The sequence below is a fragment of the Loxodonta africana genome, chromosome X (genome assembly GCF_030014295.1).
Source record: "Loxodonta africana isolate mLoxAfr1 chromosome X, mLoxAfr1.hap2, whole genome shotgun sequence".
Taxonomy (NCBI): Eukaryota; Metazoa; Chordata; class Mammalia; order Proboscidea; family Elephantidae; genus Loxodonta; species Loxodonta africana.
The window spans coordinates 120,726,176-120,870,354 of NC_087369.1; the positions used below are offsets into that span (position 1 = coordinate 120,726,176).

Genomic DNA, 144,179 nt, shown 5'->3' on the forward strand with positions numbered 1-144,179 from the left:
GGGCAGCACCATCACAACAGAGAACCAGGACGCTAAGCAAGTGTAACTGGATTTTCCTTGCAACTGTGTCATTGGGGGTGGGGGATAGCTACAAAGCTTGAACCTGTTTGGCATTTCCCCTTCTAGGGCGTTAGACTACAAATGTTATATTAACCACAGCTTCATCTAAAAAAAAGGTAGGAAAATGCTGCAGTGGCAGGGAGCTTGGGAGCATGTTCTCTCCTAGCCCCTCCACCTGGCTCACGGGCAACGACCTCTTCATACTGAGGCTTCCCGTTCCCATAGCAAAAGGTAGACAATGCTGTCCCTTCCTCAAAGAAGCACCCTAGGCCGTGATCTAGGAAACCTCAAAACCACACTGTATGCCTTTGAGAAACTAAATAGTGAGGGAGGAAGAGGAAAACAGACTCAGCCTCATGTACTAACATACTCGGACACCCAGTTTTAGAAGATGAACGTGGAGTAGGTAGGAGCTACAGCAATACCACGTCAAACCTTAAGAGCCAGTCCCGGAAGCAAATTTGAGGCTGGGCTGCTGTGCAGTGAAGCCACATACAGATTCCTACTCCAACCTCAGCCCCACTCGATGGTGTGTCAGTGTTTGAAAGAAAAATGTTCTTGCTCTTGTTGCTTTTATATACTCATGGAACCCAGTGTCATCGTTAATACTCAGCAGCCCTTTTCCTTCAGCTTTAGCGAAGGGGGTCATCAGCGGAAAATTGATGAGAGGGGAGAGGGAAGCAGGCTGAGTGGGGAGGCAGAGATACTGCTTGAGCACTCACTATGTGCCAGGCTCCGTTTTAAACATTTTATATTAATTGACTCTGAAATCATCACAAGAACCCTACAAGGTAGATACTATTATTAGCCCCATTTTACAGATGAGGAAATGGAAGCACAGAGAGGTTAGGCAACTTGCCCAAGATCAGACAGCTAGTCAGCGGCAGAGTCTGGATTCAAACACCAGCAGCCTGGCTGCAGAGTCAAATGTTCTTAAACATTATGCTATCCTGCCTCTATTTCTTTTTCTACTTTTCATTTAAAGACAGATGAAAACTCCAAAGAAGAAGAAAGGTTTCACCATGTACAATCCCACTCAGACGCAAGACTCGGGATGGGCCCAGGAGGAAAGAGGGAAATGAAAGGCTCTCAACCCAAGATAATTCAACCTCCAGAGCAGAGTGATGGGACATAAATCATGAGCCCAGAACATAGGGGGGAAGCAGTGAGTCAGAGGGAAGCTGTTTCCACTGGGGTTTTAGTGGAAATATCATTTTTAAATGCAAACCAAAAGTTTAGGCAGGTTCTGGCTAGAATGAAACATGGAGGAAATGATCAGGCTTGGAGCCAAAAGGTCCCTTCTCCCGTTTCCCTCCAGGGAAATACAGGAGCTATGAAAGGCAGGAGGCAAGTTATGGGCAGAAGGCAAAATACAATGAGTAAATGTGGGAAGTCTCCTGTCAGACAGGGTCTGTGGTTCCAAAGGCAAAGATTGCACACTGGATGAGATGAATGCCCTTCCTTGTCTTTATTAATAACACTTCAAGTGGTAAGCCAGGGCATGCTAGCCGGTCAAACGCCCAAACAATATCACAGAGAAGGCCCACTACCTCCTGAACAGAGTTCCCACCCGGGCTTGGCTGACTCTGGCCGTGTAAATCCTCCTCTAGGTTAAAAAAATCAAGGAGCTTTTATTTTGTTTTTCTTTTCTTTTTTGAGTAGTCAAGACAATGTCCATCTTGCTTTCTTTAGGTAAAGTTTTACTGTAATCTCCTTTGTAGTCCATTTTAGATTATGATTAAAACCGACTCATAACGTAGGGGGAAGTGGACAGCAGTAGAATCAGGCTCACGGCCCGACCCAAAGGGGTTAGACTGACCCCAACTCCATACATATCTGTCTTTCTCCCTCTGTACCTCTCTGCCCAACCCCAGCCCCCCACCCTCACACACACTCACACACTCACACACACACACACAAGCTATATAGTCAGTAAGCTGGCTAGGTAATATCCAAAACATTCTGTCCTACTTTGTAAACTAAACTTTAAGGTATTCTAGAAGAAATGCGTCATCCCTTCCTTTGAACCTTTGCCCATGACACACATACCATTCCCACAGGTGGCAGCATGATACAGTAGACAGACTTTGATTCGAATTCCAACTCTGGCGCCTGATAGTGGGTTTGGGTTTCCTTGTTTGTAAAAAGGATATATTTTCTATTTCATAAGGTGTTTGGAGAATTTAAAGAGCTAACATATAAACTGCCTAGCATACAAAAAAAAAATAGCCTTCTACAAAACAGGCATTTAAAATTCATAAATGCCCTTTTGTAACAGAGGCAAATAGTCAGTTGGGCTCTACCAAGAAACCCAGAGCCTGATGTCTGAGATGGGTTACTTAGCATCTGTGTTATTTGTCGCTCAAAGTGAATTAATGGTAGTAGGAGTGAAGGAAAAAGTCCCCACCTCCTAGAGAAATGGAGGGATCCAGAAGGAAGGGCTTATAACAGAGGATATCTTCCCTTGCCTCTCATGTGGACATTTCTTCAGCACAGGAGGTTCTTGATATTTCAGAGAGAGAAAAGTGGTACCACTTTTAAGGTGGGTTCTCAGGGGATCAGATCTCAGCAAAGGTACCAGTCAAAAGTGTGGGGGAAAGGTAAAACTTTCTTCAAATCAGCACAGGATAGTTAGGGAAGGGCATTTGTTCCTCCGGGTCTTATCCTGCAAGCCACGTGAAGAGCAACAACAATAAGTCAGGACATCAGAGACAAAAGCGTCTATAGAACTAACAAATGCAAACACTTGACAAGTGAGAAAGCTTTATTGAAGCACACATACAATTTAGGGGGTAGAAAACAAAAAGCAAGTTACAGCCCAGGATCCCAAGTTATGCCTTCCATTATAATATCAATCCACACCAAACACACCTTTTAAAAAATTCCTCCGTTCAGTTCACACATACAATAGACATCACCATAGTTCACTCTCAGTCCAGTCACTGGCCTTACAGACTCCATTCATACACAACTTTGAATAGATACAACTGTAAGAATTGAAAAAGGTCAGTTTAAACAGTGAATATCAGAAAATGAGCTGCAGACCACCAGGTCCTTCTTAGAAAAACCTCAACATACCACACTTATGCTATATCAAGGTCAAGTTTAGGAAACAATTGAAAAAAAAAAGGGAACGGAAACCACTTCAAGAAGGAAGTCAGAATAGCTGGGAGACTCTGTACATATTCTCTTGGAACACTGAATCACTTTATACGATAGTTGGCTATTTTGGCTGGCACAGTGGTATGTGGACCATATCCTGTGTGGTAACACACCCCAGATACAAACACTAAGACATGGTACGTAAGAGTGAAGATGTCTCATTTTTCATTAGAGAAATGAGCAGCTGTTTAGCGACTGTTGTATCAGTTAAAAGTGCAGAGAATTCAGCATGCGCTGTAAGACACTTCACCCTTGGTCACAGTGCTCTGGCTGGTCATGTTCGTGACTCAGTCAAAAGGCCATTATCTATTTAAAGTGCTTTTCTAAAGTGGCTCTCTTATAAGGACCCCCAAAGATATAGAAAAGGTATCTAAAACTGAGCTTTTCTTACCATTTGAAAGAAAATCAGACCCAAACAAGGTGGAAATTGCTTTAAAAAAAAAAAAAGAGAATTTAAAAGCTAAGTTTCAGATATTTATCAAGGTAGAAAATGAGTTGTAAAAAAAGTGGGCTAAAAGCATATATTGGAGAGGCAGAAGAGAACCTACCCATCTCTCTCCCATATTCTCTTGTCTTTAGCAACCCAACCCTGCTTCCCAGAGCCTTGGCCTCAGGTCAGGCACACCTGGAAACATAGACTGGTGCTAATGTCAAAGGCAGCCAGGGCTTCCTGGGGAAGCAGGAACAAGGATAGCAAGAGAAGATAAAAAGTTGTTTTAAGAGATTTTTAAAGAAGTTAATTACCCCTCATAAATATGTAAGACAGAATGGCCTCTAAAATATACTAGATTATGCACGAACACACGCACACACAATCTTGAAGAGGCCCTTATTCTTGAGCCTGCTTTAAAAAGGGGGACAAGTCTGCGTCACTCCAGCATAATGGGATTTGTAGAAATACACGTTTGTACACACACATACATAACACACACACACACATTAAATTATAAATCTTTGCTCTTGGTTTCTTCACTTTCTCTGCCTTGCCCTTGCCAGGGCTGGACCTGCAGAGAAGGACAGGGACTCATAAGCCCAGTTTCTGCTTGGCCATCGAGGAACGGAGCTGTAGAGTCCCTTCCGCCCAAGACCCTGGGTACTGTCGCATCTTCTGCCACAGGCTCACTTCTTCCCCAGTCGAGTCCATCCAGTCCACCACTTCCCCATTACTGATCCCTGAGGAGAAACACCAGAGGACGCTGAACAAGAGCCCCACTCTTCTGCCCACCAGGAAAGACAGGTTAAAAGCAAGGGTAGCAGCCTCACAAAATGCAGTGTGCTATGAAGAAGGACTGACAGACTTCAGGTTGATGAAATGGGACCCCAAAATGCACAAGTAGCTAGAGACCTCTTATTCTGAGGCTGTTACCAAGCTCTAGTGTCTGGCACCTCACGCCAGAGCTACTGACCTTCTGTTACTGCCAATTTGTCTTAAAATTTTTTTAAAATATGAGCACCTTTTTCTCTAGCTGTAGACCCCAAACCAGAAGTTAGGGCTGTATATGGCCCCATTCCTACTCACACATGTATGCATTCCTTCATTCAGCAAACATTTACTGAGTGCTTACTATGTAGGAGCTCTGGTGGCACAGTGGTTAAGAGCTCGGCTGCTAACCAAAAGGTCCACAGTTCGAATCCACCAGCTGCTCCTTGGAAACCCTACCGGGACAGTTCTACTCTGTCCTATAGGGTCTCTATGAGTCGGAACCAACTCGATGGCAACGGGTTTGGTTTGGGTTTACTATGTGCCAGGTACTGTACTAGGCTCTGGAGATATAGTGGTGAACAAAGCAGAAAAGGCCCCTGTCCTCATGCAGCTTACATTTGAATACAGAAGGCAGAAAATATACAAATAAACCAACAACAGTCACTATATTTCAGATAGTGAGGTAAGTGCTATGAAGTAAATAAACAGGGTGACTTGAAGTCCCTGGATCAGGGCCTACATTAGATGGAGTGATCCAAAGACCACCCTGAGATGGAGACATTTCTCTTGTCAAGTTGGCAAGTCCTAACCTGTGTCAAAAGTCAACACCTGAACGATGGGAAGGAGCCGGCCCTTCCAAGCAGAGGGAACAATGATTGCAAAGGTAGTGAAGCGGGAATGAGTTCGATATCTTTGCGGAGCAGAAAGTCATTGCACTTGGAGCATAGTAAGCCAGTGGGAGAGTGATACAGGACAAATCATAACGGAACAAAACTGTCCTTGGGACATGGCAATATGGAGTTTATTGGCGACTTTGGCATGAGCAGTTGCTCAGTGGAGTGGTGGGACAGAAGCCAAATGACAGTGGATTGAGGATTAAAGGAGAAGTCAGGGAAGTCAAGGTGACTTTTTTTTTTTAAAGATATTAGAGGGGGAATATGAGGTCAAGAAAAGGTTTATTTTTGTTTGTTAAGACTGGAAATACCAGAGCCTATTTGTATTCACCTCTGGTAGATAGGAAGAAAACAATTATAAAGGAGAGATGGGAGATAATTCCAGAATTGAGGTCATTGAGAAGGTGAGGGTAGATCCAGAGCACTTGGAGAGAGCTTGGCCTTTGTAGCAAGGACCCTTCTTTAATAATAATGGGATGGAAGATGGAAATTATGAATACGTTGGTAGTTTTTTGGGAGGGGAAGATGATGGAGTTCTGGCAATCAAGGTCAGAAATCTGTACACATAACAGCGCATGAGTTCAGCCTTCGCTATGCCTGGCACATAGTAGGCACTCAGTAAATATTTGCTGAATGATAACTGAAAAGAAAGAAGGCAACTCTAGTCATAGAGGGGCTTTGTGGAGGAAGGGATGTAGTGAGAGTGAAATATACAAGAGGCCTTTAAGACAAGTCAGGATGGGGGAGAGGCTCTCACCAGTGCCAACACCCAGCCTGACCCCTCCCAGGAAGTCATTGCTGGACAGGGGCTCCCGGTCCCACACAGTCAGTTCCAGGCACATGTGTTGCAGATCTTCCAGCCTCACACCATTGTAGACAAATGTATGGTTGTAGTGGGGATTCAGAGTCTTCTTCATCACAGGAGTTTTACGCTTACTGGCCTTGTTCCTCATGGGAAGGAGGTATCTGGTAGAGGGTGGGGAGTAATCAACAACCCACTCAAAGCTGGCAATATCTGTCTCAGTTCCCCTTTCCATTACCACAGGCCTAGCTCAGGGAGGTGAGTCAACACTCAGATCCTAGTACACACACCCCTCCTTTGCATCTGCTGAAGCAGAGTCCCTGCCACCTCTACCAGGTCATTCACCTGATTCAATTCCTTTAACCTGGAGAGAAAATTAAAATCATGTTATTAGTAAGCTGTTGCCTATGCTCCACCCAAAATGGGTTTTAAATATTTGGTTCCATTCCTAATGGCCAAGGTCCTCTGTAATAAAACCAAAACTAATAACTGTAGGCTTAGCCAAACATGATTTGCTAGAGAACTTAAATCAGTAGGGTGATCTGTCATTTGTGGAAAGCCAGCATTGTGTAAAAAACTGGTAGGGAATAAAGCCTTGAGTTCCCAAATCTAGACAGGGGACACAGATTTTTACCTAGGATTAACTAAGATCATAAGTTTTTCAGAAAAATCAGAACCTCTCTCTCTACCACCCTCCTCTGTTGAAATCAGTGTGACAGCCCAGTCCAAACTGTGCCCAGTCCAGTGCAAAGGTAGTGGAGGAGGCTTTGCCATTACCTAATTTCAGGAACAAAGGTGGCTCTTGGGGACAGTAGGACACACAGGGATAATACCCACAGAGAAAGGTTAAATTGGGTTCCTCTCTTAGCTCTTTTGTCCTGAAACTGGTTAGTTTGGTGCTGGTCCAGGGACTCACCCCTTGACAAAGCTGTCTGAAGTCCCTCCTGATTTGGCAGCCGTCAGGTTCTTGGCTTCTTTGATCCACACTTGGAGCTCTCCCCCTTCCCCACCTTTACCTGTAAGGGATGTCAGCCATAGCAAGTGAGCCCTGTACCTCCAGTTTCATTTTGAGCTTTATCTACATAGCACTTCCTTTGCTTCCTCTTGAAGACGGCAAGCTCCATGACAACTGAAACCATATCTCACCTGTATTCTCAACACCTAGTACAGTGCCTGGCAGTAATACGCACCTAATTAATAACAACAATAACAATAAATGCTTATTGAACACTGGCTGTGTGCCAGATACTATGCTAAGCATTTAATCCTCAAAACAATACTTTCCTCATTTAAAACAACCCTATGAGATGATACAATTATTGCCCTCACTTTATAAATGAGCAAATTGAGGTTTAGAGAAATAAAGTTGCCCAATATTTGCTGAATTATTTTAAAAAAAAAGAAAAGGAGGGAAAACCTCCACTTGTGTTCTGGATCCCATTCCCACTTCACAGGACTGGGCTTCATCAATTTCAACTCCCACCCCTCAATTGTAATATCTCTTCCTCCACCAATCCCGTCCCTTCAGTCTAAATATATGCTAATCTCACCACCTCTTCTTTAAAAAAAAAAATTCCATTTAAAAGAAAGTCCCCCTTCAACCTTATCTCCTCTTCAAGCTATTCTCCATGTCTCTCCTTTCCTTCACCACCAAGCATCCTGAAAAAAAAAAGTCCACACTCACCACCTCTACTTCTTTGCCTCATTCACTCAGTGGTGCAACCTGGTCCCTGGTGCAGCCTGGTTTCTGCTTCCACTAACCCACTGAAAATGCAATCTAATGCCAGTGAGCCATTTCTTCTCAGTCTTCATCTGGCCTGACCTCCCTGGAGTATTTCAATACACTTGGCAACCCCAGACCTCTTCCTGAAGTTCTCTCCTGGCCTTTCTCACTGAGAACCCTCTACCTCACTGGCTTTCCTTCCTCTCTTCATCCTTGTTGCTGTTGCTTGTGGCTCTATCCTTGCCTCTCTTTTCTAATCATTCTACATACCCTCCCTGGAGATCTCATTGACTCCCCACATCCCCTACATTAGACCTTGCTGAAGGTATATTTTTAAGAACCCCTTGGGTTTCCCATTGCCAACAGATCAAGTTAAACTCCTTACCATTAATATTCAAGACCCTTTTCAGCTGGACTCCAGTCTCAGCTCCAATTCTAGCCCCATTCTCAAATATACATACCATAACTCCAGCACCACTGAAGGGGTTCACTCCTCACATTCACAAACAACTCCACATTTACCATGCCTTTCTAAAACCTCAGTGTATGCTATCCCCTCTCCTAGAGATGCCCTTCCATCCTCCTTCTCTTCTGCCTGGTCAAATCTTAATCAAGGTCCAGTTTCAACATGACTTCCTCCTTAAAGCTCTCCCAGATGCTACTAGACAGAATTCATCACCTCATATCTGTGTTCCTTTAGCACATGTGTGTATTTCTTGCTAAACTAAGCTCCTCAAGGGAGAACAAGTATCACATCTTATTCATCTATATACATCCAGAGCCACTGGCACAGTGCCTAGCATGCTGACTGACTTTCTAGCCTTCAGCTTCCCATCCCTCATACTTTACCATCCCTTCCAACTATCCTTTCTCAGCCCCAAAGTTTCTGTTCTCTTCTGCCCTATTAATAGCTTTCTACAGCTGGACAAAAACTACGTCCATTTAATACCAATAAAAAAACAGGAATGCCAATCCTATGGCATTCTGGCTGAAAAATGCCAAAAAGGCTTAATTAGTAAAGGCATCTTCCCTAGGAGATCCAGTGCACATCTCAGTCTGGACTCTCCGATACTAGCCAGCACTAACTTCACACCGATTCTGTGAAGACTAAGAGCTAAATCCAGGGCCCCAAGGAAAACTCACTGTTTTTCCGGTCACCTCCAACAGGGAGTTTGGAGGCTGGGATGTATTTCAATGAAACCACCAACTCGCCTTTGTGTGATGGCAAGCCAGTCAGGGACTCAGCACTGATCTGAAACACAGGGAAACCCACTGGGTCAAGCTGGGCTTCTCAGGAATATGTTGGAACCTCTCCCTGAAGAGATTCTAAAGTCACCCTCAAGAACAGCCTCACAGCATAAGAGGATCCTTCAACACACCGAACACAATCCAGGGTCCCTAGACCATGGCAGCCACAGGTTTCTAAGGTAATTTCTTCAGAAGGAGATGCAGAAGAACCGAGAGAGTCTTCTGCAATACCCACTATTTATGCTACCTTGGGGACACAGTCACTAGATTCCAAATACCCTCTAAGGTCTTCCAGCAGCAAGGTTGCCACACAAACCCACAAAGGACTGACATCATGATGAAGAATCTTGCTTCCAGCATTGTTAGTAAAAGCCAATCAATATAGGAAGATAGTAAATGTCAATCAATACAGAAAGGATTAAATGAGTGATTGCAATACCCTCGCAGGGCATATGACATGAAATCATCCAAAAGAATGCAGTGAATCTATGCGTGCTGACATGGAAAGATATCCAAGATGTTCTGTTAAGTCATCAAAGCAAGATGCAGAAGAAGGATCCCAATTATATTAAAATATATTCATATTTGTACATGTGAATATATATGTATGTAAATGATGATCATTATCACTTACATAGCACTTCTTATGTGCTAGGCACTGTTATAAGTGCTTTAAACATATCATTTTATTTAATCCTCCAGCTAATCCCTATGAGATAGAAACTATTATCCTCATTTCACAGGTTATGGAACAGAGAGGTTAAGTAATTTGCCCAAGGTCACACAGGTAGTAACTGGCAAAGCCAGGATTCAAATTCAGGCAAACTGGTTCCAAAGTCTATATTTATAACCGTTATGCTATACTGCATAGAGCTTCCTACCTCAAAAAAAAAGAAAAAAAAAAAAAACCAGAAGGATACATACAAACTCAATACTTGCTCCCTCTAGGGAGGGGAGTGAAATAGGGAAAGGAAAGACGGCTTTCACTTTTTAACTCTATATAGATCTATAGTCTTTTTTAAAAAAAAATGAGAATGGCAGGTGTTACTTGTATGAATTTTAAAGATAAAAAAGTATTTTTAAAAGAGGGCTTGCAAAGATTTAGGGGCTAGGTGGAACTTGTTACAAAAATCTGAATATGCCACAATTGAAAACGTTACTTTTTTTTTTACTAATATCTGTCTCTAGTACTTTTTTTTTTAAGTGCCACACGGACAGAGATTGAGCCTACTTTTGTTCATCTTAGTATGCCTGACACTTAGCAAAGTATTTGGCACATAGTAGGCGCTCCATAAATATGTATTGAATGAATGTACAAACGAATGAATAAATGCCTGGGGTAAGCAGCAAGTGGCCTATCTTTGGCCTTGCGTAGCAGAAATACTTCACTCGATTGGTTCTCTCTGCATGACTCTGCTCTTTAACCTCTGGTATCTAAAGCTGGTACACACTAGAAGTACCCTTTCACCTGCCTGTGTTCACTGGTGCTCCTCACCACTGAGCTACGGGTCGCTATGAGTCAGAATCGACTCGATGGCAACAGGTTTTATCCCAATGCTGTTGTTGTTGTCGTTGGGTGCCTTCAAGTTGTTTCTGACTCATAGTGACCCTATAGGACAGAGTAGAACTGCCCCATAGGGTTTCCAAGTAGCGCTGGTGGATCTGAACTGCTGACCTAAAAGGGAACCAACCCCAGCCTCGTCCACTGCTACGTTGGCATAACCCTCATAGGTTTGGAGAAATGCACCACTTACCCAGAATGCATGTAGCTTAGTGTATGGGAGAGATACAAAAGAATAGAGAGGTGAATGCTAGGAAGAGAAAACTGAACAGGAGCATGTGAATTACAAATAAAAGAAGAAAGAAAGAAAGAAAAGAAAAATCAGAAACAATAACCATAGAATGTTTTCAGTTAAAATAGGTATGTGATACTGGAACGGGCCTTTTGTTTATTTATAAAATGTCTACACAATTTATTAAGTTTGAGCTTGTGAACTTCGGTGGTGTGCTCTTAAAAACTGGAGGTTAGCGTTAGCTAGAAACTGGCATATTTGTTTCAGTAGCATAATTATTTTCATTCTGGCTCAAAATATTTGCAAAGAGCAAATACTTCCATTTTAATGCAATTTTTTTCTTTTTTATGTAAGACATTTTTATTGGCAGTGGTTCATGATGGTTTACAGTGACATTTCTAATATCTTTCTATCTACTGTAGGCTCTTGAGAGAATGACTTGTCTGCCGAACAATTAAGAAATTCTAAGTTTCTAATGGCATATTATAGTTTGGTGATAATTGCTTTCCTGTTTTTATCAGAATGTAAAGGGAGAGATTTAATGTTATCACTATATGTATATATCCATATCTATGAGGACAGTAGCTAGAATACACTGAATGTACATTTCCTTTGGCTCAGCAATTCCACTACCAGGAATTTCTCCTATAGCTACATTCACAAAAGAAGGCAAATCGATATCACAGCACAGTTTTAACAGCAAAAATAAAAACATAAGCAATCTAAGAGTCCATCAGTGGGGGAATGGTACATATGTTATAATACAGGCACATAGAGAAATACTATGCAGCAATTAAAATAATAGATTTGTAAGTAATGGGATAGAAGGATGTCCATGATAAATAATACATTGAAAATGAAAAAAAAAAACCAGGATTATCTAGACAAGAGGGTTCACATGAGCCCATTTGTGTAAAAAAAAAAACAACAAATACACAGATGTATATCTGTGCTGCTTAGTACAAAATTTCTAGAAGGATGCCCAAGTAGTTGTTAACAGTGGTTATTTCTAGGAACTGGAACCTATTTTTCTTTTTTTATGCTTCCAGATTGTTTTATTTTGAACCATGTGCATGTAATCTTTTTATTCTTAATTTTTTAATAAGCAGTACAAAGGGACATACAGAGAAAACCAAATCTCTCTTCTACCTCAGTCCCCCTTCCTAGAGGCAGCCACCATAACTAGTGTCTTACATATCTAAAACATCTTTGGACTTCACCATGTACTACTTTTACCACTGAAAATGCTGCTAGTGGAAAAATATTTTTTTAAAAGAAGAACTTTGCTGTTGTACAGTTCTGATAATCAAAAAGTTGCTGCCATAGTCCTAACTCTATTTTAGCAATTTCATCGTAACCAGAATGATGGTAATCTATCATAAGTCCGTTACGTGCCAGGCACTGATGAGTACTTTGTATGCAATCCTGCAAAAGAGGTATGTTACTCTTAATGAAGAAACTGAGGTTCACAGAAGTTAGGTGACCTGTCTAAGTTATTTTTATAGGTTAGGTGCCTTAGATCCCAGGTAATATGCCACACTGCCACACTCTCACCTGAGATGCCATCTCCAAAGTAAAATTGCCCCTGGCCTGTGTGACCAAGAGTACAGAAAACAGCAATTGGAGCTCCATGAATTGCTTTACTTCCCACTTCTTTAGTGAGATTAGCTTAGAAAAGAAGTGTAGATTAGGATGTACCCAGAGGTTATCTTTGAGAAGAGGTACAAGTTGTTAGAATACACCCACATTCTGGAATGTTATGAGGCAAAGCTTAGCACACACAGCAAAGACTTTTCAAAGCAAAACCATGGCTTCATGCTTGACATACAGAAGTGATTACTCAAACTTGACATACAAGTGGACCTGAATCGTCAAGCTCAGAAAGGCCAACAGGGTGCGCTAGAACTCTGCAGAAAGCTACATTCAAAGCAGCTACCAACATCCACCAGCAGAGGTCACTGCAGACAATTCTACCTCGGATGCAAAGTGCAAGGTGCTGTTAATGCAGACTACCTTTCCATGTAAAGGGAGGCAATGATCCAGTTTCTTATCAAGCTTCCAGGAATCCATCTGGACCTCTGCCTCTCCAAGGAAAGTGTTTCTGCCAAAACGACCATGATGCCAAACTGAGAACTGCAAGGTCCTCTGGGCCAGGAGAGATTCTGGGATCTCATACTGTGAAGGAAAATTAGAAGTCCAAAATAATTAAAAAACCAAAAACCCGTTGCTGTCAAGTCAATTCTGACTCATAGCGACCCTATAAGACAGAGTAGAACTGCCCCATAGTGTTTCCAAGGACCACCTGGTAGATTCAAACTGCTGACCTTTTGGTTAGCAGCTGTACCTCTTAACCACTATGCCACCAGGGTTTCCAAGATAATTAGTTTGTGGTAATTCTTCAGAAAAAGATGATTATTCCAAATCCTAACCAACTAATATCAAATTAATTTGTCCCTAAGCACTTTGAGTTTCCTTACTCAAAGCCTCGACTTACCCCATTTCACAAAAACCTACCATATTCCATGGGAAAGGACCCAGAAAATTAATTTTTCCTTAAGTGGGTGAGGGTACACTGGAATGTCCAAAAATAACTGCCAAGGAGTCTCCCTATCCCAAATGACTTTTTTAAATGAGATCTGTAGCCAAGTGAGTCTCCAGCATAACAGCAATCCAAGAAAGCCAGGTCACCTATGTTCTCTTCTCCTCTGGGAAGTCAGGATGCGAACAGATGTCCATAGTGTATCCTCAGACACAGACATGGCCCACTGAAACTGATGTCAACCAGCCATGTTGCAGAGGAATAGCTAAAGCTTCAGAAACAAAGCAGAACAAGTTCTGCTACTCTCAGGGTCTAGATTCTTACCCTCAGTGTCTCATCATACAATGGGTTGATGGTATCCCGCTTGATGCTGGTCTTTCTTTTTCCTTGGCGGGACTTGTCAGGCAGAAGATAAGTCTTCACATATCTGGAACCGAGAGAAAATGAATTTACTGTCTTTTCTCAAATCCATTCTTCACTTCCCTGCTCTCAATACACACATAACACACAGAAATTAAAGTGTCACTTCATGTTCGCTCAGACATACGCTTCTTGCTTTTCCCCAATCCTAGTCCCATTCCTACATCTCCACTAACTACTCTCAATCATACCTCCCTGTCCCCCTAGGAAATAACAACCTCAGTTCAAGAGTGCCCAGACAGATGCCAAGGTCTGAACTCTCATCTCAGAGCATCAGTCAGGTTCCAAATACACTCACGGGTTAGAGTGCTTCTTGGCTTCATCAGCATAGGCCAGCTGGTAGCACTCCTTCACGTGGATGACCAGAGTCTGCGTTTGCTTCTCATATCTCAGGGAAAAGGCAATCTTGCCCGTCACAGAGATGTTCCCGAAATCTCCAGCTTCACTATAGATGCTCATCATGCTGCCAATAGTACTCTGAAAATAAAGTACCCACAAACATCTGGGGAAGCCATATTCCCCCTCACATCTCATGATAAAGTCATGGTCACTAAACAAAATTTTCAGAAGCCCCTATAACAAGGCAGTACTGCCAACAGCCATTTAACCAGAGTATAAGAGGCAGCTACTAGTGCTAAGTAGCACATTCACAACGTTCAGGTTCATAAATCAGTTCAAGGCTCACCCAGACTCTTAGTTTCTCTTCTTCCCCTCTTTTTACACATTTTAATTGTCAAATTACACCTAATCCAGAAGGTGGACAAGGAGTAGGGGTAAGGTAAAATTAAGTCCATTTTCAGTACGTTTTATATGTGCTAAAAAGTTAGCTAGAAGGGGTTGGTTATTAATTAAAACCAAGTATTTTAATTATCTGTGGATTTATTTCATTCGCCTTCTCCCTATCAAGACCTACAGAGAGAAGAGATTGGGCCCAAACTGGGGAAATTTAAAAAAAAAAAAAACAACACCAGAAGTTAAAAGGCATCTTCCCCTCTGCATTCCCTTCCTGTGTGAGTGTGAACAAACTTTAACCACCCTTGCTCCCAACTGTTTCTCCTCAAATATCAATCTTTTAACTAATGACAGAACCAGACCTTGATTCTTAAATGATCCTTTTACATCAGGATTCTGATTGGTGTTATTGGTCCTTAGTCATGCCCTGAGGCCAGCAAACCCTGCCAGAGCCCTTCTCATGATACGCACTGCCCTTTAATGTGAGAATCTGGAGTGGACTATAATGAAGAAATATGATGTTGCTCAAGTCATGGCCTGAGGACCTCTTAAGGGGAGAGGGTATGGATACTATTCACAAAACTATGATAAAGAATGCCGTTAGCCTGAATTACCTAAGAATTTTCAGGGCTGAAGCTCAGGGAGTTACCTAGGTGTGTACTCAGCAATTATGGTCTAAATTGAGTATAACCAACTAACCAAGTAACCCATTCCCGTCGAGTCAATTCTGACTCATAGGGACCCCACAGGACAGAGTAGAACTGCCCCATAGGGTTTCCAAGGAGCACCTGGTAGACTGAAACTGCCGACCTTTTGGTTACCCACCATAGCACTTACCCACTATGTCACTAGGGTTTCCAAATTAAGGACAGAAACAACAAATGCATCTCACTGACCTGGAACGAGTGACTAGATGGCTTCTCTAGATCCTCACTCTGCTCTAGGGAGGTACTTCCTTCCTTCCTGGCACCCCAGCATGTCTATAACCAAAGAACTAACAGAGTTTACCATGGAAGAGCCACTCCGCATGCTGCTTCTGGCTAGCTTCTGACGATGCAACTTCACCAGGTGGTCAATGTCTTCTTCCTCTTCTTCCTCCTCCTCTTCCTGGAACAATAAGTATAGATTCAGAGTTAAGAAAAATGAGAACAGATTTTCTTTAGTGGGAACCATAATTCTTGCAAAGTTCTGAGACGTCGTGTGTACGTGAACATACATACCCTTATCTTTAAATGCCTCCCCATTTCAGAATCCCACACTATATTCCAACCACCTTTCTCAAATCTCAAAAGAATAAGGTAAGAATATGCAGTGTTTTTTGTAGGAGCTATAACTTTTTCGCATTTGACTACCCCAACCCAGCCATTCCATGAAATTTAATCAGAATAAGTATTTATTTGAGCCTCCAACCATATGCCCTACAATATGTTAGAAGATGAAAGAGACAGAGAAGGCAGCCCTTTTCTTTAAGCAAATCAGGAGCCAGATTTACTTTAGAAATTTGAGATGAATCAAGAATCATGTTTTCTTAAAGAATTAAACAGTTTGATGGAGAGTATCAGGTACTAAAGCCAACTCTAGATAAATAAAATGTCATATAGTGACCAAGTAGAATACGAGGGCACTCACCATATCCACACTGAGGCCTGGGACAGATTTGCTTCTGTCCCCCAAGGAGCCACTTGCATGCCCCACATCTTCTGGGCGAAGATCTATCACAGATTTAGTGTACTCTGAGTGGAAGACCAAAAACCCAAATCAAAAAAGACCTACTCTTCTCCATACCAAGAGTCCATCAAGGGTGTTCAGAACTTCAATCTCAAAATGCCATGAAAGGAAACCAGCTACCTGGAGGCCTCAGAATTTTTCTGGTGTTCTTCTTGAATATCATTTCACCCTCATCCACAGATATGACATTTTGACCCCCAGGCTGGGTTTCCTAGGAAGGAATTGTTGTTAGTTGCCATCTAGTCAATTCCAACTCATGGTGACCCCATGTGTGCAGAGTAGAACTGCTCCATAGGGTTTTAAAGGCTGTGACCTTTTGGAAGCAGATTGCCAGGCCTGTCTTCTGAGGTACCTCTGGGTGTGTTCGAACTGCCAACTTCTTGGCTAGTAGTCTAGTGCTTTACCATTTACACCACCCAGGAACTCCTTAGAAAGGCATAAGGGCAAGAAAAGGGAGAAGGGTAGTTGGATAGGTGAGCGGAGTGAGAAAGGAAGAGCACCCTTAAGAAGAATAAGGCTGAGATTTTCATGTAACTATGAATCAAACTTAAAGGAAAGATTAAATGCTTTGGAGGTAATACAAAACCTATTTTCTCACATGTTTTCAACCAAAACCTTAGGAAATGCTCCCAAGTGACTTGAACTCAAATGTGTTTAGATGAATTCCCAATTTAAATTCTACCTGACAATAAGAGGAGGAAGGGGAGGAGGAGGAGAAAGACGTGCCAGTAACCTAAAGCTTACCTTTTCTACTTGAGATTTGGGAGTAGACATTTTCTTCCATTCTGGAAAGAGGCCAGATTTATCCAGAGAGTCTCTCCTGAAGGTAGATACAGGAGTTATAGCTACATCACCTCTCCACGCCCCTTCCATCAAGGGATCAAACCTTTACAGAAGGAGAGCCACTGGCTTTGGGTCGTTGTAGTAACCAAATCAGAAGGTAAACTGCACATCTGATTTACCCTACCGTGAGGGATGCAGAAGATCAGATAAGTGACTTTCCACAAACACACACACTCACAGCTCCATTACTAAGGGCCAGCAGCACTCAGTTGGCTGCTGGGCTAGGAAGAACCCTTTAAGATGTAGCAGCCTGTGGAAGTTAACAGGCTCCACGCAGCTGTACTCAGAGTCAAATCAGAGAAGCGCTACTGAAAGACTTCTGGTAAGGTCAGAGCAAATATTTCATCCAACTTCCTGAGGACAGAAATCAGGAACACTGAAGGCATAGGAGTCCTGCATCCTGATGCGAGAGAACAAAATAGGAACTCTGGGCTGAGTGGAGGCATGGGGAATGGGGAAATCTCACCTGGAGGTGCTATCAGAGTCAGCTGTATAGCTATCCAAGCTCTCACTCTCAGCCTCCAGCATGCCCTTTCCACTTTTCAGCTTTGGCACTTCAAATGGCACACTAGAATAAAAATCAAGAGCCGAATATTTAAAGGAAGTGGGCTCTCCTGCCTCTAGGCAGGACTCCTTCCAACCTATACACAATTGTACCCTGAGTGATCTTTCTAAAACGAATATCCGAGTGTGCTTTTAAAACTTTTCAGACTCCCCATTGCTGTTGGGATTGAATTCAAACTCCCTAGCATGGCAAGAAAGTACTTATGATTTGACCCCTGCTTTTTTTTTTTACCTCTCCAGCCTCATCTTTCACCTGTCACCTCTTCTCTGGAAAGATGAAGTTCTTTAGGTTCCCTGAATGTCCGAGATCGCCCTCTTCCCTTTTTTCTCTGCCTGGATGTTCTCACAACCTCTTGTTCACCTGTTTTAATTAAATCTACTCCTTCTTCAAGTTTCCCCTCGTATGTTAATTCCTCCAGATTTCTCTGACTACACCCCTATCCCAAGTCTGGATTACTAACCTTCCTGTGTGCTCCGGGAGCCCTGGTGGCATAGTGGTTAAGAGATACAGCTGCTAATCAAAAGATCGGCAGTTCACATCCACCAGGTCTTCTTCGGAAACCGTATGAGAGAGTTCTACTCTGTTCTATAGAGTTGCTATGAGTCGGAATCAATTTGACAACAATGGGTTTTTTTTTATGTGCTCCCAAAGCACCTCTATTTCTTTTTTGTAGTCTTCATAAAAAAAAAAAACATGTAATTATTTGTTTAATGTCTTTTTCCTCCATTAGACTAAAGTTCCGTGAAATCAAGGACTATGTATCTTGTTCATTGCTATGTTCCCAGTGCCTAGCAGAGAAACAAGCACAAAGAAGACACCTAAATATTTGTTAACCGAATTCTTGAACAAATGCCCTCAATGAAGCTTAAGGTATATACATAAAATAAGCAATATATTTTTTAAGATAATATTTTATTTTTTTGGTGGAAGTTTACACAGTAGATTAGGTGCCTATTCAACAATTTCTACACAAATTGTTCAGTGACATTGGTTACATTCTTCACAGTGCACGAACATGCTCAGTATTTCCGTTCTGGATGTTCTGTTACCAGTAATCTAGTTTCCGTGCCCGCTTACCTTCCTTTTTTTTTTTTAAATCAATTGTTGACCTCGACATATTGTGAAAATATAACTAATGCCACTGAACAACTTGTGTAGAATTTGTCAAATGGGAACCTAATTTGCTGTGTAAACTTACACTGACAGTACGATAAAATATTAATTAAAACTATATCTGCATGGCAACTAGCTCAATGTAGGTGTTCAATAAATATTTGTATAATGAATGAATGTTAAAAAAAATAATTGTTGACCTTTTGGTTTCATATAGATGATTTTTTAAAGGAACACAGTGCTCATGGGTGATTATTCTTTGTTTTATGAGCCAATCTGTTATATAGCTAAAAGGTGACCTTAGGATATGTTTTTGGTTCAAGGTTTAAAGAATATCTCAGGGCAGTAGTCTCAGGGAGTCCTCTAGTCTCAATTGGTCCAGTAATTCTGGATTTTTTAAGAATTTGAGGTTCTGCTCCACATTTTCCTCCCAGTCTATCAGGATCCATCTATTGTGGCCCTGATGATCAGAACGGTTGGTAGTGGTAGCCGGATACCATCTAGCTCTTCTGGTCTCAGGGTAGATGAGGCCGTGGTTTGTGTAGCAGTTACTCCTGTAGACTAGTTTCATCTCTGTGTCTTGGGTTTCCTTCTATCTCTTTTGCTCCAGATGAGCAGAGACCAATAGTTATATCTTAGTCACTCACAAGCTTTTAAGACCCCAATAAGCAGTATGTTTTGAGGACAGTATTCAGAAGACCAGAAATCTTTTTCAGTTTAATCGCCTTTTGGAAAGATGACCCTGGGCATCTAAAACAGCAGTACTCATGTTCAAATGGAAGGACACTGTTCCTAGGCCTCGTGCCTCGATGAATTTGTGAGAGCAGCAGGAACAGGAAAGAAAAATTCATTCTTCCTCAAGTACCTCAAGTAACTTCACTTGACTTCCAGTATATCACACTCTCATGGTTTTCTCTTCCAACCTCACTTGCTGCTCTTTTGCAACCTCCTTTGCTTGTCCTTCCTCATCCCCCAGACTAATCTTTGGTTTACATACAGGCTCATTCCTTGGGCTGCTTCTCTTCTCTATCTAGACTTATCTCTAAATGACCTCATCTAGTCTCATGGCTTTAAACATCTTCTGTAAACTAATGACCCCTAAATTTATTTCTCACGCCAACTCCACACTTGTATTTCCAATGACCTACTCGACATCTCCACTTGGATGTCTGATAGACATCTCAAACACAGCATGTCCCAAACCAATCCCGAATCTTGCTCCAAACCTTCTCTTCCTTCAATTTTCTCCATCTCATTAAATGGAAAAATCCATCCTTTTAATTCTCAGGTCAGAAAAATCTTAAGAGGCATCCTTTACTCCTCTCTTTCTCTCACAATCCAAATACAGTCTGTCAGCAAATCCTCTTGGCCTTATTGTCAATACATACTTGGAATTTGATCAGTTTCCACTCTCTCCACTACCATCACTCTGGTCCAAACCACCATCTTCTAGCTCCGGAACTGTTGCAATGGCCTCCTAACTGTTCTCTCTGATTTTGCCCTTGCCCTCATATAATCTACCACAACAGCCAAAATGAGCTTTTATAAGTCAAACATAGAATTACCATATGACCCAGCAATTCCACTGCTAGGTATATATTCAAGAGAACTGAAAGCATACATCTACACAAAAACTTGTACACAAATATCATAGCAGCATTATTCATAATATTTGAAAGATGGAAATACCTAAATGTCCTTCAGCAGATGATGACTAAAAATATATATAATATATTCATACATGAGAATATTATTCAGCCAAAAAGAAGAAGGAAGTACTGGTACTTGCTAAAACATGGGTGAACCTTGAAAACATTATGCTCAGTGAAAGAAGCTGGTCACACAAAAAAACACATTATAGGATTTCATTCATATGAAAGTTCCAGAATAGGCAAATCCATAGAAGCAGATTTGTGGTTGTCAGGGGCTAAGGGGAGGCAAAGAGAGTACTTAGTGGGTACAGGGTTTCCTTTTGGGGTGATGGAAATGTTCTGGAACTAGATATTGTTGATAGTTGCACAACATGTGGAATGTACTAAATGCCAATAAATTGTACCCTTCAAAATAATTAAAATGGCAAATTTATGTTATGTGAATTTTAACTCAATAAAAAAAGAAAAATATATAAATCAAATCACGTCACTCCTCTGCTCAGAGCCTTCCTTCTCACTCAGAGTAAAAGGCAGAGTCCTTACAAGTGTCAACAAAGTCTTACATGATCTGGTTGTCGCCCCACCTCTGTCCTCATCTCCTACCGCTCTCCTCCTTGCTCACTCAGTTCCAGCTTTCTCAAACACACCAAACACAATCTCACCATAGGTCTTTATGCCTGCTGTTCCCTCTGCCTAGAACGCTCTTGCCCAGATGGCCTTAAAATTTGCTCCCTAATTTGCTTCATGTGTTTGCTCAAGTATCACCTTAAAAATAAGACTGGCTATCCTAAATAAATGATTGCCCTGAGATAATCTTTAAAACTTAAACCAAAAATATCCCCTGAAATCTCCTTAAAACCAAATGATAGTCTAGCTTAGGTAGTAAACACAATATGCCTTGAGCATTGTACTCTTTTAAGATCTATCTATATGGAATCAAATTGACAACAGCAATTCAAAAGATTAGATAGGAAATTTAGGGAGCAGTGAGTTTACGTTAATGGGGGAGGAACAACTCAGAAAAGGAGGGTAAAAATGGTTGCATAACTCAAAGAATATAATCAATGTCACTGAAGTGTACATGTAGAAATTGTTGAATTGGTGGATGTTCTGTTGTGTATATTCTCAACAACAAAAAATAAAATAAATTATGAAAATAAAAACTCCAGCATATGTACACACATGCTTTCCTGGCACTCTACTTAATTTTCTCCACAGCACATGTCAACGTCTAATATACTATATATTTGCTTTATTAATTATTGTCTGTATCTCTCACCCCCCCCCAAATCTAAGCTCGATGAGCAAGGGGCTTTGTTGTATTCACTGGCATATTCCCAGTGCCTAAAACAGTGCCTGGCACATAGTACTCATTCATAGATACCTGTTAAACAAATGAGCAAATAAATGAACAAATAATGAAGTAACCAAAATCTGTCTTAAAGCATTATAGAATGAACTCTCCAAGTTACAGCATGGTGTTTGTGATACTTCTAGGAAAACAGACAGCAGGGGTTGAAATCCTAGGGCATACAAGAAGTGAAACAGCAGTCATTCCTTGGGAGTTGTATTAGCTTTATAGCACAAGTTACAATCAGCAAGGAACTTAATTTCGGTTTTACTTTAGAATCACTCTTTCCCCCATCTTCTCCAAAGAAAAAAACAACAAAAGTGGAACCATTCCTCTAGAGAGGTAGTTTAACAATGGTCCACGGATAGTGCTTTTCCTTTTTTTCCTAGAGATTAATACGTACTAATCCAGAGCTGATACAAACAACCGTAGGGCAAAAAAGCAATTATTTGACATCTGTGCAGGAAAAAATAGACTAAGAGATGGGCTCTATCTGCATGATCTCAGGTAAATCACTTATCCTGCTTTCTTTTCTGAAAAAATAAGGACGGTTGAATTAGATTATCTCCAAGGCTCCATAATTTTATGGAAAAGATCATTTATGGTCACTTAATCTGGTTCCATGTTTAGGATAAATAAGAGTCTTCTGGGTCCAATGAGACAAGAGGTCATAGACAGCCAGAAGCAGTAGGTTTCAGAAATTACATTCTGAACGATGATGTCAGACGTGTTAATCAGGTTCAGCAAATAAAAGCCATTCTTGTCCTTATACAAAAAGGGAAAAGGGGGCCTCATCACCTGGACCTGATGAGTCACCCACCCAAGGCTGTGTGGATAAAATCACAGTACATCCATACAACGAAACACCATACAGATAGCAAAAAGAATGAGGTAGATCCTTGGTGCTGACATGGAAAGATGTCCATGTAATATTTTTCTACAATTTTTTTTTGTTTTACAGCTTAATTGAGTTATAACTGACATAAATAAACTGCACAAGCTTAAGTGTGCAATTTGATGAGTTTTGACATAAGCATACGCATGTGAAACCATCACCACAATTAAAATAATGAACATATCTATTACTCCCAAAGTCTCCTTGTGCCCCTTTGCAATCCCTCCCTCCCTCCCTGCCCTTGTCCCCAGGCAAGTGCTGATCTGCTTTCTGTCACTATAAATTAGTTTGCATTTTCTCTAATTTTATATAAATGAAATCATATACTTGTATGTCTGGCTTCTTTCACTCAGCATGATTATTTGGAGATCCATCCATGATGTTGCATGTATCAGGTCATTCTTTTCTATTGCTGAGTAGCAATTGTATAAATCTACTACAGTTTACCCATTCACCTGTTGATGGACACTTGGCTTGTCTCTCACTTTTAGCTATTACAAATACAGCTGCTACGGACATTCACGTACAAGTCTTTGGGTGGACATATGCTTTTGCTTCTCTTGGGTGAATGGCTAGTAGTTGAATGGTTGGTACACATTTAACATTTTAAGACACCGCCAAACTGTTTTTCAAAATGGCTGCCTCACATTATATTCCCACTAGCAGTGTAAGAGAGTGCCAGTTGCTCCACATTCTCTCCGACAATTGGAATGGTCAGTCTTTAGTTTTAGCTACTCTAGTGGGTATAAAGGAGCTTTGGTGGTACAATGCTTAAACACTTGGCTGCTAACCAAAAGGTTGGCAGTTTGAACCCATCCAGCAGCTCTGCACGAGAAAGACCTGGTGATTTGCTTCCATAAAGATCACAGCCTAGGAAACCCTATGGGGAAGTTCTACTGTGTCACATGGGGTCGCTGTTGAGTCGAAATTGACTCAATGACATCTAACAACAACAGTGGGTCCCTGTTGTTCTTGGGTGCTGTCAAGAGTGGATTTCAACTCATAGTGACTCCATGTGACAGAGGAGAACTTCCCTTTAGGGTTTTCTAGGTTTTTTATATTTTTTTTTAATAACTTTTATTAAGCTTCAAGTGAACGTTTACAAATCCAATCAGTCTGACACATATACGTTTACATACATCTCACTCCCTACTCCCACTTTCTCTCCCCGTCTTGAGTCAGCCCTTTCAGTCTCTCCTTTCTTGACAATTTTGCCGGCTTTCCTCTCTCTCTATCCTCCCATCCCCCCTCCAGACAAGAGTTGCCAACACAATCTCAAGTGTCCACCTGATATAATTAGCTCACTCTTCATCAGCGTCCCTCTCCCACCCGCTGACCAGTCCCTTTCATTTCTGATGAGTTGTCTTCGGGGATGGTTCCTGTCCTGTGTCAACAGAAGGTCTGGAGAGCATAGCCACCGGGATTCCTCCAGTCTCAGTCAGACCATTAAGTTTGGTCTTTTTATGAGAATTTGGGGTCTGCATCCCACTGATCTCCTGTTCCCTCAGGGATCCTCTGCTGTGCTCCCTGTCAGGGCAGTCATCGATTGTGGCCGGGCACCAACTAGTTCTTCTGGTCTCAGGATGATGTAGGTCTCTGGTTCATGTGGCCCTTTCTGTCTCTTGGGCTCTTAGTTGCCGTGTGGGCTTGGTGTTCTTAATTTTCCTTTCCTCCAGGTGGGTTGAGACCAATTGATGCATCTTAGATGGCCGCTTGTTAGCATTTAAGACCCCAGACGCCACATTTCAAAGTGGGATGCAGAATGATTTCATAATAGAATTATTTTGCCAATTGACTTAGAAGTCCCCGCAAACCATGTTCCCCAGACCCCCGCGCTTGCTCCGCTGACCTTTGAAGCATTCATTTTATCCCGGAAACTTCTTTGCTTTTGGTCCAGTCCAATTGAGCTGACCTTCCATGTATTGAGTGTTGTCTTTCCCTTCACCTAAAGCAGTTCTTATCTACTGATTAATCAATAAAAAACCCTCTCCCTCCCTCCCTCCCTCCCCCCCTCGTAACCACAAAAGTATGTGTTCTTCTCAGGTTTACTATTTCTCAAGATCTTATAATAGTGGTCTTATACAATATTTGTCCTTTTGCCTCTGACTACTTTCGCTCAGCATAATGCCTTCCAGATTCCTCCATGTTATGAAATGTTTCAGAGATTCGTCACTGTTCTTTATCGATGCGTAGTATTCCATTGTGTGAATATACCACAATTTATTTACCCATTCATCCCTTGATGGACACCTTGGTTGCTTCCAACTTTTTGCTAATGTAAACAGAGCTGCAATAAACATGGGTGTGCATATATCTGTTTGTATGAAGGCTCTTGTATCTCTAGGGTATATTCCTAGGAGTGGGATTTCTGGGTTGTATGGTAGTTCTATTTCTAACTGTTTAAGATAACGCCAGATAGATTTCCAAAGTGCTTGTACCATTTTACATTCCCACCAGCAGTGTATGAGAGTTCCAATCTCTCCGCAGCCTCTCCAACATTTATTATTTTGTGTTTTTTGGATTAATGCCAGCCTTGCTGGTGTGAGATGGAATCTCATCGTAGTTTTAATTTGCATTTCTCTAATGGCTAATGATCAAGAGCATTTTCTCATGTATCTGTTGGCTGCCTGAATATCTTCTTTAGTGAAATGTGTGTTCATATCCTTTGCCCACTTCTTGATTGGGTTGTTTGTCTTTTTGTGGTTGAGTTTTGACAGAATCATGTAGATTTTAGAGATCAGGCGCTGGTCGGAGATGTCATAGCTGAAAATTCTTTCCCAATCTGTAGGTGGTCTTTTTACTCTTTTGGTGAAGTCTTTAGATGAGCATAGGTGTTTGATTTTTAGGAGCTCCCAGTTATCGGGTTTCTCTTCATCATTTTTGGTAATGTTTTGTATTCTGTTTATACCTTGTATTAGGGCTCCTAGGGTTGTCCCAATTTTTTCTTCCATGATCTTTATCGTTTTAGTCTTTATGTTTAGGTCTTTGATCCACTTGGAGTTAGTTTTTGTGCATGGTGTGAGGTATGGGTCCTGTTTCATTTTTTTGCAAATGGATATCCAGTTATGCCAGCACCATTTGTTAAAAAGGCTATCTTTTCCCCAGTTAATTGACACTGGTCCTTTGTCAAATATCAGCTGCTCATACGTGGATGGATCTATGTCTGGGTTCTCAATTCTGTTCCATTGGTCTATGTGTCTGTTGTTGTACCAATACCAGGCTGTTTTGACTACTGTGTCTGTATAATAGGTTCTGAAGTCAGGTAAGGTGAGGCCTCCCACTTTCTTCTTCTTTTTCAGTAGTGCTTTGCTTATCCGGGGCTTCTTTCCCTTCCATATGAAATTGGTGATTTGTTTCTCTATCCCCTTAAAATATGACATTGGAATTTGGATCAGAAGTGCGTTAAATGTATAGATGGCTTTTGGTAGAATAGACATTTTTACTATGTTAAGTCTTCCTATCCATGAGCAAGGTATGTTTTTCCACTTAAGTATGTCCTTTTGAATTTCTTGTAGTAGAGCTTTGTAGTTTTCTTTGTATAGGTTTTTTACATCCTTGGTAAGATTTATTCCTAAGTATCTTATCTTCTTGGGGGCTACTGTGAATGGTATTGATTTGGTTATTTCCTCTTCGGTGTTCTTTTTGTTGATGTAGAGGAATCCAAGTGATTTTTGTATGTTTATTTTATAACCTGAGACTCTGCCAAACTCTTCTATTAGTTTCAGTAGTTTTCTGGAGGATTCCTTAGGGTTTTCTGTGTATATAATCATGTCATCTGCAAATAGTGATAACTTTACTTCTTCCTTGCCAATCTGGATGCCTTTTATTTCTTTGTCTAGCCTAATTGCCCTGGCTAAGACTTCCAACACAGTGTTGAATAAGAGCGGTGATAAAGGGCATCCTTGTCTGGTTCCCGTTCTCAAGGGAAATGCTTTCAAGTTCTCTCCATTTAGAGTGATATTGGCTGTTGGCTTTGCATAGATGCCCTTTATTATGTTGAGGAATTTTCCTTCAATTCCTATTTTGGTAAGAGTTTTTATCATGAATGGGTGTTGGACTTTGTCAAATGCCTTTTCTGCATCAATTGATAAGATCATGTGGTTTTTGTCTTTTGTTTTATTTATGTGATGGATTACATTAATGGTTTTTCTGATATTAAACCAGCCTTGCATACCTGGTATAAATCCCACTTGATCAGGGTGAATTATTTTTTTGATGTGTTGTTGGATTCTATTGGCTAGAATTTTGTTGAGGATTTTTGCATCAATGTTCATGAGGGCTATAGGTCTATAATTTTCTTTTTTTGTAATGTCTTTACCTGGTTTTGGTATCAGGGAGATGGTGGCTTCATAGAATGAGTTGGGTAGTATTCCGTCATTTTCTATGCTTTGGAATACCTTTAGTAGTAGTGGTGTTAACTCTTCTCTGAAAGTTTGGTAGAACTCTACAGTGAAGCCGTCCGGGCCAGGGCTTTTTTTTGTTGGGAGTTTTTTGATTACCGTTTCAATCTCTTTTTTTGTTATGGGTCTATTTAGTTGTTCTACTTCTGAATGTGTTAGTTTAGGTAGGTAGTGTGTTTCTAGGAATTCATCCATTTCTTCTAGGTTTTCAAATTTGTTAGAGTACAATTTTTCATAATAATCTGAAATGATTCTTTTAATTTCATTTGGTTCTCTTGTGATGTGGTCCTTCTCATTTCTTATTCGGGTTATTTGTTTCCTTTCCTGTATTTCTTTAGTCAGTCTAGCCAATGGTTTATCAATTTTGTTAATTTTTTCAAAGAACCAGCTTTTGGCTTTGTTAATTCTTTCGATTGTTTTTCTGTTCTCTAATTCGTTTAGTTCAGCTCTAATTTTTATTGTTTTCTTCTGGTGGCTGATGGGTTCTTTTGTTGCTCAGTTTCTATTTGTTCAAGTTGTCGGGACAGTTCTCTGCTTTTGGCTCTTTCTTCTTTTTGTATGTGTGCATTTATCGATATAAATTGGCCTCTGAGCACTGCTTTTGCTGTGTCCCAGAGGTTTTGATAGGAAGTATTTTCATTCTCGTTGCTTTCTATGAATTTCCTTATTCCCTCCTTGATGTCTTCTATAAGGTTTTTTATATTTTTAATTTTATGGGAGCAGATCACCAGTTCTTTCTCCTGCAGAGCAGTTGGGTAGAGCTGAACAGCCAACCTTTTGGTTAGTAGCCAAGCTCTTAACCTCTGTGCCACCAGGGCTCCTCTACAAGGTCCTCATATAGAGCAAACGGTTTACACTTGACTACTAACCTAGTGGTTGGTTGTTCAAGCCCATCCGGCAGTACTACAGAAGAAAGTCCGGGTGATCTGTTTGTGTAAAGATTACGGCCAAAGAAACCCTATGGAGCACAGTTCTACTCTGTAACACACGGGGTCAACATGAGTCAGAACCAACTGAACAGCAATGGGTTTGGTTTTTTTTGGTTTTACTGGGTATACAGTGCAATCTTACTGTGATTTTAATTTTCATTTTTCTAATGACTAATGATGTTGAGCATCTTTTCATGTGCTTATTGGCCATCTCTATATCATCTTTTTTTAAAATAATACTTTTAGGTGAAAGTTTACAGAGTGAATCAGGTTCCCCTTTAACAATTTTTATACAAATTGTTCTGTGCCATTGGCTACAGTTGTTACAATGTGTCAGCATTCTCATTACTTCCATTCTGTCCATTCTGCTTCCGTTGATCTAGCTTCCCTTCCCCCTCCCTGCCTTCTCATCTTTGCTTTTGGGTAAATTTTGACTGTTTGGTCTCATATAGCTAACCGTTTAAGGGAGCACAATACTCATGGGTAATATTGTTTATTTTATAAGCCAATCTATTATTTGGCTAAAAGATGACCTGCAGAAGTAGCTTTAATTCCAAGTTCAAAGGTTATTTTAGGGTGATAGTTTTGGGAGTTCCTCTAGTATCTATCGGTCGAATAGGTCTGCCCTTTTTTAGGAATTTGAGTTTTGTTCTACATTTTTCTCTCATTCTCTCCGGGGCCTTCTATTGTGTCCCTGGTCAGAATGGTCATTAGGGTAACTGGGCACCATCTAGTTCTTCTGGTCTCAGGTTAGAAGGGGCTGTGGTTTTGTGTGGGGAACCACGAAACTAGGATGTAGAACATTATCTTTGTAAACTGTGATGCCAATTGACTAAGTTGTGCCTTGAGACTATGGTCAAAATATGGTCACAAGCCTTTTAACCCAGTAAATCAATCCTGTGAGTTATCTGGATATGTCTAGGAAACCTCCGTAACTGTGCCCTCTATGTGGTTTGTTATATATATGGATATATATGCAGCACACACAAGCATATATAAATATGCCTATAGATACACCTATGTGTGCACATGCATGTACTCACATATGCCTTCCTATACACATACATACATCTATATCTACGTACATAAGGACACACATATTTTTTGGTTCTTTTTACTGTTGTTGCAAAATTGTATATAACATTTATTGAAATTGTCCTACAGATCCATCCATCCATGTTACAAGATGCTTTGCAGACTCCTCATTATTCTTTATAGTTGCATAGTATTCCATTGTATGTATGTACCGCTATTTGTTTATCCACTTATTCATTGATGGGCACTTAGCTTGTTCCCATCTTTTTGCTATTGTGAATAACGCTGCCGTGAACATAGTGTGCATATATCTATTCATGTCACTGCTCTTGCATCTCTAGGATATATATCTAGGAGTGGGATTGCTGAATCATAAGGTATTTCTGTTCCTAGCTTTTTGAGGAAGTGCCATACTGTTTTCCATAGTGGTTGTACCATTTTACAATCCCACCTGCAGTGTATAAGAGTTCCAATCCCCCCACAACCTTGCCAGCATTTGTTGTTTTCTGTTTTTTGATCAGTGCCATTTTAGCAGGGGTGAGATGGTATCTCATTGTAGTTTTTCTTGTTGTTGTTGCTGAGAATATACACAGCAAAACATACACCATTCCAACATTTTCTACATGTACAATTTAGAGACACTGATTACATTCTTTGGGTTGTGCAACCATTCTTCCCCTACTTTTCTGAGTTGTTCCTCCCTCATTAACAAACTCATTGCCCCCTAAGGTTCCTATCTAATCTTTTGAGTTTCTATTGTCAATTTGACTCCACATACATAGTTCTTAAAAGAGCATGATGCTCAAGACAGACCTTTTTTCACTGGCTAAACTATTGTTCAGTTTTAAGGTGACTCCAGGGGATTTTTTTTTTCTTAAATTGTGCTTTAGATGAAGGCTTATAGAGCAAATTAGTTTCTTATTAAACAATACACATATTGTTTTGTGACACTGGTTGCCAATCCCGCGACACATCAACACTCTCCCCTTCTCGAAATTGGGTTCCCCATTTCCATTCGTCCAGCTTTCCTGTCCCCTCCTGACTTCTTGTCCTTACCCCTGGGCTGGTGTGCCCATTTAGTGTCATATATGTGGTTGAGCTATGTGTATTATTGTTTGTTTTACAGGCCTGTCTAATCCCTTGCTGAGGGGTTAACCTCAGGAGTGACTTCAGCACTGAGTTAAAAGGGTATCCAAGATAATTTTTTTAATTGCACTTTAGGTGAAGGTTTACAAAGCAAATTAGTTTCTCGTTAAACAATTAATACACAAATTGTTTTGTGACATTGGTTGCCAAGTCTGCAACATGTCAACACTCTTCCCTTCTCGACCTTGGGTTCCCCATTACCAGCTTTCCTGTCAACTCCTGCCTTCTTGTCCTTGCTCCTGGGCTGGTGTGCCCATTTAGTCTTGTTTTGTTTTATGGGCCTGTCTAATCTTTGGCTGAAGGGTGAACCACAGGAGTGGCTTCAGTACTGAATTAAAAGGGTGTTTGGGGTAATTTTTTTTATTGCACTTTAGGTGAAGGTTTACTGAGCAAATCAGTTTTTCATTAAACAATTAATATGCATATTATTTTCTGACATTGGCTGCCATCCCCATGACATGTCAACATTCTCCCCTTCTCGACCCTGGCATCCTCATTACCAGCTTTCCTGTCCCCTCCTGCCTTCTTGTCCTTGCTCCTGGGCTGGTGTGCCCATTTAGTCCCATTTTGTTTTACGAGCCTGTCTAATCTTTGGCTAAAGGGTGAGCCTCAGGAGTGACTTCATTTTCGTTAAAAGGGTGTCCAGGGGCCATACTCTCAGGGTTTCTCCAGTCTCCGTCCAACCAGTAAGTCTTGTCTTCGTGAGTTAGAATTTTGTTCTACATTTTTCTCCAACTCTGTCTAGGACCCTCTATTGTGATCCCTGTCAGAGCAGTCAGTGGTGGTAGCTAGGCACCATCTAGTTGTACTGGTCTTAGTCAAGTGGAGGCTGTGGTACTTGTGGTCCATTAGTCCTGTGGACTAATCTTTCCCTTATGTCTTTGGTTTTCTTCATTCTCCCTTGCTCCAGACTGAGTGGGACCAGTAGACATATCTTAGATGGTTGCTCACAAGCTTTTATGGTCCCAGATGCTACACACCAAAGTAGGATGTAGAACATTGTCCTTATAAACTGTGTTATGCCAGTTGAGCTAGATGTCCCCTGAGACCATGGTCCCCAGCTCAGGGGATATTTTTGGTTTAAGGTTTAAAGATGATCTCAGGGCAATAGTGCCAGGGGTTCACCCTCCATGGCTCCAGAAAGTCTAGAGTCCATGAGAATTTGAAATTCTGTTCTGTATTTTCCCACTTTTGATCAGGATTCTTCTATAGGATCTTTGATAAAAATGTTCAGTAATGGCAGCCAGGCATGATCCAGTTCTTCTGGTCTCATGGCAAAGGATGCAGTTGTTCATGGAGGCAGTCAGCCACACATTCAATATGCTCCTTCTATTCCTTACTCTCTTTCTTCCTCTGTTGCTCCAGGTGAAGAGAGACCAATTGCTCTGTCTTGGAAGGCTCTTGCGGGCCTTTAAGACCCCAGAAACTATACGGTGAACTAGGAGGTAAAACAGAAGCACTAAACACATTACCAGGCCAATTAATTAACTGGGATTTTCCATGAATCCATGACCTTAAACCTCCAAATCAAGAAACCTAATCCTTTGAGGTGTTTGGTTTGTACATAAACAGCCTCAGCAGTTGTTCTCTCTCTCTTTTTTGTCATCGTTGTAAAAATATCTATCACACAATTTTTGCGAATTCAACTTTATACAGGTGTCCAACTTACTGACAGCGATTATAACAATTAGATGTACAACCCTACCCTTAATCAATGTGATTTTCCCGTCACCATTAACCTCCCTTTTCTCGCTCCCTTCCACCTCTGGTAAACACTAACACACTTTGGTCTCTATACATTTGCTTTTTCTTGTCTTTTTATGTAAGTGAGGTTATGCAATATTTGTCCTTTTGTGACTGGCTTATTTTGTTCAGCATAACGTCTTCAAGTTCTATCCAAACTGTAGCATGTATCAAATTTTCTTTTCTCCTACTGGTTAAGTAGTATTTTATTATATGTATGTACCACATTTTGCTTATCCACTCATCTTCTGATGGGCATTTAGGTTATTTCCACCTTTTGGCTATTGTGAATAGTGCCGCAATGAACATTGGTGTACAAGTCTCTTTTCGAGTCTCTGCTTTAAAGTCTTTTGGGTATATACCTAGGAATGGAATTGCTGGGTCATATGGTAGCTCTATTTTTAGTTTTCTGAGTAACTACCACACTGTTTTCCAAAATGGCTGTACCATTTTACACTCTCACCAGCAATGGTGAGAATTTTATACATTGTAATTTTGATATAGTGTCGCTATGAGTCAGAATTGGCTTGACGACAATGGGTTTGGTTTTTTGTTTTAATGGCTAATGGTAGTGCAGTGGCTAAGCACTTGGCTGCTTACCACAGGGTCGGCAGTTCAAACCCACCGGCTGCTCCATGGGAGAAATGTGGCAGTCAGTTTCCATAACCGTTATAGCCTTGAAAAACCTATGGGGCAGTTCTACCCTGTTCTATAGGGTCACTATGAGTTGGACTCGACTCAACGGCAATAGGTTTGGTTTTTGTTTGGTTAATGGATAACAATCACGAGCATCTTTTCATGTATTTATTGGCCACCTGAACGTTCTCTTTGGTGAAGTGTCTTTTCATGTCCCTTGCCCATTTTTTTTTTTGATTGGATTGCCTGCCTTTTTGTTGTTGAGTTGTTGAAGTTTTCTATATATTTTAGCAATTAGACCCTTGTCAGGTATGTCTTTGCCAAAGATTTTTTCCCAGTCTGTAGGTTCTCTTTTTATTCTCTTGGTAAAGTCTTTTGATGAACATAAATATTTAAGTTTTAGGAGGTCCCAGTTATCTAATTTATCTTCCATCGTTCACGCGTTTTTAGTTTTGTTTGAATTATACTGTCTTTGGTGAAATGTTTGGTCAAATCTTTTGTCCATTTTCAATTAGATTGTCTGTATTATTGAGTTTTAAGTTAATTTTCTCACTTAACATGCATATATTAAGGTCCTATTTTTTTAAAATAAATTAAAAATTTAAGAACTCAATCCATATCTGTACATTTAGATAGTCCAGTAGTCCACATGCTGAAACTATTAGTGACTGCTAACAATAACTGTCTGGGGCAGAGGTGGTGAGGTTACTGGAAAGTTATTTTATATATTTCTATATCGTTTTTTCTTTTTTTTCGTTTTCGATGAAAGTATACACATCGAAAGATGCTCCCATTCAACAATTTCTACACATGTTGTTCAGTTACATTGGTTACATTCTTCATATTGTGTCAACATTCTCATTACTTCTGCTCGTTATTTCACGTGATCTCATTAATTTAGACTCCCATTAAACCCATTGCCATCAAGTCAATTCTGATTCATAGTGACCTTATAGGACAGAGTAGAACTGCCCCATAGGGTTTCCAGGGCAGCTTCTTTACAGAAGCTGACTGCCACATCTTTCTTCTGCAGAGTGGCTGGTGGGTTTGAACCACCAACCTTTTGGTTAGTAGCTGAGTGCTTAACCACTGCATCCCCAGGGCTCCTTAATTTAGACTCACTGCCCCCTGAACGTCTCATCTATATGGTAGAGTTACTGTTGTCCCTTTGATCTCACATAGATGATTTTAAAAAAAAAACAATACTTTAATTGGCATTTTTTACTTTTTGAGCTAAACTGTTTTCTTATTTTGTTTGCTTAAAAATGACTTCAGGGGATAGTTTCATTTCAAGGTTTGAAGAGTATCCCAGGGCAATAGTCTCCAGGGTTTCTCTAGCCTCAGTGGGTCTATATTGTTTTTCAACAGTCATATAAAACATGATAAAGACATTTCCCTTTGGCTGGGGTTGGGGGGGAGTTAGACACACATATACACACACTGCCAAAAATGCACCAGTAGCAACCAAATGAGGTAAAGAGTAAAGTCTCAAGACATAAAGTTCAAAAAGTCATGGCTATGAAAACAAAAGATTTAGTTCAACAAAATTTCTTCAGTGTAGAGATATGCAGACTAAATGAGTCCTGGGGTAAGTCAAGTAAAACAAAAGTCCTGAGAATTTGTAGTCCCAGGTACCACTATGGGACGCCAACAGAGGCAGACAAGACCGCCAGGACATGTCATCTCCCAGGGCACTTGTATGAGCTAGAAGATTCACCAGGAACTGGGACAAGTGAGCCATGAAACAGGATATTTAAGAGAATTTCAGGAGACCAAAACTGAGGAACCCAAGTTGTCTTCCACCCTACCCTTCAGTTTACAAAAAAAGAAGTAAATAGAAAGCAATACTCAGTCCTTAAACTAAAGACTTGCTGGGTGGGGAAAAGAAATAAATGGTTTCAAGTTTTGATGAGAAGCCTGTCAAGAAGAATTCACACACACTAGAGTAAGAGGGAGCCCTGGTGATGCAGAGGTTAAAGCACTCAGCTGCTAACCAAAAGGTTGGCGGTTTGAACCCACCATCTGCAGGAGAAAGATGTGGCAATCTGCTTCCATAAAGATTTACAGCCTTGGAAACCCTACGGGGCAGTTCTACTCTGTCCTATAGGGTTGCTACGAGTAGGAATCAACTCAGTGGCAGTGGTTTCTTTGGTTTTGATTTTATCAGAGTAAACAGAAGATACAGGCAGAGTTGCCCACGTTAAACATGAGTAAAATGAAAAGAAATGGTATGACAAATACATAAATATGCCATATGGTAAGGAGAGATAGGAACAATTTGCAAACTGGATGAAGAACCCAATCTGGAGAAGAATATAACCCTATAAAGATAAGTAGATTTCCTGTGAGTCCTGTACACTACGCAGGAAGCGAATAAGAATATAGATTAAACAAAGCACAGGAGCTGAAATACAAGATGAAAAAACATCAAAATAAGAGAAAAAAGATTGAGAGTAAAGAAAACAAATTAACACCTAAAACAATTCATTTGCATAAATAAATTATAAACAGGAAGGAAGAAAGGATAGAAAGAAGGAAGGAAGGAAAAGCACAGGTGAAAATCAAAGTAATAGCATGGACAAAAGTGTTTTCCTCTTTTCCTATTAGATTTGATAGTAAAAGAACAGAAATCTAGGATAAAGACAGTCTAATGTGGAAATTTACCAAACAATATCACACACAAGTAAAATTTTGCTGAAGATAATTAAAAAACGGTTGCAGCAGTACATAGGGAACTGCTAGAAATTCAAGTCAGATTCAGAAGAGGACATGGAATGAAGGATATCATTGCTGATGCCAGATGGATCTTGGCGGAAAGCAGAGAATACCAGAAAGAGGTTTACCTGTGTTTTATTGACTATGCAAATGCGTTCGACTGTGTAGATCATAACATGTACTCATGCAGAACCTGTACACAGACCAAGAGGCAGTTGTTCTAAGAGAACAATGGGATACTGTGTGGTTTGAAATCAGGAAAGGTGTGCAGCACAGTTGTAACCTTTCGTCATACTTATTTAATCTGTATGTTGAGCAAATAACCCAAGAAGCTGGATTATATGAAGAAAATGGCATCAGGATTTGAGGAAGTCTCATTAACAACCAACAATATACGCAGATGACACAACCCTTCCAGCTGAAAGTGAAGAGGACTTAAAGCACTTACTAATGAAGATCAAAGACCACAGCCTTCAGTATGGATTACACATCAACATAAAGAAAACAAATATCCTCACAACTGGACCAATAAGCAACATCATGATAAATGGAGAAAAGACTGAAGTTGTCAAGGGTTTAATTTTACTTGGATCCACAATCAACACCCACGGAAGCAGCAGTCAAGAAATCAAAAGACGCAGCGCATTGGGTAAATCTGCTGCAAAGTCCGTCTTTAAAGTGTTGAAGAGCAAAGATGTCACCTTGAAGACTAAGGTGCGCCTGACCCAAGCCATGGTATTTTCAATCACATCATATGCATCTGAAAGCTGGACAATGAATAAGGAAGACCAAAGAAGAATTGACGCCTCTGAATTGTGATGTTGGTGAAGAATATTGAATATCCTGTGGACTGCCAAAAGAACAAACAAATCTGTCTTGGAAGAAGTGCGACCAGGATGCTCCTTAGAAGCAAGGATGGCGAGACTACATCTCACATACTTTGGACAGGAATCATAGACAGGAACCATATCAGGAGGGAGTAGTCCCTGGAAAAGGACATCGTGCTTGGTAAAGTAGAGAGTCAGTGAAAAAGAAGAAGTCCCTTAATGAGATGGATTGACAGTGGCTGCAATAATGGGCTCAAACAGCAACTATCATGACGATGGTGCAGGACCGGGCAGTGTTTTGTTCTGCTGTACATGGGGTCACTATGAGTCAGAACTGACTCGACAGCACCTAACAACAACAACAATATCCCTGAAGGGGTCCCTGGGTGGCATAAATGGTTAAAAACTCAACTACTAACTGAAAGGTTGATGGTTAGAACCCACCCAGAGGTGACTCGGAAGAAAGGCCTGGTTATCTGCTTCTGAAAATCCTATGGGGTACAGTTCTACTCTGAAACATATGAGGTCACCATGATTCAGAATTGACTCTATGGCAACTTTTTTCTTTCTTTTTAATGTCCCTGAGGTAGAGAATGCAACAAATGGAACACCTATTATCCACAGACACAATAGGAAAAAATTTCAGCAATGAAGAAAGAACTCATCAAGGGCACACTGCATACATGGAAAAAATGATACAGAATGATCACCATTGAGATACATCCTTCTTAAGGTATAAACTTCAAGGGAAAAGAGCAGGTATTTTTCAGGCATATCCAATCAATCAATCTCTGTCTCTCCCTCATACACACACAAATACACATGCACACAGAGTAAGCTACCTACAAGAAGGGAGAAAACCAAGAGTCAAGCTAGCCTTACATTTCTTCGCGGTTACGTTCAGTGACAGAAGTCAATGGAGTGGGGAGGAGGAGCCAAGATGGCAGTTTAGTCAGAAACAACTTGCTGTTCCTCTATAGCAAAGACCCGAAAAGCCAAGTGAAACAGATACAGATGACAATCCTGAAACCCTAAACATCAAATGAAAGGATAAAGACTCAGATCGAACACTGATTGGAAGAAAAAACTGATCGAAAGCAGTGAACAAGGAGAGATATGGATCAGAGGGAACCTGCGAGCTGACCTGGCACAGCGTAGCCATCTTGAGACACAGCCAACAGTGATCCTGGGTGAGGAGCACAGAAAGGCAACTTCACAGAATTCCCAATATGAGCCAGAAACTGTCTTGACATACTAGTAGTGAAGCGGGGTGAGCAGGACATAAACTGACCCTAGAGAGGAAGGGCGGAGGAGGGAGGGTGAGAGTTCCAGGGATCCCAGCATCCATGGAGTGGGGAGGGGACCAGGAATCATAGACAGAGCAGCTCACCAGTGGCAGTCCCCAACCACTGGGGTGGGTGGCGCACACAAAGTGACTGATCTGCAAAGTGTTAGCAGGAGTTTCCCCACCTGACCAGACCGCGGGCAGCATCCCCCGTCCCCGGCCACATCTGATAGGGGCCAAGACCCATTGGCTGACTGAAGACAATGGGATGTGCCCAGGCACCCTCACCTGGTGATCTCAGGAGCACACTCTACTTCCCCACACCCTCCTGGTGATTAGAGGTACAAATCCCCCATCCCTGCAGCCCCCAACTGCTGGAGACACAGTTTGACCCCCTACTTTTCCCTCCTCCACCCAGCCCCACCCACTATGCCCCTCTTGCCCACCCGATGAGCAGCTATGCTCTTGGTTGCCCAGCCACACCCCCCTCTCTGTACCTGAGCTGTGCAGGAATGCTTCAGCAACCCCACCCACTTGACACCGCCCCTCCCGCCCACTCCCCCACACTTCAGAGCAGCATAGGACTGCTCCAGTGAACCCACCTGCCTGATCCTGCCCCCCAACGGCCACCCGGCCCCTCAAACAGCCTGGGAATGCTCCAGCAACCCCATCCACCCTACCCTGAACCCAGCTTGATGTCCTGGCCCTCTGAGTAGTGCGGATCCAGTCCAGAAATCCTGCTCACCCAACCCCACCCCCACCTTACCTCTGTAAGTGGCTCAGGACTATTCTGGCAACCCTGCCCATCCTCCACCCCACCTCCACAAGTAGCATGGGACCACCCCAGAGATCCCATCAGCCTGACTCCATTCCCGCCCTCTTCCCAGCAACCCACCCCTCTGAGAGGCACAGGACTGTTCTGGCAACTCCACCTGCCGGAGGTAAGTGGAGGAGAGTGTGCTCCCACTCCCCCTCCCCAGCTCCCCCACCACACCTTTCACCTCACGTACTCAGCAAGTACCATTGCCCACTCCCGCAACTCTGGACTGAGGACAGACGATGGCCAACACCTGCTCAGCCCATCCTCAGCTACCCCACATGACCAGCAAACAGAAACCCGTGCCCCAAAATCCCTGCTGCTGCCCCACCAACCTGGAGCCAATTGGTGAGCACCCCAGTGCTGCCAGAGTAGCGAGCAGCATTGCATGCCCAACCCACCCACCTGGATATATCAAAACAAAACAAAAAACCAGGATGCCGCAAACATACAATCAATCAATAAATATAATAACACTTTAAATGCCTCAGAGACAATAGACAATATAAAATCACATAAAGAAGCAGGACAAGGTGCCTCAACCAAGTAACCAAAATAAAAGGCCAGAACACCTTCCTGAGGAAGAAACAGTAATGCAAATATCTGATGAGGAATTCGAATGATATATATAGGATCCTTCAAGAGATCAAGGAAAACACAGAAAAAACTCTAGAACAACTCAGGAAAACAATAAAAAAACAAAATGTCAAAATAAACAGACAATTAGAAACCATACAAAAACAGCAACTAGAAATCAAAAAGATTAAGACTAAAATTTCAGAAACAGATAACTGGGTGGAAGGACATAAGAATAAAATTGAATCAATGGAAGACAGAATCAGTGAAATAGAAGACAAATCCCTTGACATTAATTTGTTTGAGGAACAATCAGATAAAAGACTGAAGAAAAAGGAAGAAAGTCTAAGAGTTATGTGAGACACTATCAAGAGGAATAATGTATGAGTGATCAGAATTCCAGAACAGTAGGAGGCAAAAAAAGAAAAAAGCACAGAGAGAATTTTTGAAAATTTGTTGGCAGAGAACTTCCCTAATATCATGAAAGACAAGAAGACATCTAACCAAGAAACTCAATGAACTCCATACCAGATAGATCCCAAAAGAAAGTCACCAACACATATCATAATCAAACTTTCCAAAACCAAAGACAAAGAAAGAATTCTGGGAGCAGCTTGGGGAAAATGAACTCTCACCTACAAAGGTGAACCAATAAGATCAAACTCTGATTTCTTGGCAGAAATCATGCTGGCAAGAAAGCAATGGGATGATACATATAAAGCCCTGAAAGGAAAAAAAAAAATTGCCAATCAGGAATTATATATCCAGCAGAACTGCCTCTCCAATACAATGGTGAAACTAGGACATTCCCAGATAAACAGAAATTGAGGGAATTTGTAAAAACCAGACCAACCTTACAAGAAATATTAAAAGGAATCCTTTGGACAGAGAACTAATAACATCAGACAACGACCTGAGATTAAGACACATGACAGTATCATCCAGATACCAACCCAAATAATTTTCAAAAACAAAATAGAGCTGCAAGACTCAAAGCAGGGAACCAGAGATGTCAATCTGTAAATGACGACAATATCAAAATAAAAAGGGGGAATAACTGTTGTAGGTACAGAACTTCCATACAGAGAGGAAGTCAAGGAAATATCAAGGTATTAAAGACTGTTTTAAATGTAGGAAGATAAAGGCAAATTTTGGGGTAACCACAAAGAAAACTAATAAACCCACTCAAAAAAGAAAAAATCATAAATACTCAGCAAACACAAAATAACAACAATGAAGAAAATGAAAAGAAAATCCATAACCAAAGAAAACTCAGTACAGAAAAGTGGAACAAAGAAACTGTCAACGGCACAAAAACAAAATGACAGCATGAAATTCATACCTATCGATAATCACACTAATGTAAATGGTTTAAATGTACCAGTGAAGAGCAAGAGAGTGGCAGAATGGATTAAAAAAAAACAGCTCATCAATATCTTGCCTATGAGGGACACACGTTAGACACAAAGATAAAAGTAAGCTAAAAATCAAAGGATGGAAAAAATATATCAAGCAAACAGTAACCAAAAAAGAGCATAAGTGGCAATATTATACTCTGATAAAACAGACTTTAAGGCAAAATCCAGCATGAGACAAGGGGCATTATATAAGGATTAAAGTCTCAATCCATCAAGAGGACTGTCTTGGTTATCTAGTGCTGCTATAACTGAAATGCCATAAGTGGATGGCTTTAACAAAGAGAAATTTATTTTCTCACAGTCTAGTAGGCTAGAAGTCCAAATTCAGGGCGTCAGCTCCTGGGGAAGGCTTCCTCTCTCTGTTGGCTCTGAAGGAAGGTCCTTGTCATCAATCTTCCCCTGGACTAGGAACTTCTCCATGCAGGAACTCCAGGCCCAAAGGACACGCTTTGCTTTCTTGGTGGTATCAGGTCCCCATGTCTCTCTGCTCACTTCTTTCTTTTATGTCGCAAAAGAGATTGGCTTAAGACACTAATCTCGAAGATCTCATCAATATAACTGCCATTAATCCATCTCACTAACATGATCGTGACAGGATTTACAACACATAGGGAAATCACATCAGATGATAAATGGTAGGAAAGTGGATACATAGGCAGATATGCCTGCTGAATAGGTATGGAAGGGTGGGTCGGAGTACATTCATGTGCATATATAGACTAAGTTGTGGATATTTCTACATACATATTCATATGTGCTACATGTATAGTCATATATACAACGGAACATACAGGGATCACAGGGAAACTTCTTAGACATAACCAAACACTTTACGGGACTGAGTTACTGGGCTCGAGGGCTGGGGATCATAGTCTCGGGACATTTAAGTCAGTTGGCATAATAGCTTATAAAATCAATGTTCTACATCTTTTTTTTTTTTTTTACATCCTACTTCAGTGAGTAGCGTCTGGGGTCTTAAAAGCTTGAGAGCATACAACTATTGATCTCTTCCCATCTGCACAAAGGAGAGTAAAGAAAACCAAAGACTCAAGGCAGCAAATAGTCCAAAGGACTAATGGCCCACATGAACTGCAGCCTCCACTAGCCTGAGATCAGAAGAGCTAGATGGTGCCCAGCTACCACTACCAACTGCTCTGACCAGGATCACAATAGAGGCTCCTAGACAGAGCAGGAGTAAAATGTGTAACAAAACTCAAACTCCTAAAAAAGACCAGACTTACTGGCCTGACGGAGACTGGAGGAACCCCCGAGACTATGGCCCTTAGTCACCTTTCTATCTTGGATCTGAAGCCACTCCCAGAGGTCACCTTTCAGTCAAATAACACACAGGCCTATGAAATAAACAATAACACCCGTGAGGAAAGTGCTCTTTAGAACAATCAATTATACGAGACCAGAAGGACAACATGTGCCCAAAAGCGAAGATGAGAAGGGAGGAAGGGGCAAGAAAAGCAGACGAATGAAAATGGGGAACTCGGTGGAAATGGGGAGAGTACTAACACATTGCAGGGATTGTAACCAATGTCATGGAACACTTTGTGTATAAACTATTGAATGGGAAACTAATTTGCTCTGTAAACTTTCACCTAAGGCACAATTAAAAAAAAAGAGAGATGATGACGAGGACAATGGATCATTGTCTATAACATTCTGAGGGAATGAAGTATGATTCAAGAATATAATATATAACCAAGATATCAATAAGCATAAAGGCACTAGGCAGATGTTCTTAACATGAAAGAATACAATAAATATAGCACCCAGAAGCCCTCTTGAAAGAACTTCTCAATGATGAAACTCAGACAATCAGAAAATAAATCAAAGTGAAGAGTTCAGGACCAGAGAATCCATGGTACAAGGCCTGGCTGTAGGCATACAATTCTCTTAAATATGAAACTAAGACAAAATGAGCAGGTAAAATGATTTACGGGCTGCAGAACAGAATGTAAGTGCTATAAACACTGACAAAGTAAAAATAATTTAAGTAACAAAATTTAAGAAAAGGGGAAAAGAGGCAGAAGTACAAGAAAGCTATTGTCATCATTCATAGTAGAGTCCATCAATAATGTTTAATATTGAAACAGGTAGAGTAAAAAAAATGACTAACCATTTGACTCAGCAATTCAACTCCTGGCTTTATGCCCAAGAGAACTGAAAACAAATGTCCATACAAAAACTTGTACACAAATGTTCATAAAACCAAAAAACCAAACCCACTGCCATTGAGTAGATTCCAACTCATAGCGACCCTACAGGACAGAGTAGAGCTGCCCGATAGAGTTTCCAGGAGCACCTGGGGATTAAAACCGCCAACCTCTTGGTTAGCAGCCATAGCACCTAACTAATACGCCACCAGGGTTTCCACAAATGTTCATAGCAGCATTATTTATAATACCCAAAAAGTAGGAACAAGCTAAATGCCCATACTGATGAATGGACAAGTAAAATGTGGTATTTGTGCAATGGAATATTATTCGGTCATAAAAAAGAATAAAAAAAAACCCATTGTCATCGAGTCGATTCTGAATCATAGTGACTCTATAGGACAGAGTAGAACTGCCCCATAGGGTTTCCAAGGAATGCCTGGTAGATCCGAACTGCCAAACTTTTGGTTAGCAGCTGTAGCTCTTAACCACTACACCACTGGGGTTTCCTAAAAAGAAATGGAGTACTGATTTGTGCTACAATGTGGATGAACCTTGAAAACATTATGCCAAGTGTAAGAAGCCAGACACAAAAGACTACATACTATATGATTCAATGTATATGAAATGTACAGAATAGGCAAATCTATAGAAACAGAGAGTAGATTAGTGATTTCTTAAGGCCGGGGAGGCCGAGAAGTTTGGAGGATGATATCTAAAGGACATAGGGTTTCTTTTAGAGGTGATGAAAATGTTCTAAAATTGATAGTGGTGATAACTGCACAACTCTGAATATACTAAGAACACTGAATTATATACTATAAATCGGTGAATTGCATGTATGTGAATTATATCTCAATAAAGGTATTACCAAAAAAAAAAACACCATTAGAAAAAAAATGATTGTGCCATGGTTTTCAGGATATTTTTCTTTTTTACTGTGCTTTAGGTGAAAGCTTACAGCTCAAGTAAATTTTTCATACAAAAATTTATACACATATTGTTATGTAACACTAGCTGCAATCCCTACAATATGACAGAACACTCCCCCTTTCCACCCTGGGTTTCTGTCCATCCAACCAGCTTCTGTTCCTCCTTCCCTTCTCATCCTGCCTCCGGACAAGAGCTGCCCATTTGGACTAGCTCATCTGCTTGAACTAAGAAGCACACTCTTCACAAGTTTCATTTTATGTTTTATAGTCCAGTCTCATCTTTGTCTGAAGAGTGGGCTTTAGGAATGGTTTTAGTTCTGGGTTAACAGAGTGTCTGGGGGCCATGGCTACGAGTGTTCCTCCAGTCTCAGTCAGACCATTAAGTCTGGTCTTTTTGCGTGAATTTGTGTCCTGCTCCACATTTTTCTCCCGCTTAGTCAGGGACTCTCTGTTGTGTTCCCTGTCAGGGCAGTCATTGGTGGTAGCCAGGCACCATCTAGTTCTTCTGGTCTCAGGCTGATGGAGTCTCTGGTTTATGTGGCCCTTTTGTCTCTTGGGCTAATATTTTCCTTGTATCTTTGGTGTTCTTCATTCTGTTTTGCTCCAAGTGGGTTGGGACCAACTCATGCATCTTAGATGGCCGCTTGCAAGCTTTAAGACTCCAGATGCCACTCACCAAAGTGGGATGCAGAACATTTTCTTAATAAATTTTGTTGTGGTAATTGACCTAGATGTTCCCCGAAACCATGGTCCCCAGACCCCCTGCCCCAGCTAATCTGTCCCTCAAAGTGTGTGGTTGTGTTCAGGAAACTTCTTAGCTTTTGCTTTAGTCCAGTTGTGCTGACTTCCCCTGTATTGTGTGATGTCCCTCCTTTCACCTAAGATAATTCTTGTCTACTATCTAGTTGGTGAATTCCCCTCTCCCTCTCTCCCTACCCTCGTAGCCATCAAAGAATGTTTTCTTCTGTGTTTAAACCTTTTCTTGAGTTCTTATAACAGTGGTCTCATACAATGTTTGTCCTTTTGTGACTGACTAATGTCACTCAGCATAATGCCTTCCAGATTCATCCATGTTGTGAGATGTTTTGCAGATACATCATTGTTCTTTATCATTGCATAGTATTCCATTGTGTGTATGTACCGTAGTTTGTTTATCCATTCACCTGTTGATGGGCATCTAGGTTGTTTCCATCTTTTTGCTATTGTGAAAAGTGATGCAATGAGTATGGGTGTGCATATATCTATCTGTGTGATGGCTCTTATTCTTCTAGGATATATTCCAAGAAGTGAGATTGCTGGATTGTATGGTACTTCTATTTATAGCTTGTTAAGGAAGCGTCAAATCAATTTCCAAAGTGGTTGTACCATTTTACATTTCCACCAGCACTGCATAACTGTTCCAGTCTCTCCACGACCTCTCCCACATTTATTATTTTGTGTGTTTTATAATATTTCTTCTTAGTGTTTTATAATATTTCTTCTTAAGGCTAGAGGGATGTTAATGATGAATAACTTTAATGGCAAAGAAACATTTGCCTGAAGATTAGTAATTCAATTTTATTTCAATGTTTTATTCTTTTAAATTCAAGTAAAATTAAAAAGAATGCTTTTAATTAAATACAGTATGATCCAATACTGTAAACATTTTTTCAGTCTATCTAGCCATTCATCCACTTTACTGTATATATGCGTAGAAGATATCTGAGATGATTTTCATACAATGTGAATACAAAAACCAGGAATTTGGGTGATTTGTTACTTCCTTTTTTGTAGTTTCCTGTACTGGTTATATTTTAATGAGTATGTATCATTTTTATTTTTCCTCAAATTGTTCTTATGAACCAAATCCACTGCTGTCTAGTTGATTCTGACTCATAGCGACCCCATAGGGTTTCCAAGGTTGTAAACCTCTACAGAAGCAGACATCTTTCTCCTGCGGAGCCGCTGGTGGGTTCGAACTGCTGACCTTAAGGTTAGCATCCGACTACTTTAACCACTGCACCACAAAGTCTCCTCGTTCTTATGAAGGACAAAGTAAATATGCTGAAATGTTAACGCTTGCCCGTGGGTAGTAGGATTAAGACTGATTTTTTTCCCTCCTACTTTACTCTTTTCCAAATTTTCCTATAATGAGCATCTATTATTTTATAAAGAGAAGAAAGTAAAATAATAATAATAATAAATTAAAGGGTTATGCAGCATTTCTTTAAATAATTACTTGGTTCCTACCTGTACTCCTTCTGTCGCTCCTGAGCAAACTTTCTTCCTGGCCAGATATCGCCAATCTGCGACTGATGCAGTAGGGACTGTCCCACTGTCTCTCTTTTATTCACTTTAAGACAAACAAAAACATGCAGCGGGTAGTGATGAGGGGTGAAAAGGGAAAGAATTCCCATATAATTTCCCTTTAAACATACCATTCATGTAGAACGGATGGCAAAACAATTTTTTATGCTCCCCCCAAAAAAAACTGACTGAGCCCACAGAGTAAGAACACACTAAGATTCCACACCAGAGGATCTATCGCTGAGGTTAAGCACCTCCAGACATGCCCAATACCTGCAGGTTTGTTGCGCAGGGACATCCTGATTATCTCACTGCCAGTGCGGTAATCAAAGCGATTCACTTTCTGGTCGTAAAACCAGTCTCCAGTCGCCTTCTTTAGCTCTCTGGGAAAGAACAAAAGAAAATGACAGATATTAAGAATGGCTCTTGTTACTCAACCAACAAAGACCAAGGGAAGAAATTCTCATCACAGCTGGGGCCTCATTTCCTCTCTTTGCACACCCACAGGTGACACTCACATTTCCTTGGCACACACTTTGCACCTCCAGGTACCATTGCTTTCCTGGACACAACAGTCCTGACACACCAGGTGATTACAACCCCGACAAGTGTTGGTCTTGGGAGTCAAACGGCCCAGGCTCTCCTGGCACCGGGCACAGGTCCGATCACTGTAGTGTTGGCTGCCCCTCTTGGCCCCTTTCCTTTTAATCTCCAGCAACTCATTCTTCAGTCGCCTGCCAAGACCCAAGAGAAAAGCAACTGGATTCACAATCTGCATAGGTTAGATGGAGAGAGTTGTGGGGTAGACACAGTAAGACTAATAGGTTCTGTGAAAGCAACAAACTCAGAGCCCAGCATGAACCAATGAGGAGTTGTAAACCTTATACATATGTTTTTCTGAAAATCTGATGAAAAGTATATAAGGAAAATCTCAGATTATCATTGGTCAAGGGCCTAGGAACCCATACTTTTTCTGGGATACTTACCTAATCCTTTTCTCATCAGCTTTCTGGAGCTCCTCATCTCGCTGTAGAACACTGAGGATCGAATCTCTTTCCATGTCTGATAGAAAAGACAAGTCGAGTATCTCCGACATGACTTATTTCGTATTCTTTCTTCAAAGCAACCAGACAGGAGTGCTACCAGAGTTGTCTAAAATAAGATAAGAACTAATTTTGCACAGATAATTTACTCCAGAATAGGCCTATAGCCCTAGAGCCTTTCAGTAGGCTACTTCCCCACTAAGGAAGGCTAAAGAGACAAAGTAGAAATATTATACCTATTTACCACTCCCACTCTCACTCCCATCTGAATCCTGCCCTGAAAATGAAAAGGCTTTAATTTTTTCAAGAAGAAAAATTTATTCATGACTCTGGGAAAGGGTTAGTCTTTCGGCATAACCATCCCAGACTGGAGAGAGCATAGAATAGCTGAGCCAAACTCCTCTTTCACCAGGGGATCCTCAATCATCCAATTTTTGATACTTGAAAAAATGTTATCAAGTCCCAAGTCTATTAACCCAAAGAATCAGGCAGCTGGCTTCTGTCATGGAGGAGAAAACTCCATGGGGACTCAAGCCAGTTTAAGCCCATTTCTCCCTTCCTGACCAGCTTCCATGTTCCCAGGATTCAGTCAGCTTTCTACTACACTTCAAAACTTCCAGCACCTACTGTATATCTCAGCATTCTTATTGCTAACACTATTTCAGGAATATATTTACCCATTTCATGAACATTTATTGATCACCCACTGTGAGAGGCATTGTGCAAAGTGCCGGCGATACAGAGATGAGTAAGATACAGTTCCTGTCCTTAAGAAGTTCGCAGAGTTGTAGAAGAGACAGATACACATGAATACAGTATAATGGACTAAGTGCTATCAGAAGGATTATAAATTAAGTGCTAGGGGAACTTAAAGAAGGAAGTAACCAATTCTATCTTGCACACAAGAGAGAGAAAGAGCTATACACATGGACAGTTTAACAAAGAGGTGATATATAAATTTTGCTTCATAAAACAGAGGAATATTTGTTGATAAGGGAGAAGAGTAGGAAAGATAGGTTGGGACAAGATTATAGAAATCTCAAATACTCTTAAAAATCAAGAATTTTTAAATTTATTCTGTAGACAATAAAAATCCATCAAACATCTTTGGTGTCACTTTGCTTCTAATATTGGGAAATCACATGATCAAATTCATTTTACAAAGATCACTCTAGCTATACTATGGAAGACTGATTCAAAGGACAAATTGAAAGGCAGTTTGGTAGTTTGAATTGATTCAACAGCAGTGGGTTTGGTTTCGTCGGTAGTATCTAACAAATTTTTAAAATACGCATATTCCTTAACCAAACAATGCTACTTCTAAAAATCCACCTAATACAAATGTATACACAAGGGTATATGCGCAAGAATGTTTGCTGCAACATTCTTTGTAAGGCAAAAAACATTCAACAGAGGAATCATTAAACAAAATAAAACTTCTATATAATGGAATGCTATACATATATACATATATATTATATGTATTAACACGAAAAATAAAAAAAAACGTAATTCTAAGACATTCTTGAATGATCCCTTTGGTAAAATAATATCTACCAATACATTTGTATATGCAAAGGAAAAGGTCTAGAATGACACAAACTATTAACTTTGGTTTTTCCTGGGGAGTAAACAGGGGATGGAGGGACTCTCACTTTTTAATTTACATAGTTCTGAATTTTTTATATATAATGTCTTCCTTTAAAAAATTTTTTATTATACTGATATACATGGAACAAAACACACAATACATATGTCTTACTTTGAAATTTAAAAATAAATGTAAAACTTCACAGTAGGCAAGGAAGTCATTGCAATAGTCCAGGCAAAAGAAGGCAACCTAGGTTTACTAACTGCCTCTAACCAATTGGGCAAGTCATTTTATTTGTCACTCTCTGGTTTCTCATCTACAAAATGGGTATAAGATGACCCACCTCACAAGGTTGTCAAGAAAATTAAGTAATGTATGTTCAAGGGCCAGCCACTGTGTTTGGACATAGTAGGAGGAATACAAATACTTGCTGCATCTGCTAAAATGGTAAAGGCCTGAACCAGGGCAGCCAAGAAGGATGAAAAGAGAATAGGTTTGGAAAGTAGAACTGACAGAACAGAGCGACTGACTGAGTGGAGAGGATGAAGGTGAAGTCAAAGATGCCTGGCTCACATGTCTAGGTTAAACAACTGACTGGGTAGTGATAGCCCTGACAGTGATAGGAGCTCTAAGAGAAAAAAACAAGTTTGGAAGTAAGGCAAAAAGTTTCATTTCAGCCATATTGAGTTTGTGCTGCATACAGGATATCCAAGTAATTAGGCCCAGGAAGTAGTTGGAGACACGGCTCAGAAAAAAGACTGTATCTGAAAATACAGATTCAGCAGTCATGGGAGTAAAAGAGCCCAGGGAAGACATAGGAAGTGAGAAAAGAAATGATAATGGTACCTACCTTCTTTGCTCTCCCTTGAAACTATGCAAGCCTTTTTCACTTTAAATTATTTCTTCCTAATTATATACAGCATGATAGAGAGCATAAACAACATAGCTAAGCCACACAGGTTCCTAAAACCTAAACATCTCAACTTGATCTATATTGAACTATGAGAAGCTAAGACTCTTTTATAGACCATTTCTTAGACAGTCCTGAGGAAGTCTTCTTAGTTCTTATTTCCATATAGATTATATAGATTTTTTTTGTTTTTTATATATGCTCCTTGAGAACAAGGACTTTTTAAAATAGTTTTCTATGTATCTCGCCTAACACCTAACACAATATTTGACACATAGATGGCACTGCGGTTTTTTAGTGTTGCAAATGCTGCCGCTACTGTTGACCATCATCACTGTCATCATCACCCCAGTAGTTCCATTTGTTGAGAATTTACTACATACCAGGGATATATACATATACTAACTACTTTAATCCTTACAACAGCCCAGTGAGTCAGGTACTATTATTATGTCCAGTTTATAGATGAGGAGAGACTCAGGAGAGGGTGGTTAACTTGGCCAAAAATTAAAAGCAAGTAAGTAAAGTTGTTGGGATTCAAACCTAGGCAATCCAATTCTAGAGGTGGCACTCTACTGGCTCCATTCAGGCCGTATCATGGCCAAAGCAATTATAAAATGTTGAATAAACCAAACAAAAAAAACCCCATTGCCGTTGAGTCAATTCTGACTCATAGCAACCCTATAGGACAGAGTAGAACTGCCCCAGAGAGTTTCCAAGGAGCGCCTGGTGGATTCGAACTGCTGACCTTTTGGTTAGCAGACATAGCACTTAACCACTATGCCATCAGAGTTTCCATAAATGTTGAATAGAACAATCAAGAGCACCATGGAAATGAATTCCCATATGTGTGATTGTGGCTAAAGCACTGACCGAACATTTCATGTCTCCTGGATAAAACAGTTACCACCAGTTGTCTGGAAGCTAAAGATCAGAGAGTTTAGGCCCACTGGAAATTAGTACAAAACCTGATAGATTAAAAAACTGGTGCTTGTGGAGAAGCAGCAGAGTTCTGTGATGAGAAAGACACTGGCACAATGATAAGACCAAGTAATATCAAAAGCCAGGGTAAGATTATCCTTGAGGAAATAACCATAGCACCATAAGAAAACGTAACTGCTAATACTGGACATCTTCCCTTTATTTTTCATTCATGGAACCTGACCAACCAGAAGAGCTCCCCGCTGAAATCTTAAATTCAAAGAACCTCCACTTTCTAACCACAGTTCACTCCCACTAACCCTGTTCTTCAACCTCATCAAGATCACAGTTTCTTGATACCTTCACTTTCTCTTGGTCCACTTGCCTCCTGCTGATCTATCTTCCTTCCCTACCAAGATTTGACTCCAGATGGCTCAACATTTGAACCACTCTCACCAGCACCTTGTGTATCTTTGTACCTTCATCCCTCTGCCACAACCGTCTATCGAAAGCCCAACCAATCCTGTATCAATGCTACAGTTTGTCTTGTCTGTTCCTAAACCCAGGTACTACATAACTCCTGGTCTCTAACCTAAGCAGGACCTTTCTTGTTCCCCATAAATCCTTTTACTTGCCCTTGTTCAATTCCCTTATCCAGTCCCTTCTGGTTCTATTTTAAGCCTTCATTCATCTTACACTCCCACTTTCCTTTCCTCTAGACCCATCAGACGTCTTTATCTCATACTTGTAAAAAGAAAATTCTTTTAGAGTCCACCAGCTATGACCTCCAGCAACTCCCTGCCTCCCCTCCCCCACCACTTGCCAATTTGACTCCTTTCAGAAAATCTATATCCTACAGCCCCACCTTTGACCACGGTTGCCGCTGTTTCCAACACTAATTCTATTACCAGCCAGCTCACCTGAGATGGGATCTTGTGGAATCAGTAGTGCAGAGGAGAAAACAGAATAAGAAAAAATTTAAAAGGCAAGGAGAAAATGGGAACATAGAAAAAGTGGGACAAATAGAAAGCAAAAGATAGTAAAAAAAAAAAAATAAAAAAGCTCAAATATATCAATAAACACAAATCACGTATGTGAGCAAAACTCACCAGTTAAAATACAGAAATTGACAGCCTGGATAAAATAAAAAATCCAGCTATATGCCATTTACAAGGGACACATCTAAAACTTTGTTGTTGTTAGGTACCATTGAGTCAGCAAGGAAACACAGAAGTAGAAAAGTTGAAAAAAGATATACTAAGTAACTGTTAACCAAAAAAAAAGTTGAGGTAGCTATATTAATATCTAAAAATTAAAACTCCAAGACAATAAAAGCATTAAAAGGGATAGAGAAGACCACTACATAGAGATATTAGACCTGTATGCACTAATAAAATACCTCCAAATATATATAAAGGAAATTAAATACAACAAGAGAGAAAAGTTGAAAAATCTACCACCAAAAAGGGAAAGTTAACATACCTCTCTTAATCATTGATGATACAAGCAGATAAAAAATTAGTACATATAAAGAGAAGCTGAACAACACACTAAGCTTGATTTAATGGTCATATGTAGAATTCTATATCCAGTGAGAGAATCACATTCTTTTCAAGCACATACGGAATATTTACCCAAAAAGTGACCACGTTCGAGGCTATAATTCAAGTCTCAGCAAAATTTAGAAAACAGTGTTCTCATAGAAGCCATGTTAACTGACTTCAAGGAAATTTAATAAGAAGTCAACAACAAAAGATAATTTTTAAGACCAGTACTTTTGGAAATTTTCAAAGGCACTTCTGAATAAGTCACAGTCAAAGAAAGATCATAATGGAATTAAATTTATAATTGACATCTTAAAGAAGAAAGGCCTATCTCACCATTGCCACTACCATACCATGGAATAGACAGTTTTCTAGAAATTCCAAAAGGAAAATATGGAATAAAAATAATGCTTTCATATGCAATCAATAAGTGATGTCTTTTATGGTAAACTGCACATCACATTTTGAAAAATAAAACTCATAAAAATAATGGAGGCACAAATACAGTTATAATAAAGAAAACCAGACAGATTTAAAATTAGAAAAGCCTTGACCTTTCATATTCTCTCAATTGATGGATACTAGGGTTTAATGGAGAAACCAAAGCCCAAAAAAACTTGTTAAGTCCCTTCATTGAAATTCAGTCACAGATGTGTAGTCAAAAGGGCAAGGATTATCTCCTGAGAAGACCACGGCTCAGATAACATGAGTGTCAGAACCTGAGCTCTGATGGACAATTTGCTCCGTGTTAGTCCTAGGGTGTCAAGACTCAGATGAAACATCTTAATTTAGCATCCTTGTGGGACTGCATGTCCACAAGAAGAGATTTTCTAAAAGATGGCTTGTTTAGTCAGAAAATTACATTTATTGATTAAAATTCAGGACAAAATTTGAATGCAAATTCTTATAAAAGCAAAAGGAAAATTATTTGAGCGATTATAGATTAAGAAATAATGCGATAATCAATAAATGAACATTAACACCAGCTAGTTTTCAAGAAGGGGAGGGGTAGCTATCTCAAATTATTTTAAATTCTGAAGACCGGTTTTTAAAATGAAAAACTGGGCCAAATCGACTATTGGGAAAATAGTGGTGTACGAGAGACTTGGATTCAAATTCTAGCTCTGCTATTTATTAGTTATATGACCACAGGCAAGTTACTAAACCTCTCTGAGCCTCAGTTTCCTCATCTGTAACATAGAGATACCACTACTAGGTTAAAAGGTTATCAGGAGAACTAAACACAGTAATACATGTAAGTCACCTAGCACAGTGCAAGACACACAATAGTTTCTCACTATTATATTCCTTTCTCTTTCATATCTCAAATTTCCAATACAAAGGAACTGCTGAATCAAAAGGACCTTGAAGTTAAGGAATACACCTGTGGTTCATGAACAAACTCAGTAATGGAAGATTTTACCTTAGAGTGAACAAGTCAAGTGTAAATTGGAAACTACAGACTTCCACTGTGCCCTATTTTAAAGTCTAGAATATAAAAAAAAAGACAATCAAAAACACAGAATTCCTTTAAGAATATTTTCTGGATTAAAAACCATTGTTGGTGTTCCCAAAATGGAAACTGATGTGAATCAGAAAAACACTGAATAAAGCCCCTGCACTGGGTAATGAATAAAACAGATTTTGCTGTGTTACATTTCTTGGGCGCACTGGCACCCCTCCCTTTCCCAAATATGCAGCCCACATATAAATGTGGAGATGGCAATATTTGTGCTCGAACTTCTACCAGACATGATCTCTTTGAGAGGGCACCGTATTAGACCTCATAACCTGGGAGCTTAGCACAGTGTCTGACACACTGAAGGAGTTCAATAAATGTTATTGAATGTCTTCATCCAGAAATACATTTGTGTGCATATGTTTAAATTTAAACCCATAAAAACTGAAGAACGGTTATGGAGTGAGAGCGTTTTGTTTTCCAGAGACAATATGGAACCATGGTTAACAGCATGGACTCTGGAGCCAGGCTGCCTAAATAAGAATCCCAACTTCACCATTTACTAGCTATGTGACCGTGGGCAAATTACTAAACATCTTACTGTGTCAATTTCCTCATTTGTAAAATGGAGATAATAACTGCACCTACCCTCTTAGGCTTGTTATAAGGACAAAATTAGTTGTTAAATGCTTAAAGAAATGTGAACACAGAGAATGTTCTATAAGGATTAGTTATTATTTTATCCTTTTGTATATGTACACTTGTGCTTTAAGACTTAACTGGGTTTTGGAAAATAACAATGATTTTCTTTTAAAAAATACTTATGAGATGTGAGTTAAACTGTGTCTAGACACCATTTAAAGTCTCAGGTCTTTTTTTTTTTTTGAAGTGGGCAATTATGCTGACAACCTTAGACATAAAGGAAGAATTTCAGAAAAATTTACCCATGCTTAAGGGCGAAAAGCTTGAACTGGAATTAAATTATTCTCCTAAATTTACAAGTAGTAATTATGTGACGAGTCCGCACATAAATTCTATTGGATTATCAGTAGTGTCCCACCAAAGTGATATAATAAAAGTATTCTGCTGTTGGACCCAGGACAAGAGACAATTTTGTCAAAAATTATACCTCATTGAACATGAAATGGTGGACCAGAGTCTTTCAAAAGATATTAGTTTAATGAAGAAACCCTGAATAAAACTGCTACTGTTAAGGAAACGATACTATGTTTTAGCCAGAAATTGATTAGTGATGTGAGAAAATTTACACTGACAAGTGTCAGATTCTAGATACTTTTGAACATAGGTATTTAGAATTATCTTAGTTGTGTTAAACAAGAAATGTGATGGTGTCTACATTTTTCAAAGATTAGAATTGAAACTGGACTACGAATTATAACTGGTCATGATCGGGGCAGATTACCCAATAAGCAAGGCAAGCACAGGCTTACTTGTGCTTACTTACTAATCCGTAGTGAACAATTTCACATTTTTTCACCACATCAAAGACTCTACTTCTAGGTATGGTTGGCATCTGTCTGTCTGCCAATCCTAAAGCACCTTCCTACAGAATCAAAGCCTCTCTTCAAATTCACAATCCCTGACGGGGTAGATGACCCAGTAAGCAAGGTAAGCATGAGGATTACTTGTGTTTACTTACTAATCTGTAGTGAACAATTTTACATGGGATGTGGTGAAACTTGTATGAAATTGTTCACTACAGATTAGTAAGTAAGCACAATTAAGCCCATGTTTGCCTTGGTAATTGGATAATCCACCCCTCGTCACGATAATTTTGGATTATAAAATGTCAGTAGGATGTCCGCTTCTGGCCAAGTCAAAGACTGGATTTCCATTCCACCTGAACCAACCAAAAACATACAAAATGTATGAAACAATGGTTTACAAGGTTTCATGCTTGCCTTAACATCAGGCAATGAAGGACAGTGATCCCTGAGAGGTGGGAAACAAATAAGGCAAGCCTTATAATTTTCCCGGTTTATTGTCTTAAGAGAGTTTCCAGTATGTGGTGCAGGGAGGAGGAACTCAGGTGGAACCCAGCAAACTCCCTGAGTTGAAGTGACAGAGCTGAGAGTCTAGGAAGACCCAGGTGGCTAAAGATCATAGGACAGCAAACCTGAGAGAGCTACAGAGACAAGGAACTTCAGACAGTCCCCCTTGAGTATTCAAGAAAGGAGTGATCAGCACATGGGTAAGAGGAAAGTACCTAAGGCCGGGGAAAGAAACATATGAAAGATTAGAAAGAACAGTGCCCGTCACTCATACAGGGCCAGGAATAGTGCCTATTCCCACCAGCCACACTGGAAAACCTTATGATTCACAGGACACTGGGTAGAGTTCTCAGCAGGATCTTGCCTCAGTAGTGGGAAATAATTAGCCCAAGACTGCACATTGCTCTGGTCTTGCCTAACAAATATAAACAGCAAGGCCTGAAAGGGATCAATCTGTTTTCAAGTAACTCAAGTGTATTTCAGAACAGAGCTCAAGAATATTTACAGGAATACAAAAATATCCAACACCCAAAAAGGGAAAATTAAAAATATCTGGTATCCAATCAAAAATTAACAGGCAGACTCCTGGCCAAAATGGCAGTTTAGTCAGACATACCACACTGTCCCTCTACAATAGAAGAGCCAAGAAGCCAAGTGAAAGAGATACAGAGGACAATCCTGTAACCTTGAGCATCAAATGGAAGGATAAAAAACTAGATCAAACACTGAATGGAAGAAGAAACTGACTGCAAACAGTGAATGAGAAAAGACAGAGTGGAGGGGGCCTTCCAGCCAGCCCAGCATAGCATGTCCATCTTGAGACAAAGACAGCAGCAATCACTGGTGAGGAGCACAGAAGGCAGCTTGATGGAATTCCCAGTAGGACACACAGTAACTGTGTAGACACACCCGGAGTGAAATAAGGTCACAATTGCTGGTTACAGCCAATGGGAAGAGCCCAGATGCCCTTACCCATGAGCAGAAGAGCATGCCTCCCCTTCCCCCCCCTCCTGGTGACTAGTGGCACAAAACCCCTATCCTGGCAGCCCCAACCACAAGCGACCAAGGTACGAACTCCCCTAACCCCCCAGTCCCGACTGCCATCCTCCCCCCACGCCCTGACCACCACTATCCCCAGACTGATGACCCCACTGAGCAGCAGCAGGTCACATGCACCGGCCACATGCCCCCTCCGCTTGCCAACCCAGCCATGCAGCACCAGCCACTTGCCCTATCCTTCTCACCTGCCAACCCAGATGATCTCCTTATGCCCTTCCCTGGTCTGGTGATAGGCAGTGGCAGCACAATAGCATATGTACCCCACTTACCGCTCCCTGTATCCTTCCCCTGCCGAGCGAGAGACAGAGGCAGCATAACCATGCACACACCTACCTATCACTCCCCCCTCTCCCCCTCACATGGTGAAGGGCAGCAAGCATGCACACACATGCATCCACCCCACACCACCTGTGCCCCACCTGGCCTGGTGAGAGGAGGCGGCACTGCGACCGCACATGCACCCGCCCATTGCTCCCTCACCCCTCCCCCTCCCAGTGAGAGGCAGGAGCTGCACGACCTCGTGTGCACATGCCCACCATACCCCCCTCCCCTGCCCACCATTTGCCCCTCCCCAGCAAGGGGTGATGAGTGCACAATTGCAGGCACACTGGCCCACCACTTATACCTTCCCACCACAATGTGAGAAGTGACAGCAGTGCAACATGAATGCACCTGCCCACCACTCATTCCCCCCATCAGGTGGGAGGTGGCAATCATGCCCCACTTGTCAGCCACACCCACCACATCTACTGCTGTACCCACTCAGCAAGTGCCACTGCCCACTCCAGTGCCACTGGACTGATGACAGATAGTGGCCAACACCTGCCCAACCCGCCCTCAGCCATCCCACAAGATGAGTGAACAGAGACCCAACTTATACACCCAGCCACTATGCCACCCACCTGGAGACAGGTGGTGAGTGCTCCAGTGTGGCCAGACTAACAACCAGAGTAGCATGCCCATCCTACCTGCCCAGATACATAAAAACAAAACATAACAAAAAATCAGGGAATGGCAAACAAATATACAGTTAATAAATAAATATAACAATACCTTAATGCCTCAGAAAAAATGACAATATCAAATCACCTAAAGAAGCAGAACAAAATGGTTCCACCAAGTGACCAAAATAAAGAACCAGGAAACTCCCCCTGAGGAAGAAATGGTACTGAAACTACCTGATAAAGAATTTAAAAGACTTATATATAACAAAACCCATCGCCATCAAGTCAATTCCAACTCATAGCAACCCTACAGGAAAGAGTAGAACTGCCCTATAGGGTTTCCAAGGAACAGCTGGTGGATTCGAACTGCTGGCCTTTTGGTTAACAGCCAAGCTCTTAACCACTGTCCCACCAGGGCTCCTGTGGACTTATGCATATGGACCTCTAAGACATCAAGGGAGCCCCAGTAGCGAAGTTCTTAAGAGCTCAGGCTGCTAACTAAAAGGTCAGCAATTCAAATCCACCAGTCGCTCCTTGGAAACCCTATGGGGCAGGTCTACTCTGTCCTGTAGGGTCTCTATGAGCCAGAATCAACTTGATGGCACACAACAACAACAAGACATCAAGAAAAAGATCAAGGAAAACACAGAAAAATACCAAGGAAAGCACAGACAAAACTCCAGAATTCAGGAAAACAATACAAGAACAAAATGATAAAATAGACTATTAGAAGCCATATAAAAACAGCACCTAGAAATCCAAAAGATTAACACTAAAATTTCAGAAATAGATAACACATTGGAAGGACAAAGGCATAGAACTGAAGCAATAGAAGACAGAATCAGTAAAACAGAAGACAAATCCCTTGAAACCAATATGTTATAGGAGCAATCAGAAAAAAGAATGAAGAAAGCCTAAGAGTTATGTGGGATACTATCAAAGGGAATAATTTATGTGTGATCAGAATTCTAGAACAGGAAGAGTAATAAAAGAAAAGCACAGATAAAATTTTTGAAAATTTGCTGGCAGAAAACTTCCCTAATATGAAAGATGAGAAGATTGCCATCCAAGAACTTCAATGAATCCCAAATAAGATAGACCCCAAAAGAAAATCACCAAGATGTATTATAATCAAACTTTCCAAAACCAAAGACAAAGGAAGATCCTGAGAGCAGTCTGGGAAAAAAGAAATGTTACCTACAAAGGGAAACCAATAAGGCTAAGCTCTGATTTCTTGGCAGAAACCACACAGGCAAGAAAGCAATGGGATGACATATATAAAACTGAAAGAAAAAGAAATCGCCAACAAAGAATATATATCTACCAAAATCGTCCCCCAAGTATAATGCTGAAATTAAGACATTTCCAGATAAATAGAAATTAAGGAAATTTGTAAAATCAGGACAATCTTACAAGAAATATTAAAGGGTGTCCTTTTTACAAAGAACTAACAATGTCAGACAACAACCTTAGATTAGGACACACAACAGCATCAGCCAGATACCAACCCAGATAAAGAATTCTCAAAAATAAATCAAAGCTAAAAGACTGAAAACAGGGAACCAGAGGTGTCAATCTGTAAATGACGACAACATCAAAACAAAAAAGGGGAATAATGGTGTAGCTATAGAACTTTCACATGGCGAGGAAGTCAAGGCAATATCAAAAAATAAAAGACTGGTTTAAACTTAGGAAGATAAAGGTAAATTTCAAAGTAACCACAAGGAAAGTTAACAAACCAACTCATCAAAGTAAAAAAGAAGAAAAACGTAAAGACTCAGTAAACACAAAATCAACAGCAACAAAGGAAATAAAAAGGAAATTCATAAATAAAGAGAACTCAGCACAGAAAAGTATATGGAACAAACAAATCAATCCCAACGAAAAACGTGTTGGGATTGATTTGTTTGTTCCACAAATCAATAGCACCACACACACAAAAAAGGCACAACGAAATGACAGCAGTAAATTCATACCTACCAATAATTACACTGAATATAAATGGGCTAAATGCACCAGTCAGGAGACAGAGAGTGACAGAATAGATAAGAAAACATGATCCATCAAAACGCTGCCTACAAGAGACACACCTTAGACACAAAGACAAAAATAAGCTAAAAATCAAAGGATGGAAAAAATATATATCAAGCAAAGGGCAACCAAAAAAGCACAGAAGTGGCAATATTATTCTCTGGTAAAATAGACTTTAAGACAAAAACCAGCATAGAGACAAGGAAGGGCAGTACATAATGATAAAGGGGTCAGTTCAACAAGAAGACATAACCATAATACATATCCACGCACCCAATGAAAGAGCTCCAAAATACCTAAAACAAACTTTAACAGAATTGAAAACAGAAATAGATGACTCCACAATAATAAGAGACTTTAACACACCACTTTTGATGAAGGACATAACAACTAGAAAGAAACTAAAACAAAGATACTAAAGATTTAAACAACACAATCAACCAACTTGATCTCATAAACATATACAGAACACACTACTCAACAACAGCACAGTACACATTCTTTTCAAGCACACGTGGATCATTCTGCAGAATAAACCATACGTTAGGCCACAGAGCAACCCTCAATAAATGCAAAAACATAAAAAAAAGATACAAAGCATCTTTTCAGATCACAATGCTATGAAATTAGAAATCAATAACAGGAAGAACAAGGAAAAAAAATCAAATACATGGAAACTGAGTAACACCATGCTTAAAACCACTGGGTAATAAAAGAAATAAAAAAATAAATTCCTAGAATTAAATGAGAATGGAAAGAAAACATATCAAAGCCTTTTGAACACAGCAAAAGCAGTGCTCAGAGGTCAATTTATAGAAATAAATTTACATATCGAAAAGGAAGAAAGAACCAAAACCAACATCTTAACCCTGTGACTTCAACAAATAGAAAAAGAGTAGCAAAATAAGCCCACAGTCACCAGAAGAAAGGAAATAATAAAAACTAGAGCAGAAATAAATGAAACAGAAAAACAATCAAAAGGATCAACCAGACTAGAAGTTGGTTCTTTGACAGGATTAATAAAATCGACCAACCATTGGCCAAATTGACAAAAAGAGGAGAATATGCAAATAAAACAAATAAGCAATGAGATGGGTGCTATAACAACAGAACCAATTTAAATTAAAAAGATAATAACAGAATACTATGAAGAAAATTTGAAAACCTAGAAGAAATGGACAAATTTCTAGAAACACACTACCTACCTAAATTAATATAAACTAAGTTAGAAATTCTGAATGGACCCATAACAGAAGAAATTGAAGAGGTCATAAAAAAAATTCCCCTCCCCCAAAAAAAAGTCCTGGCCTAGAAGGTTTCGCTGGAGAATTCTACCAAACATTCAGAGAAGAACTGATATTGATTCTATTCAAACTATTCCAGAACATAGAAAAGGATGGAGTACTCCTGAATTCATCCTATGAAGCAAGTATAACACTGATACCAGAAGCCAGGCAAAGACTCTGCTAAAAAAGAAAATTATAGACCAATATCCCTCATGAATATACATGCAAAAATTCTCAACAAAATTCTAGACAATAAAATCCAACACCATAAAAAAATAATACACCACAATAAACTGGGATTCATATCAAGTATGCAAGGATGGCTCAGCATTAGAAAACCATCCAGTGTAAATTAAAAAAACAAAGGAAAAGAACCACATGATCATATCAATTGACTCAGAAAAGACATCTAATAAAGTCCAACGCCCATTCCTGATAAAAAGTCTCAGCAAAATAGGAATAGAAAGGAAATTCCTCAACATAATTAGGCGCATATATACAAAACCAACAAACATTATCAATGGAAAGAGAATGAAAGCATTTCCCTTGAGAACAGGAAACAGACAAGGATGCCCTTTATCATTACTCTTATTCAACATTGTACTAGAAGTCCTAGCCAGAGCAGGCAATAAAGGAAAATAAAAGAAATCCAAATTGCTAAAGAAGAAACAAAAGTATCCCTATTCACAGATGAAATGATCCTATACAGAGAAAATGCCAGAGATTCTACAAGAAAGCTACTGGAACTAATAAAAGGATTCAGTAAAGCGGCAGGGTTCAAGATTAACATACAAAAGTCAGTCAGATTCCTCTACACTAACAAAACTCCAAAATGGAAATCAAGAAAACAATACCATTTACAATAGTCCCCCAAAAGTTAAAATACTTAGGAATAAACCTAACCAGGGATACAAAAGACTTATACAAAGAAAACTACAAAACACTACTTCAAGAAACCAAGAGAGATCTACATAAATGGAAGAAAATACCGTGCTCATGGAAAGAAAGACTTAACATTGTGAAAATATCAACACTACCCAAAGCGATCTAAAGAAATAATGTAATACTGATCCACATTCCATCAACATTCTTTAAAGAGATGGAAAAACTAATCACTAACTCTATGAGGAAAGGAAAGAGACCTGGGTAAGCAAAGCACTACTGAAGAAGAACAAAGTAGGAGGCCTCACACTCCCAGTCTCAGAAGCTACTATACAGCCACAATAGTCAAACAACCTGGTACTGGTACAATGACAGACACATAGACCAATGAACAGAATTGAGAACCCAGAAGTAAATCCATACAGCTATGGAAAGCTGGTCTTAGTCAAAGGGCCAAAATCCATTAAATGGGGAAGAGAGAGACTGTCTCTTTAACAAATGGTGCTGACGAAACTGAATACCCATTTGCAGAAAAATGAAACAAGATCCATACCTCACACCATATACAAAAATTAATTCAAGATGGATCAAAGACCTAAATATGAAACCTAAAATTATAAAGACCATGGAAAAACATAGGGGCAAACCTAGGGGTCCTAATTTATGGCATAAATAGACTATCAAACATAACTAAAAATGTACAAACAGCAGAAGATAAACAAGATGATTGGGGCATCCTAAAAATGAAACACATGCGTATCAAAAAAATTTCTCCAAAAGAGTAAAAAGAGAACCTACAGGCTGGGAAAAAAAATTTGGGAACAACATATCTGACAAGGGACTAACTGCTAAAATTTATAGAAAACTTCAACATTTTAACAACAAAAAGACAAATAATTCAATTAAAAAATGGGCAAAGGACATAAACAGACACTTCACCAAGGAAGACAGTCAGGTGGCCAACAAATACATGAAGAGATGCTCATGATCATTAGCCATTAAAAATTAGCCATTAGAGAGATACAAATCAAAACAGCAATGAGATAATCATCTCACCTCAGCAATAATGGCAATGATCAAAAAAAACAAAATAACAATTGCTGGCAGGGGTGTGGGGAAATTGGAACTCTCATACACTGCTGGTGGGATTCTAAAATGGTACAACCACTGTGGAAAACAGTATGGTGCTTCCTTAAAAAGTTAGAAATAGAGATATCATATGATCCAGCAATCCCACCACTAGGTATGTATCCTAGAGAAATAAAAGCTGTGACACAAATAGGTATATGCACACCCATGTTCACTGCAGCATTATTCACAATAACAAAAAATGGAAACAACCTAAGTGTCCATCAACAGATGAATGGATAAACAAAGCATGGTACATACACACAATGGAATACTATATAACATTAAAGAATAACAATGGACCCACGAAACATCTCACAACATGGATGAACCTGGAGGGTATTATGGTGAGTAAGATAAGTCAAACACAAATGGACAAATATTGTATGAGATCACTATTATTAAAAAGTCAAGAAAAAGTTTACACACAGAAAGAAACATTATTTGATGGTTACCAGGGATGGGAGAGGAAGAGAGGGAAAGTCATTAACTCGATAGTAGAGACATATTAACTTGGTTGAAGGGAAAGGCAATACACACACACACACACTCACACAAATTAACAGGCATGCAAAGAAGCAAGGAAATACAGTCCATAATGATGAGAAAAAATAAAATGAAACTGACCAAGAAGTGACATAAATATTAGATAAACCCCCGTTGCCTTTCAGTTGATTTCTACTCATAGCAAGTGACTCTACAGGACAGAGTAGAACTGCCCCATAGGGTTTCTAAGGTGTAATCTTCACGGAAGCAGACTGCTACATCTTTCTCCCACAGAGCAGCTGGTGGGTTCAAACCGTAAACCTCTCAGTTAGCAGATGTGTGCTTAATCATTGCACTAACAGGGCTCCAGAATTAGCAAACAAGGTAATTAAAACAGTTAACTGCATTCCATATGTCAAAGTTAAGTAGAGATACAGAAGATATGAAAAAGACACAAATAAAACTTTAAGAGATAAAACTACAACGTCTGAGATAAAAAATACACTCAGTAGGAGTAACAACAGATTAGACATTAGACACTGCAGTATAAAAGATTAGTGAACTTGAATACATAGCAATAGAAACTATCTAAAACAAAACAGAAAGAAAAATTATTGGAAAAAAAAAAGAACACAGCATTAATGAGCTGTGGGATAACTACGAGCTGCCTAGTATACATGTAATTGAAGTCACAAAAGGAAGGGTGAGAACACTTAAAAATAGTTGAAGAAATAATAGCCAAATTGTCTCTAAATTTAATGAACACTATAAACTTACAGATCCAAGAGATCGATGAACCTCAAGCACAAAAAATATCTTAAAAAACTACACCAAATAGGGAAACCCTGGTAGCATAGTGGTTAAGAACTATGGCTGCTAACCAAAAGGTCAGTGGTTTGAATCAACCAGGCACTCCTTGGAAACCCTATGGGGCAGTTCTACTCTGTCCTATAGGGTCGCTATGAGTTGGAATTGACTCGACAGCAACGGGTTTGGTTTTTTTTTTTTTTTTTTTGGTTTATACCAAATGGCATACCATAATCAGATTCCTTAAAACCAGAGATTAAAAAAAAAAATCTTAAAAACAGCCAGAGGAGGAAAAAACATGAAATGTATAAAACAAAAAAACCAAACCCATTGTCAAGTTGATTCCAACTCATAGCGACCCTGTAAGACAGAGTAGAACTGCCCCATAGGGTTTCCAAGGAGTGATTGGTAGATTCAAACTGCTGACCTCTTGATTAGCAGCTGAGCTCTTAACCACTGCACCACCAGGGCTCCATGCTATGTATATACAGTAAAAAACACAATGCTGTTGAGTTGGTTCCAACTCATAGCGACCTCATAGGTTTCTAAGGCTGTAAATCACTACAGAAACAAACTACCACATCTTTTTCCCATGGAGCCACTGGTGGTTTTGAACCACTAATCTTTTGGTTAGCAGACAATCGCTTTAACCACTGTGCCACCAAGGCATGTTATGTAAGGAAAAAAAAAAGAGGAACAGAAATAATGATAAAAGCATATTTATCATTGGAAACAATGGAAGTGGGAAGGCAGAGGAACAACATCTAGAAAGTACTGAAAGAAAAAATTATACCTGAAATTCTATACCCAGAAAAAATATCATTCATAAAAATACTTTTTCAGATATTTCATTCCACAGTGCAGTAAATATTACAACCAAGAAAGCCCCTATGGAACAGTTCTACTCTGTAACACATGGGTTTGCCATGAGTTTGAATCAACTTGACAGCAACAGACTCGTGTGTGGGTTTTTTTTTGGGGGGGGGGGAATCTTTATAGAAGCACATTGCCAGGCCTTTCTTCCATGGTGCCACTGGGTGGGTTCGAACTGCCAAACTTTAGGTTAGTAGACGGGCATAAACTGTTTGTGCTACCCAAGGCACTTGTCATTGTTGTTAGGTACTGTGATGGTTAAGATTGTCAACTTGGCTGGGCCATGATTCTGTGTTTATATGTGATCACTTCCATGATGGGATCTGCTGTGAGTCATCAAGCAGTTGAAAGGGAGTTTCCTTGGGCTTGTGGCCTGCATGTGAATATAAACAGATGTTCAGGATTTTTGCTGCTCTCGGTCCTGCAGCTGGCTTCTGTTTGTCTGACCTCCAGTTCTTGGGGCTTGAGCCAGCTGCTTACCTGCTGAACTGGTATTCGTCGATCTTCATAGCCTGTGAGCAAGAGTCCTGCCCTCCGACCTGCCAATCTTGGGTTTGCCAGTCCATGCGGCTACGTGAATCAGGAGAAACCTCTATCGTGACCCAAGGACTTGGGACGTTTCAGACTCTAAAACCACATGAGACATTTCCTTGATATAAATCTCTCTCTATATATATATTTATGTGCTTTACTAGTTTTGCTTCCCTAGAGAACCCAGACAAAGACATTTGGTACCGAGAGTGGTTCTAGAGAAACAAAACTGTAAGGATGAGTTTTCTGAATTGGTTCTCAAGTCTCATTAGTCTTAAAGATGTTGATGGCTCTGCTTCCAGCGGTAAAGAGGACACTGCTAAACCATGATGTGAGGTGGCGATACAAATACACAAAATATCACCGCTGATAGATCAGGTATTGGTGAAAGGTGAGGCGCTGGGTGAACACACGTGTGATATCTTTCTACGGTTTTGTCACAATTAGAAGTATAAGGAAGCTGGTTGGTTGGTCCTACTTTCGCTAGACAAACTGGTGAAAGAAAGAGATGGGCTCAGGGTTTCAGAGTCAAAGTTCAAGTGCCACATAAATTACTTCAAAGTTTCTACTTGTGCTTTGAAAGAAAGCCTTATCTCTTGTAGTAACAGAGATGATATTGCCGAAAACCAAACACACAGTCTTACTGTAAGAGTGGCTGAATTACACTACCAGCTCAACAGCCAACCTCGAGAGGTGTCTAAAGTTAAAGTAAGGGCATTGATTGGGAAGAAATGGGATCCTGAAACTTGGGATAAAGACATATGGGCAGATAATCAGGAAGCTGGAGACAAAAAAAAAACAATGAGCAGCTAAATTCCATTGAATCAGTCCTGCCAGCAGAACCACTTCCATCTGAAGAGACTCCTTCATGTTTGTCTGCTAAACCACCCTGCCCAGAAAAACCATTAGCCCCTCCACTCCCATCTAATGAGATTAGCCCTAGCCCAGCTGCCTCTAAAGAGCCCTTGCCTGAGTCATTGCCTAGGGCATCACCTAAGGTAGATGCTTTACAAGACAATGCTGAATGTTCTCAAAACAGCTCCAGACTAGTCATTCTGGCTTCTAGACCTATACCTAGACTTCAGTCCCAGCAAGCCCCAAAAGGTGAAGTACAAAGTGTGACTCAGGAGGAGGTATGCTACACTTCAAAATAACTGCTTGACTTTTCTAATACGTATAAACAGAAACCAGGGGAATATGTGTGGGAATGACTATTAAGGGTGTGGGATAATGTTGCAAGGAACATAAAGATGGATCAGTCTGAGTTTATTGGTATGGGTCCACTAAGCACAGATTCTTCATTCAATGTTTCAGCTTGAGAAATTAGGAAAGAACCTAACAGTTTATTTGGTTGAGTTGCTGAGGCATGGATTATGAGGTGGCCTACACTAAATCAAGTTGAAGTACCAGACCTGCCTTGGTTTACTGTAGAATGAAGGTACCCAAAGGCTTAGGGAAATTGGCATGCTAGAGTGGATTTATCAGGTTAGACCTACAGGCTCACGTATGGAGCACCCAGAGGATACACCTTTACCACAACTGTGAGGAACAAATTTGTGAAGGGAGTTCCAATACCCTTGAAGGCTGCTGTGATTGTTATTTTATGTAAATTATATTTGACAGTGGGAACTGCTCTAACTGAATTAAGACACCTAACTACAATGGGGTTGATTGGACCCCACAGTAGGAGGAGCCAAGTGGCTGCACTCAATTGACAAAGACAAGGTGGGTGTGGTTACAGCAATGGCCAGCGGAGTCAAAGCAGTAATCAGAAGAGTCTGACTTGTATGGACTTAAGGAGTTGACTACTTAGTCATGATATCTCTAGGATTGAAACAGATAGGAAATCTACTAAATATTTACCTGATCTTTACAAACAGATGAATTCTAGGTCAGGTGAACAGCAGTCTAACTTGAATCGCCAGAAGAGAGTCATGTTCCCTCAATCAATTCCCAGACTTGAGCAAGTTTAAAGACCCACAACCACTTGAATGAAAGGGAGGCCATGTTCCCTTGAGGAAGCACTCCAATACACTGCCAACAACTTTTACTGTTAATCTTTCTCCCAGCCTTCCCCAAAAGGATCTGCAGCCTTTTATGGGAGTGACTGTTCATTGGGGAAAAGGAAATAATCAGACTTTTTTGGGGATTACTGGATATTGGCTCTGAACTGACACTAATTCCAGGAGACCCAAAACATCACTGTGGCCCACAAGAGTGGGGGCATATGGAGGTCAGGTTATTAATGGAGTCTTGGCTCATGTCCATATCAGAGTAGGTCCAGGGTCCCCAAACCCACCCTGTAGTGATGTCCCCAGTTCCAGAATGTATAATTGGAATAGGTGTACTCAGCAATTGACAGAACCCCCACACTGGATCCCCAACAAATGAAATAAGGGCTATCATGGTAGGAAAAACCAAGTGGAAGACATTAGAGCTGCCCCCACCTAGGAAAATAGCAAACGAAAAGCAATACCACATTCTTGGAGGGACTGCAGAGATTACTGCCACCATCAAGGACCTGAAGGATGCAGGGGTCATGATTCTTACCACATCCCTATTCAACTCGCCTGTCTGGTCTCTGTAAAAAACAGATGGATCTTGGAGAATTACAGTGGATTATTGAAAACTTAACCAGGTGATAACTTCAATTGTAGCTGCTGTTCCAGGTGTAGTTTCATTGCTTGAGCAAATTAATATATCTCCTGGTACCTGGTATGCAGCTATTGATCTGGCTAATGATTTTTTCTCCATACCTGTTTCGAAGGATGACCAGAAGCAGTTTGCCTTCAGCTGGCAAGGCCAGCAATACACCTTCAGTTGCCTACCTCAGAGCTACATCAACTCTCCAGCCCTATGTCATAATTTAGTCTGCAGAGAACCTGATCACCCTTCCCACCCACAAGACATCACATTGGTTCATTACATTGATGACATTATGCTGACTGGATCTAGTAAGGAAGAAGTGTCAATGATTCTGGACTTATTGGTAAAATATTTGTGAGCCAGAGGGTGGGAAATTAATCCCACAAAAATTTAGGCACCTTCCTCAGTGAAACTTCTAGAGGTTCAGTGGTGTGCAGCATGTCAAAATATTTCTTCTAAAGTGAAAGAGAAGTTACTGCATCTGGCTGCTTCCCTAACTAAAAAGGAGGCACAATGCCTAGTGGGCCTCTTTGGATTCTGGAGGCAACATATTCCTCATTTGGATGTGCTCCTCTGGCCTATTTATCAAGTGACTCAAAAAGCTGTTAGTTTTGAGTGGGGCCCAGAACAAAAGAAGGCACTGCAATAGGTTCAGTTTACTGTGCAAGCCACTCTGTCACTTGGGCCATATGATCCAGCTGATCCAATGGTGCTAGAAGTGTCAGTGGCAGATATACTCTTTAGAGCCTTTGGCAGGCTTCTATTGGTGAATCACAGCGCAGACCCTTAGGATATTGGAGCAAAGCCCTGCCATCCTCTGCAGATAACTACTCTCCTTTTGAGAAACAGCTCTTGGCTTGTTACTGGGCCTTAGTAGAAACTGAATGCTTAACTATGGGACACCAAGTCACCATGCAGCCTAAAATGCCCATCATGTACTGGGTGTTGTGTGACCCACAGACTCATAAAGTTGCACGTGCACAGCAGCACTCCATCATTAAATGGAAGTGGTATATATGAGATCAGGCCCAAGCAGGACCTGAAGGCACAAGTAAGTTGCATGAACCAAAAAAAACCAAACCCACTGCCACTGAGTTGATTCCGACTCATAGTTGCATGAGGAAGTGGCCCAAATGCCCATAGTCTCCACTCCTGTCACATTACCTGCCCTCTCCCAGTTTGCATCTATGGCCTCACGGGGAGTTCCTTATGATCAGTTGCCTGAAGAAGAGAAAACCCGTGCCTGGGTTTATAGAAGTGTCTGCATTACATGCAGGTATCCCTTGAAAGTGGACAGCAGCAGCACTACAGCCCCTTTCTGGGAGCTCCCTGAAGGAGAGTGGTGAAGAGAAATCCTCTCAATGGGCAGAACGCTGAGCAGTGTACCTGTTTGTTCCCTTTGCTTGGAAGGAGAAATGGCCAGATGTGCGACTATATGCTGATTCAGGGGCTGTTGCCAATGGTTTGGCTGGATGGTCAGGGACATGGAAGGAACATGATTGGAAAACTGGAGACAAGGAGGTATGGGGAAGGTAAGTGGATAGATTTCTCTGAAAGGGCCAAAGAAGTGAAGATATTTGTGTCTCATGTGAATGCTCACCAAAGAGTGACCTCAGCAGGGGAGAATTTTAACAGTCAAGTGGATAGGATGATGCGTTCTGTGGAAACCAGTCATCCTCTTTCCCTAGCTACTCCCGACATTGCTCAATGGGCTCATGAACAAAGTGGCCATGGTGGCAGAGATGGTGGTTATGCATAGGGCCAGCAACATGGACATGACAGATGTGTAGTGGACCCAAGGCACTAAAAAAAAAAAAAAAACCCAAACCCACTGCCATCGAGTCAATTCTGACTCATAGCGACCCTATAGGACAGAGTACAACTGCCCCATAGAGTTTCCAAGGAGCACCTGGTGGATTTGAATTGATGACCTTTTGGTTAACAGCCATAGGTCTTCACTACTACGCCACCACGGTTTCAAAAAACCAAACCCATTGCCATCGAGTTGATTCTAATTCATAGCAACCCTATAGGACAGAGTAGAACTATCCCGTATGGTTTCCAAGGCTGTAATCTTCATGGAAGCAGGCTGCCACATCATTCTCCCAGGGAGTGACTAGTGAGTTCAAACTGCTGACCTCTGGGCTGGCAGTCAAGCACTTAACCATTGCGCCACTGTCAAGGCTCAGAAACCAAACCCATTGCCATCAAGTTGGTCCTGACTCATAGTGACCCTATAGCACAGAGTAGAACTACCCCATAGGGTTTCCAAGGAGCGGCTGGTGGATTTGAACTCCCGACCTTTTGGTTAACAGTCAAGCTCTTAACCACTGCAATGCTAAATGAATTGAAACTTAGTAAAATGTTGTTTTATATCGATTTTTGTAATCGAGAATAAACAATACTTTGCAGAGGAGATTTGAAAATGTTTCCATTATGCAATTTTGTTGCCTAAAAGATATGTTGCACTTTCTAACTCTTCCAAATGAAGAATTTCAGTGAGTTTTGAATTATTTGTTAAAAATATTTAAAAATGGTATCCTCAGAGCAAGGACCATGAAACAGCAACAAAAAAGTTTGTGTAATTGGTGCCTGAAACTATAATATGAAAATCATTCTTTAGAAAGTACATCAAATGATGCATTTCTTTTATTTTTAGATTTACATAGTTTCTGAAGTATCTTTTTCAGCTATGATAGTCATTGAAATCACGTATAGAAATAAACAGGACTTATTATCAGATCTTCAAGTAACTGTATCATAAACCAAGATTTTTTTAATAAAGCATATTTAATGTCACTGCTCTCATCAAAATGAGAGCAAAGGCTATTGTGCCATTAGTAAATATTAAAAGTACTTTTAAAGGATGCTCATTTAATCTCTCATCATATTTTGTTTACATTTTGTGAATGTTTTATATTTTATATTACAATAGTAAAGATATATAACTCATAAATAAATATATGCATTTTAGGGGTGATCAAACTGTTTTAGTGGTAAGAATGAATGACCAAAAAGTTGGGAAACACTTTGCTTAAAGAATGGCAAGTGAAGCTGTTTATACAAATGTTATTGTGATTCTGTTTACAAGTAGAAATGATGTATATCAATTAACCAACCAAAACCAAACCTATTGCTGTCGAGTCAATTCTGACTCCTTAGTGACCCTACAGGACAGAGTAGAACTGCCTCATAGGGTTTCTAAGACTGTAAATCTTTACAGAAGCAGATTGCCACATTTTTCTCCCATGGAGCAACTGGTGGGTTCGAACCTCTGACCTTTTGGTTAGCACCCAAGTCCTTAACCACTACCCAACCAGGGCTCCTGTATATTGATTAGAGAAGAATAAATCATTCTGATTACTGTAATCCAGTTGCCCTGATGCAAGGAGCACAGCATAATGAATAAGGATTTGTGCTGTTATTGGGCACATTCCAAAGTGGACTCTATTAACTAATTGCTAATTGTGAGCAAGGCAATTACAATATTTGAAACAGACCAATCTAAAGCACTGTCAGACTTTATCCCTATCGCATGTGAGTTTCCAAAACACGGGTGACATGCAGCCCTAAAAAAAAATAAAGGCTAGCAAAATTCAGCACCCACTGGAAAAAACAAAACAGTTATTTGATAGTCTAAAGGTAAAAGAGAATGGATTTTAGAGGACAGGAAGATGAAACCAAATTGAGGGTATGTGGTAAGTCTGTAGAACTTACAGAAAAAAATAAGAGGCTCCATGTAGAAAAAGAAAGCTTCCAGGGCTGCAGGTCTTCCCCGATATCCCCTTGTTTGGATCCAGCCACCTCTGCACACAGGCACCAATTGATAACATCTTACTGGTAACATCCGAGTGAGCATGCAGCGTTGCTTACAGTCAATAAAATGCTTAAATTGGGATACTGCGCTGGTTATTGTAGCAACTCTCCCTTTCAATTTTAGGGTGATGTCCCTCCCAGAAAACTATAAATATGTTTATTAAAATATATCTATCTTATTTTTACAACAATTAAAAAATGTGTCTATCTTAGATATCAATGAATCCAGGCTGCTCTGTCAAACTCAAGGTAGATTCAAGCAGACAAAGCAGGAAAGTTTGGTTTCTGAGATCCTCAAAATTCTTTTTGGATACAGACCCCCACCCCCTCAAACCCCTTCTAGCTCCTGCATTAAATAATGTATTTTTCTGGCCCAATGATTCTTCTGTGAGATCTCCTTCTGTCTGTCTTGGTAGTTATCTCTGAATGTCTGGATGGTCTCCAGCTTCAAAATCCTACTTCTGTCCCTGGCTAAAACTCTGTATTTTGCTCTGTTTACAAAATAGTCACTAGTTAAGAGGGCCAACTATGTGCTATGCACTTTGCTAGCTGGCTAAGGATAAAAGAATAAAGTATCATTCCTCCCTATAAGGAGCTTATAGTCTAGTGAAGGAGGTCATCATGAAAGAACATGGTAAACAAAGAAATATCTGTGCAGAGTATTATGAGAATACCAAGATGGGGCACCCAGTCCAGTTTGGGAAAAGGGGACTAAAAAGAGGATATCAGCAATAGCACATGAACTTAACTGTAAATAATGTGTACCGTTGGTTAACCAGGGCCCAGAGCTTTCCAGGCAGAGTAGATAGCACTTAAAAAAGTGTGGGCATAAAGCAGCATGCAACGTGCAAGTGGTACAGTGATGCCGGACGGTAAATTGTTAAGGGAGGATGTGGAAGAGGCAGGTGGGACCGCAGCACCTGGGGTGAGGGGGCTTGATATGCTACACTCAGAAATATGGATAATTAGCCTTTGACGACGGAAATCATTGAAGGCTTTTATGTAAGGCAATGGCTTGCTAGATCATTCTGACAGCTATGCAGAACATGGATTTGAAGTAAGACCAACAGTTAGGAGGCTGTGCCATAAATCCAGGGGGAGGATAATGACAGTCAAAAGTAGAAGACAGTGGGAGCAGAGATGGAGAGAAAAGGACACACTGAAGACTTAACACTGAGGTAAAATCTGCAGGACCTGTGAATGTTTTGTAACATAGAACAGCCTCTTCTACTGGGACTTAGAGTTCCAATGTGCGAGATTTCTAATTAAGGACAGCACAACATAACACCGAAAAATGCACTGGATCAGAGGTCAGGCTGCCTGCGTTCAAAATGCATCATCATCTCTTTTTAGCTGTGTGACCTTGGGCAAGTTATTTAATCTCCTCAGTCTCAGTTTCCCCATTTGTAAAAATAAGAGCTCCTACCTAGGGCTGTAATACCAAAGATCATAAAGATGGCACAGGACTGGACAATGTTTTGTTCTTTTATACAAAAGGTGGTAATGAGTCAAAGCCGATTCAATGGTAACTAACAACCACCACCGCTTAGGGCTGTAAGGATTCAAGTATACAACACGAGTAAAGGGCATAGCATAGTGCCTGGCCTAGAAGAAGCATCCAATATTGGTAGCTGCTTATTTTTAATTATTATTAACCATATGCTTTGGAAAACATATGACCATATGGCTGTTTTGACATCTTACTATGAAATTTGAGAAACCTGATCAGTATTCTGGCCCTGATGGAAAGTCACTGTACCTCTCTGCATGGAGGTAGGCAGAAAAGCATAAATATTAAGTAAATGCCAGTAATTAGATAGGATCAGTTTAAAAGATATTTATTTATACATTGTTCCAGACAGGATTTAAAGTGGCTTACAAAGATACATAAAAAGATAACATAATAGCATAAATTAAAAATAGGATTAAAAAAAGAAGAAAAACAAGAGTGGGCACAAAGTCGAAGAGTCAGAGTCAAGGCTCCAAAACCAAAGGGCAACTGAGGCTTCCCAGTGGTCGGCTGGGGCCTATACCTCTGCAAGCCCACCCATGGAGCACATCTAGGCTGCAGATAGGGCCTGTCCTCACTGGAAGTTAAAACTGGAGTCCATTCTCAAAAGCTTTCTGGTAGTAAAGTTGTTTTTTATTTTCCCCAATGAAAAGTTTACAACTAGCTCTCAATTTTACAGATTCTGATTTTTACTTTGCACTAAAGGTCTTTGGCCCCCTAAAATCCCCATCAAAATAGGTTCTACAAAAGTGGGGCTTGTAAGAGCTTGGCTGCTAACCAAAAGGTCGGCAGTTCAAATCCACCAGCTGCTCCTTGGAAACGCTACAGGGCAGTTCTACTTTTACCTATAGGGTCCCTACGAGTCGCAACTGACTCGATGGCGATGGGTTTGGTATTTTCTGTTTGTTTTTGTTTTTTGGTATATACTGAGAATTTTTCAGTTTTAGCTCCTTTTTAAGATAAACCAAAACCAAACCCAGTGCCATTGAGTCGATTCTGACTCATAGCAACCCTATAGAGTTTCCAAGGAGCGCCTGGCAGATTCAAACTGCTGACCCTCTGGTTAGCAGCCGTAGCACTTAACCACTACGCCACCAGGGTTTCCCTTTTTAAGATATCTACCAACAAATGAAGATGAAGAAGCTAACGCTTCTACAATGCTTACCATATACCAGGCACTTTTCTAAGCATTTTACATAAATGGATGTGCTCTGCTACTGGCACTGCTTTCTTGATGGTATGAGGTCCCCCCATCTCTCTACTCACTTCTCTGTTTTATATCTCAAAAGAGATTGGCTTAAGACACAATCTAACCTGGTAGATCTCATCAACATAACTGCCACTAAGCCATCTCATTAACATCACAGTGATAGGATTTACAACACATAGAAAAATCACATCAGATGGCAAAATGGTGGACAATCACACAGTACTGGGAATCATGACTTAGCCAAGTTTACAGATGTTTTGGGGGGACACAATTCAAGCCATAACACTTGCCCTCAAGGAACTTGAGGTGGGATGTTTAAGAGTTCTCAGCTAAATAGATACATAGACCAATGGAATAGAATTGAGAGTCCAAAAAATAAATCCAAGCATCTATGGCCAACTGATTTTTGACAAGTGTGCTAAGTCCAGTCTATGGGGAAGGAAGAGTCTTTTCAATAAATGGTGCTGGGAAAATTGGATTTCCATATGAAGAAGAATGAATCAGGATCCATGCCTCACACCGTACACAAAAACCAATTCAAAATGGATAAATACCTAACTATGAAAACTAAAACCATAAAATTATTAGAAGAAAATATAGGGATGAAGCTGTGGGATGTAAGGTTTAGCTATATACTATCGCATATGACAACAAAAACACGAGCAGTAAAAGACAAAATAGACAAATGGGACCTCGCAACAATTAAATACCTTTGTTCGTCAAAGGATTTTATCAAAAAAGTGAAAGGACAACCTACAGATTAGGAGAAAATTTTCAAAGGAACCATATATCTGATAAGGGTCTAATATTGAAAATATATAACATACTTTTACAACTTAACAACAAAAAGACAACCCAATCAAAACATGGGCAAAGGACTTGAGCAGACATTTCACCAAAGAGAATATTCCAATAGCCAACAAGTACATGAAAAGATACTCAAAGTCATTTGGAAGATGCAAATAAAAACCCACAGTGAGATACCACCTTACCCCCATCAGAATGGTAATGATCAACAACAACAACAAAACCGGAAAGCAACAGATGTTGGTGAGGTCGTGGAGAAACTGGAACCCTCATTCATGGCTGATGGGAATGTAAAATGGTCCAGCCTCTGTGGAAAACAGTTCGGCGGTTCTTCAAAATTTTAAACATAGAACTACCACATGACCCAGAAATCTCAATCCTAGGTATATACCCAGAAAAAGTGAAGGCTGGAATGCAAACAGAAACCTGTATACCAGTGTTCACTGCAGCACTTTTCATAATAGCCAAAAGGTAGAAACAACTGAAATGTCCATCAACAGATGAATGGATAAACAAAATGTGGAATATACACATGATGGAATATTATGCAACTGTAAAGAGAAATGAAGTTCTGATGCATGTCACAACATGGATGAACCTTGAAAACATTAAAAAAATTATGCTCAGCAAAATACGTCAGTTGCAAAAGGGCAAATACTGTATGATCTTACATGAAATAAGCAAATGTATAGAAATCAAAGATTATTGGTGGTTACGGGGAGTTTTAGCATGAGGGGCACTGAGTTTATGTTAATAGTGGTGGAATACTTTGGAATAGGATAGCAAAATGACTATATAACGTGAAGACTGTAATCAATGTCACTGCATTGTAAATGTAGAAATTGCTGCGTTTGCAAGTGTTTTTGTGTGTATATTTTCACCGCAAAAAAAAGTCTCAACTAATAACAGGTCAATGTTTGAGAGGCCTCTGACCTCCTCAGGTAATAATGGGTAACAGGCTTAGAGTAACTATATACATGGGTAAGGACCCATTCTCCTCATCCAGGACAGTCCTTCTAAAGGAGGATAGTAGCATATAGGAGCTGGGGATAACTACGTAAAATATAATCTCTTTTGATAGCTCTTAGAGTTTTATGAGGATAAAATTTCTTCTGGATTGAATCTATATGGTTACATTTCAATACCAACAAATTCAGCTCATAAATGATTTGAAGAGATTCTCTCCTAAAATAATATATACTTCTCTAAAGTATGTCCCAAAAGAAAGCTAAATATCTTTTTTTTTTTCCTTTTTTAATATGTCTTTGTGTTTTAGGTGAAAGTTTACATAGCAAATTAGGTTCCCATTTAACATTTTTTTTATACACCTTGTTCATTACATTGGTTACATTTCTCACAATGTGTCAACATTCTCATTATTTCCATTCTGTTCTGTTTCTGTTAATCTAGCTTCCCTGCCCCTCCCTAACTTCTCATCTTTGTTTTAGGGTAGATGTTGACTGTTTGGTCTCATACAGTTGATTGTTTAAGAGAGCACAGTATTCATGGGTGATATTGTTTATTTTATAAGCCAATTATTTGGCAGAAAGGTGACCACCAGGAGTGGCTTCAGTTCCAAGTTGAAATAGTATCTTAAGGTGATAGTCTCGGGGATCCCTCTAGTCTCTACAAGTCTAGTAAACCAAAAACCTCATTGCTGTTGAGTCGATTCTGACTCATAGTAACCCTATAGGACAGAGGAGAACTGCCACATAGGGGTTCCAAGGAGAGGCTGGTGGATTCAAACTGCTGACCTTTTGCTTAGCAGCTGTAGCTCTTAATCACTGTGCCACCAGGACTCCATCGGTCTACTAAGTCTAGCCTTTTTTAAGTAATTTGAGCTTTGTTCTACATTTTTCTCCCTTTCTATCTGGGGCCTTCTATTGTGTCCCTGGTCAGTAGTGGTACCTGGGCACCATCTAGTTCTTCAGGTCTCAGGCTAAAGGAGGCGTGGTTCACGTGGGCTATTACTCCTGTGGAGTAGTTTTTTCTTTGAGTCTTTGGTTTCCTTCATTCTCTTTTGTTTCAGATGAGTACAGACCAATAGTTGTATCTTACATGGTTACTTGTAAGATTTTGAGACACTAGACACTACTCAAACTAGGATGTAGAATATTATCATTATGAACTATGTTATGCCAATTAATCAAACTGCCCCATGAGACTATGGTCACAAGTTTTCAAACGCAGTAAACCAACCCCACGAGGTGTTTGTTATGTCTAGGAAGCATCCATAACTGTGCCCCCATTTGGTTTATTATGTATGTGAATATGTATGCAGCACACATAAACATGTATATACATATGCCTGCAGATACATCTACACACGCACACCCATTTACTCACACGTGCCTTTCTATACACATATATGCATACATCTACCTAGCCTTCAGTATGGATTACACCTCAACATAAAGAAAACAAAAATCCTCACAACTGAACCAATAAAAGCAACATCATTATAAACAGTGAAAAGATTGATGTTGTCAAGGATTTCATTTTACTTGGATCCACAATCAACACCCAGGAAGCAGCAGTCAGGAAATCAAAAGATGCACTGTATTGGGTAAATCTGCTGCAAAGGACCTCTTTAAAGTGCTGAAGAGCAAAGATGTCACCTTGAAGACTAAGGTCCACCTGACCCAAGCCATGGTGCTTTCAATCACCTCATATGCATGTGAAAGCTGGGCAATGAATAAGGAAGACAGAAGATTTGACACCTTTGAATTGTGGTGTTGGCAAAGAACATTGAATATACCATGGACTGCCAAAAGAAGGAACAAATCTGTCTTGGAAGAAGTACAACCAGAATGCTCCTTAGAAGCAAGGACGGCAAGAGTACGCCTTACATACTTTGGACATGTCAGGAGGGATCGGTCCCTGGAGAAAGACATCATGCTTGGTAAGGTATAGGGTCAGTGAAAAAGAGGAGGACCCTCAACAAAGATACATGACACAGTGGCTGCAACAATGGGCTCAAGCATAGCAACATTTGTGAGGATGGTGCAGGACCGGGCAGTGTTTCATTCTTATATATATATGTGTATATATATATATAGCGTTGCTATGAGTCGGAACTGACTTGAAGGTACCTAACAACAAAATGGCTAATGATAGCGACCATCTTTTCATGTATTTGTTGGCCACCTGAATGTTCTCATTGGTGAAGTATATGTTCACGTCCTTCTTCATTTTTTGATTGGATTGCTTTTCTTTTTGTTGTGGAGTTTTCCATATATTTTAGAGATTAGACTCTTACTAGATATGTCATTGCCAAAGATTTTTCCTAGTCTGTAGGTTTTTTTACTCTCTTGGTAAAGTCTTTTGATGAGCATAAGTATTTAATTTTTAGGAGGTCTCAGTTATTTAATTTATCTTCTGCCATTCACGCATGTTTAATTTTGATAGACTATTTATGCTGAAAGTTAGGTCCCCTAATTTTGACCCTATGTTATCTTCCAAGAACTGTATAGTTTTAGCTTTACCATTTAGGTCTTTGATCAATTTTGAGTTAGTTTTTGTACATGGGAAGAGGTATGGATCCTGTTTCATTTTTCTGCATATGGATATCCAGTTTTGCCAACACCATTTGTTAAAAAGGTTCTTTCTTCCCCATTGGATGGACTTTGACCTTTTGTTGAAGATCAGCTGCCTACAGATGGGTGGATTTACTTCTGGGTTCTTAATTCTACTCCAGTGGTCTATTTGTCTGTTGCTGTACCAGTACCAGGATGTTTTGACAACCGTGGTTATAAAACAGGTTCTAAAATCAGGTAGTGTGAGGCCTCTCACTTTGTTCTTCTTCTTCAATAAGGCTTTACTTATCCAGGGCCTCTTCCGTTTCCACATAAAGTTAGTGATTTGTTTCTCGATTTCATTAAAAAATGCCTTCGGAATTTGGTTCAAGATTGCATTGTATCTGTAAATTGCTTTGGGTAGAATTGACATTTCACAATGTTGAGTCTTCCCATCCATGATCAGGTTATGTTTTTCCACATATATAGGTCTCTTTTGGTTTCTTGCAGTTTTGATTTCTTGTAGTTTATTTTGTATAGGTCTTTTACATCTCTGATTAGATTTATTCCTAAGTGTTTTATCTTCTTGGGGGCTACTGTAAATGGTATTGATTTGGCGAGTTCTTCTTCAACGTTCTCTTTGTTGGTGCAGAGGAATCCAACAGATTTTTGTGCATCAGTCTTGTACCCTGCCACTTCACTGAATCCTTCTACTAGTTTCTAAATACTTCAATATATAGATTTTTTTCCTGCAAAGTGGTTGTTTTGTGTATGTGGAAATGTGACCTTACTTTCATGATCTCTCACACTTTTTTGCCTTTTCCTCAGTAACTCCAGGTGCCTTAAACCTATCACTAATCCATATATATAGTACAAAGAAGTAAGTATAAAGGATCATAAAAACAAGACCATGTGTCCAAACACCCCACTTGGCAACGGAGAAAATGCATATATTAAACCAAATCATATTTAGTTTTTCAGCTTCCAAGACCTACACTTGAAAGTTCCTCTCACATGAGCTCACATGAGCTAGGCAGGTTCATATGAGCCCCATAAGGTGTATGGGGAGAAAACTATCACCCTCTTCTCTGGCAAAGCTCCTTTCCTTAACAGCCCAAAAGTTTAAAAAGATCTAAAACCTCTAACTAAAAGAACAGAACGTTTTAAAATCCAGGTTATTTATATGCATAAAACATGTTTTTAATGTGGCAAGAGCCAACACATTGTAATTTTTCAATAAGCCTCGTTACCCTGTATAATAACACTATTATCTGTCCTTAGTCAACAAGCTTTCATAAACCAGCAGCCCTGTAGGGAAGACCCTCTTCTCCTGCCGGGGTCACAGATGGTGGGGATTTCTAAACTGAACTCTAGCTGGCATCTGATTCTTTCTTGCAGGCCACGTCACTTAAAAATCACCCACACAGTCCCTTTAAATGAGAAATCATGATGGTTCGTGACTAATCCTGTCCACGTTCACACAGAACTGCAAATTTTATGCATTTGGTCTCTTTTTTAATTTTAGCAATGCTGTGATCTAGCTGTGGCCACAGAAACCTTAAACACAATCAAATAGCCTGTAGTTGAACTTAAATCAAACTGTATATGGGGCAGATAATTTCAAGGCATTATTTAATTAAGGCGTATAAGACATACAGTAAATGCTAATTCCTTTCAAATAAAGTATTAATAAATGTATGCAGGAGCATAAGTACACAGAAGAGCAGGTATAAATTGAGGAGTAATATATATTATAAAAGTAAAATACTAACTTACTTCAAGCTCTCTCTCTCTCCTAACCTGCTTAACCATAATTACTTTACACATTACATCAAATCCCTAGAGCAAGATTAGTACGTTATCATCAACATGTGGTCTACAGACAGAAGCATTTGTCCTTGTATTAAAAAATAAATAAATAAAACTGCTAAAATTTTCAAATTAGACTTGTTTTTTTATATTTGCTTAGGTTAGGTTTTAGGATATTTGTTTTATCTTTAATGACCCCTGTGGTGCAGCAGTTAAAGCGCTCAGCTGCTAACCGAAAGGTCTGCAGTTTGAACCCACCAGCCACTCCATGGGAGAAAGATGTGACAGTCTGCTTCCATAAAGATTTATAGCCTTGGAAACCCTATGGGGCAGTTCTACTCTGTCCTATAGGGTCGCTAGGAGTCTGAATCGACTTGACGGCAGTGTGTTTGGTTAGTGGATATGTCAGTATTAAAAATAAAACCAAAACCCCATCCCACTGCCATCAAGTCATTAGCAGCCAACCTCTTAACCACTATGCCGTCAGGGCTCCAATACTAACATATAAAAAAAAATGTTAGTATTAAACATATAAAAAAAAAATAGCACATGGAAATTCCTTAAAACATTCTGAGGGTGGAGGAGGTAAGAATTTTTATAATTCAGTTAATCTAACTTAAAATAAAGCAAGTCACTCAAAATGTCCAGATGGACTTTCCTAGCCCAGTACAAGCAAATATTTGGTTTTGGTATTATTATCAGTTCTAAGTAGAACTACATATGCAAGAATCAGCACATTAGTGAGGATGTTCTTTTATTTAAAAATTGAATAATCTCCCCCACGAGACTGTAAGCTCTGTGAGAGAAGGGATTTTTGTTTGTTTGCTTGTTTCTGTAACTTCAGTAGAAACTCTGGTGGTGTAGTGGTTAAGAGCTATGGCTGCTAACCAAATGGTTGGCAGTTCGAATCCACCAGGCAGTCCTTGGAAACTCTATGGGGCAGTTCTACTCTGTCCTATAGGCCACTATGAGTCAGAATCAACTTGATGGCAGTGGGTTTTTCAGTTTTCAGTGCCTAGAACACTGCCTAGCACATAATAGACATACAATAAATATTTGCCAAATGAACGTGCTGGCATCAAGAATAACATATATCATATTCAGCCACACCCAAGAGCTTATCACCCAGAACTTCTCTATCTTTGATGTCATTATTACAAATACTCCACTCTGACTATAATCCCCTATCCTTCTAATCTGTTCACTCAATGACCTCCCTTGCCCCACATCTGTCTTCAGACCTCATGGGGGAGGGGCAGTCTCCCATAGACCCTTCTCCTTTCTCCCTGTCAGCTCCTTCCTGTTTTCACTTCCTTTCCTAGACAGATTGGAATGTATTGTTTCAACTACACTGTTATCAATATCCTCAATAACCCATACTTACACTGGAAATGCCTGAAAAAAAAAATACGAGAGAGTCCAACTCTTTATGCTTGCATTGAGATTCCTGAGATCTACTAGAAGGAAAAGAATCACCATCTGTTACATCACTATCAGTATGAATTCTTGGTCGCCAAGCTCACCTCGACACTACATGATACTCCAACTGTGTTTCCCTGGTCCTAGCTTGCTCTCCTATTCTCTACAATAACCATTTCAAACCTTTCTCAAGCACTTCAAATCTCCAACCCAAACTCTCCTCCACCTGAACCCTTGCTCTAGGAGGATGAGGCCTTACCTCCCACATCACGGAGAAATATAAATATCATCAGACAACTTGCCACGAAATCTGTAAAGCTATTTTCATCTGTACCTATTCACTTTTTGTTCTTCTCTACTGTAATGCCCTTCCTCTTGTTTAAGGATAATCCCTCTACCTGGTTCTGGGTCCTCTACCATCTGGCATAAGGACTTTGTCTTGTAAGGACTTTGCTCTATCAATTATCCCCTCCTTCCCAACAGCCTTTAAAGAGGTTTAAGTGCCTCCTGAATTAAAAAAAAAAAAACAAGACATCCCTGGATCTCATGCCCTCCCTCTGCTACTGCCCTCTCTCTGCTCTTCAGAGCCAAACTTCTCTAAGGAATTGTCCATATAAACTACCTCCATTTCCTCATCTCTCCAATCACTTCTCAACCCACTAGCTTCTCATCCCCCATTCCCCTGAAATTGCTCTTATAAGGTCACCAAAACCAAACCAAGCCCATTGCTGCCAAGTCAATTCTGACTCATAGCGACCCTACAGAACAGAGTAAAATTGCCCCATAGGGTTTCCAAGGAGCAGGTGGTGGATTCAAACTGCTAACCTTTCAGTTAGCAGCCAAATGCTTAACCTCTGTGGTACCAGGGCACCACTAAGGTCACCAAGAACCTCCTAAATCCAGTGGACAGTTCTCAGTCTTTATCTCCCTAGACGTCTCTGAATCTTTAGCACCTCTAACCTTCATTTTGCAATGGAGCTGTTCCATTTCTAAAAACTTATTCTAATGATATTCAAGTAGATGCACAAATAGATATAAGGTCAACGTTTGAAACAGCAAAATATTAGAAAATAATTTAAAAAACCATCAAAAGGAAACTGATTAAATAAATTATGATACGTACACATAATTTAACACTATACAACTGTTCAAAGGAGTAGATCTATATATAGACAGTGAAAGCTTGCCACAGCATATTAAGTTAAAAAAATCACAATGAAAAACATATATATTATCATTCAATCTGTATTTTTGTATGTGTAAGTATACGGAGATTAGATGGATGGATGGAAGGAAGGGAGGGAGGGAGGGAGGAAGGAAGGAAGGAAGGAAGGAAGGAAATATTTCTACAAAAGCATGGAAAATGTCTGAAAAGAGATACAAATGTAACATTGTTACCTCTGGGGAATGGGATGAGGAGAGGAGAACAGAAGACTTAAATTTTAACTATTATTGGGTCAAGCAATAAAAACGTAGTCAGAGCCCTGGGCAGATCAACATATATATATATGAAGAGGGGGAGAGAGAGATTTATCTCAAGGAAATTGCTCATGCAGTTGTAGAGGCTGGCAAGTCCTAAGTCCGTAGGTCAGCCGTCAGGCTGGAGGCTTCTCCTGACTCATGCAGCCTCAGGGGTTGACGAATCCAAGATCAGCGGGTCAGACGGTAAGCTGCTGGCTCATGGGCTGTGGAGGCTGATGAATCCCAAGACTGGCAGGCAATATGGCAGGCAGCTAGCTCAAGTCTCATGAAACCAGAGGTCAGATGATGATGAGCCAGATGCAGGATCCAGAGTAAGCAAGCAAGCTTGGCCAACACCCATATATATATATATATATATATATATATATATATATATATATATATATATATATATATCGGATGCAGGCCACACTCCTGAGGAAACTCCCCTTACAACTGATTGGCTGACTGCATCAGATCCTATCATGAAGGATGACTACATCATTACATAACTGACAAATTACATCATTGCATAACTGTCAGGCTACATCATTACATTACTGCCAAACCACAGAGAATCGTGGCTCAGCCAAGTCGACACACAACCATAAGCATCACAGTAGGTAAAGAAAGGAGCTCAAAGAAGATCAAAAAGAAATGACCAGAGTGTTCCCAGAGCGGAGGGAGAAGGGAGAGAAGGATGGTTAAAGGTTTTAAACGTGGGAAGAAAGATCTACTAAAAACAAGGAGAGATAAGTATCCAATAGACAAAGACCAAGTACAGAGGATGGGAAGAAAAAAAAAAAGGTTCACCCTTACTGGTAATAATTTTTTTTAATGTTTGCTTATCAACTCAGCAAAATTTAGAAGAGACAGTATTCAATTTTTAAAAAAAAGGGAACATAGGAGAGGTACTTTCATGCATTATTGACCAATGTAAATTGGTAAAATCTGTTAGAAAGCAATGTGACATTTGATTACTAAAAAGCTGAACTTCATAAAACTTATCACAAATGTAATGAAATCATTATGTGGTTCACTGTTTAACATATGCCTCTCCTGCTGAAGTAAACTCCAGGAAAAAAAAGACCTTTGTCTTATTCTCTGTTGTATCTCAAGCATCTAGTCCAGAGGCTGGGACAGTTTAGGCCCTCAGTAAATCAACCGGTACTTTCTGATAAGTTGCAAGCAAGAGTTTAAAGACACTGATACTAAAGCTATTATGATCCCTGAAGTAGTAGAGCTAAAAACAAGAAGCAGTGTAAATGCCATGGAAATTTTCCATCTCAAGAATTACTCAAGTTCAAGATAGGTTTAGTCACAGATACGAGAGCAACAGTGGTCCATCATTTCAATTATTCTTCTGCCAGCACCCTCCAATCTCCTGCCCCCCCCATATATTCCTGTCACAGCCACCTAGAAAAATCCCCTAAACTAGATGGTCCACATTCTGTTTCTACAACTGAGCTGATGAGTGCTGCTGGAGAGAATGGATACAGGGTTCTGTAAGCTGGAGTCAAGACAAATCAAGTTATCCAGGCCTTTTGTGGCTCATTATAAGGGGGTTATCTAAATGCTATACGTTTAAAGAGCTCCTTTTTCATCCATCTCAAATACCATTCCAATCCTTCACTACTATTGTCAGGTGGGACTTCCCCAAAATCCTGCCCCTCCACAGCTCCTTTGTTCTCAGCAACTTCACAGATCCTGCCCTCTTTCTCTCCCAGCTCAGTGGAAGAGCTACCTCCCTTTCTCTAAGGCCAGACTTTTCACCCCTCCTGCTTCCCTGGGGACTTTGCGTCATCAAGCTCTCCACCATCTAGACATAAATGGGCTCTTCTCTCTCCTATATTTTACAACAACAGCAACCTTTTCTGGCCCCCTGCGCCCTACTGTCTATAAGAAACACTCTCTCCTCACCATAGCCAAGCCTCTTTCAAAGTGTATACCATATTCCCTAATGGTCCTCATCACTCTCCACCCCTCTACAATCTGCCTTGTCTCCTCCTGCTGCACTGATGTTGTCACTGACCTCCTAATTGCCAAATCTAATGATCATGTTTTTTAAATGTTTTATAGTGTGTTTTATCTGATTATGAGAGGGGTACACATCATGAACAAAGTTATGACACATGACAGACTGGAGAGAGAGAGAAAAAAACTTGTACTATAGAAAAGGCAATAGGTAAACATCTCTAATAAATATAGTGTTCTTACAAACAAATTAAATACATAACCCAAAAGAAAAATGTGCAAAGGATATGAAGGAGCAAGTCTCAGGAACAATACAAACAGCTAATACACATGAAAAGATGCTCAGCCTCACTAATGGTCAGAGAAATGAAGGGTAAATCAGTTAAATACAATTTTTCACCGATCAGGTTGGCAAAAATTGAAAAGACTGTCCATCATCAGCAAGGATATGAGGGAAAGCACTCTCAGTGGTGAGAGTGTAAACTCTTTTGGGTGTCACTCTGGCGGTGCCTACTCAAATTTTTAAAAGTACATATCCCTTCACTGAGAACTTCTCCTTCTAGGGAGCTATACCACAGAAACGTGTGTGTGTGTGTGTGTTTTGTGTGTGTGTATCCTTGAGCACTGTGCAAGAATGTTCATTGCAGCCTTGTGGTTGCTTGGAGTGGGTGATATGCAGAGGAAATGGAGACATGTGGCAGAATAAATGATATATTTTGAAGATAATGTTGACAGCACTTCCTGATGAACTGGATGTGGGGTTGGGAGAATAAGAGAAACCAAGGGTGACCCTCAGTCCTTGGACTGAGCAACTGAATGGATGATAGTGCCGTTTCACTGAGATGGGAGAGGATGAAGGGAGGGACTAGTGACAGGAGGGGAATCGGGAGTTCTGTTTCAGTTATATTATGTTTGAGATCTCTGTTTGGCATCCAAGTAGAGATGCTGACTAGGCTATTGGATATATGTCTAGGACTTAGAGAAAAGGCCTAGGTTAGAGACATAAATTTTGGAGTGATCAGTGTATAGATAGACATCATTTAAAGCCATGGAGCTGGATGAGATCCTCTGGGAAGATTTTGGATGGAGAAGAATCTACAGACTGAGACCCCTGGGTCACTCCAATGTTTAGAGGAGATAAATTTATCAGAAGACGAAACTAAGCAGAATTTTGTTGTTGTTGTTTGTTTTTTAAACAAATTTGGGAGATAAATTTATCAGAAGAGGAAACCAAGCAGAATTTTGTTGTTGTTGTTTGTTTTTTAACAAATTCAAATTTCAAAAACATTAATGTTTATCAAATGGTGGAGAATCATATATTTACCACCTTAGGAAGGGTCCAACTCCTTCCAAGCCTGTCTTTTGAGGGATTCTGGCCTGGTTTTTTTCTTTTTTTTTTTTTTTTTTTTGGTGGGGGGTAGTCCCTGGGTGGCATGAATGGTTAAGTGCTCAGCTACTAACCATTCAAGATTGGTGGTTTGAACCCACCCAGAGGTGCCTCAGAAGAAAGGCCTGGTGGTCTGCTTCCAAAAGGTCACAGCCTTGAAAACCCTATGGAACCTGCCTACCACCATCAACTGCTCTGACTGTGATCACAATAAAGGGTCCGGACAAAGCGGGAGAAAAATGTACAACAGAATTCACAAAAAAGACCCGATTTACTGGTCTGAGAGAGACTGGAGGAACCCCTGAGACTAGGAACCCCTGAGACTAGGGACCCCAGACACCCTTCTAACTCAGAACTGAAGCCACTCCCAGAGTTCACCTTTCTGTCAAAGATTAGAGAGGCCTAGAAAACAAACAATAACACAGGTGAGGAACGTGCTCCTTAGATCAATCAAGTCTATGAAACCAAACGGACAACACCTGCCCAAAAGCAAAGATGAGATGGCAGGAAGGGACACGAAAACTGGACAAATGGAAACAGGGAACCCGGGGTAGAAAGGGGGAGAGTGCTGACACACTGTGGAGATGTCAACCAATGTCACGAAAGAATTTGTGTATAAATTTTTTGAGTGAGAAACTAATTTGCTCTGTAAACTTTCACCTAAAGCGCAGGTGCGCGCGTGCACGCACACGCGCGCGCACACACACACACACAGCCTATAGAGTGCAGTTCTACTCTGACACACATGAGGTCACCATGAGTCAGAATCAACTCCACAGCAGCTGGTTTGGTTTGGTTTGGTTTGGGGCCTTTTTTCTTTCTGAATATTTAAAAACATTTAAACAGAAAAGAGTAATTTTTTTTTCTTTTATGTTACTTAGTAGTTTCCTCACACGGCGTAATTATCCTAGTACAAAAACTGTCAAACTAAACAAGTAGCATTCATTCAGCTATGGCTTTTCTGTAAAGTTCATAACCCAATAACCACTTCATGCCTAAAGGTGTAAGAGTGACTTTATTGGGAGGCAAGAAGCCTAATCTGTGGCATCTTGTAAGGTCCCTGGGTGGCACAAGTAGTTTGTGATGTCTGCTAACCAAAAGATTGGTAGCTCAAACCCACCCAGCAGTGCCATGGAAGAAAGGCCTGGGAATCTGCTTCTGTAAAGATGACAGACAAGAAAACCCTACGGAGCAATGTTATTCTGTAACACTTGGGGTCACTGTGAGTTAAAATCGACTCAAAGGCAACGGTCTTGGTTTTTTGGTTTTTAGAGTCTTTTCAGCTATTCACTTCCCAGACCACACAGTAACTTTCTCCAGCATCCTACTGAGAAACCAAATGCCTGTGAAAGGCCTCAAGACATCTGATAATCCACACTGCCCGCTTCAGCACAGACCCCTTCCTACCAACAAGACCCAGTGCCGTTGAGTCGAGAAGCACAGCATTTTCACTTTTCGAAGTTTCCACCAGAGACCTATGCTTTAAAATAGGAGAGAGGAAGCGCTGCCAACTAGGTCAAAGTGGTCATCAGGAATGCAATCTCAAAGTAAAACTCAACAGAAGGAAAGCTATGTGAGAACTGGGTGTGGGGTACCCTCACAGCTGTAGGGTGATAAACTGGGTAAGCTTAGTTTCAGGTCCAGGAGAGTACAAAAGAGTGCCAATTCATATAACAGTAATGTCATTCATTAATTCATTTAACAAATATTAGTAAGTACCCAAAAACATTTTTTTTTTATGATGTGTCAGGCTGTCTTCTGGGTGCTGGGATCTACCAGTGAATAAAACAGACAGAAATCCCTGCCCACATGAAGTTTATGTGATAGTGGGAGGAGACAGACAATAAGAAAAATGAATAAAATACACACAGTATGCTACATTAGAGTAATAAGGTAGGGAAGGGAGATCTCGAATGTTCACGGAAGGGGTTGCAATTTTAAAAACAGCAAAGGTCTCACTGAGAAGGTGACATTTAAGTACAAACGCTTAGCTGCAGGATTTTAAGTGCCTCAGGAAGGTGTCTTTTGTAGTTTACCAGATCTCAGGTCCTTTAGGGCACTGTGTCCCCAGTTCCTAGCACAAACATTTGTTAATCCCTTGTGCTTAGGACAAATTGAGCTCTGAGATCCAGACCTTGCCCTTAAAGAAGTAACAACCTTTCAGGTGAAAAAACAACTAGGAGAGGTGTTAAGGACTCCACTGAGGTGTAAACAAAGTGCTTTAGGACACAGAAAAACCCTTTCAAGGTCCAATTATTTTCTGTTTTTTTGATACCATGTGTTTTCATTAATGGAAGCATGCTGAGTCATAAAACAAAAAACCAAACCTGTTGCTGGCTACTTGGTTCTGACTCATAGTGACCATACAGGACAGAGGAGAACTGCCCCATATGGTTTCCATGGAGTGGCTGGTGGATTCGAACTGCTGACCTTTTGGTTAGCAGCCTGAGCTCTTAACCACTGTGCCACCAGGGCTCCATGTTGAGTCGTGGAGTGTGTTTACATTTTTGGTGGATTTGAACTACCAACCCTTTGGTTAGCAGTTGTAGCACTTAACCACTATGACACCAGGGTTTCCGGTTTTCCAAATATGACACACACACAAGCAAAAAAAAAAAAAACCAAAACCCATCAGGGCTCCCTATCACACAGGAAACCATAAAAATTTTTACAAGGCTTATCTAGGGGTACAAAAGCCAAAAGGGATAAAATTTTTACCCAATCATACTTCCTGATTGCACTACCTAACTCAGAAGCCTCATACCCCAGCTATTTTGCTTCAACTAACATTTCTTTCATCTTTCTCCATTATGCAAGTCCCCACTGGAGGGCAGCAAATACTTTTAGCAGTAAAAGTATACAACCAAAGAACCTGAAAGCCGGAAAAAGTGGGTGATACACCATATATACCATGAACCATGAAGGACATAACTAGTAATTCTGCCTGGGTGTTCAGTGAAATTGTATCAAAGGAGGTGACTTTAGATAAGCCTAACCCTAACCTCCAGAGAAGCTAAATCTTGAGAGATGAATACAAATTAATGACTGGGTGTAAGTAAGGGGTGGCGTGCTAGCTTTTCAGGAAGAAGAAAAAAAAAAGGAACAATGTGAGCAAAGACCCAGAGATGGGATCATATTATCCCTGCCTAACCATACCCATCAAGTCGATTCTGACTCATAGACGGATCCTATAGGACAGAGTAGAACTGGCCCATAGGGTTTCCAAGGAGCAGCTGATGGATTCAAACTACCAACCTTTTGGTTATCAGCCACAGCTCTTAACCACTGCACCAGGACCAGGGCTCCCTGCCTAAGGTAACCTATTCATCCCAGGATAAAACAAGCACACAGTCTCCCTCAGGCTCTCTGGCCTGGCTGTTGGGAAGTTCTTATCACCTACCGCACCCTTGTTTCTCCCCTCGCCAGCAGGAAAGGAAAATGTTGATCCAGGAGCACATCCCTAGAATCCAGGGTTACCTTCTCCTATCTTCAGGACAATCACTACTGAGCTGAGAGCCTGGGAGGTTTCATTCATCTGGGTACACTCAGGGGTGTGTGCTTATGGTGGCAACATGACAAGTGGTCCCACATTTGGAGCAAGGTGGGTAAATAAATCAGTGAAATAAGTGGTCCAGAATCACCACAGTGTATCTAAGGTAAGTTAAGGACCAAAATTTATGCTTCAGTGTGGAAGGAAAATTTTTAGTCACAGTCTTCACCCACGAGCTATTAGCATTCCTAACATCTAAGATGGTAGAGGTGGTATGACAGAGGATAGGAACACAAACTCTGTGGTCAGATGGCCCAGCTCAGCCCCTCATCAGCTGGGTGATTTGGGGCAAGGTACTCAAGCTCTCAGAGTCTTCTTTTCATCATAATATGGTTATAATTATAGTGCCTACCACATAGAGTTATCTTGAGGATTATATGAGATAGTTATGTAAAGAACTTATCACAGTGCCTGGCTCAATGAATTCTAACAACCATTATTAGTAACAGCCTTTAAGGAGAAAAAACTCAGAGAACATTCACCAGAATGCTACATACACTCACAGACCAATTACTCCAGAAGAGGCATCTAACCTCCATTTCACTCATCTGTTCTGGAGTGAGGCACCTGAAATGGTATTACCAGAAATGTTCATCCTCTGCCCAAGAAAAGCCTCACAAGCCAAGTTGGTGTTTTTTTTTTTTATATACTAAGATTTCCAGCTGGTGCTAAATACATGTACTTATAGATCTACATACACTGCATCTGGGCCTCACCTCTGCATTAAACATTGCTCTAGCCACAGATCATCGGGGTAAACAAATTAGATCATTAATGCCTTAATGTTAATGGATTTGTGAGGGGTGCAAGAGCAGAAAAGAAGCCAGTTAAATATAGGAGATCCAGGATATACTGAAGACTAAGTTCTGCCACAAATGTACAAGGTCTAGGGTCAACCCTGCCAAAAGCAGTATTCTGGAATGCTAGGTCCTCTGGTCCAGAAGAAGCAGGGAGAAAAAGAAAAGGTTGGTTAATGAAAAGCAGGTGCCTTTTTAAGCCACCAGCGTTCAAACCAAATGATTTCACCACCAAAAAACTCCCAACCATCTCATTCAACGTGAAGGACTGGAGGAACACCTTTTCTGCCCCATTACAAACCATCACAGGAGACAGAAACGTTCTGTGTCCCACTCTGAGGGCTCTGGAACGTTTCTCCAAGAGCAAACTCCTGAAACCTGCTTGAAGATTGGCAAGATAAAGCACTTGGGCTCCAGAGCACACAGCCCGGGTCCCCAGCCCCAAGCGCAGAGGGAGCCCACTAAGGCAGGACTCGGGGCCAACTGGCCTCCAGCCTTATACCTGCGGAGGACAAGCCGAGGCGAGGGCAGCCGACGCCGCGAGGTCCGCGGTCCGGAGTCAGGGTAGGGCAGAGACGGCCGAGCGCTGCGGGAGGAACCGACGGAAGGGTGACTCGACGCCTCCGAGGGCGCCGCTCCCGCTAGGAGCTCAGCCCTACCCCCGCCCCTAAGGCTTGCTTGCGGGAGGGGCACCGGCTCCGGCGGGCGGGAAAAGCTGGGACACTCGGTGGGAGCGGAGACCCCCAGGAGGCAGAGCCCAGAGGGCAACAGCACGCGTTAGCGACGGGTGGGCCAGGGGAAGGGGACCAGAACAGGCCTGGGAGAAAAAAAAAAAAAACTCGTGGGAGGGGATCGCCCCAAGCAGATCGGACTCAACGTGTGGGGGGAGCGGTCCGGAGGGGCGGACAGGGGAGAGGAGACAGGCGGTCTGCTAGGGGCAAGTAAAGACAGGGAGAAGCAAAGGGGGATAGGGAAGGACGCAGGTCCCTGAGATGGGGGTGGGGGGACGCTTTGGCAGCGAATAGGGGCTGGGGGCCCAGAAGGAGCACCGGACCGAGGGCTCAGGGCCGCTGGCTGCGGACCTACCTGTCACCTGCAACAGGTGCCGCGAGAAGGCGAGACGTCCCAGTGCTGGATTCAGGGGAGGGTCTCCAGCTCCTGGAAGATTGCCACCCCGCTCTTGCGGCCGGCCCTTCTCACCCTCCGGGGAGGCGGAAAAAGCTGCAACTTTCCCTGGAGCGGGGAGGAGCTGCACTCTTAAAGGGGCCGCACAGCGCTCCGGGCTCCTAAGTAGGGGACCGCTCCCCTAAAGGGGAGCTTGGGGAGCCAGAGTCTTAAGACACTTGTAGAGTGTGTCCTCCCAGGCTAGGAAAAAAGACCTTGAGACTGAGGACAGGGGTCTAAGATTAGACATCTGTGATCACTTTCTTAGATGGTAAAATCATCTACCTCTTCCGCTCAGCTGAGCCAAAGTTGTCAAATTGTCGCGTACTTCCAAGAATACGAAGACTCTGGACTATATAATTCGGGAGGATAAAATGTGACACCATTCTGATCCTTTGACTTTTGGCCTTTTATGGTAAGTAACAGTGGTTAAAATACAAACGTGTTGGGCAAAGAACATAGACGAAATTCACACTCACACACACGGACACAACTGGTCAAAATATTAAACTCACTAGTAATCAAATAAGAACAAAAATGAGATTCTTTGGCAAAGGTTTATATTATTGCTATTTTAACACTTAATGATGACAAAGTGGCCACCAAACAAGGTCTCTCATACTTGCTGGTTGGAGTGTAGGTTAGTAAAAAAAACCTTAGAAAATAAAGCAGGGGAGCAATATATATCAGTAGACTTTAAAATGTTCCTATCTACCCAGTAATTGTAGATTTCACTCTCTCTCTCTCATTCTCCTCCTCTCCCTCCCTATCTCCTCTCCTCCATCCTTCCCTCTCTTAAGTCACTTAAATGCTCAAGTCTCTCTCATCTGTCATCAGCAATTACACAGTGTTCAAGTCTCTGCCATCTTAAAAAATAAAATATCCTTCCTACTCTCCAGCTCCTTTTCATACACAAATTTATTGAAAATGTACTTTACAGGTACATTTGCTATTTCCATTCCCTTCTCATTCATTTCTCAACCCTCAGCAATCTGGCTTCCTTCCCCAACACTCTGCTGAAACTGTGCAGCAAAAGATATCCAACCAATAGGGTACTTTCAGGCCTTGTCTTGCTGACCTCTCCATGGCATTTAACACTGTTAACCATTCCCTCCTCCTTGAAACTCTTCCTGTAGCGTCTACGACCCCATACGCCTTTGCCTTACGTCCTACCCCTTTGTCCCCTCCTCAGTCTCCTTTGTAGGTTCCACTTCTGCTATCTGACCTCTAAAAGTTGGAGGTTCTCAGGCTACATATACTCTCTCCCTAAATGATCTTTTCACTCACTTAGCTTTAATTAATATATACACGGCCACAGCTGTAATCATATTGTTCTACATAGACCTCTTCACTGACCTCTGCTTTCTTGACACCTCCACTTGGATGTCTTGCAGGCACCTCAAACTCAATACATCCAAAACTGAATCCACCATCTTCTCTATTATATTTGCTCTTTCTCCGACGTTTGCTATCTCACTTAATGAAAACATGCCACTCAAGGCCGAAACCTGACAGCTAGTATACTACCTGGCTCATAGCAGGCCCTCAATAAATATTTGTTTAATGAATGAATGAATGTGTCCTAAGGAAACAGAGACGTACACAAGATTTTTGTACAATGATGTTAATCCCAGCATTCCTTAGAATAATAAAATACTAGGAAAAAACCTAAGGGTTTAATACCTACCTACCCATTGCTGTGGAGTTGATTCCAACTCATAGCTACCCTATAGGACAGAGTAGAACTGCCCCATAGGGTTTCCAAGGAGCAGCTGGTGGATTTGAACTGCCGACCTTTTGGGTAGCATCCAAAGCTCTTAACCACTACACCACCAGGGCTCCAATGGTTTAATAGCTAAGTTAATTACAGTATTTTCATACAGCGGAATACTATATAGCAAAAAAAAAAAACAACTGATTTTATACATAGTGCACAATGACAGGGAAATGCATATACTATAATATTAATTGAAAGTAAGATACAAAATTTAATATATAAGATGATCACAACAATTAACAAAAATGAGGAAGATGATATGCATAGAAAAAAAGACTAGTAGGAAATATGCCAAAATATTAACAGTGGCTGTCTCTAGGTGGTGGAATTGAATGAATTTTTAGTTTTCCTCCTGCTTCTATATATTTTTCAAGTTTTTTATAATGAGCTTGTATGGCTTTGATAATATGAAAAAATAATTTTTTTAATATTATAAAGAGAAAGAAAAGAAAATTTTTAATTTTTAAAAGACTAAAGAGTAGAATTCCACTCCCAGGCTCTACCTGGAGTTCTCTTCCCTACTTTAGCCCTTCAATTCCCTGCCCCCAGCCTGAAGTGTAGAAGAGCCATTTCAAAAAGCAAATCCTTTTTTTTTTTTTTTGTCTGTCTAGTTTTGCCAATTCAGCCCTTGGGGCCCATTTGCTCAGCCCTGGGCTTTTAATGTGTTCCATGTCCCAAACCGGGAAGGAGGGGAGGAAGTTCCAGGCTCTTGTCTTGCCCTGGGCTGTGGGAACTCAGACCAGGCATTTCTCTGTTCTTACTTCACCTGGGGTGCTTGAGGGAAGCTGGTAACACCCTCAACCAGAAGGGACTTCAGAAAACACGTAGTCCAACCTCCTTATTCCTCAGCAAATTGCAAAATTTCCAGATATTATTTTAAGGTTTTACTTCTTTCTACATATGCAGTGTCCCACTCTCCAAGGTTGGCCTCTTCTCTAAGACAATCTCACTGACTCAGTTACAAATACACAGAGAGAGACAAACAGAAACAATGAACCAAAACAAAGTTAGGAAATGGCTGGTTTACATGCATTCTGTGCTCTGCATACTGTTGCCCAGTTTGATCCTCCTCCTCTGTCACAAGGATTCTATGCTCAAATTCTTATACTAAATATTGTGAGGGATCCAATGTGACCAAACTCAGGTACTACCTTGTACAAAAATGTAAGCAGGAATTTATGGATTATCATCTTATGTATAGTATGTAAACTCCTGTTCCATAGTGAATGATTGGTTTCAATGAGTTGTTCGATTTTGCCACGTTGAAGGAGTTCTAGCTAGTGCAAACTAATAAGACGGAGATTTTCCACAGCCCTAGCTGACAAGATGTCTCATTATTGAACAATTACTTTTTAAAAAAAAAAAAAAAGTGTTAACTATTTCAAAAAATACATGGATCTATAAAGAATACTATAACAAGGACACGCTCACTACCCAGCTTAAGAAACAAGGCAATATCAATACAATTTAAGCCTCTTGCATCCTCCATCTGAGGCTTTCACCATCCCAGATCTGGCCTTCATCATTTCCATGCATGTCTTTGTACATTTACTACATATTTGTCTATCACTAAGTAAAAAAAAAAATGTAGTTTTTAAACACTTTATATAAATAGTATGTAGCTTCTGATATTTGCTTTTTTCACTCAGCGTTATGCTTATGAGATTTATCCATGTTGATATATATAGTTCAAATTTATTCATTTTCACTGCTGTAGACCATTCCAGGGCATAAACATATTGCAATTTATGTAACTGTTTTTCTGTTGATCAGATGCTTTTTTAATTGACAAAGTCTTAAATCCCAGATACAGGGACCCTCCCTCTTTACCTCATGTTAGGTAAGTTTGCTTTTGTAAAAACAAAACAAAAATAAAAGCAGGTTTCCTCACAAAGCAATTTAGTGCACTAGTGATCTACAGTGAGTACAGGATGTAAAAAGTAGATTCAGTCTCTCAGTCAGTCAAAATCACAATTTCTCAACCTCTGCACTATTGACATTTTAAACCAAATCATTATTGTGGGGGCTGTGTCCTGTGCATCATGGGATGTTTAGCACAATCCTTGGCCTTTACCCACTGGATGACAGTAGCAACACTCCCAGCACTCCCAGTTGTGACAAACAAAAATGTCTCCAGATATTGCCAAGTATCCTGGATTAAGAATCATTGGTCAAGATATACTTGTTAGGTGCTGTCAAGTTGGTTTTGACCCACAGTGACCCTATGCACAACAGAACAAAACACTGCCCAGTCCTGTTATATGCAAAGCATTTTAGTAGGTGCTATAGAAGAGCACCTACTAAAATGCTTTGCATATAATGAATGCTTAGTATATCTTGACCAGTGGTTCTTAATCCAGGACATTTGGCAATACCAAATGTCTGGAAATGTTTTTGGTTGTCACAACTGGGAGTGCTGGGGGTGTTGCTCCTAGCATCTAGTGGGTAGAGTCGCTGTAGGAAGAAGAGGACCCCTGGTGGCACAGTGGTTAAGAGCTTGGCTGCTAACCAAAAGGTCAGAAGTTCGAATACACCAGCCACTCCTTAGAAACCCTATGGGGTAGTTCTACTCTGTCCTATAGGGTTGCTATGAGTCAGAACGAACTTGATGGCAATGGGCTTGTTTTTCTTTTTTTTTTTAATAAGAAGAAGATGTGATAGAAGATGAACAAACACTGAAAAAAGGTCACTCATTCAAAGATAGGTATTGAGCATCTACTAGTACAAAGTATATGGTACTAGGCACTGGGCTTTTGGTGATCCTTGTCCTCAAGGAGCTCACAGTTTATGGGGGTGGAGGAAAACCACAAACATAAAATTACAGAACCTTGTGGGAAGTGCAAAGCTAGAGAGATGCACAGACTGTGTGGGCGCACCTAGGATGACCACTTATGGCAGTCTGGTGGGTCAGTGAAGGGTCTCTGCAAGAGGATGCTTCTCTAAATCTGGAAGGATGATTAGAAATTAGCTAGAACAAAAAGGAGGAAAGGCATTCTAAGCAGAATAATAGCATAAGCAAGAGGAAAAAGGCTAGAAACACTGGTATATGCAAAGGATGTATAAGGTGTAGCCAGAGAATAAAATTTAACAAAAAAAGTGATGATTGATGAGGCTAGAAAGACCGTCAGGGGCTACATCTTCAGAGGCCTGTGAGTCATCTGAAACAATTTGTATTTTGTCCAGTAGCTAATGACAGCCATTCGAGGAGAAAAAAAAAAAAAACCTGTTGCCATCAAGTCGATTCCGACTCATAGCTACGCTATAGGACAGAGGAGAACTTCCCCATAGGGTTTCCAAGACTGTAATCTTTATGGAAGCAGACTGCAAAACCTTTCTCCCACAGAGCTACTGGTGGATTCAAACCCCCGACCTTTTGGTTACCAGCCAAGGGCTTAACCACTACACCACCAGGGTTTCTTTGAAGTTCCCTACTCTGCCATTTTTCGTGATGTTACTTTTTTTTTTTCATTTTTGTGACTAAATAATACTCGTTTATGGATATGCCATATTTTGTGTATACATTCATCAGTTCATGGATATTTTGGTTGTGTCAACATTTTGGCTATCATGAATAATGCCCATCACTTACCTATCATTTTGTTGTACTGTGTTAGCTTGCATGTTGCTGTGATGCTGGAAGCTATGCCACCAGTACTTCTAACAGGACAGGTTTCAGTGGAGCTTCCAGACTAAGACAGACTAGGAAGAAGGGCCTGGCGATTTACTTCTAAAAAAATAGGCCAGTGAAAACTTTATGAATAGCAGCAGAACATTGTCTCATATAGTGCTGGAAGATAGCCCCTCAGGTTGGAAGGCACTCAAAATAGGACCAGGGAAGAGCTGCCTCATCGTATTAGAGTCTACCTTAATGATGGAGTCACACTTTCAGGACCTTCATTTGCTGATGTGGCATGACTCCAAATGAGAAGAAACAGCTGCAAACACTCATTAACAATAGGAACGTGCAACACACGAAGAATGAATCTAGGAAAGTTGGAAGCTGTCAAAAATGAAATGGAATGCTTAAAGATAGATATCCTAGGCATTAGTGACCTGAAATGGACTGATACTGGTCATTTTGAATTAGACAATCATCATATGTTGTACTATGCAAGGAATGACAATTCGAAGAGGAATGGTGTTGCATTCATTGTCAAAAAGAACATTTCAAGATCTATGCTGAAGTACAATGTTGTCAGTGATAGGATAATGTCCATACGCTTACAAGGAAAACCAGTTAATACTACTCTTATTCAAATTTACCCACCAATGACTAATGTCAAAGATGAAGAAATTAAAGATTTTTACCAGCTTCTGCAGTCTGAAATTGACCAAACATGCAATCAAGATGCATTGATAATTACTGATGATTGGAATGCAAAAGCTGGAAACAAAGAACAAGAACCAGTAGTGGAAAATATGGCTTTTGTGGTAGAAACAATGCTGGAGACTGCATGATAGAATTTTGCAAGACCGATGACCTATTCATTGGAAATACTTTTTTCCAACAACATAAACAGTGACTATACATGTGGACCTGGTTGGATGTGATATACAAGAATCAAATCAACTACATCTGTGGAAAGAGACAATGGAGAAGCTCAATACCATTAGTCAGAACAAGGCCAGGGGCTGACTGCAAAACGGACCATCAATTGCTCATATGCAAGTTCAAGTTGAAGCTGAAGAAAATTAAAACAAGACCAAGAGAGCCAAAGTACTACCTTGAGAATATCCTGCCTGAATTTTAAGACCATCTCAAGAATAGATTTGGTATGTTGAACACTAATGACCAAAGACCAGGCAAGTTATGGAATGACATTGAAGACATCGTACATGAAGAAAGCAAGAGGCCATTAAAAAAACAGGAAAGAAAGAAAAGACCAAAATGGATGTCAGAAGAGACTCTGAAAGCTGCTCTTAAATGTCGAATAGCTGAAGTGAAAGGAAGAAATGATGAAGTAAAACAGCTGAACAGAAGATTTCAAAGCTTTGCCCCAGAACGCAAAGAAAAGTGTTATAATGAGATGTGCAGAGTACTGGAGTTAGAAAACCAAAAGGGAAGAACACACTCAGCATTTCTCAAGCTGAAAGAACTAAAGAAAAAATTCAAGCCTTGAGTTGCAATATTGAAGGATTCTCTGGGCAAAATGTTGATCAATGCAGGAAGCATCAAAAGAAGATGGAAGGAATACATAAAATCACCGTACCAAAAAGAATGGGTTGATGTACAACCATTTCAGGAGGTAGCTTGTGATCAAGAAAAGATGGCACTAAAGGAAGAAGTCCAAGCTGCACTGAAGACATCAGTGAAAAACAAGGCTCCAGGAATTGATGGAATACCAATTAAGATGTTTTGAGACATGGATCCAGTGCTGGAAGCGCTCACTCATCTATGCCAAGAAATTTGAAAGACAGCTACTTGGCCAACTGACTGGAAGAGATCCATATTTGTGCCCATTCCAAAGAAAGGTGATACGACCAAATGTAGAAATTATCAAACAATATCATTAATATCACGCACAAGTAAAATTTTGCTGAAGATAATTAAAAACATGCTTGCAGCGGCACATTGTCAAGGAACTGCCAGAAATTCAAGCCACATTCAGAAGAGGATGTGGAATGAGGGATATCATTGCTGATGTCAGATGGATCTTGACTGAAAGCAGAGAATACCATAAAGATGTTTTAATGACTGTATGAAGGCATTTGTCTGTGTGGATCATAACAAATTATGGATAACATTGCAAAGAATGGGAATTCCAGAACACTTAATTGTACTCATGAGGAACCTGTACATAGACCAAGAGGCAGTTGTTCAAACAGAACAAGGCGATACTGTGTGGTTTAAAATCAGGAAAGGTGTGCATCAGGGTTGTATTCTTTCACCATACTTATTCAATCTGTATGCTGAACAAATATCCAAGAAGCTGGACTATGTGAAAAAGAACACAGCATCAGGATTGGAGGAAGACTCATTAACAACCTGTGATACACAGATGACACAACCTTGCCTGCTGAAAGTGAAGAGGACTTGAAGCACTTACTGATGAAGATCAAAGACCACAGCCTTCAGTAGGGATTACACCTCAACATAAACAAAAGTCCTCACAACTGGACCAATAAGCAACATCATGATAAACGGAGAAAAGACTGATGTTGTCAATGATTTCATTTTACTTGGATCCACAATCAGCACCCATGGAAGCAGCAGTCAAGAAATCAAACGATGTATTGCATCGGGCAAATCTGCTGCAAAAGACCTCTTTAAAATATTAAAAAGCAAGGATGTCACTCGAGGTGCACCTGATCCAAGCCATGGTATTTTCAATCACCTAATATGCATGCGAAAGCTGGACAATGAATAAGGAGGACTGAAGAAGAATTGATGCATTTGAATTATGGTATTGGCGAAGAATATTAAATACCAGCGATTGCCAGAAGAACAAAGAAATACAGCCAGAATGTTCCTTAGAAGCGAGGATGGCGAGACTTTGTCTCACATACTTTGGACATGTTATCAGGAAGGACCAGTCCCTGGATAAGGACATCATGTTTGGTAAATTAGTCAGAGAAAAAGAAGAAGACCCTCAACAAGATGCATTGATAAAGTGGCTGCAACAATGGGCTCAAATATAGCAACAATTGTGATTATGTCGCAGGACTGGGCAGTGTTTCGTTCTGTTGTGCATGGGGTCACTATGAGTCAGAACCAACTCAATGGCACCTAAAAACAACAAAAGCAATGAATAATGCTGCTATGAGGGTTTTTTTTTCTTTCTTTCTTTCTTTTTGAACATGTGTTTTCAGATCTCTTGGGTATATACCTAGGAATAGAATTGCTGAATCATATGATAATTCTATGTTTAACCTTTCGAGGACCAAACAGATTGCTTTCTGAAGTGGCTACACCATTTTACATTTCCATCAGCAATGTATGAGAGTTCCCATTTGTCTACATCCTGACCAACACTTGTTATCATCGTCGTTTTGATTATAGACATTCCAGGGTATGTGAAGTGGTATCTCATTGTGGTTTTACTTTTCATTTCCCTAATAACTGATGATGTTAAACATCTTTTCATATGCTCTTTAGCTATTAGCGTATCTTCTTTGGAAAAAATTATATTCAAATCCTCTGTACATTTTTAAAAATTTTATTTACTTATTTGTTGTTGTTGAGAATATACACAGCAAAACAGACACCAATTCAACAGTTTCTACATGTATAATTCAGTGCCATTAATTACATTCTTTCTCTGTACATTTTTAATTGGGTTATTTGTTTTTATTATTGAGTTGTAAGAGTTCTTTATATAGTGTACTTATATTTTTGAAAAAGGGGAAGGTGGGTAGGGAGAAGGACCTTCATAGGAGGAGAAGTGGCATGGAGTTGTACGCAGATGTCAACAAGCAGGTTTTGTTGCTTGATTCAAGAGGGAAGTCCAGGTCAGGGGAAAATTGTACTGAGGATGTGTCCTTTGTGATTATGGTCAAGACTAAGTAAGTGTAGGACTGGTTTGTTCTTTAAAACCCAGTAAGAGGTTGGTAATTCAGGGCTAAAAATGTTCAAGACCTACTCAAACATTTATTGAGTGGTCATTAATTTGAATAAAATCATCTTTGGGAGAAAGAAAACCATTACTTAGCGGGATACAAAAGCAAAAGATAGAGGCTCCTTATTACAAAAAGCAATGCCTGCTTTTTAGCTTTATTTTAGTTTGACCCTCTAGCCTTATTTGACACTGTTTCCCACTCATTCCTTTTAAATAGTCTCCTCTCCTGTGGCTTCTGGAACATTACAGCCTCCTGATTCCCCTATCTCTTTAACTGTCTTTTTTAATGTTCTCAGACCTCACTTTCACTATCCACGCTTTAACATTTAAAGCCTAAATGTCACAACAATTTATTCCGAAGAACTCTGCAGGCACTAATATTTACTAGTGCCTGTTATATGCATTGTTTTTAAGGACTGGAAATGGAGCAGTAAATAAAAAGTGGCCTTGCACTAATAGAGTTTACATCCTCAGAGGAAACAAACAATAGCACTAAAAGCAAACACAAGTAGCACTTACTACTATTCTACATACTATTCTAAGATACACACACACACATTTAGTACTCAAAAATCCTATGATGTAGATACTATTATCATCTCTATTTTGTAGATAAATAAAAGGAGACACAGACTGGTCAAATGGTTAAGTCAGGATTTGAAGCTGGGTAGTATGCTTTTTTTTTTTTTTAGTATGCTTTTAGTCCATGTTCTTTACTACTCTAATATAGATGCTCAGCAATACATAAATACACACACACACACATATATACATTTGTATGTACATATATATTTATAATACATATATACGTACGTGTATATACCCACCCACTGCCATCATATATACTTTTATATTTATATATATACACACACAAACACAGATATACATGTAAACCTCTGTGTGTGTGTGTGTGTATAAAAGAATGTTAAATGGCCTGCTGTGTTGTTACCCAAAGTTTTGACCGAGGCCTCAGGACTGAAGGCGCTAGATTAAAGTTGCCTATACATTCTAAAGAGTACTGGACACATTCTCACAGGACTTTTTAAGAGGTAGTCAAACTCATCTTTAAATTATCAGTATCCACCATTCGACTCCAATCAATACAAGAGAGTTCAAGCAATTAATTAGAGGAAGGGAGAGGATTTTTTTTTTGAAGGGAATTCATGGAGGTAGAGAACACTAATGGTTCCCCTGCTCAAGCCAAGCAAAAAGGTCCCAATTAAACAATTCATAGAGACTAGGGAGGGGATACTTACAAGAGTGGAGACTGGCATCTTACGCCCAGGCTGGAGGCTTGCTGAGCTACAGAAATTTTTAGGCCTGCCCTGGGTTGTTACTGAAGCAGGAAGAGTTCATGGGAGAACCTAGCAAGTGTCTCATGGCATTTGGAGAAGATAGAAACTTGTGCTTGACTTTTCAACCTGAAGAAATCTGAAGGCAGAAGTGTGGTCAAAGTTGCCCACAACAACAGGGCAAAGAAAGAGCTTTAGACTTCCAAAGGACCGTGTTTTCCACGGGACAAATGGTTTCCTCAGTGTAGCTGGCAATTCCAGTGTAAGAACGAGGATCCCATGAGAAGAAAGTTGTGTGGGCAAGAGCCAAGGGGGAAGATAGTCAAAGTGTGCTTTGTTCACATCAGGAAATGATGTAAGGCAGAGGCCCCCACTAGGAGAGTGGGGACTGAGGGGATCCCTGAAGAAACCACGAAAGCACACCGCAAATAAAGGCAGTATTTGGGCATCTACCTCACAAAGGATATTGATAACCAGATTATACCAGCAACAGTCAATTAAGACTTCCACTCCCTATCAACTTCTCTCCTCAACCATGAAGCAGCAGAAGCAGCAGAGCAAGTAGGGAGAAAGGTGAGACAAGGAGAGCGAAATTACAAACCAAGTCACTTTTCTTCACTGTGGATTTGTGGGATCTCCGGTCAAGCTACACTGGTGGTTGAGAGGGAAGAGAAGCTTTAAATTGGATGTGCAATGGAAGTTTTGATTTTCAGGTGTTGAACTTTTTAATGCCTGTAAATTAAACAATTATAAATATGAAAATCACCAAAAAGTTAGTGGGTTACATATATAACATAATATCGGAGTGATGTGTTACCCAAAAAAGCAGGGTAAAGAAATGGAGAAAGGAGGTGATATTTTACATATGTTAGTTAAGGAAAGCCTTTTGGAGGAGGTGACATAAATAAAGAAAGGAAGCAAGTCATGGCCCTTATCTCTTTCCAATATACACATTCTACTTTTGGATGATCTTATCCATTCCTATGACTTCAACTTCCTTTGATGACTCTCAATCCTGTATCTCTACTGTAGATTATCCCCTGATCTTCAGACTCATATATTTAATCCCTGCCAGATATTCCCACCTCAATAATCATAGGTAGACAGCTGTCATCGAGTTGACTGTGACTCATGATGACTTTATGTACAACAGAACAAAACATTGCCTGGTCCTGCATCATCCTCACAATCGCCAGCATGTTCAAGTCCATCATTATGTCTACTGTGCCAATCCATCTCACCGTGGATCTCCCTTGTGGTCCTCCACTTCACCAAACATGATGTTTTCCTCTAGCGATTGATCCCTCCTGATGACATGTCCAAAGCAAGTGAGTTGGACAATGTTCTGTTGTGATCTATAACGTTTTTATTGGCTAATTTTCAGAAGTAGATCACTAGGCCTTTCTTCCTAGTCTTAATCTGTAAGTTCCACTGATACCTGTCCACCATGGGTGACCCTGCTGGCATTTGGAAGGTTCCAGCATCACAGCAACATGCAAACCACCACAGTACAACAAACTGACAGACGAGTAATGGTGAATGATCATAACCACCTCAAATTCAACTTTTCCAAACTTAATCTTTCTTCCAAACCTTTTCTGTCTCCAATGCTTTCAATCCCAGTGAATAGCATGGCTATCTACCCAGTAGCACACACCAGAAATCTTTCCCCTACCCAATTAGTCCCCAGATTCTGTTGTTCTCATCACCTAAATAGATCTTGAATTCCTTCCCACTGTCACTACCCTAACTCAGGTCATAATTATCTCTCACCTGGACTACAGCAACAGCCTCCTGACTGCTGACCCTACTTCCAATCTGTTTTCCATACTGCCGCCAAAGTGATCTTTGCTAAATACAAATCAGATCATGGAGAAACTCAACGGCTCTCCACTGTTCTCCCCAAGTTCTCTCATGCTTCTTCCATCCTCCCTTTGTCTTCTCCAGGCTTATCCTTACTCATCCTTCAGCTCAGGTGTGACCCCTTCTGGAAAGCCTTTCCTGCACCCCATTAGAGTGAGTGCCCCTCCTCTGTGCTCCCATTATCCCATGACACCCTTTATATATTTCTGACATTGCACTCACTACATAATATTCTCATTGTCTGCCTAAATGGTTGCCTCTCCCAATAAAATGTGAACTCCTCAAGAGCAGGTGGTGACACACCCTATTAATCTCTATATCTGTAAGGCCTGGCATATGAAATAGCTTCTCTTTCAGAACCTATGCCTTAACTCTTTTTTTCCCTTATTCTCCTTTGCCCGTTTAATTTCCAGTCATTCCTAAAGATTCAATTTAGTCTACCCCTACAGAGCAGTTAGCTGATTTGTTCCTCCTAGGGTTGTGGTTCTCAACTGGAGATGATTTTGCCCCTTCCCCAGCGGACACGTGGCAATGCTCGGAAACATTTCTGGTTGTCACAACTGGGGGAAGAGCACTATTGGCATCTACTGGGCAGAGATCATAGATGCTGCTAAACATCCTACAATGCATAAGACAGCCCACCATAACAAAGAATTATGCAGCCCAATATGTCAGTAGTGCTGAGGTTGAGAAACCTTGCCCTAGGGCATCCAAAGCCTCTTAGCAATGATGTAATTTCAAGCCTTATTTCTCTCAAGCTGAATTACAGAGCTGTCTGTGCAATTCAGCCTTGTCTTCTGGGGTCTAAGATAACGGTGAGGAGGAAAAAAGAATCATAAAGATAAGGTTTTGTGGGCTAGGGTTTCATTTGGTCTTACTGGATGAGCAAAAACATATTTGAACGTATGCTAAAACCCATATTTGGGAAAACGCTCACTTACAGAGAAATGGGTCATTCTACAAGTGGCCCAAAGCACTTTAACTAAATTCAGAGAATTCTTTACAGCCATTATTTTTGACTCAAGCTAAGCACACTAGACAAACTCCTGTATAAGTGGAAAAGAAAATGGAAACAATCATTTGTTGACCTATTTCTATATGCCAGACACTGTATAAAGTGCTTTACATGTATTATTTGTTTTAATCCCCACAATAACACTATAAATTAGACATTGTTCCTGTCACCATTTTACAGATGAGGAAACTGTGGCTCAGAGAAGTTAGGTAACATATTAATGCTAATAAATAAGGACTTGAATCCAGTGTCTTTCTATTACACAACGCTAGGATAATTCAGTTCTCAAAGTATATCAAAGTCAACTTCTCAAGGCAGAAAATATCTTCTAATACTTTCACCATTTTGTTTGCTTCTGTGAAACTAAAAAAAAGTAGTTTGGCATCCATTCTCAGTCCAATTAGCCCTTTGTTTGATTCTTGAGTAGGTCACATCTTCCTTTGGTATATTTCCATTTGGGGATGCTATTGTCCAATGCAATCATGCCTGGGATTAGAATCAAGAGATGTGCATTCATTGAATTCTTCATGTGTACTTAAACAAATGACTGTGGCATTTACCTCACTATTCCTTGGTTTCTTACCTGTAAAATGATAAGGTTTGATTATAACAATAGGCTATAATAGATGTGACATATTCCACATTTAGGCCTTTCTAGTGTGCAACTTCAGGGTCCCTTCTCGAGCCCAGCTACTCTTTAGCCAAAGATGTCTAGTATTAAGCCTGCCTTTCCATCTTTTCAAAGGTACTACCACCCTGTCTATCCTCTTGGGGCTCTCTCTTTGGAGTGGGACTGTCATGGATTGAATTGTGTCCCCCCAAAAATAAGTGTCAACTTGGTTAGGCCATGATGCCCAGTATTGTGTGGTTATCCTCCATTTTGTGATTGTAATTTTATGTTAAGAGGATTAGGGTGAGGTTGTAACACCACCCTTACTCAGGTCACCTCCCTGATCCAACGTAAAGGGAGTTTCCCTGGGGTGTGGCCTGCACCACCTTTTATCTTAAGAGATAAAAGGAAAGAGAAGCAAGCAGAGAATTGGGGACCTCATACCACCAAGAAAGCAGCACCAGAAGCAGAGCGCATCCTTTGGACATGAGGCCCCTGCTCCTGAGAAGCTCCTCAACCAGGGGAAGATTGAGGACTAGGACCTTCCTCCAGAGCCGACAGAGAGAGAAAGCCTTCCCCTGGAGCCAATACCTGAATTTGGACTTGTAACCTACTAGACTGTGAGAGAATACATTTCTTTGTTAAAGCCATCCACCTGTGGTATTTCTGTTATAGCCCTCCCCACCCACCACCCCGCCTCCGCCATAGCAGCACTAGATAACTAAGACAGAATTTGGTACCAAGAGAGCGGAGTGCTGCTCTAACAGATACCTAAAATGTGCAAGCAGCTTTGAAACTGTGAATGGTTAGAGTTGCGACAGCCGCAGAGGACCAGCTCAGCAGGGAACCTGCAGCGACAGAGAAGCAGCAGCAGCAGAACCAGGAGGCCAGTGAGTGACAGTGCTGCAGCCAACCCACGGAGGGAGACAGCTGAGTGCCTATGTGCAGGAGGCTTCTTGGCAGAGTAGGGTGCCTCTGGGCACTTATCAGTGGAGCTACAGAGCTTTGGAACACATGCCCCAGCAGAGCAGATGCAGGTGTGAGGTCCGAGGAGCCGAGAGGCCAAGAAACCAGGAAACAGAAGCTGAAAAGACAAGGAACACAAGCTGAGCTGCCTCAGTCTCAAAAGGTATGGCCATGACCTCAGGGGTTTCAAAGGGTGGAGCCATGGCCTCGTGTTTCTAAGGGTGGAGCTGCCACTCAGATGAATGAGGAGAATGGTGCACCTAAAGCTGAGGGAGCAGAGTTGCTGTCCCAGTGGGTCTGGAAGGCAAATCTGAAGCCCAGGGCTGGGGGACCTCCATTCAGCATCTGGGAGAGTGTGGCCAATACCTAGAGGCTGGAGTGCAGGGTTATTGTGTAAATTGTCTCAGAGAACGAGGATTATTTTCAAAGCCTTGAGGGCTAATGTAATGTGTTCTGATGGCTTGCTTGGTGCCTGTTATCCCTTCTTTCCTCCCTGGTTTCTCCCATTTGTAATGGAAATGTCTAGCTTGTGCCTGTTCTGCCATTGTACCTTTGGAAGCAGATAACTTGTATTCTAGATTTCACAGATGAAGAGGAATTTTTCGATTTTGGACTTGGAGTTGAGACTTGCTATGATATGATGGGATGAATATGTTTTGCATGTTGCAAGGATGTGATTTTTTGGGGGGGTCAAAGGGTGGAATGTCATGGATTGAATTACATCCCCCCAAAAATGTGTGTATCAACTTGGTTAGGCCACGATTCCCAGTATTGTGTGATTGTCCTCCATTTTGTGATTGTAATTTTATGTTAAGAGGATTAGGGTAGGATTGTAACACCACCCTCACTCAGGTCACCTCCCTGATCCAAGGTAAAGGATGTTTCCCTGGGATGTGGCCTGCACCACCTTTTATCTCTCAAGAGATAAAAGGAAAGGGAAGCAAGCAGAGAGTTGGGGACCTCATACCACCAAGAAAGCAGCGCCAGGAGCAGAGCTCGTCCTTTGGGCCCGGGGCCCCTGCTCCTGAAAACCTCCTTGACCAGGGGAAGATTTAGGACGAGGAATCTTCCTCCAGAGCCGACAGAGACAGAAAGCCTTCCCCTGGAGCTGACACCCTGAATTTGGACTTTTAGCCAACTTTACTGTGAGAAATATAAACTTCTCTTTGTTAAAGCCATCCACTTGTGATATTTCTGTTATAGCAGCACTAGGTAACTAAGACAGGGACATAATCTCAATACTCCGGAGACAATCACAGTTCTTTTTATGTAACCTGTTAAATCCCTACTAAACTAATCCTTCCCTTATAGGAAGTGACTATCGAAGACTGCCCTAACACCATACATAATGTTTCATTGGAATGGTGGTCATTTTAATAGGATTGTACCTGCATTATAATACCTCAACTACTGGTCATCAACAGTTGGCCCAGTGATCCAGTTTGTGCTGATGCTGGATCATATGGTCTATTTCACACCACAGCTGGCACAAGTAGCCTTTCCCTCACTCTGCTTATCCTTTAATATCACAAGCTTCATCTTCGAGGATCTTGAGGTTACATCTCCGCCTACTTTGCTATCGCCATTCCGTTTTGATAACACAGCTCAAAATCTCTCCTTTCAGACTTGGGAGGAGGAGCTACTGGCAAATCCCTTCACCTGGGCTTAATCACTGCTTCTTCCTCCTACAATTTTCTCTGTGGTTCTTCTGGCTCTCCTACTTGATAGTATTTATGTTTTCCCTCATTTGTAGCTAAAGGTATGGGAGAATGAAGTTTGACAACAGTAAACTGCAATTAGATATGCAGGCAATTACTAGGAAGCTTCAGCAAATTCACTGAGTCCTGGCACCCATTTTGGACAAATTTATTGAGAGTCCACCCTGTCCAGATACCTTTCTACTTGAAGCTCAGTAAATGTATAACTGTTTGACCTCTGCATCAGCCGAAAAGTTACAACAAGATTTCCTAAAGGAATATATTTGACTACCAGAATTAAAGTGAAAGAAATTCTTATTTTTTTTTAATAAGAAGATTGGGTCCCTCTGTGCTCTAAGTCTCATCTTTGGCCTATGACAAATTTTTCACATGATATCTCTTTCTTTGGCTTTTCAAAAAAAAAAAATCAGACTCACAAACAGGATCTTTTTAGATTGAAACCAGGGGTATGAAGAATAATAGAACAAGAGAGAAAGGGTAAGCAAGAAGGATGGTATACAAATTTCATCCTTCTGTTGTTACTGCTAGCTGTCTAGAGGAGGCAACTGGTAGAAAGTGAATACTTGTGTTCCTCTGAAGTAGGGGAACAAAGAGTCAGGTAGGAAGAAGGCCTCCCAAGAAGAAGGACTGTGCATTGCCACCAAATCAACGAACTTGGAGTAGCCGCTACACTGTGTACATCTCTGCCTGTGCAGATTCCCTCTCTCTGGTGGCCGTTGTTCAAACCAGATTTATAAACTTGATGACAAAAGGGTTGATTATTTGGGGTCAGCATAACACTGGGCAGTGGAAAAGAAAAGACAGGAGAGAGGGACAGGATGTTCTATCCATACGTAATAGTGGCATTTCTTTTGAGGAGACACAGGAATCAAATAGCAGGGATTTTGGGCTCTTCGGATTCTGAGGGAAAACAAAATGACCTTGGCATCTAGAAAATAAGCTCCAGTTCCGAAGACCGAAGTTATTACCTACAATAAGATTAGATTCTGCCCGGTGGGAATACATTTATGTTCTGCAGTCAATTTGGGATTAACCTTTTCAGGGCTACTGAATTAATTAGTTCTTAACTTGTCTCTCTGGGCTGCCTTAGGCTCTAGAGGTTTCCATGTATTCCAAAGGAGCTTTGTGCAGGGCAGCCAGCTGTGCAACTCTGGCTTATTTACCTGTGCTTCTCGCTTTTTTTTTTTTTCTTAGATTCCTCTGAGTGTGAGAACTAGAGAAGGCAGCCCCTCCCAGAGAGCACACAAGCCCAACCCAGTGCAGCAGGACTTAGTGTGGGTGGGGTCCATTCAGTACATCAAATACGACAGTCCAGAAAGGGGCTGAACTATGAAATCACCCCAGCTTTGCTTCCTCCTCCATGTGCTTCCCTTTTTTCTCAATGGCTTCTTCTTTGTCCACAGGACCACAGATGTAGGGGAGTTGTGAAAATTCCAAAGCCCAACAACTCAAGTGGCACTCCCTCAGGATATGCTGATGTTTTAAAGAAGTGTAGAAATTAGGCATGCATAGTAAAAAAGAGTTTTCACTGAAATGTTAACAGTGGTTATTCTGTGGAATGGGATTACTGGTGATTTTTATTTTCCTCTTTGTGGTTTCCTACATTTTCTATGATGACCACGTATAGGTAGTCCCTGACTTAATGACGGGGTTCTGTTCCAGCAACTCCATTGTAAGTCGGTTCTGATGTAAGTCAAATACCTTTTTTTTTTTTAGTTTTCAATACTATTGCCCTTGATTATTAGTATAAAAAAAAAGATTTTTTCTTTTTTTTATAAATCCAATCTTTGAACATCTGCAAGCGACCATCTGAGAATGATAACATCAGCAAATTATATGCTGCAACATTGTATATCGTACATTTTACCAACAATAAGATATTAAAAAAAAACAGATGGTCATAGGTACGGTTTGCCGTAACTTGAATACATCAACTCGAGGACTACCTATATATCTTGTGTAGATTTTTAAAACTTCTTCTTTTTAAAACGTAACCTTCCTAGATGAGTCATTTCTATTTCCCTACTGCTCTATCTCCAAATGCTGGAGAACACCCCAGAATATACACAGAAAAATACCTAAGTGGGGAGTTTTCCACTTCCAACATTATTGTTCTTAAAATGAAGATAAGGCATGGAGATAAGACAAAGGATGAAGATATGAACAGGCTTTGTCATCAGGACCTCAGCAGGAATATAATTCACCCCAGCTGGTCAAGATGAAGAAAGTTTATAAAAGGACTGTTTACAGGGAGTGGCCAGGGTTACAAAGAAACAAGGGATAGTGAGGCAAGAGTGGGAAACTGTTATTACTCCTAGAGCCAAGGGGTCAAGGGAATAAATAGAGTTATGAGAGCTGGAACCATGGAGGAGGAGTTTCCTAGTGGGTACTAAAATTGTATAGGGATGTAGCTACTGCCAGGGGTATAATACCAGAGCGGGGAGGAAGAAGGGAAGAAATACCCTAACCCCTTCTTCTACCCACCTTCTGATCTCCTAACATTTCTACATCTTGACCAGACCTGACTAGAAGTCAGCAGGCAAGGAGGCCGAGAATATGCAGTCCACAGAAGTAAACCTCCTAGAACACAGAGCAGGGTTAGAAAGAGTGGAAAATGGATGGGGATAGGAGGCAAAAAATAATAACCAGCCCCATTTTCCCCTTTTGTCACTCAGATGCCATTTTTGTCCTTTGTCCAAAGGAAGAACTTTCATCTCCAACACAGAGGAGACAAAATTCTGTGAGCCACCATGTCGTCACAAGGTGATATTGATTCAATTACATTCCTATCTGAAATCTAAATTGTAACATTAGCCCCCCCTCCAGTACTCTAAGTAAGCAAGAAAAGAGGAGTAAGAAAAGTAATTGATTAATATAAAATGTGCATAGCTGTTACTATGTAATTGATTAATATAAAGTGTGCATAGTCCTCAATTGCAGAGAAACTAGATAGCCCCCCCCCGCAAGAAACCAGTCCTCCTCTGCATGCAATCCTTTCAATGAGTGCATGGGGCAAGTTTTGCTAGACAAATTGGTGTTGATTCTCCTCAGGATGAGAATTCTTATCTACTCTAAGTCTCATCTGCTCCAAGGAGAGTTATACCCCAGCACAGCATGAATTAGAGAGGTCTGAGGCCTGGCCCAGGAGAGAGAGCTTAGCTACCAAAAGAATCACAGGATCTCACCAGTATGTACTGACGATAGCACAGGAAGCATGTGTGGAAGTGAATTCCTAATTACTAGAAAGCTTCAGCAAATTCACTGAGTCCTGGCACCCATTCTGGGCAAACATTTATTGAGAGTCCACCCTGTCCAGATACCCTTCTACTTGAAACTGAGTAAATGTATAACTGTCTGACCTCTGCATGAGCTGAAAAGTTGCAACAAGATTTCCTAAAGGAATATCTTTGACTAGCAGAACCGAAGTGAAAAAAAATTAAATAAGTCTACGGGTGTAGAATAAAAGGGAAAAAATATAAGACTTAGTAGGTTTTAATTCATTGACACGCTGTACTCATCCAGAATTAGAAATTAAAAGTGTTGTCTCAGGCATTTGGGTGTGATGTAATGGTCTGTTAAATTGGCTAATCAAAGCCTGGACTCAATGACAGCCCCCATTATTGAAATCAAAATGCCTGAACTTCTCTGATATCCTGTAGAAAAAGGAACACATAGATTCAGGGAAATGAATATTGTCTTAGCATTCTCTAGAGAAACAGAACCAGTCTAATAGATAGATAGAGAGATTAGAAAGATAGATAGATAGATGATAGATTAGATGATCGATAGATAGACAGAGACAGACAGATAGACAGACAGATAGGTAGATAGAGGTATCTATCTAGAGAGAAAGAGAAGGAGTTATTTATTCTGAATAATTGGCTCACATGATTATGGGAACTGGCAAATCCAAAATCTATATGTCAGGTAACAGACTGGAAATTCTGGCAGTCTTGTGTCCAAAATCCATAAGTCAGGCAGTGGGGGGGGGCAGGGGGAGGGGGAGAGGAATTCTGGCAGGATATCTATTTAGAGTCTGGAGACAGAATCCTTCTTTGGGGAATCTCTGGTTTTGCTCCTAAGGCTTTCAACTGATTTGTGAGGCCCATCCCCATTATGAGGGGTAATCTGCTTTTTTTTTTATATATATATAATTTTTATTGTGCTTTAAGTGAAAGTTTACAAATCAAGTCAGTCTCTCACAAAAAAAACCCATATACACCTTGCTACACACTCCCAATTACTCTCCCCCTAATGAGGCAGCCTGCTCTCTCCCTCCAGTCTCTCTTTTCGTGTCCATTTCACCAGCTTCTAATCCCCTCCACCCTCTCATCTCCCCTCCAGGCAGGAGATGCCAACATAGTCTCAAGTGTCCACCTGATCCAAGAAGCTTACTCCTCACCAGCATCCCTCTCCAACCCATTGTCCAGTCTAATCCATGTCTGAAGAGCTGGCTTCAGGAATGGTTCCTGTCCTGGGGCAACAGAAGGTCTGGGGGCCATGGCCACCGGGGTCCTTCTAGTCTCAGCCAGACCATTAAGTCTGGTCTTATGAGAATGCGGGGTCTACATCCCACTGCTCTCCTGCTCCCTCAGGGTTTCTCTGTTGTGTTCCCTCTCAGGGCAGTCATCGGTTGTAGTCGGGCACTATCTAGTTCTTCTGGTCTCAGGATGATGTAGTCTCTGGTTCCTGTGGCCCTTTCTGTCTCTTGGGCTCGTAATTGCCTTGTGTCCTTGGTGTTCTTCATTCTCCTTTGATCCAGGTGGGTTGAGACCAATTGATGCATCTTAGATGGCTGCTTGCTAGCGTTTAAGATCCCAGATGCCACTCTTCAAAGTGGGATGCAGAATGTTTTCTTGATAGATTTTATTATGCCAATTGACTTAGATGTCCCCTGAAACCATGGTCCCCAGGCCCCTGCCCCTGCTACGCTGGCCTTCGAAGCATTCAGTTTATTCAGGAAGGTAATCTGCTTTTAAGGCCAACTGATTTAAATGCTAATCACATATAAATACTTCATAGCCACATCTAGACTAGTGTTTGCTCAAACAACTTAGCACCATAGCTTAGCTAAGTCGACACATAAAATTAGCCATAATAGATTTAATGGAATGGATCTATGTGCAAACTGCTCAGCTACCCCCTAACCGTGCCTCCTGGGAGGATACAAAGGACACTCCATTTACCAAAGCATTGAAAAAAATGCATTGGTGCCCTTACCCTTCCCTCCCACTCTAGAACAATTCAGTCTGAAAGTCACTACTAGGTGGGGGCAGAGCAAGGGAAGCATCTGGAGTATGGAATCCAAGTAAAGTGTAGAAGGCACACATATAAGTATGGGGAGCATCATACAGGGGGACTTACTGGCATGGAGTACCAAAGCTCAAACAGGGAAAGGAAGGGATCCATGCAGAGGGGTGGTCTGGCATAGGGTATTGGCACCCACATAGGGGGTTACGAGAGTGTCCACATTAGAGGACTGTCCAGCATGGGGAGTTACAGCCAGAGAAGGGTGAGAAGGGCATCCCCAAGGAGAAGTGGCCAGGATGAGTTATCAGAGTCCGAGGAGGCTGAGGAAAGCATCGACATGGAGTGAGGAGGGCTGTCTGCTGTGGGCAGAGACCAAGCAGAGTGAGGAGGTCATCCACGCAGAGAGGTGGCCTGATGATGGATGTCAGCACATAAATGGGGTTAGGAAGATGTCTATATTGGGGCACGACCCAGCATGAAAAGTCAGAGCTAAGCAGAGTGAGGAAGGCATTCATGCAGAGGTGAGGCCAGGCATGTATTGTCAGAGTCCAAGTGAAGAAAAAAGGGTGTCCACAAAGATGGGCTGCCCTATACAAGGTGTCAGATACTGAACAAGAGGAAGAGTGTATTCATGAAGTAAGGTGACAGCCTAAAGCAGGGTGCCAGAGGCTGAACAGGTCAAGTAAGGCATACATTCAGGGAGTAGCTTGGCATGTGGTATCAGAATCTAAGTGACAAACGAACACGCAGAGTCAGAACCCCAGCAGGGTAAGGAAGACATCCATGCAGGGGTAAAGCCTGGCATGGGGTGTTACAGCCCAGGAAGAGTAAGAAGGGTATCCATGAAGGGGAGGAACTTCCTAGTGTAGGGTGTGAGAACCCAAGCAGGATGAGGAACACTTATATGCAGATGAGGAAGCAGCCTAGAGTGGGGAGTTTGGGTGAGGAGGATGTCTCTAGGAAGAGGGTGCCTGATGTGGGGTGTCAGAGCCCAAGTAGTGTAAGAAAAGCATTGATGTGGAAAGAGGGGCAGCCTGGCCTTGGGGGTGGGGTGGGGTGGGGTGGAGATCACAGCCTGAGCAAGGCAGGGTGAGGAGGGCATCCTTGCGGAGAGGTGGCCTGGCAGGGGATGTCAGAACCTACATGGAGTGAAGAGGACATCCACACAGTGGGGGTAGGGTGGGGAAGAGTAGTGTGTAACATCAGAAACTGAGTGGGGTAGAAAGAGTATCCCCACAAAATGCAGCCTTGTGTGGAACGTCAGAGACTAAGCAGGATAAGGAGGGCATCCATGCAGAAGATTGGTCTGGCACCAGGTGTTGAAGCCAAAGTAGGTTAGGAAGGTATACCCAAAGGGGACGGGATGGTGGAGGAGGTAGCAGATTAGTTACATATATGAGGCCTAATCAAATTATTATGGATAATTGAAGCCAGGTTACTCAATGTCAGAGAAAGAAGTTACCAAGATGGGAAGGGAAAAAACTAGAATGAACCTTATGATCTTGGACTGAAATTGGAAGTATCAATGAAAACTTGTGATTTTCAATACAAAAATAAATGTAGGTGGACTAGGTCTCTTCTGGTTTCTGGTCCAATAGGTAAAGAGCTTGGAAGTTGTCACTCCCGAACTCACAAAAAGAAAAATGCTGAAAAACTAGAAATCAACAACTCTTTGTAGATACATCATAGAATTGAGGTCACGGGGCGAAACGCCACCCCCAAAACTGGAAATTACAGGCAGATACAGAAATCACAGCTTACCAGAAGCAGAAACTACTGCTGGACCCAGCATTGAGTAGGAATACTTAAAAGATAACTGACCAATTGCTGGAACCTGAAGACAAACCTTAGGAGAGCCCCATATTTATGTGAGTTTACTTCCAGGAGCCCCACCAAGTTCTCACTGTAAAGATAGGATAAAAGAACCATGTTGAAATACACCCAGAGCACTCCTCTGTTCTCTTTAACAATGGCCTACTGTATAGGGTCACCATGAGTTGGAATCGACTCAATGGCACTGGGTTTTACCCTCAAGGGAAACTATTTTACCAGACACTAACAACGTGGGTTTTACCAGAGCCTAACTGACATGTAGAAAAAAAAAAAAACTGACATGGGAGAAGGGAAATTCCAACTCCAGGCCCCTCTAGCTTTTCATGTTGGAGAAGGGAAATACTCAACTTCAGCCCTGTCCAGCCTTCCTGTCTCACCTAAGGGGTAGAAAAAAAAAAAGCTAAGATGCACTTGTGAAAGTCACAGCCCAGATATACAGGCTCAGAAAATGACAGAAACCTAATCACAGAACATCTCCCCTCCACTCACATCTTACCATCACATCAATGTTGCTGTTGTTAGTTGCCATCAAGTTGGCTCTGACTCATGGCAACCCAATGTACAACAGAAAAAAATGCTCCTCAGTCCTTTGCCTCCCTCATCTTCACAAGCATGTTTGAGTCTACTGCTGTATTCCAACCTAGGGGGCTCATCTTCCAGCACTATATTAGACACTATTTTGTTTTGACCCATAGGGTTTCTGTTGACTGTTTTTTGAAAGTAGATTGCCAGGGCTTTCTTCCTAGTCTGTCTTAGTCTGGAAGTGCCACTGAAACCTGTTCACCATGGGTGATCCTGCTGGTATTTGAAATATCAGTGGCATACCTTCTAGTCCCATAGCAAAACACAAGCTAATACAGTACGACAAACTGACAGATGGGTGGTGGATCACATCAATAGGACTCCCATATAATGACAGGGGGCTATAGCTGAAAATAAGTGCAAGGATCAAATCCTATATAGGGGAACCCAAAGACAAAAACAAACACAGCAGAGGAAATTTTAGCCTCTGACACAGCTAAAGCAAACAGTAAACACAGCCTAACTCCTAGCCAGAAAACCGTAAATCCTCATGCCAAAGGTCTATTTACCTCAGTTCCTTTTACCTGGTATATCATGTCAAGCGGAAACCCTGGTGGCGTAGTGGTTAAGTGCTACAGCTGCTAACCAAAAGGTCAGCAGTTCGAATTCACCAGGCACTCCTTGGAAACCCTGTGGGACAGTTCTACTCTGTCCTGTAGGGTCGCTATGAGTCAGAATTGACTCGACGGCAGTGGGTTTGGTTTGGTTTATCATGTCAAGCTTTCAACCAAAGAATTGCAAAGCAAGCTAAAAGGCCAAAAACACAGTCTGAAGAGATGGGGAAATCATCAAAACCAGACTCAGATATGGTAGAGATTTTAGAATTATCAGATCAGGAATTTAAAATAACTACGGGTAATATTCTAAAGACTCCAATGGAAAAAATGGACAACATGCAAGAACAGATGGTGATGTAAGCAGAGAGATGGAGGCTCTCAAAAGAAAATGTTAGAAATCAAATACACTAGCCAAAGGAATATTGAAGAAGAACAAAGTAGGAGGCCTCACACTTCCTGATCCCAAAACATACTACACAGCCACAGTAATCAAAACAGACTGGTACTGGTTCAATGAGAGACACATAGCCAATGGAATGGAATTGAGAACCCAGAGGAAAATCCATCCATTAATTGGCAGCTGATTTTCTACAAGGGATCAAGGTTCGTTCAATGGGGAAGAAACAGCCTCTTTAACAAGTGGTGCTGGCAGAACTGGATATTCATTTGCAGAAAAATGGAACAAGATCCATACCTCACACCATACACAAAAACAAACTCAAAATGGATCAAAGACCTAAATGTTAAAGATAAAACTATAAAGTTCCTGGAAGATAATACAGGGACAAAACCATGGGACCTAATTTTTTTCAGAAATAGATTACCAAACACAACTACAAATGAACAAGCAACAGAAGACAAATTAGATAACTGGAACCTCCTTAAAATTAAATATTTATGCCTGTCAAAAAACTATCAAAAGAGTAAAAAGAGAACCTATAGACTGGGAAAAAGTCTTTGGGGATGACATAGCTGATAACGGTCGACTCTCTAAAATATGTGTAAAACTTCAAAAACTCAACAACAAAAAGACAAACCAATTTTTTAAAAAATGGGCAAAGGACGTGAACAGAGACTTCACCAAAGAAAACATTCAAGTGGCCAACAAACACATGAAAATATTCTTGTGATCATTCGCCATTAGAGAGATGCAAATCAAAACTACAATGAGATACCATCCCACCCCTGCAAAAATGGCCCTGATTAAAAAAAACAAAAACAGAAAACAATAAATGCTGGTGAGGAACCCTTATCCACTGCTGGTGGGACTGTAAAATGGTACAACCACTATGGAAAATGGTATGACACTTCCTTAAAAAGCTAGAAACAGGAATATCTTATGATCCATCAATCCCACTACTAGGTATATACACTAGAGATCTAATAGCATTGACACAAATAGACATATGAAACACCTGTGTTCATTTCAGCATTATTCACAATAACAAAAAGATGGAAAAAACCTAAGTGCCTATCAACAGATCAATGGATAACAAAATGTGGTATATACATAAAATGAAATACTATGCAGCTATAAAGAATAATGAGTTTCCGAAATATAAACCGGATGAATCTGGAAGACATTACGCTGAGTGAAATAACTCAATCAAAAAAGGACAAATATTTTATGATCTCACTTTAATGAAAAGACAAAAATAGTTATACAAACAGAAATCAAAGTTCTTTTGTACTTACCAGGGATGGAAGGGGAAGGGAGGGGGCATCGCTCTTCAGACACTTGTATACACTTGTTGTTTTTGGTGATGGAAAAGGCAGTAACGAATGTGGGTGAATTCCGCACAACTTGAAAAAGATTAATGATGACACTAAGAAGTACACAAGAACAAGGGATATTATCGGTAATTATTGTTATAACATACACAATTTGCAACAACATCAGTAACAACCAAAAAATACATGAGTGTGGGATGCAGACCCCAAATTCTCATAAAAAGACCATACTTAATGGTCTGACTGAGACTAGAGGAATCCCGGCGGCCATGGTCCCCAGACCTTCTGTTGGCACAGGGCAGGAACCATCCCCGAAGACAACTCATCAGACATGAAAGGGAGTGGACAGTGGGTGGGAGAGAGATGCTGATGAAGAGTGAGCTAATTATATCAGGTGGACACTTGAGATTGTGTTGGCATCTCCTGTCTGGAGGGGGGATGGGAGGATAGAGAGAGTGGGAAGCTGGCAAAATTGTCACGAAAGGAGAGACTGGAAGGGCTGACTCATTAGGGGGAGAGCAAGTGGGAGTACGGAGTAAGATGTATGTAAACTTATATGTGACAGACTGACTTGATTTGTAAACGTTCACTTGAAGCTCAATAAAAGTTAATAAAAAAAATACATGAGTGCTTACATAGGCAAATATGTATGCACATATGTATACACAAAGGTATGTGTGTGTATAAGTGTGCATGTATAAGTGTATCTGTAGGCATATGCACATACATGTTTGTGTGTGCTGTACATATATTCATATATATATAGTAAAGCACATACGGGGCACAGTCGTGTATACTTCCCAGACATAACCAAACACCTCACAGGATTAGTTTACTGGGTTTGAAGGCTTAGGACTAAAGTCTCCTTGGGACAACTTGGTCAATTGGCACAACATAGGCCATAAAGTTTATGTTCTGCATCCTAGTTTGGTAAGTAGCATCTGGGGTCTTAAAAGCTTCCGAGTGACAACCTAAGATACAATTTTTCGTATCCACTCATTTCGAGCAAAAGAGAAAGAAAAAAACCAAAGACTTAAAGAAGAAACTACTCCACATGAGTAATAGCCCTCATGAATCACAGCCTCATCTATCCTGAGACCAGAAGAACTAGATGGTTCCTGGCTACCATTACGACCATTCTAATGTCACTGAACAATAAGCATGTTGTTGTTGCCAGGTGTCATTGAGTCGGCTCCAACAAATAGAGACCCTACGTACAAGAGAATGAAATATTGCCCAGTCCTACACCATCCTCGTGATCATTGTTATGCTTGAACCAATTGTTGCAGCCACTGTGTCAATCCATCTCGTTGAGGGTCTTCCTCTTTTCCATTGACCCTCTACTTTACCAAACATCATGTCCTTCTCCAGGGACTGATCCTTCCTGATAACATGTCCAAAGTATGTGAAACATAGTCTCACAATCCTTTCTTCTGAGGAGCATTCTTGCTGTACTTCTTCAAAGACAGATTTGTTTGTTATTTTGGCAGTCCATGGTATATTCAATATTCTTCACCAACACCACAATTCGGAGGCCTCATTTCTTCTTAGGTCTTCTTATTAATCATCCAGTGTTCCCATGCATGTGAGGCGATTGAAAACACTATGGCTTGGGTCAGGCACACCTTAGTCTTCTAGGTGACATCTTTGCTTTTCAACACTTAAAGAGATCTTTTGCAGCAGATTTGCCCAATGCAATGCGTCTTTTGCTTTCCGGGCTGCCGCTTCCGTGGGCGTTGATTGTGGATCCAAGTAAAATGAAATCATTGACAACTTCAATCTTTTCTCTGTTTATCATGATGTTGCTTATTGGCCCAGTTATGAGGATTTTTGTTTTCTTTATGTTGAGGCGTAATCCATACTGAAGGCTATAGTCTTTGATATTCATCAGTAAGTGCTTCAAGTCCTCTTCACTTTCAGCAAGAAAATTCTTTCATCTACATAACGCAGGTTGTTAATGAGTCTTCTTCCAATCCTGATGCCCCTTTTGTCTTCATATAGTCCAGCTTCTCAAATTATTTGCTCAGGATACAGATTGAACAGGTATGCTTAAAGGATACAACACTGACACACACCTTTCCTTACTTTAAACCATGCAGTATCCCCTTTATCTGTTCGAATGACTGCCTCTTGATCTATGTACAGGTTCCTCACGAGCACAATTAAGTGTTCTGGAATTCCCATTCTTCACAATGTTATCCATAATTTGTTATATCCACACAGTCAAATGCCTTCGCATAGTCAATAAAACACAAGTAAATATCTTTCTGGTATTCTCTGCTTTCAGCCAGGATCCATCTGACATCAGCAATGATATCCCTGGTTCCACATCCTCTTCTGAATCCAGCTTGAATTTCTGGCAGTTCCCTGTCAATACACTGCTGCAGCTGCTTTTGAATGATCTTCAGCAAAATTTCACTTGTGTGTAGTACTAATGATATTGTTTGGTAATTTCTGCATTCGGTTGGGTCACCTTTCTTTGGAATAGGCATAAATCTGGATCTCTTCCAGTCAGTTGGCCAGGTAGCTGTCTTCCGAATTTCTTGGCATAGGTGAGTGAGCACTTCCAGCACTGCATCCATTTGTTGAAACATCTCCGTTGGTATTCCGTCAATTCCTACAGCCTTGTTTTATACCAACGCCTTCAGTACAGCCTGGACTTCTTCCTTCAGTACCACCACTTCCTGATAATATGCTACTTCCTAAAATGGTTGCATGTTGACCAATTCTTTTTGGTATAATGACTCTGTGTATTCCTTCCATCCTCTTTCAATCCTTCCTGCGTCGTTTAATATTTTTCCCATAGAATCCTTCACTATTGCAACTCGAGGCTTGAATTTTTTCTTCAGTTCTTTCAGCTTGAGAAATGCCAAGTGTGTTCTTCCCTTTTAGTTTTCTATCACTATGTCTTTGCACATGTCATTATAACACTTTACTTTGTCTCCTTGAGCCGCTACTTGACATTGAAGAGCAGGTTTCAGAGTCTCTTCTGACACCCATTTTAGTCTTTTCTTTCTTTTCTGTCTTTTTAATGACCTCTTGTTTTCTTCATGTATGATGTCTTTGAAGTCATTCCACAACTTGTCTGGTCTTCAGTCACTAGTGTTCAACAATTCCAATCTATTCTTGAGATGGCCTCTAAATTCAGGTGGGATATTCTCAAGGTCGTACTTCGGCTGTCATGGACTTGTCCTAATTTTCTTCAGTTTCACTTCGAACTTGCATATAAGCAATTGATGGTCTGTTCTGAAGTCAGCCCCTGGCCTTGTTCTGACTAATGATATTGAGCTATTCCATCGTCTCTTTCCACAGATGTAGTTGATTTGATTTCTGTGTATTCCATCTGGCGAGGCCTATGTGTATAAAAAAAAATAGTCACTGTTTATGTTGGTGAAAAAGGTATTTGCAATGAAGAAGTTGTTGGTCTTGCAAAATTCTATCGTTCGATCTCTGGCATTGTTGCTGTCACCAAGACCATATTTTTCAACCACCAGTCCTTCTTCTTTGTTTCCAACTTTCATATTCCAATAACCAGTAATTATCAATGCATCCTGATTGCATGTTTGATCAAATTCAGGCTGCAGAAGCTGGTAAAAATCTTTAATTTCTTCGTCTTTGGCCTTAGTGGTTGGTTAATAGTTGTATTAACCAGTTTTCCTTATAGATGTATGGATAATATCCTATCTTATCCTATTATTGTAGATATTATCCTATCTATAATAATATTTGGAAACTTCAAAATACCATTTTCAGTAATGGACAGAACATCTAGAAAGAAGTTCACTAAGGAAATAGAGGATTTATATATATTTTGAACAATGCTACAAACCAACTAAACCTTGGCTGCTAACCAAAAGGTCTGCAGTTCGAATGCACCAGCCACTCCTTGGAAACCCTATGTGGTAATTCTACTCTGTCCTACAGTATCACTGTAAGTCAGAATTGACTCAGTGGAAACAGGTTTGGGTCTTGGTTGAACAACACTATAAACCACCTAAACCTAAAAACTTATTATAGAGACACACCACTCAACAACAGCAAAATACACATATTTCTCCAATGCACATGGATAAATCTTGAGGATAGACCTTATGTTACGACACAAAACAAGTCCCAATAATTTATAAAAGTTGAAATCATACAAAGTATCTTTTCCAGCCACAATGAACAAAACTTAAAATCAATAACAGAAGGAAAACTGTTGGAACTTTCACAAATATGTGTAAGTTAAACAACACAGTATTAAACAACCAATAAGTCAAAGAAGACATCACAAGGGAAATTAAAAATACTTAGAGATGAATGAAAAAAGAAGTTCAACGTATAAAAACTTATGGGATAAAGTGAAAGCCAAGCTCAAAGGGTATTTTATAGCAGTAAATGTGTACATTAAAAAGAAGAAAGATATCAAATCGATAACCTAATTTTACAACTCAAGGATTATAGAAAAAGAAGAGAAAACTAAGCCCAAATAACCTAAAACAAAAAAACAAAAAGATCGTAGCAGAAATAAAGAATAGAAAAACAATAGAGAAAATCAATGAAGAGACCTTTTCTGACATGATCAATAAAATCGACAAACCTATAGACTGACAAAGAAAAAAGAGAGAGAAGATGAAAAATAATCAAAATCAGAAATGAAAGCAGGGACAATGTTATTGATCCTATAGGAATAAAAACGGCATAAGAGAATACTATGAACAACTGTACACCGACTAATTAGATTTTAAAAAAACAAACTCATTGCTGTTGAGTCGATTAAATGGGCAAATTCCTAGAAGCACATAAACTACCTAAATTGACTCAAGAAGAAAGAGAAAATCACAACAGACCCCCCCCAAAAATGAGAACATTGAATCAGTAATCAAATAAAAAAAAATACCTCCCAACAATTAGAAGTCCTGGACCAAACAGTTAAAGAAGAATCAACACCAATCCTTCTTAAACTCTTCCACAAACTACAAGAGGAGGAAACACTTTCTAACTCATTCTATGAGGATGGTATTATCTTGATACCAAAGCCAGACTAAGAAGCCAGCAAGTGGGGCAGGGCGGGGGGAGGGGGAGCTGCAGACCAATATCCCTTATGAATATAAATGTAAAAATCCTCAAGAAAATACTAGCAAACTGATGGAATTCTGGGAAGATGGTGGCGTAAACCAACCATTGTTCCAACCCTCCCTCACAAATATAACAAGAAAATGGTGCTCATGTTTAAGGGACTCTGAATCACAGAACAGAGGAAAGCAGCAGTGAACTGTAGACAGGCATGAATCAACAAGTCAATGAGTCACATATGGTAGGAAAATCACTTCTCCCACAGTCTCTGCTGAGCTGATACGAACTCCTACAGAAGGTTCACTACAATGGAGTCAGGAGACTGCTTCCCCAACAACCGCAGGGCCACTGGGGCTCTGAAACCAACAAAACATATCTCTCGGAGGTCCTTTTAGGGAGTGCCAGCCCCTCTTTCTCCTGAAATGGAGGAAAGTCTACCTGTGCTTCCCCTGAATGCCAGCTCAGATATAAGCAGGCCCTACAGAGCAGGGAAGGAACCCTTGAGCAAAACCAAAGGGTAACACCCAGCTCCAAAGGGGCCTCACTGAGTGTGGGTTTTCTGACTAAAAACACAATTGTAGAAACAGAAAAGGGAAGGGAATAATAACCAGAGAGAGAGAGAGAGAGAGAGGACTGTTCCCCTGGTGTACAGATTGTTTAGTACATGATATCTCGCCTGAGTGGCAGTGCCCACTGGTGGACAGGCTGATCACAGTGTGTTCTCTGGTGTGTTTGGAAGACTGAGAGTTGAAAAATGAGATCTGGAACTTTGAATCACAATTAAACCAGGGAAGGAGAAGGAACTGTCACAGAGAGGGAGAGGAAATGGTAAGCAAAGTCCAAAGACTCTGCTCACCTATGAGTTCCTTACAGAAAGTAGTGCAGGCAAACCACCAAATACTGGATAAAACTGAGAAAGTTAACACCCTCAAAAATTCCAGTGCTCCAACAAAAAGTCACAAGACACACAAAGAACAGAGAAACAGTGGCCCATTCAAATGAACATGACAAAGGGAGAGAAGGTGCATCTAGGAATGACCAAACAATGAAAAAAAAGGAAGATTATAATACAACAACATTAAACATAATTAAAGAAAGAATGGAAAACACGAAGACCTAAAAGAAATAAGGAAGACAAAGCAAGAACAAAATGAGGATCTAAAAAAAGGTATTGCAACTGAAAGGGACAATAACTGAAACGACAAATACAATAGAAGGACTTACCAACAGATTTAATAAGGCAGAAGAAAAAAATCAGTGAATCAGAGGATAAAACAGTTAAAATTACAGATGCTGAAGAGCAACAAGAACAGAGGCTCAAGAAGGCTGAGCACAGTTGCAGGAATTATGGAACAAGAAACCTAATATATGCATCATGGGAATTCCAGAAGAGATGACAGAAAGGGACAGAAAGAATATTTGAAGAAATAATGACAGAAAATTTCCCCAATCTAATGAAAGGCATGAATCTACAAAGCCAAGAAGCCCAAAGAATCCCAAGCAGGATAACCCAAAGAGATCTACACCAAGACATACTATAGTTAGGCTCTCAAAAATTAAAGATCAAGAGAGAATCCTGAAAGCAGTGGGAGAGAAGCAAATAGTCACATATAGGATCTCCAATGAGATTAAATGCCGATTTTTCCTCAGAAACACTGGAGGCCAGAAGGCAATGGAATCATATATTTAAAGTGCTGAAAGAAAGAAAAAAAACTGTCAGTCAAGAATACTGTACCCAGCGAAAGTATCCTTCAAGAACGAGGGTGAAATTAAAACATTCTCGGACAAATAGAAGCTGAGAGAGTTCATATCTACCAGACTGGCCCTACAAAGAAATACTAATGGGAGGTCTGTAGATGTAAGATGTAGATTACTAGAAAGTAATTCAAAGCTATACATAAAAAAAAGACCCCTAATAAAGGGAAATACATGGACAAGTATAAGGGCTAGTAATAAGGTATTCATCCTTGATAATTCTAAATGTTTTGTCCTTCATGTTTTTTCCTTTTTTTTAATAATTTTTATTGTGCTTTAAGTGAAAGTTTACAAATCAAGTCAGTCTGTCACATATAAGCTTATATACACCCTACTACATACTCCCATTTACTCTCCCCCTAATGAGTCAGACCGCTCCCTCCTTCCAGTCTCTCCTTTCGTGACCGTTATGCCAGTTTCTAACCCTCTCTACCCTCCCATCTCCCCTCTAGACAGGAGATACCAACACAGTCTCAAGTGTCCACCTGATACAAGTAGCTCACTCTTCATCAGCATCTCTCTCCAACCCATTGTCCAGTCCCTTCCATGTCTGATGAGTAGTCTTCGGGAATGGTTCCTGTCCTGGGCCAACAGAGGTTTGGGGACCATGACTGCCAGGATTCTTCTAGTCTCACTCAGACCATTAAGTCTGGTCTTTTTATGAGAATTTGGGGTCTGCATCCCACTGTTCTCCTGCTCCCTCAGGGGTTCTCTGTTGTGCTCCCTGTCAGGGCAGTCATCGGTTGTGGCCGGGCACCATCTAGTTCTTCTGGTCTCAGGATGATGTAAGTCTCTAGTTCATGCGGCCCTTTCTGTCTCTTGGGCTCATATTTATCATGTGACCTTGGTGTTCTTCATTCTCCTTTGATCCAGGTGGGTTGAGACCAATTGATGCATCTTAGATGGCCGCTTGTTAGCATTTAAGACCCCAGACGCCACACTTTAAAGTGGGATGCAGAATGTTTTCATAATAGAATTTATTTTGCCAATTGACTTAGAAGTCCCCTTAAGCCATAGTCCCCAAACCCCTGCCCTTGCTCCACTGACCTTTGAAGCATTCAGTTTATTCCAGAAACTTCTTTGCTTTTGGTCCAGTCCAGTTGAGCTGACCTTCCCTGTATTGAGTATTGTCCTTTCCTTCACCTAAAGTAGTTCTTCTCTACTAACTAATCAGTAAATAACCCTCTCCCACCCTCCCTCCCTCCCCTCCTTGTAACCACAAAAGAATGTGTTCTTCTCAGTTTATACTATTTCTCAAGATCTTATAATACTTGTCTTATACAATATTTGTCCTTTTGCATCTGACTAATTTCACTCAGCATAATGCCTTCCACGTTCCTCCATGTTATCCTTCATGTTTTTTAAAAACAAATATATAAATGGCAAGGATAAAATTATGTTACAGGGCACAGGAAATATAAAGATGTGATTATTGACAACAACAATACAAGGGGGGTGAGGGATGACATAGATATAGAATTTCTTGTATGTTACTGAAGTTAAGTTGGTACCGACTTACCCTAGAATGTTATAAATATAAGCTGTCAAATGTAATATTCATGGTAACCACTAAGAAAATATATAAAGGACATACACAAAAGGAGAAGGAATCAAAAAGGCTCACTACAATAAACCAACAAAACGCAAAAGCAAGCAGTACTAAAGGACAAAGACAAAGAAGGCTTAAGACACACAAAAAAAATAACAAAATGACAGAAGTAAGTCACTCTTTATGAGTAATTACAGTGAATGTAAATGGGACAAATGCTTCCATCAAAAGGCAGAAAGTGACAGAATGGATAAAAAAAATATGATCCAACTATGCGCCGTTTTCCAGGAGACATACCTTAAACCCAAGGACACAAGTGTATCGAAAGTGTCAGGATGGGGAAAAATATTCCATACAAATAATAACCAAAAGAGAACTGGGATGGCAATCTTAATATCAGACAAAGTAGACTTTAAGACAAAATCTGTCAGAAGAGATAAAGATGAACCTTATATACTGATAAAAGAGTCAACTAAACAAGAAGATACAACAACCATAAATATATGTGCACCCAACATCAGAGAAGGTAAATATATGAAGCAAACACTCATAGAATTGAGGGGAGAAATAGATAATACAATAATAATAGTTAGAGACTTCAATATGCCCCTTTTAATATTGGACAGAACATCTAGAAAGGAGATCAACAAGGAAACAGAGGACCTGAATGACACTATAAACCAACTAGGCTTAACAAAAATATATAGAACACTCCACCCCAAAACAGAATAATATACATTCTACTCTAGTGCACACGGATCATTGCACAGAATAGATCAGATTTTAGGTTGCAAAGCAAGTTTTGATAAATCATACAAAGTATTCTCTCTGACCACAATGGAGTGAAGCTAGAAATCAATAACAGAAAAAACCTGGAAAATGCACAAATACATGGAAATTAAACAACACGCTATTAAACTACCAATGGGTCAAGGAAGAAATCAAAAGAGAAATCACAAATTTCTTAGAGGCAAATGAAAATGAAAGCTCAACATACCAAAATTTATGGGATGCAATGAGGCAGTACTCAGAGGGAAACTTATAGCAATAAATGCTTACATAAAAAAAAGAAGAAAGATCTCAAATTAACAGCCTAACTCGACAACTCCAGGAACTAGAAAGAGAAGAGCAAACTCAGCCTACACCTCCCAGAATGAAGGAAATAACAAAGAGCAGAGCAACAATAAATAAAATCAAAACCAGAAAAGCAATAGAGAGAATCAATAAAACCAGAAGTTTGTTCTTGGAAAAGGTCAATAAAATTGACAAACCTTCAGCCAGACAAAGAATAGATGCAAATAACCAAAATGAAAAATGAAACAGGGGACATTACAACTCACCCCACAGAAAGAAGAGAATTATGACAGAATATTATGAACAACTGTATGGCAACAAACTGGAAAACCTAGATGAAATGGACAAATCCTTAGAAGCACACAACCTATACAAACTGACTCAAGAGGAAATACAAAGTCTCAACAGACCCAGAAGAAGTAAAGAGATCAAATCAGTGATTAAAAAAAAATAATCCTCCCCCCTCCCACAAAAAAAAAAAAAGTCATGGACCAGATGGCTTCACTGGGGAATTCTACCAAACATTTAGAGAAGAAATGACATCAGAACTGTTTAAACTCTTCCAAAATACAGAGAAGGAAGGAATACACCCTAATTTATTCAATGAAGCAAACATAACCCTGATACCCAAAACAGACAAAGACACCACAAGAAAAGAAAACTACAGGCCAATATCTCCTATGAATATAGATGAAAAAAACCTCAACAGAATACTAGCGAATAGAATCCAACAGCATATTAAAAGACTCATATACCATGATCAAGTGGGCTTTATTCCAGGAATGCAGAGGTGGTTCAACATCAGAAAAACAATCGATGTAATATACCACATCAATAGAACAAAGGAAAGGAACCACATGATCATCTCTATGGGTGATTAAAAAGCATTTGATAAAATCCAACACCCTTTCTTGATGAAAACCCTCAAGAAGATTGGAATATGAGGGAAATTCCTCAGTATGACTCAGAGCATATATGAAAAGCCAACAGCCAACATTAATACTTAATGGAGAAAGACCAAAAGCTTTCCCCCTTAAAATTGGGAACAGGGTAAGGGTCCCCACTCTCACCACTTCTAGTCAATATTGTATTAGAAGTCCAAGTCAAAGCAATAAGAGATAGGTATCCAGATTGGAAAAGAAGTAAAATTATCTATATTCACAAATGATATGCTCTTATATACAGAAAATCCCAAAAAGTACACAAGAAAAATACTAGAGCTAATAGAGGAATTTAGAAAAGTTGCAGGTTACAAGGTCAACAAACAAAAATCTGTTGGGTTTCTATACATAAAAAAAAAGAGAGAATTCTGAAAGGAAAATTAGAGAAGCAATTCCATGTACAATAGTATCTAAGAGAATAAAATACCTCAGAACAAATCTAACCATGGACGTGAAAGACTTATACAGTGAAAACTGTAAAACACTGCTGAAAGAGATTAAAGAAGACTTAAATAAATGGAAAGATGTTCCATGTTCATGGATTGGAAGATTCAATGCAATCCCAACCAAAATTCCAACAGCATTCTTTACAGATATATAAAAACCAATCTTCAACTTTATATGGAATGGCAAGAGACCAGATATAGCTAAAACAATGTTAAAGGAGAAGAAAAGTAGGAGGGTTCACACTTCTTGATTTTACAACATACTATACAGCTCTATGGGGCAGTTCTACTCTATCCTACAGGGTCGCTATGAGTCGGAATCTACTTGATGGCAACGGGTTTTATATAGCTACAGTAATCAAAACAGCCTGGTACTAATATAGCAATAGACACATAGACCATAGAATAGAATTTAGAGGCCAGAAACAAACCTACACGTCTATGGCCAACTGATTTTTAACAAGAGTGCTAGGTCCATTCGATGGGGAAAGAAGAATTTCTTCAATAAATGGTGCTGGGAAAATTGGATTTCCACATGCACAAAAATGAAACAGGATCCATGCCTCACAATATACATAAAAACAAATTTAAAATAGATTAAGGACCTAAATATGAAAGTTAAACCAAATCAAAACCAAACCTGTTCCCATTAAGTTGATTCTGACTCACAGAGACTCTATAGGACAGAGTAGAACTGCTCCATACGGTTTCCAAGGAGCAGCTGGTAGATTCAAACTGCCAACCCTTTGGTTAGCAGCTGAGCTCTTAACCACCATACCACCAGAGCACCAATGTTCAATTTAAACCATAAAACTCTTAGAAGAACAAACAATGACAATGCTGTCAGGCCTAGCTTTCAACGATGGATTATCTGATATAATAACAAAAGCAGAAACAGCAAAAGACAAAATAAATAATTGGGACCTCATAAAAATTCAAAATTTTGTTCGTCAAAAGACTTTACCAAAAAAGTGAAAAGACAAGCTACCAACTGGGAGAATATCTTTGGAAACCCTATATCTGATAAGAATCTAATAACCAAAATATATATAAAACTTCAACAACTTAACAACAAAAAGACAAATAACTCAATCATAGAATGGGCAGAGGATTTGAATAGAAATTTCACCAAGAGGACATTCAAATGACTACCAGACACATGAAAAGATGCTCAGCGTCATTAGCCATCAGAGAGATGCAAATCAAAACCACAATGGGATACCATTTCACTCCCACTAGGATGGCTAAAATAAATAAATAAATATACATACATACATATATATATAAAATAAATGTTGATGAGGATGTGGAGAAATTGGAACACTTATCCATTTCTAGGAAACCCTGTTGGCGTAGTGGTTAAGTGCTATGGCTGCTAACCAAAAGGTCAGCAGTTCAAATCTACCAGGCACTCCTTGGAAATTCTATGGGGCAGTTCTACTCTGCCCTGTAGGGTCGCTATGAGTTGAAATCAACTCGACGGCAACGGGATTGGTTTTTTTTTGGTATCCATTGCTGATGGGAATGCAAAATGGTATAGCCATTGTGGAAAACAGTGTGGTGGTTCCTCAAAAAAATTAAAAATAGAACTACCATATGGCCCAGCAACTCCACTCCTAGGTATATACACAAAAGACTTGAAAGCAGAGACTCAAAAAGAAACTTGTACGCCAATGTTCATTGCAGCACAATTCAGAATAGCCAAAAGGTAGGAACAACCTAAATGACCATTAACAGATAAATGGATAAATAAAATGTAGTACATACATACAATGGAATACTACTTAACAGGAGAAATGAAGACTTGATAGTTGCAGGGTACACTATGGATGGAGCTTGAAGACATTATGCTGAGTGAAATAAGTCAATAACAAGGGGACAGATAATATATGATCTCGTTTATGTAAAAAGACAAAAAAAGGCAAAAGTATAGAGACCAAAATTTGTTAGTGGTTACCAGGAGCAGTAGGGAGGAAGAAAAGGTGAGTTAACAGTGAGGGAAAATCGCATTTATCAAAGGTGGGGTTGCACGGGCAATTATTGTAATTGCTGTCTTAAGTTGTACACCTGTATAAAGTTGAATTGGCCAAAGTTATGTAAAAGATGTATTTACAACAATGTCAAAAAAAAAAAAAAAAGAGTAGCTGCTGAGGCTTGGTTTGGAGGTTTACAAGTTAATTGGCCTAAGAATGTGTTTGGTGCTTCTGTACTACCTCCTAGTTTGTTGTGTAGTGCCTGGAGTCTTAAAAGCTTTCAAGCTGCCATCCAAGGCACAACAATTGGTCTCTATTCACCTGAAGGACCAGAGGAAGAAGGAGAGGTAGGAATAGAAGGAAGATATGGAATGTGTTGGTAATTGCCTCCATGAACAACTGCCTCCTTTCCATGAGACCAGAAGAACTTAACGGTGCCCTGCTAACATTACTGAATATTTTGATCAAAGATTCCACTGAAGAATCCTGATGAAAAGGGGGAAAATGCAGAACAGAATTTCAAATTCTCATGGACTCTAGACTTTCTGGAGCCATGGAAGCTGGATGAAACCCTGAAACTATTGCCCTGAGATAAACTTTAAACCTTAAACAAAAAATATCCCTTGATGTCATCTTAAAACTGAATAGTTTAGCTTAACTAGTAAAAAAAGGTCTGCCTTGAGCATTATGCTTTTTTAACAACTTTTTATATGACATCAAACTGACACCAGCAACTCAAAAGATTAGATAGGAACCTTAGTGGGCAGTGAGTTTATGTTAGTGAGGGAGGAACAGCTTAGAAAAGGAGGGTGAGAATGGTTGCACCAATCGAAGAATGTAATCAACGTCACTAAATTGTACATGTAGAAACTGTGAATTAGTGTATTTTGCTGGGTATATTCTCAACGACAACTACAAAATAAAGAAAACTTAAGAAAAAACTTCTCCATGATGAATATTGTACTATGATTTATTTTATCTGGTCATTATTATGGAAAACCTGGTGGCATAGTGGTTAAGTGCTACGGCTGCTAACCAAAGGGTCAGCAGTTCGAATCCACCAAGTGCTCCTTGGAAACTCTATTGGGCAGTTCTACTCTGTCCTATAGGTTTGCTATGAGTCAGAATCGACTCGACAGCACTGGGTTTGGTTTGTTTTTTTTGGTCATTATTATGTGTCCTATACTGGCTGGCAGCCTCTGAGAGTCCCACCTCCTGACCCAATGTTAGCTTTCCTGTATCATCAGTGAAAAAGCAGAGTAGATGAAGACCTTCGCTGACAAACATTAGGGAAGGGGACCAGAAAAAGAAGGCATAATTTTATGGGGGAGGGGGAGTTAGGGTCTAGAAAAAAATACTAGCAAACTGAAGCCAACAACATATTAAAAGATTATACAACATGACCAAGTACAATTTACTCCAGGAATGCAAGAATAGTTCAACAATATAAAATCAGTTAATGTAATACATCACATTAATAGAACAAAGGAAAAGAATCACATGATCATCGCAATCAATGCAGAAAAGGTCATTGACAAAATCGAACATTGTTTCATGATAAAAACACTGGACAAACTAGAAACAGAAGGAAAATTCCTCCATCTGATAAAGGGCATTTAATAAAAAACCCACAGCTAACATCATACTCAATGGAGAAAGCACGACAACTTTCCCCTTAAGATCAGGAACAAGACAAGGATGTCTGCTGTCACCAGTGATATTCAATCTGGAAGTCCTAGCCAGAGGAATTAGGCAAGAAAAAGATAAAAGGTATCCAAACTGGGAAGGAAGAAGTAAAACTATCTCTAATCATAAGTGACATATATATTGCAAATATATATATATGTAATCCTTCCTTTCCAATATATGTATGTATGAGCCCTGGTGGCACAATGTTTAAGCATTCAGCTGCTAACCAAAAGGTTGGTGGCTTGAATCCACCAGCTGCTCCATAGGAACAAAGACCTGGTGATCTGCTCCCATAAAGATTACAGCCTAGGAAACCCATGGGGCAGTTCTACTCTGTCACATTGGGTCATTATGAGTTGAAAATCAACTTGATGGCACCTAACAACTATACACACACACACGCATATGTGTGTGTGTGTAATTCCAAAGAAGCCACAAGAAAGTGACCAGGGCTAATAAATGAATGGTAGGTACACGGTACACAAAAATCAACTAGATTTTTGTACAGCAAGCATTCTGAAAAGGAAATTAAAGAAACAGTTACATTTATAATAGCATCTAAAAGAACAAAATACCTAGGAATAAATTTGACCAGAGAGGTGAAAAATTTATACGTTGGAAACTATAAAACATTAATGAAAGAAATTAAAGACAATCTAAATAAATGGAAGGACATTCCATGCTCATGGAAGACTTAACATTGTCAAGATGTCAATAAAACCTAAAGCAATCTATAGATTCAACACACTACCCATCAAAATTCCAACAGCCTTCTTTTCAGAAATGGAAAAGTCAATCCTCAGATTTGTATAGAACTGCAAAGGACCCCTAATAGCCAAAACAAACTTGAAAAAGAATAGAATAAGAGGACTCACACTTCTCAATCTCAAAACATATTATAAAGCTACAGTAATCAAAACAGTCTGGTACTGGTATAATGATAGACATATAGACCAATGGAATAGAATTGAGAGTCCAGAGATAAGCACACACATCTATGGTCAAATGATCTTCAATAAGGGTGCTAAATCCATCCAGTGGGGGAAAGAATAGTCTCTCTAATAAATGGTGTTGGGACAACTGAATTTCCATGTGCAAAATAATTTGGACCCATACCTCACACCATACATGAAACTAACTCAAACTGGATCAAAGACCTAAATGTAAGACCTAAAACCATAAAAGTCTTAGTAGAAAACATAGGGGACCTAATTTTCAACAACAGATTCTTAGATATGACACCAAAAGCACAAGTAACAAAAGACAAAATAGAAAATGAGATGTCATCAAAATAAAAAACTTTTGTACATCAAAGGACTTTATCAACAAGGTGAAGAGAGAACAGAGACTGGGAGAAAATTGTTGGGAACCATATATCAGATAAAGGTTTAATATCCACAATATACAAACAACTCCTACAACTTAACAAGAAATACAACCCAATCAAAAATGTGCAAAGGATATGAATAGGCATTTCACCAAATAGGATATAGAAATTGCCAACAAGCATATGAAATGATGCTCGGCTTCATTACCCATTAAGGAGATGCAAATCAAATCCACAATGAGACACCACTTCACCACCACTATGGCTAAGATTTTTAAAAAATTGGAAATCAACAAATATTGGTGAGGATGTTGAGAAATTGGAACCCTCATTCATTCCTGTTGAAAATGCAAAATGGCACATCTGCTGTGGACAGCAGTCTGGCAGTTCCTCAAAAAGTTAAACAGAATTACCACATGATCCAGCAGTTCAATTCAGAACTTAGTATATCCCCAGAAGACTTGAGTTTGTTTACACAAAAACTTGTACACAACTGTTTATAGCAACATTACTCATAATAGACAAAGAGGAGAAACAACCCAAATATCCATCAACTGATAAATCAATAAACAAAATGTGGTATATCCATACAATGGAATAGTACTGGGTCAATAAAAGGAATGAACTACTGGTACATGCTACAACATGAAAGAACCTTGAAGACATTATGCTAAGTGAGAGAAGTAAGTCATGAATTACCACATATTCTATTATTCCATTTATAGAATATGTACAGAATAGATAAATCTATAAAGATTCCATCTATAGAGTTCATTAAAGACAGGACAGAAAGAAAAAACCAAAATGGATGTCTGTAGTCACTTGAAACTTTCTCTTGAATGTCAAGTAGCTAAAGCAAATGCAAGAAATGATGAAGTAAAAGAACTGGACGGAAGATTTCAAAGGGCAGCTCAAGGAGACAAAGTAAAGTATTATAATGGAATGTGCAAAGATCTGAAGTTAGAAAACCAAAAGGGAGGAACACGCTCAGCATTTCTCAAGCTGAAACAACTGAAGAAGAAATTCAGTCCTTGAGTGGCGATAGTGAAGAATTCTATGGCAAAATTCTGAACAATGCAGGAAGCATCAAAAGAAGATAGAAGGAATACACAGAATCACTGTACCAAAAAGAACTGGTCTACGTTCAGTCATTTCAGGAGGTAGCATATGATCAAGAACCAATGGTACTGAAGGAAGATGTCCAAGCTGCACTGAAGATGTTGGCAAAAAACACGGCTCCATGAATTGACAGAATACCAACTGAGGTGTTTCAACAAATGGATGCAGCCCTGGAAGTCTCACTTGTCTATGCCAAGAAATTTGGAAGACAGCTACCTGGCCAACCAACTGGAAGAGATTCATATTTATGCCTAATCCCAAGAAAGGTGATCTAACTGAATGCGGAAATGATTGGACAATACGTACGCAATTAAAAATTTTTTGAAGATGATTCAAAAGCGGCTGCAGCAGTACATCAACAGGGAGATGCCAGAAATTCAAGCCGGATTCAGAAGAGGACTTGGAACCAGGGATATCATTGCGGATGTCAGATGGATCCTGGCTGAAAGCAGAGAATACCAGAAAGATGTTTGCCTGTGTTTTATTGATTATGCAAAGGCATTCGACTGTGTGGACCATAACAAATTATGGATAACATTGGGAAGAATGGGAATTCTAGAACATTTAACTGTGCTCATGAAGAACCTGTACATAGATCAAAAGGGAATTGTTCAAACAGAACAAGGGAATATTGCATGATTTAAAATCAGGAAAGGCATGCATCGTGGTTGCATCCTTTCACCATATTTATTCAATCTGTATGCTGAGCAAATAATCTGAGAAGCTGGACTATATGAAGAAGAATGGGGCAGCAGGATTGAAGGAAGACTCATTAACAACCTGTGTTATGCAGGCGACACAACCTTGCTTGCTGAAAGTGAAGAGGACTTGAAGCACTTACTGATGAAGATCAAAAGCCACAGCCTTCAGTATGGATTACACCTCAACATAAAGAAAACAAACATCCTCACAACTGGACCAATAAGCAACATCATGATAAATGGGGAAAAGATTGAAATTGTCAAGGATTTCATTTTACTTGGATCCATAATCAACACCCATGGAAGCAGCAGTCAAGAAATCAAATGATGCATTGCATTGGGCAAATCTACAGTAGAAGACCTCTTTAAGTGCTAAAAAGCAAAGGTGTCACTTTGAGGACTAGGGTGCACCTGACCCAAGCCATGGTGTTTCCAATCACCTCACATGCATGTGAAAGCTGGACAATGAATAAGGAAGACTGAAGAAGAATTGACGCCTTTGAGTTGTGGTGTTAGCAAAGAATACAGAACATACCATGGACTGCCAAAAGAAAAAACAAATCTGTCTTGGAGGAAGTGCAACCAGAATGCTCCTTAGAAGACAGGATGATGAGACTACATCTCACATATTTTGGACATGTTATCAGGAGGGACCAGCCTCTGGAGAAGGACATCATGCTTAGTAAAGTGGAGGATCAGAGAAAAAGGGGAAGACCTTCAAGGAGATGGATTGACACAATGGCTGCAACAATGGGCTCGATGATTATGAGGATGCCGCAGGACTGGACAGCGTTTTGTCCTGTTGTACATAGAGGTCTCTGTGGGCTGGATCCAACTCGACGGCACCTAACAACAATATAGATTCCATAGTATCTACTACTTCTGCTTTTCCCCTTCTCCCTCAACCCATATTGGCGGCTTCAATTAGGAGTTCTCTATGACCAGTAAATGGAAAAAGAAAAAGGGGCAGATCTGTACAATATAAAAGCACCAACTAAAAGTAGATATTTGTTGCACTACACACACCATCCATGGGATTCAGTGGTCTTACTATTTGCCCCATAACTCAGTAAAAGCTCACTTGGTAGAATGGTGAAATGGCCTGCTAAAGGCTCAGTTATGATTTCATCTCATAGACAACACCTTGTGACGTTGGGATACTAACCTATAAAATGTGATACATGCTGCACATCATATTGTGTAGTCACTATATGATGCCAACTCAATCATAGTAGGATTTATGGGTCTAGGAACCAAGATGTGGAGGCGGGAGTGGCCCTTCTTACAGTTACATGTAATAAATCACTGGAATAATTTTTTCTTCTAGTCTAGTGGCCTTGAACTTGATGGGATTGAAGATTCTAGTGCCCAGAGAAGAATGCTTCTACAAGCGAACAGAGCCAAGGTTTTGACAAGTTGGAAGTGGAGAGTGCCCCCAAACCATTTGGTAGAGAAAGGATCACTATACCGGCAAAGGTGATTAACCCCATTTATCTGGGGGGAATTGGGCTGCTGCTACAAAATGGAGGTAAGAAGGATTGTATTTGGAATCCAGGGGATTTAAGGAGTGCATCTTAATACTCCTTTTCTCAATAGTCTGGACCGATGGAAAACTGAAGCAACCCGGTAAGAACAAGACTACCAATGCTTTAGAACTTGCAAGAATAAAGGTTTGGGTCACCTACCCCTGCAGATTAAGAACTGTGTATAATTCTTTTTTTATATATATAATTCAAGTGTTGGCATAGAGTAAGGGGAACCTAGAATGGGTTGGTAGCTATGACTGCCAACTTAGACCTTGAGACCAGCTGGCATAGCAGCTATGTTTTATGTTACTTAATTGATTATTTTCCTGTCATTCTTTTCCCCTGCTATCTATAATGAAGAACACGGGTGGTAGCTAACATTTTATCTTTCAGGTGGAAATATGACCAAGAGGACATCAAGTAGTGATGATATTGTAGTTGATGGGACTTCAATCATCCTGACTTGAAGACATGATATTTTCATGGATGAAGGACAAGAATGGATGCTAAGAAGTAATAAGGTAGATTGTGCCAGATAACATGTTTGCCCTTCCCGATCCACTCTCCCCTCTTCTCTACCCAGTTCTTTGCTATAGGAGGCTGACCTGTATGGATTATTTCAAAGGGCTTCTGTGCTCTTTGGATGATGCACACATGAAAAGACCAGTGGATTCCATGGTCATAAGCCCACTCCTGTACCTCCTTCACTGTGAAGTGGGTCCCCAGGTCAGATATTTTGCTATGTGAGATTTCATTCCTGTGGATCAGCCACTCCATAACCCCCCAAATTGTTTTGTTTTTACCATTCTAATAGGTGTTACCATCACCCATCTCTCAGTTTGTCATACTCTGGTGGCTTCCATGTTGCTATGATGCTGGAAGTCACTGGTATTTCAAACGCCAGTAGCGACAGGTTGCAGCAGAGTTTCCAGACTTAAAAGACTAGGAAGAAGGTACTGGTGGTCTACTTCTAAAAATTAGCCTATGAAAACCTTGTCGATGGGATTCTGGGAAGATGGCAGCATAAACAAACCATTTTTCCAACCCTCCTCCACTAATACAACAAGAAATTGAACAAGGAAATGGTGCTCAACTTTGAGGGACTCTGAATTGGGAGCAGAGGACAGCAGCAGGGATCTGCAAACAGAAAAGAATCAACGGAGATCCGGGGCCAAGATGGCGGACTAGGTGGACGCTACCGCGGATCCCTCTTGCAACAAAGACTCGGAAAAACAAGGGAATCGATCACATACATAACAATCTACGAACTCTGAACAACAAACACAGACTTACAGACGGAAAACAAACAAATACGGGCAGACAGCGACTGTTTTCAGAACTAGGAGCCAGCGCACCAGGCAGGTGACCTTCGGAGCTCGATCTGAGGCAGAGCCCAGGGGGGCAGACGGCACAGAAAGGGGGCCCACCCCTTCCCCCCCGAACCCATCCCGGGAGGAAGTCTAGCAGGTTGGCGCGGGCAGCGTAGGGGCGCAGCTAGAGGGAGAAGCACCCGGGAGGCAGTGACTGATCTGGGAGGGGGGAGAACAGCGTCCCAGCTGGGGTGCCGTCCCGCCGGGAGTTAGGCGAGAAGCTGACGGGGCGCGAGCGGGGGGGGGGGTCAACTATATTTCCCTAAAGTGACCCCAGGGCGGGGCCCACACGTTCGTGTGGAAGGACGCACACCCAGTCCGCGTGTGTGGCGCGGCACACCAGAGGGAGAAATCCCCGGAAGTGTCTGGTCTCAAAGCAGGGAAAGCAGCATCCCAGACGAGGAGCCATTCCGCTGGGATCTGGGCGCGCGCGCGTGCGCGGGCGGGGCATGAGCGCGGGGTCCATTTTTATTACCCTGAATTGACCCAGGGGGCGGGACCACCTGGTCGTGCGAGTGACGCCCTCCCAGTTTGCGCCAGAGGTGTGGCACACCGGAAGGAGAAGTCCCCGGGAGGAAGTGATTGGTCCCGAAGCGCAGAAAGTAGCGTCCCAGACGGGGTGCCGTCCTGCCGGGACTTGGGCGCGCGCACGAGCGGGGCGTGAGCGCGGAGTCCATTTTTATTGCCCTGAATTGACCCAGGGGGCGGGCCCACCTGGCCGTGCAGGTGACGCCAACCCAGTTCGCGCGAGAGGTGTGGCGCTCTGGAAGGAGAAGTCCCCGGGAGGAAGTGACTGGTTCCGGAACGGGGAAAGCAGTGTCTCAACCCGGAAGTCATCCCGCTGGGATTTGGGCGCCTGCACGGGCGGGGCGTGAGCGCGGGGTCCATTTTTATTACCCGGAATTGACCCAGGGGGCGGGCCCACCTGGCCGTGCAGGTGACGCCAACCCAGTTCGCGCGAGTGGTGTGGCGCTCTGAAAGGAGAAGTCCCCGGGAGGAAGTGTCTGGTTCCGGAACGGGGAAAGCAGCGTCTCAACCCGGAAGTCATCCCACTGGGATTTGGGCGTGCGCACAGGCGGGGCGTGACCGCGGGACCCAATTATAATCGCCTGAATAGACCCTGGGGGCGGGCCCACCCGTTCGTGCGGGAAACGCCCACCCAGTGCCCACGAGCGGTGCCGCGCACCGGAGGAAGTCCCCAGGAGGAAGTGACTGGTTTCCGAGCAAGGAAAGCAGTGTCCTAGCCAGGGACCCGTCCAGCCCGGATTTTGGCGAACGGGGGCGGAGCGTGAACGTGGTGTTCAGCTCTATATTCTGTGGTGCTACACTCCTAGCTCTCAGATCCCTCCCCCACCCTCCCCAGGCGACCCCATTAACATCCGAATACCCGGAGCCAGAGAGAGAATTCAGATAGGGATCTGACTGCATTTTTTTTTAGCTGACTACTTGGAAAATCTAGTTTCCCAGTGATGGCTCGGAGACAGCAGTCCATATCAAACCACATAAAGAAACAGACCATGACAGCTTCTCCAACCCCCCAAACAAAAGAATCAAAATCTTTCCCAAATGAAGATACAATCCTGGAATTATCAGATACAGAATATAAAAAACTAATTTACAGAATGCTTAAAGATATCACAAATGAAATTAGGATAAATGCAGAAAAAGCCAAGGAACACACTGATAAAACTGTTGAAGAACTCAAAAAGATTATTCAAGAACATAGTGGAAAAATTAACAAGTTGCAAGAATCCATAGAGAGACAGCATGTAGAAATCCAAAAGATTAACAATAAAATTGCAGAATTTGACAACGCAATAGAAAGTCAGAGGAGCAGACTCGAGCAATTAGAATGTAGACTGGGACTTCTGGAGGACCAGGAAAACAACACCAACATAGCTGAAAAAAAATCAGATAAAAGAATTAAAAAAAATGAAGAAACCCTAAGAATCATCTGGGACTCTATCAAGAAGGATAACTTGCGAGTGATTGGAGTCCCAGAACAGGGAGGGGGGACAGAAAACACAGAGAAAATAGTTGAAGAAGTCCTGACACAAAACTTCCCTGACATCATGAAAGACGAAAGGATATCTATCCAAGATGCTCATCGAACCCCATTTAAGATTGATCCAAAAAGAAAAACACCAAGACATATCATCATCAAACCTGCCAAAACCAAAGACAAACGGAAAATTTTAAAAGCAGCCAGGGAGAAAAGAAAGGTTTCCTTCAAGGGAGAATCAATAAGTTCAGACTACTCAGCAGAAACCATGCAGGCAAGAAGGGAATGGGACGACATATACAGAGCACTGAACGAGAAAAACTGCCAACCAAGGATCCTATATCCAGCAAAACTCTCTCTGAAATATGAAGGAGAAATTAAGATATTTACAGATAAACACAAGTTTAGAGAATTTGCAAAAACTAAACCAAGACTGCAAGAAATGCTAAAGGAGATTGTTTGGCCGGATGACCAATAATATCAGGTACCAGCACAATACAAGGTCACAAAAAAGAACGTCCTGATATCAACGCAACTCAAACAGGGAAAGCACAAAAACAAACAAATTAAGACTAATTCTAAAAAATAAATAAATAAACAAAATAATACACACAACAGGAAATCATGGAAATCAATAGATAAACGATCAAAATAATCAAAAAGAGGGACTAAATATAGGAGGCATTGAACTGCCAGATGGAGAGTGATACAAGGCGAAATAGAAGGATACAAGTTAGATTTTTACTTAGAAAAATAGGGGTAAATAAAAAGGTAACCACAAAAAGGAATATCAATTCCATAACTCAAGAAAAAAGCCAAGAAAAACGTAACGACTCAATAAACACAAAGTTAAACATTATGAAAATGAGGATCTCACAAGCTACTAAGAAAAACGTCTCAGCACAAAAAAGCATGTGGAAAAATGAAATGGCCAACAACACACATGAAAAGGCATCAAAATGACAGCACTAAAAACTTACTTATCTATAATTACGCTGAATGTAAATGGACTAAATGCACCAATAAAGAGACAGAGAGTCACGGACTGGATAAAGAAACACGATCCATCTATATGCTGCCTACAAGAGACACACCTTAGACTTAGAGACACAAACAAACTAAAACTCAAAGGATGGAAAAAAATATATCAAGCAAACAATAAGCAAAAAAGAAGAGGAGTAGCAATATTAATTTCTGACAAAATAGACTTTAGACTTAAATCCGCCACAAAGGATAAAGAAGGACACTATATAATGATAAAAGGGACAATTGATCAGGAAGACATAACCATATTAAATATTTACGCACCTAATGACAGGGCTACAAGATACATAAATCAAATTTTAACAGAATTGAAAAGTGAGATAGACACCTCCACATATATAGTAGGAGACTTCAATACACCACTTTCGGAGAAGGACAGGACATCCAGTAAGAAGCTCAATAGAGACACGGAAGACCTACTTACAACAATCAACCAACTTGACCTCATTGACTTATACAGAACTCTCCACCCAACTGCTGCAAAATATACTTTTTTTTCTAGCGCACATGGAACATTCTCTAGAATAGACCACATATTAGGGCATAAAACAAATCTTTCCAGAATCCAAAACATCGAAATATTACAAAGCATCTTCTCAGACCACAAGGCAATGAAGCTAGAAATCAATAACAGAAAAACTAGGGAAAAGAAATCAAATACTTGGAAAATGAACAATACCCTCCTGAAAAAAGACTGGGTTATAGAAGACATCAAGGAGGGAATAAGGAAATTCTTAGAAACCAACGAGAATGAAAATACTTCCTATCAAAACCTCTGGGACACAGCAAAAGCAGTGCTCAGAGGCCAATTTATATCGATAAATGCACACATACAAAAAGAAGAAAGAGCCAAAATCAGAGAACTGTCCCTACAACTTGAACAAATAGAAAGTGAGCAACAAAAGAATCCATCAGGCACCCGAAGAAAACAAATAATAAAAATTAGAGCTGAACTAAACGAATTAGAGAACAGAAAAACAATTGAAAGAATTAACAAAGCCAAAAGCTGGTTCTTTGAAAAAATTAACAAAATTGATAAACCATTGGCTAGACTGACTAAAGAAAAACAGGAAAGGAAACTAATAACCCGAATAAGAAACGAGAAGGACCACATCACAACAGAACCAAATGAAATCAAAAGAATCATATCAGATTACTACATAAAATTGTACTCTAACAAATTTGAAAACCTAGAAGAAATGGATAAATTCTTAGAACAATACTACTTACCTAAACTAACACATTCAGAAGTAGAACAACTAAATAGACCCATAACAAAAAAAGAGATTGAAACGGTAATCAAAAAACTCCCAACAAAAAAAAGTCCTGGCCCAGATGGCTTCACTGCAGAGTTCTACCAAACCTTCAGAGAAGACTTAACACCATTACTATTGAAGGTATTTCAAAGTATAGAAAAAGACGGAATACTACCCAACTCATTCTATGAAGCTACCATCTCCCTGATACCAAAACCAGGTAAAGACATTACAAAAAAAGAAAATTTTAGACCTATATCCCTCATGAACATAGATGCAAAAATCCTTACCAAAATTCTAGCCAATAGAATCCAACAACACATCAAAAAAATAATTCACCCTGATCAAGTGGGATTTATACCAGGTATGCAAGGCTGGTTTAATATCAGAAAAA

The 144,179-nt window shown here is 40.5% G+C and overlaps 1 protein-coding gene across 1 annotated transcript; it reads right to left on the reverse strand.

Moving 5' to 3' along the window:
- Positions 1–2,345: 2,345 nt before the first annotated feature.
- Positions 2,346–91,630, reverse strand: SYTL4 (synaptotagmin like 4). Its single transcript, XM_023538879.2, has 17 exons — positions 91,544–91,630; positions 46,620–46,785; positions 46,152–46,367; positions 45,907–46,016; positions 45,577–45,679; positions 17,614–17,715; positions 17,049–17,124; positions 16,425–16,515; positions 16,206–16,309; positions 15,585–15,683; positions 14,143–14,321; positions 13,749–13,851; positions 12,899–13,060; positions 8,988–9,096; positions 7,038–7,137; positions 6,077–6,285; positions 2,346–4,395 (listed from the first exon to the last, which is right to left on the reverse strand). Exons 2-17 carry the CDS (start codon positions 46,727–46,729, stop codon positions 4,247–4,249), a joined length of 2,022 nt encoding a protein of 673 aa, XP_023394647.1. The 5' UTR covers positions 46,730–46,785; positions 91,544–91,630; the 3' UTR covers positions 2,346–4,246.
- Positions 91,631–144,179: the final 52,549 nt, after the last annotated feature.

What these genes read in the sequence shown, in the direction of transcription:
- SYTL4 (XM_023538879.2), bottom strand. Translation starts at nt 46,729, where the DNA reads ATGTCGGAGATACTCGACTTGTCTTTTCTATCAGACATGGAAAGAGAT. An exon ending in CCAAATCTCAAGTAGAAAAG is followed by an intron (nt 16,516 to 17,048) that starts GTAAGCTTTAGG and finishes ATTCCTTCCTAG; the next exon opens with GAAACCCAGCCTGGGGGTCA. An exon ending in CAGGCTGGGTGTTGGCACTG is followed by an intron (nt 4,396 to 6,076) that starts GTGAGAGCCTCT and finishes GTTTCTCCTCAG; the next exon opens with GGATCAGTAATGGGGAAGTG.